This window comes from Pediculus humanus, genomic scaffold (genome assembly GCF_000006295.1).
Source record: "Pediculus humanus corporis 1103172107413 genomic scaffold, whole genome shotgun sequence".
Lineage (NCBI taxonomy): Eukaryota > Metazoa > Arthropoda > Insecta > Psocodea > Pediculidae > Pediculus > Pediculus humanus.
Window position 1 is genome coordinate 162,243 of NW_002987038.1, and position 142,106 is coordinate 304,348.

At 30.2% G+C, this 142,106-nt stretch overlaps 11 protein-coding genes across 11 annotated transcripts; 5 read left to right on the plus strand and 6 right to left on the minus strand.

The window, feature by feature from the left end:
- Positions 1-3,177: 3,177 nt before the first annotated feature.
- Positions 3,178-10,590, minus strand: Phum_PHUM065490 (cyclin t, putative; the record flags this gene model as incomplete). Its single annotated transcript, XM_002423477.1, has 7 exons — positions 3,178-8,029; positions 8,157-8,380; positions 8,477-8,683; positions 8,813-8,949; positions 9,132-9,255; positions 9,368-9,578; positions 10,445-10,590. 7 exons carry the CDS (start codon positions 10,588-10,590, stop codon positions 3,178-3,180), a joined length of 5,901 nt encoding a protein of 1,966 aa, XP_002423522.1.
- Positions 10,591-14,199: 3,609 nt separating this feature from the next.
- On the plus strand, positions 14,200-15,400 carry Phum_PHUM065500 (Ornithine decarboxylase antizyme, putative; the record flags this gene model as incomplete). Its single annotated transcript, XM_002423478.1, has 3 exons — positions 14,200-14,263; positions 14,851-15,078; positions 15,285-15,400. 3 exons carry the CDS (start codon positions 14,200-14,202, stop codon positions 15,398-15,400), a joined length of 408 nt encoding a protein of 135 aa, XP_002423523.1.
- Positions 15,401-19,830: 4,430 nt separating this feature from the next.
- Positions 19,831-29,552, plus strand: Phum_PHUM065510 (uncharacterized protein; the record flags this gene model as incomplete). Its single annotated transcript, XM_002423479.1, has 5 exons — positions 19,831-19,877; positions 20,259-20,412; positions 26,876-27,021; positions 27,222-27,346; positions 29,449-29,552. 5 exons carry the CDS (start codon positions 19,831-19,833, stop codon positions 29,550-29,552), a joined length of 576 nt encoding a protein of 191 aa, XP_002423524.1.
- Positions 29,553-32,716: 3,164 nt separating this feature from the next.
- Positions 32,717-38,796, minus strand: Phum_PHUM065520 (uncharacterized protein; the record flags this gene model as incomplete). Its single annotated transcript, XM_002423480.1, has 13 exons — positions 32,717-32,839; positions 33,099-33,247; positions 33,332-33,509; positions 33,611-33,800; positions 33,879-34,004; positions 34,081-34,297; positions 34,374-34,647; positions 34,730-34,857; positions 34,949-35,196; positions 35,282-35,489; positions 35,593-35,811; positions 36,472-38,679; positions 38,781-38,796. The coding sequence occupies 13 exons, from the start codon at positions 38,794-38,796 to the stop codon at positions 32,717-32,719; spliced, it is 4,284 nt and encodes a 1,427-aa protein (XP_002423525.1).
- A 26,567-nt stretch (positions 38,797-65,363) lies between these two features.
- Positions 65,364-73,341, plus strand: Phum_PHUM065530 (mitogen-activated protein kinase ERK-A, putative; the record flags this gene model as incomplete). The annotated part of the gene is made up of 7 exons (XM_002423481.1): positions 65,364-65,448; positions 66,744-66,912; positions 71,554-71,689; positions 71,903-72,073; positions 72,619-72,779; positions 72,899-73,034; positions 73,123-73,341. 7 exons carry the CDS (start codon positions 65,364-65,366, stop codon positions 73,339-73,341), a joined length of 1,077 nt encoding a protein of 358 aa, XP_002423526.1.
- Positions 73,342-77,180: 3,839 nt separating this feature from the next.
- On the minus strand, positions 77,181-79,940 carry Phum_PHUM065540 (uncharacterized protein; the record flags this gene model as incomplete). Its single annotated transcript, XM_002423482.1, has 4 exons — positions 77,181-77,395; positions 77,465-77,585; positions 77,667-79,188; positions 79,603-79,940. 4 exons carry the CDS (start codon positions 79,938-79,940, stop codon positions 77,181-77,183), a joined length of 2,196 nt encoding a protein of 731 aa, XP_002423527.1.
- A 6,951-nt stretch (positions 79,941-86,891) lies between these two features.
- Phum_PHUM065550 (uncharacterized protein) lies at positions 86,892-87,235 on the plus strand (the record flags this gene model as incomplete). Its single annotated transcript, XM_002423483.1, has 2 exons — positions 86,892-87,013; positions 87,148-87,235. 2 exons carry the CDS (start codon positions 86,892-86,894, stop codon positions 87,233-87,235), a joined length of 210 nt encoding a protein of 69 aa, XP_002423528.1.
- A 4,104-nt stretch (positions 87,236-91,339) lies between these two features.
- On the plus strand, positions 91,340-95,832 carry Phum_PHUM065560 (death associated protein kinase, putative; the record flags this gene model as incomplete). The annotated part of the gene is made up of 7 exons (XM_002423484.1): positions 91,340-91,374; positions 91,647-91,859; positions 91,940-92,078; positions 93,027-93,153; positions 93,248-93,296; positions 93,648-93,827; positions 93,903-95,832. 7 exons carry the CDS (start codon positions 91,340-91,342, stop codon positions 95,830-95,832), a joined length of 2,673 nt encoding a protein of 890 aa, XP_002423529.1.
- An 840-nt stretch (positions 95,833-96,672) lies between these two features.
- Positions 96,673-103,738, minus strand: Phum_PHUM065570 (Tryptophan 2,3-dioxygenase, putative; the record flags this gene model as incomplete). The annotated part of the gene is made up of 7 exons (XM_002423485.1): positions 96,673-96,884; positions 98,505-98,725; positions 98,810-99,060; positions 102,125-102,262; positions 103,093-103,229; positions 103,319-103,476; positions 103,698-103,738. The coding sequence occupies 7 exons, from the start codon at positions 103,736-103,738 to the stop codon at positions 96,673-96,675; spliced, it is 1,158 nt and encodes a 385-aa protein (XP_002423530.1).
- Positions 103,739-109,136: 5,398 nt separating this feature from the next.
- On the minus strand, positions 109,137-118,185 carry Phum_PHUM065580 (death associated protein kinase, putative; the record flags this gene model as incomplete). Its single annotated transcript, XM_002423486.1, has 8 exons — positions 109,137-109,180; positions 109,597-111,248; positions 112,789-113,017; positions 113,142-113,268; positions 113,359-113,497; positions 117,466-117,678; positions 117,899-117,950; positions 118,173-118,185. 8 exons carry the CDS (start codon positions 118,183-118,185, stop codon positions 109,137-109,139), a joined length of 2,469 nt encoding a protein of 822 aa, XP_002423531.1.
- Positions 118,186-140,098: 21,913 nt separating this feature from the next.
- Positions 140,099-140,765, minus strand: Phum_PHUM065590 (uncharacterized protein; the record flags this gene model as incomplete). The annotated part of the gene is made up of 2 exons (XM_002423487.1): positions 140,099-140,135; positions 140,572-140,765. The coding sequence occupies 2 exons, from the start codon at positions 140,763-140,765 to the stop codon at positions 140,099-140,101; spliced, it is 231 nt and encodes a 76-aa protein (XP_002423532.1).
- Positions 140,766-142,106: the final 1,341 nt, after the last annotated feature.

Genomic DNA, 142,106 nt, shown 5'->3' on the forward strand with positions numbered 1-142,106 from the left:
CCTCAGGAATACTCTCTTCGTGAAAATCGGTTGACATAAGAATGGATGCTTTCTTCCTAGATTTCTTGGTACTGGAATTCCATTTCCGCTTTTTAGTATGCTTCCCAAAATTATGCTTGTGAATTTTTTTAGTAGCTCCTATATTTTTAGTTATAAATGAAATTTTTGTTTTCTTTTGAATTTCAGCTTTAGGATGATTTTTAGGTTTTGAATTCTGTATGGATGATCTTTCTTCTTTTACTTTTAGACCTTTTTTCTTATTTTTATTTTTAGGAAGTAATGGTGCTTCTTTAGCCTTTTTCTTAAATAAATTTGTAGAGGGTGCTTCTTTAGCCTTTCTCTTAGATAAATTTGTAGAGGGTGCTTCTTTAGCCTTTCTCTTAGATAAATTTGTAGAGGGTGCTTCTTTAGCCTTTCTCTTAGATAAATTTGTAGAGGGTGCTTCTTTAGCCTTTCTCTTAGATAAATTTGTAGAGGGTGCTTTTTTAGCCTTTCTCTTAGATAAATTTGTAGAGGGTGCTTTTTCCTCTTGAGCAGGAATTGATCCTGGTAAAGAATCTGTTTTCTCTTCAACTTCAAGTTTGGATTCTGGTAAAGGATCTGTTTTCTCTTCGACTTCAAGTTTGGATTCTGGTAAAGGATCTGTTTTCTCTTTAACTTCATTCAATTTTCGATAATCAATTACTACTCTCCATTTCTTCTCTCCAGAAGCATCAGATTTTTTTGGAACAACCCATAATGGAGACGACCAAGGAGAATTGGAAGGTCTTATAATGTTTTGTTTCAGCGTATCGGTCACCTGTTTGTTAACCTCTCTTTTGTGTATTTCAGGATATCTGTAAGTTTTAGTATAAATAGGATTTTCATTAATAGTATTGATTTTATGCTCAATTGCCTCTGTCGAACTTAAATAATCTCCGGGTAAGTGGAAAATATCGGAATAAGATTCACAAATTTTAACTGTTGATGTTTTTTTCTTCTTCATTAAGATGCTCTAACCTCAAATGGTTACTTATTATTGATTTCCTTTTATGTCGTGGTTCTAGACTTTTTATTTGGAAACGCTGTTTTGAAGCTTTCTCAAGGCGAACTGTGATTGGTTCAATTGTTTCATCAGTCGTTCTTGTATTCAAAATGGTGGCGTAAGCCTCGTTGTTATTGTTTACTTTAACGATGGCACGTGACAAATAGACGCCTTCCATAATTTTTGTGTTATCTTCACAGTGGATACATGTTGATTTTTGTCTGCGATTAATCAATTCTTTTATCAGTTGACTATGGGGTTTCTTGTCTTGATATAATTCTATTAGTTTTTTTTTTACATCATCCCAATTATCCAAATCGTACAAAGAAATTCGATTCTTGGCATTACCAGTGATTCTGGAGTAGATGAATCTGAAGAGTGGATACTTATTCTCTTCAGAGGACAATTCGATAGCATTATCACAATCTTCAATAAATGCGTTAAGTTGGTTCCTTTCTCCGGAAAAGAAATTAGGAACTAGACTACACAAGAAATCAAGGGGTATTTGGGATGGGTTGAAAACAGGTTGATCAAGTTTAGGCATTGTTCACTAAATGAGTTACCTATTAACTACTACTTACAGTATAAAGAAATTCTGATAAAGAGTTAAAACCCACCAACATGAAACGAATTACTTAAGAATTCTCCGGTTTCTTGTCGTTCAGAATGATCCTACCGACTGCGCCAAAATTTTAATATGTTATATTCGGTTCGTTCTTTATTTTTGTAAGTAATGAACAAGCACTTAAAACTATCACTAACAAAACTAATATTAATAAACAAGAACTTATTACAGCTAGACTAAAAATCAAATGAACCCACGCCAAGCGGTGTAGCTTGCCTATATTACTTTGGTCTTTCGTCAGTCAACTGTTTCGAACGAGCAACAATGGGAACTAGCAAACACTTGCAAATAAAATAAAAGAAGGAGTCTTTAGAAGCTTCGCTTCTAAAGAAGAACAATTCGAGTTCGTCGCCAGTCTTTTGTTTATAAAAATTTGAAAATGTGAATATTGAATACGGGATCATAACAATATATATATATATATATATATATATATAAATTCAATACTAAAGCTAACTTTTTTTGGAAGGGGGGAGGGAGGGAGAAATCACACGTGCGAGTACATACGCTCGTTTAATGCGTTCACGTCAGTTTTCCCCTTCCCCTCCCTCTCCACTCGTTGTTTTGTGTCACCATTTATATATATATATATATATATATAAAATAAAATCTAAATGAAACAGCCAAAATGAGCAAATAAATTTATTATTATTATTATTTTTTTTTTCTTTTCTTTTCGTTAAATACAAATAATAATTTTAAACGCGTGAGAGGGGCAGGGGGTGTTTAAATAATAACAATAATAATAATAATTGTGCGAGCACGTGCGCGTTCGTAAGCGTATGCATACTTTAAAAGTAAGTCATAAACTCGTATTCATAAAAGCACGTAAGTTTTTTCTTTTTCTTCTTCTTTTCAAATTTTAAAAATTATTATTATTATTATTATTATTATGATCGTAAAAAAAAAAAAAAAAAAAAAAAAATTAAATTAACTATACTTCAGACTTTCGTTTACACACACACACATACACTATCTCTTCGACACGTGTGTGTGTATTTGTATGCTCCGTAAGCATATAAATGTGTTCTATGTAAAACATTTAATTAAATGCCATGACATATATAACCTTTTGAGACGTTTGGGGGGGTTTTTTTGTGTTTTCTCTGAAGGGTTGGTTCGGTCGCGATACGAACTTTTTCGGATCGGAAGAGTTGCATGTGAAAGAAGGGGTGTGAGAAAAAAAGAAAAATAACGAATGTATGAGTCTGTGTACGATGTATACGTTTCGAACGGCGGCACAAACGATTCATCGATTTATTCGATACGTGGAAAGAAATCGAAAAGCCGGAAATGCATCGGCTCGAAACGGATATAAAAAGTAGTTGTTAACCCCAAGGATTCGAACAGGATAATAATTTAAAGTGTGATTGAATGCGAGATCTTTACTACGAAGCTAAGAGGAAACGGCTGTTTAGAAAATATTTAACAAAAAAAAAAAAAAAAAAAAAAAAAAGTCCTTGGCTATATTATATTTTTTTATACCCTTAAATTTTTTTTAAACTTAAACTACACTAAAAAATTTAAACTATTTGGGAGGAGGCGGAGGAGTTTCCGGCGGAGGTGGTAAATCGGGTGGAGGTTCTAGCGGTAGTGGAGGAGCGTCGGAATTTCCAACCGAATCACCGGTTCCGGGTGGCATGGGCTGTTGCTGTATGAGCGACATGTTAATGAAAGGCACGTTTCCGTAGAATCTATATCCGCTGTTGGGATACACGTAATTATTGTAGTAACCGTATTGGTATTGAATCCCGTTTAAATCGGGATTTCCGGTCACGGAAGAAGGATCGCATATTTGCGATGAGAATTGCGGAGGAGTCGGTTTCGTTTGTGAGCAAGTTTGAAACACCGTCGAAGCGCCGACGCTGCCGCCGCCGCTGCCGTTTGCATTCACGTCATTGTAGTTCATTTTGCTCATGTTCGTTTCCGGTTGCTGTTTCGGATTCGTAAAGTATTGATTCGACGAATATCCGGAATACGAATCGTACCTCCTTTCATCTTTCCTTTCGAAATAGTACTGCGACGAGTCTTTGTTTTGGTAATCCCGATATTCTTTGAAAAACCTTCGGTCGTCTCTTCGTTCTCTACCACCCTCGTTAAAATCCGCTCTACTGTTGTACCTTCTCGTACTCTCGTAAAACCTTTGCCTTTCATCAAACCTAGCCTTATCATCTACTCGTCCCTTTACTGTTCTCTTATCGTCTTTTCCGCGTATTCTAGACCCCCCGTCTTTTTTAAAGTACTTATTGTAATAATTTGGATTTTCCAAAGTGTCCGAAGATATTTTGTTCGATTTCGTCAATGTTTTTTCTACTTGTTTGCTCGACGGTGGAGGAGGGGGGGTTACGTTGTGAGAGGAGGACGTGTACGCGGCGTTTTTATTATTGTTATCGTCATTGCTGCATTCACGGGTTTCACGGGTAATAATAACGTTTTCTTCTTCTTCGGGACTCACCGGAGAAACTTCTTCCGTTTCGCATCGCTTCGAATGATTATCGAGTATTATTTTATAATTTTTAAGTACATCACAATTTTCCAAAGAAATGACTTGATCTGTTTTGTTGGCGCGTTCATCACATTTCGCTTCCGATAATTTGTCGTCCTTTACACAAAGAGAAGAATGACTTTTCGACATCGGACTAGGATTTCTATTGATTAGGTCACTGAAATTGGATAAGTCCGTTTTTGAATGCGACCGTGCTTTGGGAGAATGAATTTCGTTAAGGGGTGAAACAGGTTTTAAAATAATGTCATTGGCAATGTCGCCACAAGAAACGTCATCGACATCATCGACATCGCAACTCTCGCGGAGTTCCGACGAGTTTTTTTTTTTTTTTTTTTTTTTCGAATTTCCCACGAGTTCGCTTATGGCGACACGTTCGCTTTCGTTATTTTTTTTTTTAAACTCATTCTGGCTGTTCTTATCACACTCTTCGGTTTCTTTAACCGTCGTCGTCGTCGTCGTCGGCGAGGTATTAAAATCTTGTTCGAATTCCGAAGCATTTAATGCTTCGAAATCATAATCCGGAGTTTTTATAATACCCTGGCCGTTTTCTTCAAAGTCAAAAGGTAAATCATAAAGGCTGGAAATATCAAAACAAGAGCCATTTTCACTTACCGAAAATCTGTGCGAACTTGAATTTCTGGACGGTCCTTCTGTCCCGTTGGATTTCAAAGAACTCGACGAACTCGATGATGAAGATTTCTTGTCGGTTGTTATTTTCATTAGCTTTGAATGCGGGAGGAGATCGCTCGTAGATTTTGGACTCCTGTCTCTCTTTTTCGTATCACTCTTTGTTATCGACTCTTCCTTATAACCACCTATACTGCTAATAACATCTTTGCTTATTTTTATTTTAAGTTCACCACTACTGTTCGATTTGAGAGAATCAGTTTCATCTTTTTTTTGAAGACAATCTTTAGATATTTTAAATTTTAAACTACCAGATATTTTATCTTTGGGTATCGTTATTTTAATAGGAATCTCCGAACTCACGACATCGATTTCCTTTTCCTTGTGCTTTTCCTTATCCTTATACTTTTCTTTTTCTCTGTATTTCTCCCTTTCCTTTGATTTTTCCCTATCTTTCACCTTGTGCTTTTTCTTTTCTTTTTTCTTTTCCGATTTGTCCTTGTCTTTTTCCTTGTGCTTGTGCTTTTCTTTTTTCTTCTTTTTCTCCGCTCGCTTTTTATTATCCGAGTACTTGAGAACGTCCACTTCTATCGTTTCTTGATTCGTAATCGAATTATTCGATTTGGAAGAATTTTGGTCCACTGATTTATCGGATTGATCTACGAGAGATGACGTAGACGACGATCCGAACATGCTGCTTCCGGAAGAATTTCCGACGACGTTTAAATGTCCGCCATTGGATTTGGGCGGACCCGGTAAAAACTGATTCGTTTGCTTGGCGGGAGAAATACTCGTGTCCACCATTTTTTCAATACCGAGCAAATTGACGGTCGAAACTGATTCGGACAAAGAGTGTTTCGTTTCGGTGAGGGGAAATCCTTGCGACGATTTAGACGTGGGAAGAGATTTTGGATTGGTAGGATAAATAACCGCACCTAAATCACTTCGTATTTCGTTTGAATATTTAACGTTAACCCCTGATTTAGTCACAATGGGTTGCACAATTGCTTCACTTTTCACTGAATTCGTTTTACTGTCGTTTATTAATTTACTATCTTTACTATTTGATTTGTGGTCGGAACTGTACATAAATGTATTCGTATTACCATTATCATTCTTATCATTTAAAACTGTCAATTTTTTTTCTTTTTCTGCACCATGCAAAATTTCGTTAGTTGGAGTCAACGCGACTTTTCTCTCCCGAATTATATTCTCATATCCGGGAGTTTCTTCTATTTTATTCAAAACGGGAATCAGTTCCGGTTCGGATCCACTGCTTGGAGTACGGTGTCTGGGCGGAATGGACGGAACGTTTTTCGGAAGAGGAGGACTAAACAATGAACCTGTGGTCGATGATGATGATGATGATGATGATGATAATGATGTTGTCGATGAAGAGGCAGTGGCCGTTCCTATAATTGTTGTAGGCACGTTTTTTTTCGAAAGAGATGAATTCGAGGGAGATTTATTCAAAGAGTGACTACGATGAGTCGAAGAAGAACTATTTTTCTTCGTATCTTTTTCAAGGCTACTTAAAATATTATGAGGAGGTATTTTACTGTCGGGGCTGAATATACTGGACGTCTTGTTACTTTTACTTTGACTCGTGTCTTGTAAATTGGGTAAACCGGAAGCAGTCCCGTAGTCGTGACTTTTTGACTTGGAGAAAACCCCACCAGCGTTTTTGTTTGTTGTTTCATCCGTTCCGATGATGGGTTTGAGCGATTTCAAGTTCGAACCTTCGTTTCTTTCATTGGGGTTAACTACGGCATTTGAATTTCCGTCTAAACTAAAATGTCCGGATTCCGTTTTTACGAAATTTAAATTAGGCGGCCGAGTCGTCGACGATTTCATTTTCTGGAATCTTTGATCTCCGTGCTGATGATTCGGTAGTAGAATTTTACTCTTGTCGTTTATTTCTTTAGTCATTTTGTGAAATTTTGAAACTTCGTTCGAGTTTCCGCTTCCGTCATGAGCATAAGGCATTCGTTCGAGTTCCTGAACTTTTCTATGCTTTTCATGACTCCTATCACTAAATTTTTTGTGTATATCACTAGAACTTTGGGCACTCGGTTTTTCCCCTTTCATTTGAGGAATATCACTATTTTTACTATTCGAATGATAATGATGAGTTTTATATTTAGAATCGTATATTTTACCGGGATGCATAGATTGCGACTTATTTACTTCAGCGTTCATCGTATTCAGGGATTCCGTTTTGTTTATATCGACACTTAATTCATTTTTACCTAAATTTAATTCAGTTTTTACATTAACAGGCACATTTATTTTTTCACTTTTAACATTTGATAAACTCCAAGAACCATCATCTCCTACGTCAGTCTCGTCAAATTTTTCCGTTTTTACATGGATAGGTTCCATTTTATTATTTATGGTATCTATCACAGATTCATCTTCTTTTTTAATTGGTTTATCTTTTATCTTTGACGCAAAATCGTCCATTTTTTTCTCACCAGACTCGTGGAAATTCAACATTGTTTGTTCCCGTCCGGACTTGATGCTTTCCGGTCTGTAATTGGAGGTCGATGACCCGCCGTGAACGTAGTTCATTCGCGATTTCTCTCGCATGTGTTCTTTCCTATCGTTTGTCATGGAATGTGAATCCTTTTGTGAAACAGACTGACTAATTATATCTCGTATACTCGAAGATGTCGAATCTTTCGTAAGCAATTGGGATTCAATATCTTTACTATTGATTACGTCTCTCTGATTACTAATTAAATAATCTTTTTGATTACTAGAAATGTTCACACCACTGTTTCCAATCATTTGATTTTGATTGTGATGAGGTTGAGGTATGTTTGAACTACTGCTTCCCTGAACGCCGTGACTTCCTCGACTTCCCTCGCGGTGAAGGTAATTTCCAGAATAATTGGATTCCGTCTTGTGAGCATAACCCTGATTTTGTATATTTGAACTTTGTGAATACTGTCCGTGAAAAGAAACATTGTCTTTACTACTTCCTTCCCGATCCGTATGAGGTGGGTGCTGTTTTAAATAATTGCTATCCTTTGCACCCGTCGAAGGAAAACCCTGAGGATTCGAGTCACGATTTTCCTTTAAACCCTGAAAATGAATATTCTGTTGCATTCCATGAGATGCTGGTTGTTGGTAACTTTTATGTGTTGGCGCACTCCCACTTGAAGTTCTCGATTGCACATTTCCGTGAGATTTATTTGGCATAATATTCGCTTTACTATGATGATGATGATGATTATTAGATGTGCTATGTCCATCCCTTTAAAATAATTTTTTTTTCATTTGTAATTTTTAAAGAAGGAAAAATTTCATACCGCGCCGTACTCACTCTTTGAGACTCTTGTTTAATAACAGACTATCGATTCAAAACTCACCTTTGATGCTGTTGTTGTTGTTTTTCTCGCTCCATTCTCTCACGCTCTTTCTTTTCTCTATATTCTCTGTAGTCAATTTTTTGATGGTGTGCATGAGCCGGAGGAGCAGACGGTGCTGACGTACTAGGTTTGTCACTCGAAGACTGAGAACTAGATTTTTGAACGGCAAATAATCCTTCTGGGGGTTTAATTCCTTCAGCACCAGTTAATTTCCTAGGTTCATCCTTTAAAATCGTGTTTTAAATTACCAACACGTTCACGAACGAAATTTCCACCCCCGAAAAAAAAAAACGTTGTTTTTTTTTTTTTTCTTTACTCACAAATTGTAATCGATCCCGAGGCACAGATTGTTGAGTGTTGAACCCAGGCGTATTGTTTTGATTCATAGACATCATTTTTCTTTTTAATTTTGTGGGACATTTGTCTAAAATTGCTAAAAATTCAGCAGTAAGTTGTTCTAATAAATCTATAGTAACTGTTTTATCGATATACCAAAACCAGTCTTTTCCTTCATTAGACCTAGGAATCTACAAAAAAAAAAAAAAAAAAATTAAAACAAAACTTTCAGAATTGCTAAAAATTGTTTAAAGTTTATTCGACACAATCGGAAAACTCGAACAAAAAAATTTTTATTGTTATCGACATATATAACTTACCTCCCAATTAGACCACTTGCAAGCCAGGTGGATGCAAAAGCAAGCCACAACTGTAGGCTTATATTGGAGGCACATTGTAGTTAAATGAAGACTATTTGAAGCCATAAAATATGAAGTTTGTGCTAAGTCTTTGCTTGCTATAAGCCCAACAACATAAATTATAAAACTAATTTTTAAAGAATGAAAGTGAAACATTTAAGTTAAACCTTTTTTTTTTTTTCTTTTTTTTTTTTTTTTAGTAAATATGGATTAAAATATAAAGTAGTCATACATTTCAATATATAATAAAAAAAGAAAAAAGAATTTTCAAGATACTGACCTCTAACAAGATGGCAACATCTCACTACATGAGTGTGTGGATGATCAATAGCAACATCGAAACCCAAGGTTTGTAACAAAACATTTTCATTAAATACAAGATCTTGGGCTTGTTCTAGGTATGACTGAAATTAATAAAAAAAAAAATTCTTTTTCTAGTTTCTCTATTGTGAATTTCTCGAATAAGTAAAATGAATGAGAAAAAATAATAAATTTATTTTTATAGTTAATACATACCTCAGATTTAGTATCTAAAGAGGGATTATCCCTATGTAAACATAAATGAGCTACTTTAATTACATGTTCTAATTTCCTAGGCTGCTCTTCTACTTTTGCAGCTAGAAAAAGAGCAGCAGCTGCAATTGCATTTCGATGAAATGCAGCTAGGGAATGAAAAACATAAAACCTATGCATATAAACTATTGCTGTGTTAATACACAATTGTGATCTGATAATAATTTATAAGGAAAATTCAAATACACTTTTTATATATAGATAAAAACATGTTTAGAAATTGTAGGTATAGAAAACTAAATTGGTAAATTACAATTATTCGACTGTAAAGGTTACAATAACAAGAGAGATATAAATCTTGATGAAAAAGTTATATGTAATAAAGAAAAGAAAAAATATTGCTATTTTGGTAAATCAACACATCCACATTTCATTAAACAATAGTTTTCAGGATCTATAAATAAAACATTCAACCTTTTTAATATTGACACAGTTTCATATGACTCACATGAACCTGATTTGAAAAATTCACATAAAACTAGGTAACGAATAACGAAAAGAATGTCCTATATTTGTAATATAAATCAAAATGAAATTTAATAAATTAAAATTTCAAGTCCTAATTACACTTTACAGTTTAAGACCTTAAAAACATGTTTTTTTTAGGCAAGCAGTATTTACGTGCTTCGATCGAAAACAATAAATTAAACTTAAAAATGACTTTAAATGATGATAATAATTCGATTTGAAGAATATACCGTGTATTTAATTTCAAATACTCATGCAATATTTTAAGTTATTAAGGAGTTTAATAGTGAAAAGAACAAATATTTAGGTTTAAGCGACATCAAGTGAAAACAATATGGCGCCTACATTACGGGCTAATGAATAATGATCAAATTTTAAGGTGTTTATTATGATATTATTAATTAATTATAACAAATTTTAATTTACAAATGATGTGAATGAAAAAAATTTAAGCGTAAATACTATGTACAACGAACGAGTGTCATTTCTGTAAATGCGATGTAGTGTTGATGCAATTCTATCACTTTTTACACAAAAAGAACAAAAGGATACACTTGCAGTCTTTGACCCATATCTTGAATAAAATTTGCAGCTTGTTGCCTACATGATAATTCTTTATCGACATCGTATCCAGATTTTCTGCTAGGAGATTGTAAAAGTTGTTCTTTTGTAAAATACCACTTTTCATCAACAGCCATTTTTACGTGTATTACGCGTTACGAAATGGCTGAACTCATGGCGACTGTTCAAAAAATGATGACGTTTTTTAATCACGTGATACATAAATTTTTCGTCAGTCACCAGTGCAATCATATTACTCTGCTGTTAAATACCTGTGTTTACGCAACAGGAATAAAAGACCGTCTGCATGAGTTGTGTAGTAAATTATTGGGTGCCACAGTTCTTTGTATTAAAGAATTATGAGTATTAGTGCCGCATTGGCATTAGATATATCCGATATATTTGAAGAAAGTAATTGTGAAAACATGCCTGGATTAATAAGTAGTAGGTGAGTCTGCCATTTCAGTTTTTATAAGGTCAATTGTCAGCCATGTTGAACTTTTATAAATGGTTCTATTATTTTTATTGACAAATTTTTATCAAAACCATTTCCTTTTTACATTTCACTTATAAATACCCGAATACGAAATTTCTATTTTTTTATTATGCAAAAATTAATTTACATTTGTTTTACTCATTTCCATTTATTATTATTATTATTTTCCTATTTATTAAATGACGAAAGTTACATTCAATGCTGATTCTCAGCATAGGTTTATATATTATAGATATGTTTAATTACCTAATACAAAAACCTAATATTATTATAATATTAAATAAAACTTATTGATTACTCAAACAAGTATTATTAAATGAAAGGAAATATTTTTTTAAAACATTTTGCGTTTTTTTTTCTAGTCAAAAATTCAATTTTATTATTTTATGTGTTTCAAACAATAGAAATTATAACACTTTGTTATTCAACAGAAAACAATTTATCATTTCCTTAAATTTTTTTTATTAAACTCATATTTATCGATAAAAATAAGGAACAATAAATTTTTATAAAGTTTAAACGATGAAAACAATTTTATTTCACCTAAAATATTTTTATCGATTATTATTATGTGAAATTTTACTTGTAAATAAACTGAAAATTTTTTTTATTCTTTCTAGAAAATTATTCTAAATCAAAATATATATATTTAATTTTAATGTGATATTGATTTTTAATCTGTGTGTGAGTGAGTGTAAGTGAAAGACATTTTTACAATGTAATTTTTCATTTTTTTTTTCATAAACATGCCATGACATGCTACAATCGTAAATAATGATTTAAAACTTAAAATCGAAATAATTTTTGTTTCCGATTTAAAAATGATTTTAATATTTAAGCCATTTATTATTAGTTTGGTTATATAAAAAATTAACATTTTTCAATTTTTATTACCAGTCGATAATAATAATAATAATAACTATAATAAATTTTTTATTATTAGAATCTTATTCAGAGAGTGGTGATGATGATGATGATGATATAATTTTTTCTTTAATTCATTTACTCGTTTGTTTTTCTCTCTCTCTCTCTCTCTCTCTCTCTCTCTCTTTCAATGTTACAAATATGCCTATAAAATGTGTTTTTCAATTTCTTATCATGATGTTATCACAATTAGAAAAATTTTCCTATCTTGAAATTCTTTTAATTTTTTTTCTTTTTTTTTTTTTTTTTTTAATCTTTACTATATAAATTTTAATATTATTAACGATTTAAAAAAAAAAAAAAAAAAAAAGGAAGAAAATTTTTATTATTAATTAATTTATATTTTTTAAACCATGACTTTTTATTTATTTATTTATTTATTCTTTTTTTTTTTTTGGCATTGTAGTACATACAAATTTTAATTTTCCACTTCTTGGCTAATAAAATAACAAAGAAACAAATTTTTTGTCGTTGTTGTTGATTTTATATATATATAAAGCTTTTTTTAGAGTTTCATTGCCAAGCGAAGAAAAAAAAATAAATAAATAAATAAATTACATAAAAAACGCATTAAAATTTTATTATTATTATTATTATTATCATCATTGACAAACTCTTAATTGTATATATAGGAAATTATAATTTAATTCAAATTAAAAAAAGGAGTTTAGAAAAAGATATAATGTCAAACCAGTTTTTTAGGTAAAGTTTTTTTTACTATATTAAACTTGATTAAAATTCCATTTTTTTCTTTTTCTTTTTCTGTTTCTTTTTGTTGTCGTGTTTTGTTTTGTTTTTGACAAATGTAGAAGACAAGGATGTGTAAAAACAAAAAAAAATGGCGTAGAATTTAAAAATAAATGATTAAAAAGGAAAATAAATATCAAAAGAAAATTATTATTATTATTATTATTTTTAATTTTGGTTATTTACGAATCACCCTAAGTACGGGGAGGAGAGGGGAGAGAAGGGGGGGGAGGGAAGGGTGGGGAAAGAAATAAATACATAAATACTTGTTTTAACTGATAATAGAGATAATGATAATATGAAGGAGAAAAAAAATTAAATTTTTATTTGTAATTAAATATCTTTTATCATACATACATATATTTGTCATGAGTTGTTCTCTCTCTCTCTCTCTCTCTTCAATTTTTGTTTTAAACCTTGGGAAAATTTTTCTTTTTTTTTTTTTTTTTTTCTGTCATGGCTTTTGTTCTACATAAATGTTTTTCTTTTTTTTAAAAAAAAAAAATATTAATTAATTCCAGAAGGTTTTATAATCATCATCATCATCATCGTCATCATTTTTCCTTTTAATTTGCGATTAATTTTAATTTTTTTTTATCTTCTCTCTTCTTTTTCCTTCTCCCCTACCCCCTCCCCACTCGAGATGAAGGAAAATTTTATAATTATGTAAAAAGTGAAAATATTTTCTGCGTGCACGTATATTTTTGGGTGGGTGGGTGGGTGGTGGTGGTGGTGGTGGTGGGGGTCCGTATGTTTTTTACATTAAAAATTCCTTGCGTATAATAATAACCTTCGTATGTGCACACATGTTAAAAATAAATTTTTTTTTTGTATATCAAAGAATGAAAATTATTATTATTATTATTTCGTGGTAGCAGAAAAAGGTTCGAACTATTATGTACATATACTTTATTGATCATTTGTTTCGTGAATTGCGTTTAGGTACGTCGTCACGACGAGGAAAAAAAAAAAAAAGAATTTAAGTGGTTTTCGTATTTGGAAAAAACATTATTATTATGTTAACTTAAATGATAAAATATTGTAATATCGGTTGTCATTGATGATAAGTCTTATCTTTTTATTATTATTATTATTATCTGTCTCTCTCTCTCTCTCTCTCTTTAAAAACAATCGATCGATTTTATTATCATCATTAAAATGATTTTAATCTCTATGATTTTTCTCTAGCATTGAGATGATGTTATCAGGATTCTTTTCAAAATCGAATGTTTTGTCGTTTTATTAATAATAATTAATTAATAATTTTATTAATTATTTATTAATTATTAATTAATAAATAATTAATAATAAAAATGTTTAATTGCGTTCAATTTGGATGACAAGGCAGGGTCCTGAGAAGTTTTTTTTTTTTTTTTGTTTTATTGATTCCGTTTGGTTTCGAAATGATGAGGAGGAGGAGGAGGAGGAAAATTTGTCGGGAAGTTGTTGTTTGTTTTCTTCCTTCCTTCTATGCGAATCAGAGAGAAAAAGAGACAGAGTCTCTTGCAAATTTTTTTTTTTTTTAATTATTAATCGATTGTTTTTATGTTTTTTGTTTCAGTGAGACGAGTAGTAAGGAATGTCACTATTCCGTGACGTTGGGAACTGGGCCTCTGTGGTGGTCCTGACGTGGCCCACGCCGCGTACGTAGTACCGCGTTCTCACACAGGGAGCAGCGGCGTGGGGAAACATTCAGAGCTCTCTGTGAGCCCAAACAAGCAAATCGTCAGTGTGAGTAATATTGTATATATCATTGTTTTAAAAAGATGCCAGGACGACGACAGCAACAGCAACAACAACAACAACAACAACAACAACAAAAACTTTTGGAAAGGCCAAAAACAAGCAGAAGAAGAAAATCGCCATTGCACGAATGTTTCCATTTGTAAACATGAACGCCGCGATTATTTATAGAATTTAAACATTAATTTTATTTTAAATACGTTCAAATTATTTTCAATTACCCGAAGTAAAAAGTTTTTTGTTGTTTGTTGTTTGTTGTTGTTGTTTATGTTTTGCACCCTCGAAGGCTCGTAAACAAACTTTTTCTTTTTTTTTTTTTAAATTAGTTTTTAAATGTTGAATTCCCGTTTTTTCTTTTGAAAAAGATGATGAATTCGGCGATGCGGGTTTTTTATTAAAAAAAAAAAAAGAAAAATTTTCCTAAATGCCCCCCCCCATTTTTTTTTTTTTTTTTTTGTTTTCCAGGAAAAAGATATTTTACAAGCAGCCCGTGATTTTGGATCTGTTCGTTTGTCGTTCATACTCCGTTTGACGGAACAAACTCAAATTTCTTGGGAAACTGTCTTGTGGAATTCCGTTCTATACGTTCAAGTACCATCTTGCATACTGCCTGGAGGTTCGAAAGAAGGTTTCGTCGGTTTGTTGGAATATGCTGAAGAAGTTTTGCATTGCGGACACGTCGTCGTTTGCATGAAAAAAGATCGCACCGATAGAAGTTAGTAGTTGATTATTATTATTATTATTTTTATTTTCTCTTTGTCGTTTATTTGATTAACTACTTGTTCGTTTATGATTTTTTTTTTTTGGGGGGGGGGGAGAGGGGGGGGTTAATTCAACCTATTGATGATTACTCATACAATGAAAGGGTAAAAATGTATAACGGGGCTGATTTTTAATTAGCATTTTATAATTGTTTTTCAGATCTTTTGGTGAGAACTTTCATGTTCCTCGGATTCATACCACTTGCTCCAGGTCACGTTTTGATTCCATCAAACACAGATCCAGCCAATTTATTCATGCTCTATTCGATCGAGTAAATTTTTTTTCTTTTTTTATTTTAAACGAAATTACGGGCCTCCTCTCTTTCTTTCTCTTTCTCTCTCTCTCTGTCTCTATTTGTCTATCTTTCTATTATTTAAATGAAAATACAACGCTCATATTTCTCTATCTCTCTCGCACATCGAATCGTTGCTACAAAAAAAAAAAAAAATTATAATAATTCTCTTGATTTAAAATTTTTTCTCATTTTTTTCTTTCACATTTTCGAAACCAAGGAGTGAGGGGGAGGGGAGGGGAGGGGAGAGGGGGATGCGAGTGAAAAAAACAAATAACCATCATTTTGAGTTATTTAAATGTTTCCTCATGCTGTTATTTCATTTAGAAATATAAAAACATACGAAAAAAAAAAAAAAAAATTTTTTTATTGAATATTTAATAAGGAATTAAAAATAATAATAATAATTTGTGGCAGTTAAACGTTTTTTCATTTTTAATTTTAATTTTAATATTATCAATTATCCATTATTATTATTATTAATATTTAATTTTTATCATTTCTTTTTTTCATCATACGTAAAAGAGTTTTATTATCAATTATCATCAATTCTATTTAAATATTCGATTAATTTTTTTTTTTTTTTTTGCTTCACTGTGGAGATAACGATACTACTTTTATTATTATTATTATTATTTTTTTTTTCGTCTAATTATATATAAAAAAAAATATATTAAAATTTAAACTAAAAAATAATAATAATTTTAAAAATACAAAAAAAATAATTTAAAAAATTTATGAAAAATAAAAAAAAAAAATAAAAAAAACTAATAAAAAAAAACAAAAAAAAAAAAATTGAAATTGAAATTATTATTTTTATATATATATATAAATATAAAATTTTTGTTTTGACGACACTACGATAGAAATATATTTTTTTTAATAATGATGATAATAATGATAGTTTAGTTTTTTGACCTTATTATTGATTATTTTTTTCTTTTTTTAAAAAATTTTCTCATCACGTTTTATTCGATATTTTCATAACGGTCGTAAATCAATCCCATTAATATTATTATTATTAACATTAATTCATTATCATTATTATTTTTTATTAATTAATTTTGATATTTTAAACGAAAAAAAAATAAAATAAAATTAGTTTGAGGAGATTGTATTTTTGAAAAGAATTGGGAAAATTATTTTGGAATTACTAATCAAATTGAGGTTTTTTTCTTTTATGATTATTATTATTATTATTTCGATGGAAAATTCTGGAAAAAATTAAAAAAAAAAAAATATTTCGTTTACACTTTGAAGAGTCTAAATAAATTTATTTTACATAATAATAAAACTGTTGTACAATTGAAAAAAAAAATTTATAAATACATATATATTTCTATTTTGTCGTCTTGTACAAATAAATAAAATTTTATTAATAACTAGAATTAATTATTATTATTATTAATATTACATTAAATGCAGAAAATTATTATTTTATTTGTAAATTTTTCTTTTTTTTGGATGTCAACTTGAAAATATATATATATATAATAAATTCGATATATTTTGTCATCATTAATAATTAAATATTTAAAATAACTGTTAATAAATTTAATTTGCTTCGGGGTTAATTAATAAATAAATAAATAAATAAAAAGTTGAATTTGTAATTTTTCTTAATTATTATTATTACTATTATTAATAAATGAAAAATAATTGTTTGTATAGATTGTATAAATGATTATTATTATTTTTGAATTTGAAATTTTGTGAATTTTTTTAAAAAGAAGAAAAAGAAAAATATATTATTATTATTAATAGCGATCTATTTAATCTATGTTTAAAAAAAAAGAAAATAATAATAATAATATTTTTAAAGACATGCGATTTTTATTGTAGAATTTACATAAAAACATAAATTTTTATTGTAAAATGTACATAGATGATTAAAAAAAAGAAAAAAAAATTGTTTATTATTACATATAATAGGTGATTATAGAATAGAGTTGATGTCCATCTTTATTATATTATACATATATATATATATATAAATAAATATAAATAGTAAAAGCAAAATAAAAATATTCAGTATTGATAAAAATTATTGTTTATATTTTACCAAGATCCGTTTGTGTGTTATTATCGTATATCCGTGACTTTATTTTCAACATTTAAAAGTTTTATTTTATATTTTTTTGATATTTATTAGTTGAAATATAAGGCGAATATTAAAGATTTTAATTAGGTATTGTATTTTAATGAAAAATGTACGTTTTATTGTTTTTGTTTTGAATTTCGCAAAGTAAACAAAGCGTCCATTTTTGTTTTTATAAAAAAAAAACGTGGCATTAACGATTGTTTACTTCTGCGCAGTTTCCCTGGTGGCGATTTTTCAAACTAAAAAGTCTCGTTAAATCCCGCCATGTTTTGTTGTGTTGGTGCAACGATAAGAGTCAGGTTAATTGTTTTCTTTTTATTTGAATTTTTTTTTTTTTTTTTAAGATTAAAATTTTTTAATAAGTTATAATATGACAATTATAAATAATTAAACGTTTTAAAATATAAATTAATTGTGATTTTATATAACGACATTTAAATACAATTTATTGTTTCATTCAAAAAAAAAAAAAAAAAATTTTATTTGAGAAAAATTTATTAATTGCAGTTTTTAATTTTTTTTTTTTTTATTATTTAATTTTTATTACATGACTTTAAATTTTTTATTTATTTATTTAAATAATAGTTAAAATGGAGAATGCAATAAAAACAGAAGCGGTTAAAGGAAACGATACATCTAAAACAACTCGTCCTCCTATTTTAAATTTATTTCAATCATCTTCTCAGTGTTCATATTTTCCATTTTATTGGTAAGTTTTATTTTTTTATTTTTTACTTTATTAATTTAAAAAAAAAAAAAAAAAAAAAAATGGTTTACTACATTATCTAATGCTTTAATGTGCAATTTACAATAATTATAAAACATTCAATTATTTTAATAATCAAATTTAATTATTTATTCCATGCATGTCATGGATGTATTATTAAACATAATTGTTCACAATCATTCGAATTTATTGCATTGCATGTTAAAGTAAAAAAAAAGATGTATTAAATTGCATTAATTTTTAAATTACGTTAATTCTTAATTTTAAAATTAAATTTTTATTATTTTTAATTTAAATTAATTTAATTAAATATAATTCACCCAAATTATCTTTTTAATCGTTAAGTTTTTTTATTGGCTTTAATATAAATGATGATAGTTTCGAATGTTTCTCATGAACGACCGAGTTTTATATATATTCACATAAAAATACAATTTGAAAACAAATTTTTGTTTAAAATGTAATTAAGCACACTCATTTATTAATTTATTAATAAAAAATTATTTAAAATTAATAATCTGACACAAATAACAATGTTTCTAGTTGTGATGTGAATTTTTTCGACAAACAAAAAAATAAAATGAAAGACAATCGAAATGAATTTTAATTAATTAATTCGAATGTTTAAAAAAAATTTATAAATGTTTTAAAATTTATTTTTTATTCTTTTTGGCACACCAAATTGTGAAAAAACATTTAATTAATTTTATCAAGGTGATAAACATTTTTTTTTAAATTAAATTTTTTTTTTTAAAACAATTTTTCACTATAAAATTAAATCATGTGTGTGTGTGTGTGAATATTTTTTATTTTTTTTAATTTTTTTTTAATGAAAAAATTTATCGAAAAATAAAAAAATAAATAAATAAAATAAATATAATAAAATAAGTATAAAATAAAATAAAATGAGAAAAGGAAAAGGAAAACAAAAAAAATCTGTCATATTAAAATAAAATTTTTTATAACTTTGACCTGAACGCATTCATTTTATTTTATTTTATTTTTTTTTTTTTTTGTTACAAAAAACACAAAATAAATTTATTATTATTATTATTATTATGAGAGAAGCGTTTTCACATTAAAAAAAAACCCCTTTGGCAATGCTTTGATATTAAAAAAAAAAAAAAACGTTAAAATATTCAATATGATCCACGTTATGAAAAAAATTTCATTTCTCATTTTTATCATAATTTAAATGTTGAATAAATTTATAATAAAAAAAAACAATAAAAGTTTTATTATAATAATTACGGATTCGATTTAATTAAAAGACTCGTGATGATAATAATAATTTCGTGTTAAGAAAAAGTTAGGGAAAGAAACAAACACACACACACATACACCCTATCTAAAACAAAATTAAATTACACACACACATGATGACGTAATAATTTCATCTTATTAAATGATTAAGTGATAATAAAAGAAAGTTTTTTCATCATTCCAGACGTAATAAATAAATTATTATTATTATTATTATTATTATTATTATTATTATTATTATTATTATTATTATTATTATTATTATTATTATTGGTAAAATAATCATTTATCGAAAGTAATAATTTTTTCTTTCTGTTCGATTATGGAACGTTTTGTAATAAAACGATTGTTTTATAATTTATCAAACGAGTTAGGAGACATTTTAATTTAATTTTTCTATTATTATTATTATTTTTTCCAATCGATTTCTTTAAATTATTAAATTTATATATATCATCGTCACCGATTACGATCGATTATTCTACCCCCCGGGGGGCGGAAGGGTGGGAGGGGGGTAGGTGTTCGATCACAAATCGATGAAAAACTATTTGATTAAAATAAGAAGAGAAAAAAAATTCTCCTTCTCTCTCTCTCTCTCTCTATCTCTCTGTCTTTCATTTTTTTTTCGTTTCGTTTGATTAAAAATGTTTCGATTATTGAAATTTTATTTAAAAAGAAGACAAAAATAAATAATAATAATAATAATAATAATAATAATAATAATAATTTCTTGTTTTTTTTTTATTACAGCGAAGAAAACGTTTGGAAATTATGTGAAGACGTTAGTCAAAAGCATCCAACGGAATTAAATAAATGCAGCGTCGTTTTTGTGAGCAACGAAAGGAGGACGGTGTTATTATGGCGTCAAAGAGCCGGAAGAGATGAAGATAAAATGGTCATTTGGGTAAGTTTATTTATTGCTTTACTACCATTACTACTAACAACACCACCACCACCACCACTACCCCCCGAAAGGATTTCTTATTTCATTATGTATTTGCACAAACACGCGGAGTCTGCCTGTTTTAAGTCGTTTAAAAAAAAAAAAAGAAACGAAATCAAACATTTTAACTTGAATAATAATAAGAAGAAGGTGATGAAGATGATGACAGTGACGGTGGCGATGACGATAACGTGGATGCGATGATATTCACAGCACTCCTGATCCTGGTCATTCCAGAGATGTTGATGTCACGCCGGAGATCAGATCAGGAATAAGACGAACTCAGACAGGATAAAGGCTTGCGACAAGAATTTTTGTGACGTCATAGGTTATGACAAGACGAAACCTATTCGAGCACCACTGATATTCCTTAGGGATGGGGGGGTAGAAACCTGGAATAATAATTATTTGGAAAAAAAACTCGGACAAAACACAAGACGAATCATGTCATAAATAAAAAGTTAAAATATTAATAATAATTACAAAGGTTGAATTCGAACCTTTTTAAAGGGGGAAGGTGAGACGTTTCATACGTAAGGTTTGATAACAATTTTCCGGTTATCTCATCCGAAAAAAAATTTTTTTTGTTGCATCGGTGTTTGGTTGGTCGGTTTGAGCATCTGGTTGTGCCGGGTAGCGCAGTTTTGTTGTTTTCGTAATAATTTATTGTTTTTGTTATTGTTTGTTTGTTGTTGTTGTTGTTGTTGTTATGCAGCAAATTTAAAAAAAAGTAAAAGTAATAAATAACTTCTTTTGCGGTCGAATTTCGGATTATTGTTTTACGTTCCGGTTCTTTATTATTTATTTTTTTACTTTTGGGAAAAGGAACGCATGGGAAACGCTTTCGTTTTTCCTTCCCTCGATTTCCCCTCCCCCTCTCTCTGTCTCTCTCGCTCCCTCCCTTCCCTCCCACTTCTCGCGTTATTTATTTAATAATAATAATAACAATAATAATAATAATAATAATAATAATAATAATAATTTGAAATTATAATCCGATTTGTAAACGGGTCGGAGAAAAATGATTGAACACCGAAGGGATTTCGAATTTTTATAACAATTTATTTTAAATCGTTTGAAAAAGGAAAGAGACGTAAAGAAATGAAAAAAGAGAGAGAGAGAGAGAGAGAAAATGTTCATATAAAAATTTCGGAAAAGCGTAATAAGGAGAAAATTTAATTTTTATACTCTCGCGACTGTTATTTTACGGTTGAGACAGCGTTTTCGCGGATTTTGTAAAAATTTCGTATTAAAAAAAAGAGAGAGAGAGAGAGAGAGAAGGGGGAAGGGAAAAGGACGAAGGGTTATGAGTTACATCCAAGTAAATTTTCTCTCTCTCTCTCTCTTTTTTTGTGTTGTAATACGTAGTTGAAAATATCAAAGGTTTATTCGTAGTCGATAGGTAAAAGGTGAACCTCCCTTTTTTTATTTCCTTGAACTTTTTCCAGTTGCCTTTTTTTTTTTTTTTTTTCTTTTAACGATAAAATTATTACGTTATAAGGTGTGTGTGTGTGTGTGTGTGTATGTAAAAAAAAAATTTTCCTTTTTCTATTTTGGAATCTTCAACGTTTATTTTCTCTATGGTTTTTTTCCGAGTTTAATTTATTTTTTCCGCGTTATACGAAATTGTTTTTCGATTGTTTGGCATAATTTTTTTTTTTTTTGTTTTTTATTTACTCGAACGGAAAACGTTTAAACCTTAACGTTGGACGATTTTCCTTTTTTTTTTTCTTGCCTTTTTCTAATAAATTTTCTTCGAATAACTTTAACTTGGGTTATTTATTTCGGAAAAGTTTTACGCATGCGTGAATGCGATGGAGAAAAGGTTTAAGGCGTTAAAATCAACAGATTTTATTTATGTTTTCGAAAAACTTTTTAGAAAGTATAATAATAATAAAATTTCATGTCGAAAGGTACACACACAAATTGTAAGGGTCACTCCAAAAAAAAAACAAGGGGGGGGTTAATAATAATAATGATTTTTTGAGTCACGCTAGTGAGTATATACAAGGTAATGCAATTTTGATATTAAAAAAGATTAAAAAAAAAAAAAAAGAAAATTTTCCATTCGAGTTTTCGTGTACGTGTAACTAACATGTTTTTTTTGTTGTTGTTGTTGTTGTTTGAGTTTTTAATGTGTCGCCTTAACTGTACGTGTTTCGTCGTTCTTTTTTCCTTTTTTTTCCTTTTTTCCTTTTTCTACTTCTTCATGTGAAAGAAATTTCGAAAAGATTAATGGAAGAGACGAAATTTTTCTTATTGGAAAATTTGATTTTTTTTTTTTTTGCTGGAATTTTCTCGTTTAAAATTTGTTTGTTTGTTTGTTTGTAGAAAAACAACAACAACGACAAAACTGGAATTCGTTAAATGTCCTACTTTAATAAAAAAAAATAAATTTTTTTATTTTTATTAATTAATTAAAATTGGGTCCCTTTAATGCCCGAATTTTTTTTTTTTTTTGGCTCGATTTAATAAATTTCGAATGAAATGAAATGAATCGTGAAAAAAAAAAAAAAGTTGATTTACTATAAAATCATTTTCCGATTTTTTTTTTCAGTTTCCCCTCTCCCCCCTCTCTATCTCTGTCTCTCTCTTGTGCCCGAGTTAAATAATAAAAAAAGAGGATAAATTTTTTTTTTTTTTTTTTTTTTTTTTCGGGAGTAACCTCGTTGGAACATACGAACAGGTGATGTCCTTCTGCTGTAATAATTTCTCTCTCTGTCTGTCTCTCTCTCTTTCTCTCTTTCTCTCTCTCTCTTTTTTTTTTTCATTTTTTATTGTTAGCATTCCCGTCACGAGAAATTATTTATTACGTAAAAAAAAAAAAAAATTCTGCAATAAATAAAAAGCAATAACTCTTGATACAGCAAAAAAAAAAAAAAATAAAAATAAAATAAAATAAAAAATTAAAATCTGAAGTTTTTTGTTTTTTTTTTTTTTTTTTTTTTAGGGGGGGTTGGGTTGGGTTGGGGGGTTTAAACTGACGTTTTGTTGGCATAATCGTAAGATAAGTTGCACGCGGGAAAAAAAAAAACTTTTTTTTTTTTTTTTGTAAATTTAAACACGCAGATTTTTATTTTTATTTTATTTTTTGTGTGCGTGTACGTGTACGTGTGCGTGTGTTTGCACGTGTTTGTACGCGTTTGAGTGTGTTTGTGGGATTAGGTTTTGTTATTTTAAATTGTTAATTTTTAGGGGGTCCCTTTGAACCTTTGAATCGAAGTTAATTTTTTTTTCCGGGATACGAAATTTAAAAAAAAAAATAGACGGAAAAGAGTGGAGTGGGGTGGAATCGGGGGGGGGGGGGGGAATTAGGAAAATTTTGTGGGTGACGGCATTTTAAATAATTTCGGGTCAAGGGAGAGAGACTCCAGTGCTAGGCACGGTTTTTTCGTGCGATTATTTATTTATTTATTTTAATTATTAATAATAATTGTTTGTTGGTTGTATTATTATTTTTATATTGTTTCTCTCCCCCCCTTTTTTTTAAATTTATTTCGTGGGGGGACTGGGAAAAAATCAATTATCGGATGGGTAAAAAATCGTTTTTTTGTATTTTTTAACAAAGATTCGGTAACGATTACTTGTTTTTTTTTTGGGGGGGGGGAGTCGTGTAATCGAAGGTCGTTTTACTTCGTCAAAAAGGGAGAAAAAATACTTATGTAAATAAAAATAATAATAATGATATAATTTATATAACTGGAAGAGCGTAACAATAAAAAAAAAAAAAGTTGGGGGGGAAAGGAAAATTATATAAATTTTCTTTCGAGTTTCCTTTCACTTTTTAGAATTTGATTTTTTCCCAAAGGAGGGGGAGGGGAGGTGTGGAGGGAAACAAAACAAAAAACTAATAAATTTAAACATTAAAATTAAATAAAATAAAACATAAAAAAAAAACCGGGAAAATTTCGAGGGGGGGGGGAAATCTCCGCATGCGATCCAATTCGATTCTTATTTAATTTTGATTTATAAACCCGAGCGTATGAGAAAAATGTTTCGTGATTCGAAAACATTACAAAGCAACAAGTTATAATTTTTTTTATAATAATTTACAAAGAAAAAAAATTTGACTCGAATAAAATGTGCACGCCTTTTAAAAACCTTTTGAAAGTGCGTTAGTGTACGTGTGAGAGAGAGAAAGAGAGAGAGAGAGAGAGAATTTTTCTTTTCGAAAACGAATGGTTTTTAATAAAGAAAATTATTGTTAAAGTTATTGCGTTTTGATTTGATGGAAGGAGAAAATGAAAAAATTGAAATGTGTTGGAAATGAAAGGGAGAAAAAGGAGAAAAAAAAAAAAGTAACGAACAATGAATGAGTGACTGAGTGACTGAATGAATGAATGAATTTTTAAAGAAATGAAAAACTAAAAAGAAAATCCTGTCAGATGAGTGAATGAATGGTTAAAAGATAACTTTTAAGAAACTTTATAAAAGTTTTGCATTCGGAGTTTTTCTGCTTCTTTTGTGCGTGTAACATGATAATTATATGAGAAGAAAAGAAGAGGAAGAATATGTTGGGGAGTTAATAGTCACCGTGGAAAATTGGGGAGGATTTGATGGGTTAATTGTGATTTTGGGAAAAAAAAAGAGAGAGAGAGAGAGAGAGAAAGAGAGGTTGGTGCTTGATTATGTTGTACAAAGGTTTAGGATTAGAAAGAAGAATTTTTTTGGAAAATCATTCGCTGGAGTTTTTCTCATTTATCGTTATTTCGTTTTAAAAATCATTCGAAACTGGAATTTAAAAATAATAATAATAATAATAAGGATAATAAGGATAATGAAAATTCAATTGTTTTTTTTTTTTTTTTTTTTTTTTTTTAAAGAAAAGAATTCGGATAAGGAAAAAGGATAAAATGCAATAAAAAAACAATTTTTTTCTTTTTTTTTTTTTTTGCATTTTCCAATTTTCCTTTTTCCTTTTCTTTTCTTTTTTTTCGGGGGGAGGAGGGGAAGGTTTTATTTTATTTTCATTGACTTGGCATTTTCCGGATGACGGCTTGCAACTTGAATTTTTTGTTTTGTCTTTAAACAAAAAAAAAAACCTAAACAAAACCAAACAAAAAAAAATGAGAATCCTGGAAAATTTGAGCAAAGGTGAGATACGCAGGGTGTGTGAGTTTCATCATTATTTTTAAGTTTGCATTGATTTTTTCATCTTGTTCGAATTTTTTCCTCTTTTTTTTGTTTACTGCTGCCACGTTTCGAAAAAAAAAAAAATTTCATTCGACCGAGATTTAGTTTGTTGGTTTTTATATTGTATGAAAAAAGAAAGGAAGGGATTCTTTTTGAGAATGGTTTTTTTTTTTTCTATCCACACGTTTTTGGTTTTGTAATTTTCTTTTTATGGTATAAGGAGGGAGGAAGGGAGGGAGGGAGGGTAGAATTTTAAAAATTTAATTTTTAGAGTCGAACAGAGATCGTACGGTAAAAAAAAAATAATAATAATAATAAAAATATATCAAATCCGAAAGGAGGTTCGAGAAATTCACGAAATATTAGATTTCAGAGGAGGAAACGTGGCAGGGCAATTGCGGAAAATATAAATTATTTTTAATAATAAATAAATGAAATGTGAAAGGGAAGGGCGGGGGGAGGAAGAAAAAAAATTATTATTTTTACACTGGACGGAAATGGCGGATTGGATGAAAGGTGGGGGGGGGGCTAGTGTTTAGTGTAGAACATATAAAAAAATTTTTTTTTACAAAAGAGCCATTTATTCGGGAGTAAAAGATTTATCGAAGTAGAAGTAGCAGGAAGTCTGGAAATTTTCCTTTTTTTTATTGAGATATATACGGCCGCAAAAATATGGTATGCGTGCGTGCGTGCGGGTGAACGCACCCCCCACCTCCCTCCCACAGATTAAAAGACGAGAGAAAATAAGAAGAAGAAAAAGGAAAGATTTTTTTTAAAAAAATTTTTGCTAACGTTCAACGACCGTTCTGAACGGTCAAAATTCTTTTCTTTCCTTTTTTACGGGGGGGGGGTGGGGGTTTCAACAAATTCTGTGGTGGGTAGCAAAAGCAGAAATGGCAGCAGCATCAGCAGCATGTTTATGATTTCCAACTGTTTTTTAACGTATTGTTAGCCAAAAAAAATTTGAGTGTTTGGTGACCCGCCAAAATTATCATTTCGTCCAATGAAAATTATTTATACGTTCGTCCGTAATTTTTTTTTTTTTTTAAATTTTAAAATGGTGGAAAAGGAAAATAAAGGAAAGGAGATAGGACCGGTTTAAGGATATGACCTTTTGTTCGTTTCGACGGTGCTTTATTTTCTCTCTATGCAGTCGAACGAAGTAAATCCTTCGTAATTTATTCTTTGATCCATGAGTAATTAACGAGAACGACAGGAACATGATTATTAACATTATCAATATTAATAATGATGATGATTATAATAATAATAGTTTGTTTTTGTTTTTTAGGATTACCACGTGTTGTTTCTCTACCATCCGGACGATCGATGTTTAGTTTACGATTTGGATTCCGAATTACCTTTTCCAACGTATTTTCACAAATACGTCACGGAAACGTTTAGAACGGATCAAATATTAAAACCAGAATTTTTTAGGTAAATAAATTGTTTGTTTTTGTAAAAAAGTGTGCAGGGATGTGAAGAGAGAGAGGGGAGGGAACAGGAGGAGCAGAAAGGAGGGGGGCGTATGAAAAAAAAAAACGAGAGTAAATTACGGTTTTGAAATTGCGGGGGGCGGGGATACACGCGCGCCTGAAATTTTTTTTTTTAATTTTTGTCTCTTTTTGATTTTTCAGGTATTTTCGAGTCGTGCCTGCTCCGGTGTATTTAAAAAATTTGGCGACGGATCGACGACACATGAAAAGATCTGATGGAAGTTGGATAAAACCACCGCCGGATTACAATTGCATAAAAACACCGAGTAAGTAATAAAAAAATTAATTAAATTAATAAAATCGATCGATGGGAAAACTCTCCGGAAGCAGAAGACTTTTCTTTTACTTCCTTGCACGTGTGTGTGGGGGAGAAGGGGAGGTGTACGTGCGCCCTGTGAAAAATCGTCAATCTTATCAGAGTGATTAAGAAAGAAAAAGTACTTTTTGTTATCTATGGCATTCGAATGATTTTTCTCTCCGGGAGAGATTATTATTATTATTTTTCGTTCCAGTTAAAAAAGAGGGTATTTTGAATATAAATATTTTTTTTTTTTTTTGCTAACTTCTGGAAAAATCTTCGAAAGGAGAGAGGGAGGGAGGGGGGTAAAACTTTCGTTTAAATTTAAGTTTAAGGTATTGATCCACGCCAAATTTCCTGTTAAAAATGAGGGAAAAATCAGTTTGTTCGATTTGACATATTGACGGATGAATGATTTTCTTACGTAAACTGGTTCGGTTTGTTTTTTTGGGAGGTGGGGAGAAGGGAAGGAAGGATGGGGGGAATTCGTCGCGAATGGAAATTTTCAGGGAAAAGGGAGAATTTAAAGTTAAGCCCAGGCAGGCATCGTGATACGTTTTTTCTTTTGAAATATGTTTTCCTTCTCGTTGATATGAGAGAGAGAGAGAGAGGTTGTCGATTAAGAAAATGTTATTCAACCGTTTGAAAATTCTTGTTTTAAAAAAAAAAAAAAAAAAAAAAAGAGGAAAAGCATAAGAAGCAGAAGAAAAAAATTGTTAAAGTTTTTCCGTTAAAGGCTCTTTTGAACTCTTTCGCATATGTATAAATAAATAAATAAATAAATATCTTTATTCGTCTTTTTATTGGCTTACCAAATCGATTTCGTGGAATCTTCATAAAAGTTTTATGTTTTTTTTCCTTCTCTCTCTCTCTCTCTCTCTCTCTCTTTCTCTCTTTCTCTTTCTCTTTTTCCCTCCCTCTTCCTCCTCCCCTTTATCTCTTTTTCGCAACGTGTTTTTCCAGTTCGTTTACAGTCGGGTTACAGTACATTTTTACTTTTTTTTTTTCTCTAAAGTCAGAAGGGAAAAACGTTTAAAGATTGAAAAAACAAATTGGAAAAAAAGAAAAAAGAAAAAGAATTTTCCAGAAGGAAAAGCGACTGTGATAAATTTGATTCTTGTTTTTTTTTTTTTTTTCCTGGAAAAAGTTTTTTTTTTAAATTTTGGAATGATTTTGCATAATAAGTTTCAATCTTTTTCAAAGAAAAACCACATGGAAGCGTCTGCTAGGCGCCGAATGAGTTTCGCAATCCTTTATTTTTCACATTTTCTTTAATTAAAAGAAAGAGAGAGAGAGAGAATTAATTAAAATGATAAATAATAACAATAATAATAATAACAATGTATATATTAAATGAAAAAATAATTTTAGCGACGTATAAACTCTTTATTCTATTTTTTGATTTTCATTACGTAATGATTTTCTTTTCCCCTTGCTTCTCCCTCCCCTCCCCTCCCCTCCCGAATCAAATTTACCGTTTCGAATGGGTTTGAACGTGGACGAAGAAAGGAAAAAGGATAGAAAGAAACAAAAAATGTTTTGAAATTTAATCTTTGAGAATTTGAGTTTTTTCACCTCCGTCGTTTTTTTTTTTTTGTTGTTTGAAGAGTAACCGGGGAGAGAGAGAAAGAGAGAGAGAGGAGGAGCCCTTTTGTTGTAAATTTTGTTACCCCCCTCCCCCGAGGGTTTGTTTCTTTCCTTTTTACGTCCATTTTGTTTGCTTTTCATTTCCCCCCCCCTCTTGTTATATATTTTATCACAAAAAAAGATTTAACTTTTTTTCTTTTCTTTCTTTCTTTCTTTCTCTCTTTTCGTATTTAAATTCATGTTTTTATTATTATTATTATTATTATTATTATTATTATTATTATTATTATTATTATTATTTGTTTCTGTTGTTGTTTTACCGGAAGGTTAAATTTTGTTTTCGGGATTTTTTTTTTGTTAAGGTTTCCGGGAAAAGGATCAACGCTAAATGAAATCACTTTTTTGGAAGAAAAAAAAGCCAAACGAATTTTGAGAGGGGAAGGAGGGGGAGTTATGGTAACCTTTTTTTTTCGTTTATTTCAGGTTCATCTCACAATTTAGACGATTTCATTAGCATGAAAGTTTCCGAAGGTTATGGGGAAGTTTTAAATTTAACGGAATTAGTAAAAAAATTTTACAAGCAGTAAAAGAAAATTTATAAATAAAAGATTTTGGATGGAGTCGACGATTTTGCTGACGGATGCTGCGAAAAAGGTTAGAATGAGAAAGAGAGAGAGAAAGAAATAGACGTCATCATCATCATTATCACGAACGTCAACGTGAAAAAATTTTAGAAAAATTCAAAGGAAATGCGGGGACGGTCGAACTGGACAAAAAAATAAAAAAATAAAAAAAGTGAAAATGGATTTTTACGAAAGTACAAAAAAAAAAAAAAAAATGTCGGAGACGTTTTGAATAAATAACAAATTCAATGGAAAGGAAAGTTTGTAACGTCATCGCCTAAATGAATTTCTCGTGTTTCTAGCAGACGACAACCGAAAAATAAATAAATAAATAAACAAATGAATTTAAATTTTTTTTTCTTTTTTTTTTGTATATAATAATCATTTTTAATGATTGTTGTTTTTGTTGTTATTATTATTATTATTAAAGGTTGCATATTTAAAAATAATAATAATAACAATAATAATAATAATAATGGTTTTATTAGTAAAGTTTTATTATTATTATTAAAAAAAAAAAATTGTCGTTTGATGAAGAAAACAAAAATAAGAAGAAAAAAAAAAAGGTGGCAATCGGTTCACATTTTTTTTTCGTAATTATTTCCGGTTTTTCTTTTTTTTCTTTTCAACAAACCGGAAATAGAAAAAAATTTTTTTACGATTTGATACGATTCGATGTTTTTCCTTAAGAAAATATTAATTTACAAAAAAAAAGAAAATTGTTTGGAAATTTTATTGTGATTTTTTATTTTTTAAATTTAAATTTAAATTTAATTCTAATTCTTTAAAGTTTTTGTTGGTTTTTTTTTATTCGTTTGTTCGTTTGCTTGTTTGTTGTTATTGTTGTTGTTATTGTTTTTGTTTTTTTTTTTGTTATTATTTACGAATGGAAGCGCGCGATTTTTTATTTTCTTTTTTTTGTATGTGATAAATTTTATCGTTTCGTTTTAGGTAATTATTAATATTATTATTATTATTATTATTATTATTATTATTATTATTATTATTATTATTATTATTATTATTATTAATTCCTTTTTTTGTTATTTGTCTTTCCGAGTGACAGTGAATTTATAATTTTTTTTTTTCGATTTCGATTCTTGAAAAAATAAAAATTTTTTTTTAAAAACGAATGTTTATAAAAAATAGAGAGGGAGGGAGGGAGGGGAAGAAAATTTGTTTTGTAAATTTTTGTAAACCGTTTATTTATTATTATTATTATTATTACTATTATTTAATAATCCGAAGGGAAATTTGTCGCCAAATCGACGTAACAATAAAACTTTTTTTTATTGACTTATTTTTTTTTTTTTTTTTGTTTTGTTAAAAAGGTAAAAAAAAATTGTTTTCATCATCATCATCATCATCATTATTATTATTATTATTATTATTATTATTATTATTATTATTGCTTTTCATTTTTTATTTACGACGCATTTCGTCTTGTATTTTGTTCGATTTTTTTTTTTTTTTTTTTTTTCAAAACATTTATTTTCCAGGTTTCTACTCCCAGGTCGACAATTCCTAAGGAATATCAGTGATGCTCCAATAGGTTTTCTTTTTGTTGTGACCTTCTGTGACGTCACAACAATTCTTATCGTAAGTCTTATTGAGGACATCTTATTCGATTGAACTTATTATTATTATTATTATTAAAAGAGTTTTTTTTTTCTTAAATGTCGAGAGTCGACAAATGTGTCGTAACCTGTTAATTTTTTTTTGTTAATTTTTCTAACTTGCGTTGACTTGTGTTGTTGAAATTTATTTTATTTCAAACATTTTTTTTTTCGATCGATAATCATCATTATTTTCACGTGACAACGTCATAATTTAATTGGTAAGAGTATTTTTTTTTTTTTAATAATTTTTTTCGAATAATAATAATAATAATAATAGTAATAATAATATTAATATTTTTAACAAAAAAATTATTTAAAAAAAAAAAAAAATTGTGATTGAAATTGTTTTTTTTATTTATAATAACTTATTAAATTTATTTATTTATTTATTATTAACTTTTTACAATCGTACAAATGAATTTTATTATTATTATTATCATTTTTTTGTTGAAACAAAATGAAAATAAATAATTTTAAAAAAAAGTTAATAATATTATGCACATTTAAAGAAAATTAATTTATAATTATCATCATTATTAATCGCTTTTATTTTCATACCCGATGATATTATTATCATTATTAATTAAACAAAAAAATAATAATAATAATAATTATTATATATACACACACTGTTACAGGTAAAAATAAATAATAATAATAATAATAATAATACGTTTTTTATTATGATTAATGTAAAGTGAAAACTTTTTCGGCGAATAAAAGTTGTTTAATAATGATGATTGAATATTATATTGATAATATGTTTATTTAATAGTTTTGATAACGTTATCACACACGCACACGCGCACACACACTCGAAAGCGTAACGATAAATTAAAATTTTTTTTTTTCATTAATTAATTTTCATGAAATTTCAATTTTCTCCAATGCGCAAAACCGTAAAATAAAGTTTCTTTCATCATTATTATCATCATCATTATTATTATTATTATTTATTAATTATTTATATAAAAAAATAAATAAAAGAAAACTTTTTATTATTATTAAATAATTTGTTTTTTACATATATTTATATATTCCGATTTCAATTTATAAAAAAAAATTGTTTATAATTTATTAATAATAATAATAGTAATAATGATAATTTTTTTGTAATAAATAACGACATTTATTTATTTATTTATTTAATAATAATATATTTATATAATACAAAATGATAATTTACAAAAAAAAAATGGATTAATAAACAATTTCGTTCGTTAACGATCGTGGGAAAAATCAATAAATCGATAAATAAATAATTGCAGTAGATGAAAAGTTTACAAAAAAAAAAATTATTATTATTATTATTTTTTTTTTTTTTTGTATAATTTAAGTTTAAAATCACATTTATAATCATTATTATTATTTTTGATTTGTTTTCCGTTTGAATTCGAAAACGGATCGTTATTATCATTATTGTTTTATATAATGATCGATCGATCGATGACGTTTCGAATACGACCGTTAAAATCATTCAAATCAACCGGAAGTGACGAAATGATTTTCTCATCGGAAATAAGGCAGTCTGGGTTGAGAATTGAGAGCGTAAGTGTTCATTGGTATCGTGTTTTGTTTGGTGTATGCATCCGACCTGTCGTAATCCACGTCGTAATAAATTCCACTTTGATTCTGGAAAAAAAGAAAAAAAGATTGATTTGAATTCGTACGCCATTCTGCGTCCACGTCATTTTATGACAAAAAAAAAAAAAGAAAAATTTTCAAAGGTTGAAAGTGTTTGAATGTAATGACGATAAGAATCTTGATGAATTCAAAGGTCACGAGGTCAGTCAAACCGCGGTGTAAAAATTTTTTTTTTTTTTTTTGAAAAAGGAATGCGCGCGCTTGGAATTTCGTCGATGATGATGATGATGATGATGATAATACGTACGGCTATCGACGTCCTACTTTTAGGTCTTGGAGCGTTAAAATTTCTTCCCAAAAGATCAGCACGATCTTCTTCTTCGCTGGAACTCGTTGTTTCCAAAGATGATCTCATGCCGTGATTGGTTTGATGAACGGTTCCTATCTGACTGTGAGCTGGTATAATTGAAGAAAAAAAGTTGTGTTAGCTGTTGTTGGAAAGGTTATCGATGATGGCGGAAAGAGGGGAAAACTTGTTACCTCCGTACGTTCCCATGACTGGTTTATTAGTTAATGTCAATCTTGGCAAAGGTACGGGTGGTGCTATTGCTGGCAAAGGCAAGGTTCCGGCATGTGATATGCTCATCGTGTGTGATGGTAACGTTGGATAACCGCCAAAGGTTGGCCTCGTCGTCGTCGTTTTATTTACAGGATCCGGCTGCTGCGTTGAAAAAAAAAAAAAAAAATCAAATTTGTGCATTTAAAAACGCGACATCTTTTAGGTGACATCTTCGGGAACTTTGATGAAAATTTACTTACCGCGTAATGATTGGATTTTGCCATCACGTCAGCTATTTGAGCCCACCTAATACGATCTTCGATGGTGACTTGATAGGGGGGTGCACCCACCGATGGAGTCTTCACTGCTGGACCCGTGGCCATATAACCGAATACCGGACTTCCCATTCCGGCACCGATAGCGGATTTTTGTTCTCTCGACCACCTTCGACTGCGTTATTGATAGAAAAATTAATAAAAATTTCTTTTTCATCACGTATTATATACGAATTTAAAATTTGAATCTTACCTCCACATGCACAAGCAAACGAGTGTTAGTATGATTATGATAGCAGCTGCGACGGAAGCACCGATGGCAACTCCTAATACTTCACCATCTATTTCACATTGAGAACCGTAAAAACTACCGGAACAACTAAAACAAGACAAAAATTCGTAAAAGGTGTACGAGATTAAGAGAACAACAACAACCACAACAACAGTACACTCACTAGCAAACTTGTTGTCCGTGTTCGAATTTACATTCTCCTCTGCTATTGCAATAATCGGAAGGACACATTTCGCAAAATCTACCTTCCCGATGAACGTTACCGATCCAAGGATCTCTCAAACCGTTCGGACATTGACACTTAAAGCTACCGAATACGTTTAAACACGTTGCACGTTCGTGGCAATCGTGCAATTCTGCCGAACTGCATTCGTCGACATCTTTAAAACAATAAAAAGAAAAAATTCTTATCCAAACTCATTGGCGAAGAATTTTGCAGTGCTTAAAATATGTTACCTTGTAAAGCCAATATGCTACCGGGTGGTGCATCGACCCAAACCGCACTATTACCAACATTATTGTTCCTCCTCTGTATGACTCTTAAAAGATGTCTTTGTATGTCTTGTTTTACGGCCGGTCTCACCGTATCTAAATTTTCTTCCAATTGTATCGTTAAATTAACGTAAACGGCGGGTTGATTCGTTTCAAAATTTTTTGCCGTGTAAATAGAATTGATCCGTGAATTTATGTAATCGTCGCTAAACGGTGTCATCGACATGGCGGATTCGATCTGGGAAAACGAAAAAAAATTTCGGTTTTTTACCGTTAAAAAAAGCGGATTTGGGGATTTCGGGAAAGTCCCGATGACTTACTGCTTGACTAGCTTCGTATGACAATTCCTGATAATCCTCCGAATCGGGATCTTTTAAATTGTCTTGCCATTTTATTTTCTTATCGTAAATCCTGTCGATACGTATGGATGTCAACATTGAAACGACACCTGAAAGTATTATTATTATTATTAATAAATATGTCGGTCGTTATTACGATTCGAAACGTTAAAAAAACGGTTGTTGTTAAAAAAAACTTACGCCTACAAGAATCTCTATGTTTTTTTCTGTTGTATCCAGGTCTGCAGTGACACGATGACACGCCATCCTCCGTCCTACACATTTCGTTTTGTGAAGAATCGCACGTGGAAGCATCGCCGACAATGCAAGTATCTATTCTTACAGGTGGATGACTCGGTCTCTTATACTGTCTACGCGGAGGAGATGTAGCCGGTCTGGTACCAGAGGGCGACTGATGTAACGAATGTTCGTTATGTGGAATAGCGTACCTGCAAGGTAAGTAAGAAATTTTTATTTATTTTCGTCGTTGTTTCCGGTGAAATTTCTAGAAAACAAAACGGGATAAACAATTACCCAGTTCCGATGATCGAGATTTGTGACGTCGACGTCGGCGTCGGCGTCGGATTTATTTTACTAGTCGGTGATGCTTCACCGAATAAATTTATATAAGTACGTTTTCCATCGATTGAAACAAAATTTTGTCCTTCTTCCGGTTTCGTTATGACGGAAACGTCACCTTGAAAAACTTGCGAATTTTGTAGTTGGATTCCATCGACGTTGACTGGAATTCCATGAAAAGTTTTTTTTTTTTTTATTAAAATCATTTCGTGACAAAAAAGAAAAAAAAAGAGGAAAATTTTGTTTGTCGCGCGTGTTTTTCTCACCTGGTACGATGTAAGGTTTTCCAGGTTTGGACGATTCATCTCCCGGTCCTTGTATTGCGTGAACGGTGACGTCAAAAATTTCACCGTAGTAGCTGTTAGGTGGTGGAGCCGTAACGATGGGTCTCGTATTAATCAAAGGTCTTTTCTTGTGCGCACCCGGTTTGTATTCCGGGTCATCCAAAACGATACCCGGACGAACTTTGAAAGAATTCGACGATTCTAACAAACAAACAAACAAAATTAAAAACGATTTCACGCGTGAATGTAATTGCCCCCCATTAATTAATTAATAATTTCGCTAATGAAAAAATAATAAAAAGAAATTTCTTTTTTTTTTTTTCGATGCGTTTGTTGCGTTTTTTTTGTTGTTAATCCTGGAAATTATTTTATTACTTTTTTAATTAATGAATATCGCACCGTATAAAAAAAAAAATTTTTTATTTTTGTAATTAAGCAATTGGAGCATTTACTCTATCGCTCACGCGTGTTTAATTAAGAAAAAAAAAAAAGATGGCGGACGATGGGTGGGTAGGTAGGTAGGTTCGAAAAAAATGATAATTTTTTTTTAAATTATGGAAATCGGATTAAGAGTGTCAATAGAATTATAACTGTTAGAATTTGATTGACTTTCACGTTTTTATTATTATTATTATTATCATCTGAAAGCGGGGCACGAGTGGTGAGATGGTGATGGTCGTGGTGGTGGTACCCGCACGTTTGTACAAGTCAAGGTTTTTACACCTGTGGGAAAACTTTTGTCTGCCACGACAGGAAATAATTAACCTATTTATAAACTTTCGTTTTGATTTGTTTGTTAGAGAGTGATTGAAAGAAAATATGATATCGGTGTGCGCGTGCGGGTGTGGGTGTGTACGTTACCTGTAATTATGGGTTGCGTGGGTTTTATCGAAGGCAACGCAGTCGTTGCCGTGGCTGAAGACTGGGGTTCCGTTTGTTGAGGCGACAGTTCCGGAAATGACGATTCCAAAACGGGCGTTGCTTCTCCTATGCCGAACAAAGGTTCGTCGTGAAGAATGGAAAGTTCTAGAAAATCTGTTTTGTTTGATTTGCTTTCGATTTCGGTCGGAGAAATCGATTCGATGGTTGTTGATGATGATGGTACGTCGTAGGTAGTGGCGTTATTTGCAGGCTCGGAAATAATTATTTCTTGGGTTTTATTATTTTTTTCAATTTCCGGTGTCGCCATTGTTGTTGTAGTTGTTGTTGTTGTCGTAATCGGTTGTTGTTGTTGTTGTTCCGTATTGAATATTGCCGATATGTTTAATGTCGGTTTGAAAAAATCATCGCTTTCGTTGATTCCTTCCGTCATCGTTTGATTATCCTCAGATTCTTTTTTTATTAACGTGGCGTCATCATCATCATTCGTTGTATTTATTGTCACGTTGTTTTCTTTCTGCGGTGTCACATCGGTGATGATGATAATTTTGTCAGGGAGGCCGGTGACACTTTCGGTCGTGGTTGTTTTCACTTTATCGCGATCGACTTTCAATGCCGGAAGGGTTTTATTTTGATTTTTATCAATTTGAGAATTCGGAGTAAGGTTCGGTTTTATTCTCTTGTTTGAATTTTTATTCGCCGACATTCCACCCAATTTTTGCGTGCCGGATTTGATTTTCGAAGTTTCCGGTTTACCACTACTACTCGGCGAACTCGGGGTCGTGATGGTGATGTTAAAAGTTTTCGTGGAATCATCGAATTCAAACCTCAGGGGTGGTTTCGTTTCCGTTTTCAAAGTGAACGTCGTCGCTTCCGTCGTTGCTAAAGGATTTTCCGGTTGTAATTCTATTATCGGAACATCCTTTTTATTAAAAGGTTCGCTCATGCTAATCGTGTCGTACTCTAAATGCACTTGGTCGGACGGTAGATTGATCAAAGGAGGTGGTATTTTAGTCGGAGCGTTCGGCACGACTCTTTCCGGTATCGGAACTCCTTCGATAAAGGGATGAGAAGGAAGTTTGAATATGCCGGGTTTGTGAGGTTGCGGAGGCAACGGTATATTAGGCATCGACGGAGGAACGTCAAAGGGATAGGGAGGGTGTAATGGAGGAGGAGGAGGAGGGATTCTTTTCGGAGGAGGAAGAGGTCTATAGGGTCCATCGAAATCGAGTGGAGGAACGTCGGATATTCTCGGGGGTCCTCGATTATTGATTCTCGTGCCTGCGGGTCGGACGGGTCTGACTTTGTGTCCATCAGACGGTTTGGGTGTTTTACCGTTCAGTATGTTAACTATTCCGGTTATTATGTCTTGAATGTCGGGACTCGCCTTGCGATTTTCTTCATCTCTGCTTTCTCTAAAATTACCCGGTGACACCACCACCGTTTCACTAGCTGGTTCTTTGTTAGCGTCATCCACGGTCACTTTGGCTATTTTTTCCAAAGTTTCAGCTATATGATTGTAATTTTTTCCGACTGCGTTTTTCCCTTCTAATTTTTTCTTTCTCTCGTTCCTGTGATTATTCGTCACGTTTTCTTTTTCCTCGTCGTTTAAATTTTCTTTCAGAGAATTACCGAACCCTCTTTTGATTCTTTTATAACTCGTCGATTCGACGTTTGATTTTCGGGGTCCCGATTCTCGTTGTTTCATCGAGACCCCTCGCCCTTCCCCCGCCATTTTTTTATCATTTTTTATATCCGTCGGAGATATTTTCACATTTTCAAACTTTACGGTTTTCGTGGGTTTGATGGCGTCGTAATAATCATCCGATTTTTTGAAAACTTTTGATCTCGTCGTAGTTTTCTCGTCGTTCGATACGTTTTCCGGTTCCGGTCGAACTTGGGAAAAATGAAATTCATTCGATTTCGTTTCCACGGGTATTTCATTTTGATTTTTTTCAACGTAGGAACTATTTTCTAATGATGATAATAATGATGATAATTTTGTCGAAATCATCGGTTCGGAATTTTTCATTTTTACTTTCTCTCTTTCGAAATTGTTCACATCCGGAATGGATAAAGTTTTGGTTTCTTTTATCGATTCGCTTATTTTAATTCTAACATCGTTGAATTTATTATTCTTTTCCAATTGATGACTAGATGTAATTAAAGTTTTTTCTAAATCCTCATCACCTGAAAAGAAAAATTGGAAAAAAACATATATTAAAATTTTGAAAAGGAAATCCGATGTTTGCTTTGATGCACGACAACCTCCCTGCCATCGACGAACCAACCACAAGGCAAATTCATACAAATAAGAAAAAAAGGAAAAAAGGAAAAAAAAACAAGTTGTCAAAAACGATACAATTGAAATTCGAAAAGTAAAAATTGACGGAAACGCCATTAGAAAAACATAACCTGTTTCGATCGGGTATATATTATTGCGTGTTATAAGGAATGCAGGCAGGAGATACCATCCGAAGAATGGTTGGTACCGTTAGCAAAACCTGAAAGTAATAACAAGGACGTAACCATGTTAATTTTAATAAGTTCGCCACTATTTCTTTTCTTTTTTACCTATAATTTTTGGTTTTAAAAAAAAAAAGTCGATAACGATTCTCTTGGTTCGTATTAAATTTTTTATAATTATTATTATTATTATTATTTCTGACACTTTTTCTTCTTCTTCTTCTTTTTCGAAATATTTGTTTGTTTTTTTCTTTTTCACTTCGAAAATGTTATTATTATTATTTAATTATTTTTTATATCGAATTTTTTTTGCCTTGCTTAATGACGAAAGTTTATGACCTAATTGTTCAGAAGGTTGCCATTTTTAATTTTTTAAATTTTTTTTTTAGTTACCGTTAAATCAAATGAAATTTGTTTTTGTTTTGGTTGTTGTTGTTGTGGTTGTTACCGAATGAAATTAACTAATGTACGAAATACATTTTCTTTTAAAAAAATGGGAGAAATAAAAATGTTTTAAAAATTAATTTCGATTCCATTTTTAAGTGTGCAAAGTAATTAATAATAGTCAAAAAAATAAAAAAAGAATGTGAGAGAGAGAGAGAGGGGGAGAGGGAGAGGGGGGGAGAGAGAGGTAATTTTATTAAAATTTAATTTACACCGAGATTGAATCGTTGCTCGATTTGGATGGAATGCAATTTTTTTTCTCTCTCTTCTCCGATTATTACTTACTTACGTGTTTTGTTTGACCCGAATTTTTTTTTTTCAAAAGGAAAATTTACCTGACACGGACACACGTAGGTACGCACCGCGAAAATACTCGACACCAAAAAAAAAAAAAAAAATTACTTAATTATAAGATGAAGAAAGAGAAGAAAGAAAAAAAAAGGAAAAATTAACGGAATTTTTTTTTTGGTAAAAGGAACAGTGGCAGCAGTAGAAGGAGGAGGAGGAAGAGGACATTTTTATTAAAATCGTTTGAAAAAAAGAGAGAGAGAGAGAGGAATCGCGGTCGTGGTGGTAAACGGGAAAAAGGTACCGTAAAAGGAAACCCATCATTATCGTCGTCGTCGAAAGCTGTGGATGGCTCTAAAATGTTGAGAATAAGTAAGAGAAAAAGGTACGTCACGCGGAATATCACCAACCCTTGTTTGCGAAGAGTAAATACTTGAGCAAAGGGTGGTGGTGATGGTGGTGATGATGCTCTAGAACTTTACAATCGGCGGACATAATCAGAAAATCAGGAAAAAAACGAAAGAAAGTCACGAACGCTCGAATTTTAAATTTCGAAAAAGGAGGAAAATTTTCCGAAAAATGCGCACCCCCCATCCCACCCTACCCTCCACCCCTATTAAATTGAAATCTTCGATGAGAAAGAAATTTTCGTTTGGGATGGTGAACGAACGTGAAACTTCATAAACGTGGATCACGAATATAAAAGTGAAAATTATCATTATCATCATCATCGTAATTAAACAATACAAGAAAATTTCACATCGACATTGCAAAATAATAATAATAATAATAATACGATCGTGGTTGGGTTCGAGTCGATACTTCGTTAAAAAAACGATGATGATTATTAAAATAACCGAACCGGTACTTTAAATTATCGGAAATATCCGGGAGAGAAAGAAACAAAAAAGCAAATTTCTCCAGGGCACGTTCAAGTTCATTTCACCTGTACTGGAAGACCTTGCGGACCTTGTGCGGACCTTGCTAATATTATAATAATAATGATAACTTTAAGAAAAAAGAAAAGAAAGAAAAGAAAAAAATTTGACGTATTTTTTTTTTTTTTTTTTTTGAAATTTCTAGATTTTTTTGTCAAACAAGACACGTAATAATAATGAAATAATAATAATAATAATAATATCATTATTATTATTACGTGAGAACCTGATATCGTATTATCGATAAGAATAAATTGGAATCGTTCGGGAATGAAATCATATCCCGGATGCACGCACACAAACATTCTCGGACAAGAGTTGTTTAAATATGGAGAAAGTTGAACGTGTCACGAGAGAGAGAAAGAGGAGTGACAAGGGGGGAAGGGAGGGGGAATGGGTTTTCCCCCCATCCGGATGGAAAAATTTTTCTTTTTTGTTTAAAAAGTCTTACGCAGTAAAGTTTTTATTTATTTACTAATCGCACGTGAATTATTTTTAATCGCTATTATTATTATTATTATTATTATTATTTCATTCATTTGTCCTTTTGCCGTTTATTTCTAAGTGAAAGTTTCGTTTCCCCCCCTTCCTCCTCCTCCTTTTGTAATGATGATGATAATAATCGTAATAGGTTTTTTTTTTTCTAATACGTGGAATATTTCGAAACGCGCGTACACACACACACACACACACATGTCGAACGAATGTTATTATTATTATTATCATCATTATCATTATTATTATTATTAAATGGATACGGTTGAATTAACGTGGCGGATAGTAAGTAAATTAAATAGACCTTGTAGTTGTTTTCATTTAACAAAAACTTTTACTTAGAAACTACTAGAAAAAAAAAAAAAATTTTTTTTAAATTTTCTTATCATCTTATCACCGACACCGATTTTACTCCTTACTTTTATTATTATCATTATTATTAAATAAATAAAAAAAAAGAAAAACGACAGCAACAGGAAAATTTGATGTTGGCGAAATCTCTCGTCATTTGCGGATTAAAAAAAGGATTAACGTATGAATTAAATATCGAAATTTATTATCGTGGCAATAGATCGATTCGAAGTGACGTGAATGAATCGTTTAATGTTTAGCTTACGGAAGAATTTAAATGTAAAAAAATTTAAATTTTTCTTTTTTTTTACTTAGGTCGCATAATTTTCGTCACGATTAGTTGTTTTTGCTATTATTATTATTATTATTGCACTTTCGTAAATGAATGAAATCGAGTTAAGGAGGAGGGGTAGGGGAGAAGGCTGGTAGGGAGATAGAGAGGAGGAGTAGGAGAATTAATTTCGACATGATTTTTTTTTTAAATTTGTCATCCATTGTTTTCGTTAGGATTTGACTGACATTTTTTTACAAAATTTCTCTGATGACTGTTTCCGGTTTTTTTTTTTTAAATTTTTGAGTATTAAATTTAACGGTTTGATTAATTACACGATATTTTTTTAAGGGATTTCCGTTATTTTCAAAAAAAAATTTTTTCGGTATTTTTATTACATTTTTTTGGATTTTTTTAATATTTTTTTGCGGTGAAATATATTAATTGAAGGTAGTTTAGAACGAGTTAGTGCGTGTGCATGTGCGTGTGCGTGTGTGCACAGATAATTTAAGAAACTATAAAAAAATTACTTAAAATGATGATGATAAAGATTGTTCGCATGAGTGCACACGCACCGAATTTTAAGGTTTTTGACATTGATTGTAATTTTTTGAATATAAGAATAAGAAAAATGTCGTTTTTAATTAAATCGTTATCATTATCATCTTTGTTTGGTGATGACGCATTCATTCGGAAAATGTTTGTTTACGTCTGTCGGGGGAAAAAAAAGAAAAAGAAGAAACGTCAGGTATCCACACGTAACAAATCGCGTAGAGATCTCGATGGAGGAAAATAGGGAAAGTTTAAGGGAAAAAAAAACGATTGACCTTCGTGAGAAATAAGATTGAGAAATGGCTGAGGGGCAAACGAAAGAAGAAGATGGAGGAGGAAGTTGAAAAAAGGAAAAATGACCGAAAAGTACGACGAGAAAAAAAAAAAAAAGGAAAGAACGAGAATGATTAGTTCGACTTGAAAATAACAGTAAGAAAAGATGAAGGAGGAGGGTGGAGGGTTGAGAGGAAAAAGAGGTTAGAGACGTGTAATTTAGTCAAAAATCGTTCAAACGTGGCAAAAGAATCGAGTAAAAGATTGAATATTAAATGAGCGGGGGAGGGGAGAGAAATAAAAAAAAAAAAAAAAAAAAAACGAAAAATTGATTATGCGCGCGTTTAATTACGTCGAAAACATTTTTTTTTTTTTTTTTTTGTCAGGGGTACCAAAATAACAAAACTTAAAAAGAAAAAAAATTTTTTTTTCATTCATTTTTAAGGTCGTTAATTTTAATTTACGTGTAAACATCAAATTATTGGATTAAATAATTTTGTCATTTTATTACTTTTATGTAATTTTAATGAGGGGAGCAAAGGATGAGGGAGGAAGGAATGGGAGGAGGAGGAGGAGGAGGAGGAGGGGGAGGAGGAGGGGGAAAGAATGGGGGGTCAGAAGAAGAAAGGAAAGTAATTAAAAGAAGAAGAAAAGGAAGTGATGAGATGAAATTTTCAATTCGACATTTTTAAACGGGAATTTTTTCTTTTTTTTGGCGGGAAAATTGTTCGAATCGCATTAAGGAAAAGAAAACCGTTAGATTGTTTTTTTTTTTTTTGGTGTTTGTGTTTGTTAGGTAAGGAAAAATGGGTTAAATGATTTTTTATTTTCTTTCGACTTATTACGCGCGTTCAGAACAAAAAAAAAAATTAACTGTAAAAATTCATGAAACTACAAAAAAAAATTGAAATTAAAATTAAAATTACCACGGTCGAATTTTTTTTTTTGTTGCCCTCCCCCCTCCCCGACGGTTCTCCGCACTCGCACCCGCACCCGCTATACAAAAGCAACACGTTTTTGTTCTAGAAATAAAATAATGAATAAACAAAACGAAAATTTTTTGTCGTATTCACCGTAGGAGGGGCGAAAAAAAAAAAAGACAAAAAAAATTTTCTGGAACCACGTTCGATAAAAAAAAACCGTTAACCGTTACGTTAAAAAAATTTTTTTAGGGATTTTTTTTTTTTTTTTTACTTAATGTCAACGGACAAAAAATTAAACGACGTAAATAAAATAATAATAATAATTAATAACGAATTAGTAACTAATTAAATGACGTCATTTAATTATACCGATGATGACGTTTAACAAATAAATAATGATGATGATGATGATGATGTTATCATCCGTTTGATTGATTAATATGTGTCAAAAAAAGAGAAAAAGTTTTCTTATTCTATGACGTTCGTTTCGATTTAAATTTCCTCTATGGCTACAAAAAAAATTTTTATTTTTTTTATTAAATTATTTAAGAGTTGTCGATCGTAAAAAATGACTTCCTGTTTTTGTTTTTTTGGGGGAAGGGGAGGGTAGGGAAAATTTCTTTTCGTAATTCGTGAATGATTCATTTCGGGGAGTTCCGTTTCTTCTTCTTTTTTTTCTTTGAATAATTTGAGAAAGGGGGGAGGAGAAAACCCATTTTGATGGAAAATCGTTACGTAATAATCGAACGAATTTTTTCGTTTTAATTTTTTTGTGACGTAATAAATATTTTTTGTAAACCGTCGACAAAACGAAAAAAGGAGGTCGTAGGAGTATCTACGCGAAAAGTTTTTTTTTTCTTTTTGCACTTTCTAATATATAATTTTCTTTTTACCTTTCACATTATAGAAGAAACATTAATTTAAAAAAAAATATGGCGACTACTTTTTTTTGTTGTTACGAATTTTGTCGCAATTTTACAAAAAGGAAAAAAAAAATTCGATGATTAATTTGGATTAATTTGTATTTTTACGACAGAATTTTTTTTTCTTTCTTACTTTTTTCATACTTTTTGTTTGTTTGTTTGTTTGTTACAACTACTGTTATATCGACGATTGTTTAATAAATTATTAAACGTGTAATTTCCGAGTCTATTTACACGTTTTTTTTTATCTTTCTTGTTTTGCAATATTAATAACTAATTTAATATCGTAAAAATATTTTCAAAAAAAAAAAAAAAATTATGTACAGTTATTGCAAGATGTTAATAAACGTGAAAACCAGGTTTTTTAGGTTGCCTTAAGGGCAATAACAACCAACAACAACAACAACAACAAACAACCGCAACAAAATTTTATGGTTTTTTTGCCGTCCGTGACGTTAGTTTTTTTTCTTTCCTTTTTTTTTTGCTTTTCTTCTGCCTTTTTTTTCGATAATTTTTTTTTTCGGGATTGTCGAAAATATCTCGACGTCATCATCATCACCATGTCGCAATTTTATTTTGTCGTCTGCTAATTTATTGTTAAAGTTTTCGAGTGTGACCGAATTAAACGCCCGGATAATTTCGACGTCAGCCTTTCGAATAGAATTTTTTTTTTTTTTTTAATTTTCCGAGAGGGTAAAAAAAGAAATTTCGAACGACTGTTCAATGAATGAATGAAATCATTCATTCATTCATTGAATCAATAATAAAAAAAAGCGATACAAACCTTTTGAAAATGATGAAAAAATTAAAAGACTAAAAATTATAAAAGTTTTCATAATGTGCGATGAAAAATTTTTAAAAAAGTTCCACCGGTTGTTGTTTGTTAAAAAAATTTTAAAGTTTATCATTTTCGCGGTAAAAATTTTTTCAAATTTATTCTTTTATGTATTTCCGGTTTGAAATTAATAAAATTAAATCACCGATTGATTCTATTAAAATTTTGACAAATTGATAAATTTTTTTTATTCGGCATCGTTTTTTTCGTTTTTCGCGATTGGCAAAAGCCAAAAAAAAAAAAAAAATTTCGAGATCGCAGCAGAAGAAATCAAATCACCGGATTTTTAATAATAATAATAATAATAATAATAATAAATTATAATTTAAATATTATTATTATTATCCTTGGGAGTCATATTGAATTGTTACGAACTTGAATCATCATCATCATCATCACTTTGTAACGGTAAAACTTTCACCGAACTTTAAAAAAAAAAAAAAAGTTTTCATTTTATCAAAAGGTACGCACACGCACACGCACACACGCGAAAAGAAAATTTTTTTCAAAATGTCGTCACTTGTAAAATAACAACAACAATCGTTTGTCTTTAATTTAAATATTTTAAATTAAAGGTAACAAAAAAATAATAAAAAAGAAAAATCACTTTTTGTACATTTCACTTGGTACCAGTGCGCACATCGACTGACACAACGCGAAGACTTGACACGGAATTTACTCTTTTACTTATGTGGAAGTAGAGGAAGAACGGTAACTTTGGTTGTTTGGTTGGTTGGTTTCTTAGGTTTCTTAGGTTGGGCGTTTTTCATTGTGAAAAAAAAAAAAAAATTAAAACGAGTTCTTCTTAAAAAAAAAAAAAAAGTCAACGATAGCAGTGACCTCTCTTGTAATGGCGGCTTTGTATGCTTGCTCTACTTTTTCTTTTCTTTTCTTTCGAACTCGAAAATTTTCCCATATCCGTTCCCGAACTGTTTTTTTTTTCTTTTCACGTAATCGAAATAAATTTTTTTTTTTTTTTTTTTTTGGGGGGGGAGGCAATTTATCATCATTATTATTAATTAAATTTTTTTTTTAACAAACGCCATTAAAAAAATTAAATTCGAAATAAATTAACGTCGGTAATGATGGGTATTTTTTTTTTTGATCAACTGTTTTATCGACATTTCTTTCATTTTCTTCATCGCTCTCCCCTCTCGCGGGAAAAAAAATAAATAAGTGAACAAATGACAGTGACATCTATCAAATAATATTGTAAGTAATTTAAATTCAAATAAACTTCTTTACCCTGGCTGCAACGACAACAACATCGTATACGTAAATATGGCAATTCCACGCGTTTGAAAGTAATAATAACAGTAATTATGAAAATAAATAAATTTGACCCTACCAATTTTTTGTTTAAAATAAATCAAATTGCCAAATTTAAATCTCTAATTACTTTTTGATTAATTAACGTAATTAATTAATAAATTAATACCCTACGTAATAAATGAACATAAATAAAATAAAATTTTTTTGTTTTTTTCCCCCTACGTAGTATCCATTTCGATTCGACAAACAGATAGAGAGAGAGAGAGAGAGAGAGAAAATAAGATATTTGTACGAATTTGTTAGTTATTTTAATAAAATGATTGTTTGTTGGTTGTTGTTGTCGTATTCATAATTTTTTAAAAGCAAACAAAGGCGTACACGTTTCGGAAAAGGAGAGAAAAGGTGAATGAATGAATTAAAATTCTTATCGAGGAAGTATGTGACAATCAGGTTGGTACTACTAATACTACTACTACCAACAAGACGACGACGATAAAAAATATATCGATTTCGAGAAAATAATAATAATAATTTTTCGTATAGAAAATCTTTTTAAAGTACAAAAAAATTTAAAAGACGAAGAAGGAAAGAAAATCCCAAAAAAAAAATTTTTTTTATTAGTCCTACAAATAAAAGTGAGGAGGTCTCCCCACAAAAATAAAAGTAAGAAAAATAGTTTATCACGTCTTTGAAGTTATGTCGAGAGTGAAAAAAAAAAAAAAAAAAAAAGAAAAAAAAAATTTGTTTTAGATGTGAAGCCAACGTTTTCGGAATCTCATTCATTCAAAACTTAGGGTCTGGGTTATCTTGAATAAGACCCATTTATTTAGTATTAAATGGAGACATGTAGCAGACGACAAACGGGAAACCGTTTTAATTATATTTACTTATCGTGACAAATTTTAAATGGGGAGGAAACCCCCCCGGAAAATTTGAAATTTTATAAACTTTCATCGGTAACAACGAACGACGACGACAACAGTAAAAGACTTTTAATTATTATTATTATTATTGTTTGTGTGTTAAAGACTAAATGAACATTATTATTATTATTATTATTATTATTATTTCGGTAAGGTCACGTCCTCGGATAAGAAAATGTAATAAAAACTTTTAATTCAATTTGTTTTGTTTTATTAAATATTTGACAATGGAAAAATGTAATGATACGGGATACAACAGGAACAGGAACAGGGAATCATGCGATTGTCGCATTGAAATTTTTTTTTTTTTTGCTATGATTCATTGCCCCTTAAAATGTTGGGGTTGTTGTTGTTTTCATATGTACCTGGGGGTGGGATGTAAAATGGTCATCAACCCTTAAATTTTTTAATGATAACGTCACAATAAAATTAAAATAAATTTTTAATTTTTTTTTTTTTCGAATCAAACAAAAGAGAATTTACCTGGGAGTATGATGACGTCACGTCAGTCAACCACCTTATTCTTCTGTCTGAACCGGATAAATCCCGTTAATTTTTTTTATTATCGTTTTGTGAGCTTTTCGTAAATCTTGTAGAAATTTCGGGAAAATGGAAAAGTATTATCGTGTTAGACAAATTTAAACAAAAAGAGAAAAATTTTTTTTTTGAAAGGAAAAACGTTTGGCGATGATTTTTTTTGGGCAATGTGTAAACCTCCTGTGACGCATGATGGAGGATGGAGATTTTCACTCTCGCGAGACTTTTTTGTCACGAATGGAAATTTAAATAAAAAACTTTAAAATTTTTCGTTTTAAATTTAATTGATAACGTGACGTTTAGTACTTGTACAAGTAAATAATGATGATAATAACATCGGGAAAAAAAGTTTTTATTTTCGTGGGGAGGAAAAACCTTCGACTTCGCGTCATTTTAATTCGTTAGATACTCAATCGGAGGTGAGAAAATTCTAGATGATTCCACGTATTTTGGTGAAGATGTGAAATTCAACGTTTGCGATTCGTGGCAGAAGACATTTTTCTTATTTACATAGATGAAAAATTTCTTACAGAAAAGAAAAGTGTTGAGATTTGTGGTGCAAACGTCATTTTCTCTTCCGAATTTTGTTCGTATCGAAAAGAAAAACTTTCTTCTTTTTTTTTTTTTTAACTCGAAATACCTACTAATACCTATTCTGACAACTTTCGAGAAGAAAAAGAAAATAAAAGGGTCGGAAAAATAAATTTACGACAGTAAAAAAAAAATCGGTAAAAAAAACCGTTATGTTTTGTTTCTGCTGTCACCAAAAGGTAAAACCTTAAAGTTATCCCTTTGTGTTTGATGTATAAAGTCACGTGGGGCGGAGGGGGAGTAGAAATGTTTGTTTGTTGTCGTTGAAACCCCCACAGATATTATAAGTTAGGTTTATCGTCAAAGGAACGTGGAGGAAAAACATTTGCAAAAATTTTATCTTGCAGTTTTCCTTTCGTTCTTTTTGATTTGTATTGGAAAAACGCATGTCACAAGGACTCATACTTAACCCTTTTTTCTGTGCGTAAGTGCGTGCGTAAAACGCATAATTTATTTTACATTTCGGAAAATATTTTTCTTTTTGGAAAAAACAAATTCAAAAGTATATTTAGTATTTGCATAGAGAGCGAGTGAGAGGATTTAATCAGATACGCCGTTTTTCCACTAACACACAACACATACCATTATGGCTTGTGTTGTGTGTGAGTTTGTGAACGCGCATGCGCATTCGTAGTAAATATGGTGGTTAACGCAGTGAGTCGGTTTCCACTGTTCGAAGCGATATAGTGAGAAACCCATTTTGTTAACAAATCAGCTGATTCGAGAATAAGAGACTGTTGTTATTGTTGTTTGTTGTTAGCGTGAGTGCGTGTGTGTGAAAAAAATTTAAAATTAATATTTAAAATAATCGCGTTTCGATTCTATATTTTTTTTTACATACATATAAATATATACCCGTAATTATTATTATTATTATTATTTAAGTCGTCATTAAATAATTTTCGTTTATCGTTTTTTTTTTTTTTTTTTTTTTTTTTTTTTTTTTTTTTAAACAAAATCGAATCGTATGGATTTTAACTAACGTTAACTGTGACGTAATAAGCGGTAGATTAAAAAAAAAAATAAAATTTTGACAAAGGAAAAATGTAGACGACATTTTTTGAAAATCCAACAACCAGAGGAAGAAGGAAAAAAAGTGAAATTGTATTAATTTTTTTTTTTTCTAAAACGATCGTTTTCCTTTTATTATTATCATTATTATTAATTTTTTTCCAATGAATTCATACGCGTGACCGACTGATTGACTGACCGCAAAGGCAAAACGTTGGAAAATTCTAGAAAAAACGTTGGAATTGTTGCATACAAACGCGTATCCCCCTTTTTTGGAAAGGAAATCTTCTTAAATAATAATAATAATAATAAAGGTTAATTATCAGAAGAGAAATAGGAGGAGGATAAAATTAAATTAAGGAACGTAATTAACAAACGAAAAGGGTGAGTTTTTCTTTCTTTTTTTAACTCATTTGAATGTCTGAATGCACTTAAGGGATGATGACTATGATGATGATGATGATGACGTTTTTGTCACATCCGGCACGCGTTCATGCATCTTCTAATTAACGTCAATTTTCAATTTTTTTTTTTTTTTTAATTATCGAGCATTTATTTTGTTTGTTTTCCATTGTCCGAAAATTTAAGGTTTAATAATAATAATAATAATAGTAATTATTAGAATAATAATAATAATTGTAACAAAAGAAATAAATAGTTTTTTAAAACGTCGTCGTCACGTCAGGGGTTACGAAATTCCAATGTGGTGTCGATTACGCCATTTTATGTCATTGTGTACAAAACGTTCAAGTTTGTGTTTCGTTTATTTTTTTTTTTTTTTATTTATTTGGCGATCGATATAATTATTATTTAATTTTATACTTTAATAATTATTATTATTTGAATGCTTTTAATAATCGATGAGTGAATTCGTGCAGGCGGATAATAATGATGATAATAAAAAGTGTAAGTTTGGCATGTGTGTATGTGTGATGTCATTTGTTTTAATGGTGTGGAATTCATTTTGGTAAGTTTTGTTATATTTAAAAATTTTTTTAAAAATAAATACCGGGCATAAATCAACCCTTAAATCTTTATAACGAATAAGGTTCGACCTTTGTGTAAATATTTCTATTGGTGTGTTTGATACCTGATTGTTGAAATCCAAAGGAAAAGGGGGAAAAAAATTGTTTTCATTTTTAAGGGTTTTCTCTTTACTTGTAAAGAATTTATTATTATTATTATTATTATTATCATTTTTTATTACTTTGGCATGAAATAATGATGAAGATTTGTGAGTGTTGTTGGTGTTGTTCTTGTTTGGTTTTCTCTCTTTCTTTTTTTACTTCTTTCCACAAAGCTACATTACAATTTTTGTTATTCTTTCTCCAAACAATCCTTTTTGTTGTTTTTGAACTTTGTTTAAACAATTCTTATAATGTTTGTTAGACATGATGAAACAAAAACAAGACATTTTGATGATGGTAGGATGGTATGAGTGTGTGTGTGTGTGTGTTTGTTGGGAAGTATAATTTTTGACAGTTGACACAGGAAGTGTTTATGGTTTTTAATATTGTTACCAGTTCAATTCCTGTCTTTCCTTTCCCTGTTTTTTAATTAACATTGTTGATATGTTTAAAAAAAGGACACAAAATTTTACTTTTTAATCATTTATTTACTTTAGTAATTGTTTAGTGTTTCTAATTTGCTTCCAAATCATTTGTTTTGTGAGTTGTGATGTGGTCAAGATGAACATATAGCAATTTGTGGCAGTAAATCAATCAATCAATTAATTTATTGATTATTGAATTGTTGATTGATTGATAACATACATGGAGTATATATTGTGATAGTAGAGAAAATAGTTTTTTTTTTCAAAATGTTGACTTTACAAAAGAAAAGAAAAGAAAGTGGTCAATAATGTAATCAAATTAAATCATGTTTTTGTTGTTGTTGTTCACCTGGCAGCGTTCAAATTTTAAATTTTTGGTTTTTGTAGGGGTTTCAAGAATAATTGATTGCCAGTTAAGAAAGGTTAGTTTTAATTTTTACATTAAAATAACATTAAAAAGTTAATTAACCTATTCATAGTTTAATGCGTTGTTAAATGACATCAGTTCCGGTGTCAGTAAAAAAACTACTAACATAATTTGGTTAAATTATATATTATTTCCTCAATTTTTTAGTTTAGTCAGGCAGGCAGACGGACAGACATGATTATTTTCAATATTAATTACCTGATTATAATAATACCTTATAGCTTGTTGTCCTAAGTCGTTACTACCCAACAAACAAACAAACAAACCCTCATCGAATTCGAAAATGTTTCCTGTTGCATTTTTTATGTTTTTTCTTTGCATGCCAGAAAAGTTTTCGTTACGTGTCTCTAAATGTTACATATTTTGTTGCCATTTCACCAACAAACACAAAAATTATTTATTATTATTATTATTATTATTATTATTATTATTATTATTATTGTTAATACGATTGTCGATATCGTTTTGGAATCGAATCGAATAAATCGATTAATCGAAATGAATTTATTTATTGATATGATTATCGCGTGCTTGTTCCTCGTTCGTTTTAAACATCCTTATTATTATTATTTTTTTTAACTTATGTAAAGAATACGCACGAAAACGTATTATTATTATCATTATTAATTGTTTCCAACCCTTCCCCTCCCTCACTCCCTTCCTCCCCTCGTGTTTAGGAAACAAAAGAAATTTTATTTTTTTCCTAATTAATTAAATCGTTAAAGATGAGAACGTATTTATTGTACAAAAAAATAATAATAATAATGATGATTTTTATGTAATGTAATTTGAAATGTGAAGTTTGAGTATTTATCATTATTATTATTATTATTATTATTTCTTGACGTTAACCCTCGAAACGAGTGTGGGAACAAGGGATGAAATGAAATCACATGGACGCGCACGAACGTTTTTTCTTTTTTTTATGGGGTCTTGAAATGTTAAAAAAAATTTTTTTTTATGTTTGTCGCAACGTAAATTATTTATTTATTTATTAATGACGTAATTCATTCATAATAATAATAATGATAATAAGTGGAAAATTTAAAATTTTGTCATATTTCACGTGTACGCGGGTTTTGTATGTACTTGGGAAGCAAGTAAAAAAAAAAAGAATTTTGACATTTGCAGCAGGAGAAGGAAAGTATGGAAGTTTCGAGAAAGAGAGAGAGAGAGAGACCTAAAAGAAAACAATACCTGAAATAAGGAAAAGGATGGGTGAAAAAATAAGAAATTTTTTTTGTTTGTTTTGTTTGTTTATTAAAAAAAAAAAAAAAAAAAAGTTTAGGATGAGATTTTCCTAAAAAGATAAGGAAGAATTTTTTTACGTAAAGAAATGTCTGGGTTTAAAAAAAAAAATTCGAATGTCACCTTCAGGAAACCTAAAAACCCGTTTGAGATTTTTTTTTCAAACGAAAATATATATATATAAAATTAATTAAATTTTGTGCGTGTGCGTGTGTGCGTGCGTGTTTTACCAAAATTGTCGCACGAGTATCGGTTCGAAATTTAAAAAAGAAAAAATTTTTTCATTGTTTTATTTAATTATTTAAAATTTTAAACGTTTTTCACGAAACAAACTCAGGAACCAAAAAAAAAAAATAATAATAATAAATGCCATCTTGTTGTACCTTAAAAAAAAATTTATTGTTCAGGTTTTTTTTTTTTTTTTTTGTGGTTATCACGTTCGGGAAAAAAAATCGTACGGACTACATTTTTTAAAGATGTCGTCGTATGATGACGACACGCGCGCACTCACACAACATTTCCCGGAACGACAAAATTTTTCTTTAAAAAAATTTTTATTTTTCGGTTGATTGAACGATTTATTTATTTTTTTTTTTTTGGGAGGTTTTCAGGTAGAAGAAAAAAAAGGTCCGTTAGCCATTATTTAAATGTCTTTTTTTTTAAAGAAATTTTTTGATTGTCGGCTTGACAAAATGGATGAAGGAAAAAAAATGAAAAAAAAAAGGAAAAATTCTTAAACAAATAAATTTATGTTACGATTATTGTCATCATCGTGATTTTTTTTGTCGTGGTATTAGTGTAGCCATAAATAAAATCGTTTTTACTTCTCTCTCTCTCTCTTTTCATTCTCCTCTCATAAAATTCCGCGAACGAGGATTCTGATTCTTTTCCATAGAAAATTTTGCTGATGTTTTGTTTTTTTTTTTTTTTACAATATCATCATCATAAATATTGTAGAGGTTCGATTCAAATTAAAAAAACAGAAAAAAAAGGAGGTTTCGAATTACAAAAAAGCAAATTAATAATAAATAAAATAAATCGATTATTAATAATTTTATTATTATTATTATAATTAATGCTGAGCCGCACGATTTCTTTAGTTACCGTCCACGTTTTTCGTAATGGCGATGAACAGTCGGGAAGGAAATTTTCGTCTGAAAGAAAAAAGTAGACACGTGGAAATGATGGGTGACCATTTCTCGTCTCGTGTTGAGCAAAACGACTAAAACTAGTGTTAAATTGCAAAAATCAAATATTCAAATGTCTGGAAAGAGAGAGAGAAAGAAAATTCATCGATGGGATTTGTGATAATCCGACCGGAATTGATTGAATGAATGAATGACTGAACGATCGTTTATTAATTTTATTATTATTATTTAAATAAAGCGGATTTGGGGAAAAATTAAAAAAAAAAAAAAAAGAAAAAAATTCAACCTCAACGGGAAAGTCGTAAATTGTAATAAAAGTGACTGAGGGGGGAGGAAGGGAGAAGGAGAGAGAGAATAATAATAATAATAATAATAATCCTGTAAGTGTGCGTTAAGGTTAATGAGAATGGCTAATTTTATTTTATTAAATTTAATTTTTTTCCACCAAGTACGTAAAGAAAATGTGTAATCAGGTATTGATATATCGATTTTTTTACTTTTTTCCTGGATATGTACCTATGTACATATATGTACGTATATATTTTATTATTAATTTAAGTTGGCATTAAATGTAGTTAATACGTGTGCACTTCGGAGGTGGTTTAATTAACAATTGCAATATAAAAGTTAATTTTTCATAAGAATGTCACGTTCGTTCATGTGAATGTTAGGTGTTAGTGACCTCTGAACTTTTTCTTTTTCGCAGTGTGAGATTTTATTTATGTTTAACTGTTTTTTTTTTTTTTTTTTTTTTTGTTATTTATGGATTGTTTTAATGTTGTTGAGGGTAGCGAAATTGTTATTATTCCTCTTCGTCAAACTTGAATTATTATCGGGGCAAAAAAAAAAAAGAAAATGGCCACTGAAAATATTTTTAAAATTTTTATTTTCGTTGGGGGGTATCCGGAAAGGTATGTTGTTGTTGTTTCTAAGAACTTTTAAAATAATTCTTTTTAGGGGTGACCATCAGGCGCCTTCATTTCTTATTCAAATTATTATTATTATTTGTCGGTTCCTAGCACGTATTTTTGGGCGTCACGATGGGTTAGAGAGCGGAAAATGTAATTGGAAAAAATAGAAGAAGAAAAAAATTATTTCTGTGGAAAATTTTCCACTTATTTAATTTAATTTATTTATTATTATTATTATTATTATTATTATTATAATTATTTTGGTTTTTCAAGGGCACATGTCTTCAAACCTACCGCAAACTCACTCGACTCACTAAACATCCCGAGAGCGTGTAGACACACCTTTTCCTGTTTTCTCATTCATTCGTTTATTCGAAAAATTTAAAATAACAGACGAAATAATAATAATAATGATGATGATGATATACCTTTGTCGTTTAAAACGAAGAGAATCCCGAGGAATCATTATTATTGTTATTATTTCATTCATTTGTATTATGATGCGTTTAAACTTTAAGGGTTGTGAAATTTTTTTTTTTTTTTTTTGTAATTTCATAAGGATTTTTTTGGGGAGGGAGGGGGACGGGGATCGAGAATTTAAGTATTTATCTTTTCAAATTCGATTAAAAATCAACGGGGGGGATAAGGAAAAAATTGATTTGATATTTTTTTTTTTTTTTAAATTGAAAATTCCATTTAAAAAAGTAACATTTCTACATTCCTTATAAAAAACAATATCATTAATTTACTTTTAAAAAAAAAATATTCATTCATGTGTTTATCCTGAGGGCATTTATTAAAATTCCAAAATACCATCGTGTTCGGCGTATTCAAAATAAACTTTCGCAAAAGGAATGAAGGAGAGAAAAAAAGGTAGTCGTAATAATAATAATAATAGTATTGTAAACGGGTTGTATACGTCACCAATCGAATAACATTCACATTTTACTGTGTTGTGCGACAATTGTGCGAGATGATTACAAAAAAATCCTCTGTCGTTTTTTTTGCGCGCCCCCCTTTTGTAAATAAGATGAGTAATAATAGTAAGCGGTGAGGCGGATGGCGGGGTAGCGGAGCGGGGTGAGAGAACCAAACGGAGAATCTGGTGGCAAAAATTAATTAAATATATAAAAGTTGTTTGTAATTTTGCGTGGGCGATATTAATTTACGAATAATTTATGTTTGAAATATACGTTGCTGGCGAACATTAAATTATTATTATTATTATATTTAAATTGTGTTATTTTTGATTGCTCCCCCCCACCAATTGTAAATTGAAGGAATGAATGAAAAATGGGTCTTAATCGTGATGATGAGGATTAAACGAAGGGGGGGGGGGCAAAAAAAAATTATTTCAGTTGAGAAATTTCTGGAAATTTTTCGAGTACGATTATCATTATTATCATTAGTATCATTATCATCAAGAAAAAAATGTGGTTTGATCATCCTAGGCGATAAAAGATAAACGTTTAAAAAAAAATTTTTTTTTTTTTTTTAAATTTTAAATAGTTTTCGTTGGGTCAACGTGTGTGCGTGCGTGCGCGTTTGTGTAAAATTAAAAAAAAACTGCAGGAGGTTTTTCTTGGTCATAAATACAATTTCCGGATTTCATTATCATCATCATTATTATTATTCGGTTTCGTTGAATTTCGAAAATTAAAAAAAAAAAAAAAGAAAAGAGAAAAAGAGAAGGGAAGGGAAGGGATTTCATATAAATAAATTTTCTCACGCCTTGGCTTCGTCCTCGTCATTATTATTATTATTATTTATATATATATATATATATATATATATATATATATATATATATATATATATTTATTCTCATTTTAAAATCAGGTCTGCATTTGTTAAATTGGTAGCGAAATTTTCTCTCTCTCTCTGTCTTCTCTCTCTTGGAAACTTGGATCGAAAGATGGTAGTAGCAAGAGTAGAAAAATGTTGGTTGTCGTCGTCGTTAAATGTATAAATTATTATTATTATTATTATTATTATCGTTGTTGTTGTTTTACGTGCGAACTTCGCGGCGACATATTTCATATTCCTTTGATATTTTTTATTTATTTATTTATTTCCCCCCCATGTTATTAAGCCGGCCGAGTCGACGATGCATGTCGACTGGGTATGCTAGAGATGGGTAAATAAAATCCGAATCGTGTGTATGTACGACTGCGAATAATGCTCGTCGTACAAAGAAGAATTCGGTACAAAACCTTTTTCTTTCTTCCTTTTTTTCTGACAATGAAATAATTATAATAATAATAATAATAATGACGAATACGTTTTCGTGTCGTTATTTATCCACGTGGGGGAACGATAACCGATCATCAGACGACGGAAAAATCGAATTTAACTTCAGGGCAAAAGGGGGGTGCGGACATTTTCCTTTTTCTTTTTTTCTCGCGACAGTTTGGGCGGTTGGGAAAACAACATAGCAGAGAGAGAGAGAGAGAGAGAGAAAGAAAATGTATACTCGTTATAAATTTATATTTAAAAAAAACGTTGTTGCCAAATTTATTATTATTATTTTATAATTATAGGTTTCGAAGGTTATTTAACCAAAAATTTTTTCTTTTAAAATCTTTGCAAATTGTTTAAAACATGTTAATAATTAATTTCAATCTCTCTCTCTCTCTCTCTCTCTCTCTTTCCCTCTTTCTCTCTCTCATTAATGTGAAAAAATTTTAATAGTCTATTTTTTTTTTGTTTCGAATGTCTTGTTGTTGTCGTTGTTGTGTGAATTGCTGTCGTTTAGAGATTGGTTCTGTCTCCCTTTCCGTTCGTGCCATTTTTTTTTTAGTCTTCCTCCTTCTCTAGAGTCAAAATGAGTGGTAATAAGTGTCTTCGTTTAAAGTCACTCAGACCGTAATCTCTTTTCTTATCGGTCAAAGTTCATCCTCAAAGTTAGTTAAGAAAAAAAAAAAAAAATTAATTGGACTCGTGGTGGACACCACCATAGGTGGCTGACTTGTCACCTAAAGTTTACTTTTTACCTACCTGCCAGCCAGCCTGTTAGCGTGCCAGCCTGCCTGCCTGCCTGTCAGCTTACCTACCTGCCAGCCAAGCTTTTATCTTTATTTCTTCCACGGTTAAATTGTTTTAAAATTTATTTATTTATTCAATTGTCCGAAGAGTTGTTGTTGTAATTCTTTTTAACAACGAGTGCGAGTTTTTTTTTTTTTTTTCAATTTCTTTTTTTCTTTCCTATTTATTTCTTTTTTATTATTTTCTTTCCCTCCCCCCTCCCCCCTTCTTTTTTTTTTACTTTAACTTTAGTACTGTTAGAAGTGAGAGAGACAGAAAAAAAATGAGATATGGAAAAAATATCGCAATTTAATCTCTCGAGTTGTTGAGTAATTCAAGGTGGTGGTAAAAAAAAAAAACGTTAAAGAGAATATTATATTTAAAAAAAAAAAAAAAAAAAAGCAGAAGTGATATAGCGTGATCAAAAATAATTTGAGAATCGTGGACGCCGCTTACTGGAAGATGGATTTAAATTTTTTTAAATCACGGAAAAGTACTTAAATATGACTAAACGGTAATTAAATCTACTTAGGCAAAGACGATGATGATGATGATGATGCCTTAAAATGGTGTTTGTCGGATAATGCGTGAAAATGTTTTTCACGTTCGTGGCGGTGGTAGTAACGGCGGTGGTGGTGGTGGTCGTTGAGTTAGTAGTAATGATTATGGCGTAAGGTAGGTCCGTACGTTAAGATCCTTGTTTTTTTTGTTTTTTTTGTTTCTTAATAATGTAATAACAGTTCGTGCTTTGTTTCGTGCCACCCACATGTTTGTGGCTGAATTCAACAATTATTTGGTATCGAATGACTGAAGGAGTTAATCATCATCATCATCATCGTCGTCGTCGTCGTCGTGGTCGTCGTGAAAAGGGACAAATTTTTTTTTTTTTTACACGTTTTTTTTTTTTTTTTTTTTTTAAACAATTATTTTTCTTGGGTTTGTAATTTATGGACTTGACAAGTTTCAATCACTATCATTAAAAAGTATTATTATTATTATTATCATCATCATCATCATCATCATCATCATCGGCGTGTACAACACATGAGTTGAGATCGTGTTGCATTTACATTGCAAGTTGTTCTTTTATTAACTGGATTTTTTTTGCATTTAAATACATTTAATAAATTAATTTATTATTATTATCATTAACATACCTTAAAGACGTTTGTTTTGTGAAGTCGGGGAAAGACGGTTTTCGTTTGGCGGGAGAGAGAGAGAGGGAGGGGGAGGAGGTGGAGGAATTTAATTTGTTATGGTTGACCATTAAATTGTTTAATGAGAAAGAATAAGTCTAGTCGTGTCTCGGGTTGTCATTTGTCACCCTCGTCGGGATTTTTTTCTTTTTTTAATAATGAAAATTTATTTTATTTATTAATTATTATATTTATTCGTTCCGGCATGTTTTTAGCAGAAGACAAAAAAGTCGGCCATTTTTTTTTTTTGTTTTCAAAATGAAGAAGAAAGAATGATGCGTCGTCGATAACAATTTGTTTCTTTTTTTTCTTTTGAATTGTCGGGTTAGCAGCAAAAACGTCGTTCTCGTCGCAAATAGTTTAAATTATTTAAAATCTGTTTCTCCCCTCAACTGCATAATAATAATAATAATAATAATAATAATAATAATAATAATAATAATGACGGCACGTAGCAAAAAAGAAGGAATGAAAAACGAAGAGAGAAAGAAATAAATAAAAAAAAAAAAATTTTGTCCGTTTATTTTATTTTATTCTTTTTTCTAAAGAAATCCATTCGAAATAAAACTGTTATGTCTGATGGTGGCGGCAGTAGTGCCAACAAATAAGTTTAAAAAAAAAAGGATGGCATTCTTGGAAAAATAAAAATTCTTTAACATCAACAAAAAAAAGAAAAAAAAATTATTTTTATACGTAGATTTTTTTCTTTTTGTAAAGGAAGGTTTCGTACGAAAACAGGTACTGACATTTTACCCCTAAAAAAAGAAGAAAAGGGAGAAATCGTTTTTTTTGTTGCCCTGGTATTTTTAAAAAATGGAGGAGGTATCAATCGATGTGAAAAAAAAAATTTAAAATAATAATAATAATTTGAATAGGTATAAGTTTATTTACCCGTTGCGAGATTCGCGATATGAAAATCGTGCGATCGTAGAAATAGTAGTAGTAGTAGTTGTAGTAGGAAATGGTAGTTGGTAGTAGTGGAAGTGGTAGTAGTGATAGTAGTGAAGTTTAGAGAAGAAAAACTACATAAAAGGAATTTTTCTATAATGTTGTTTTTTTTTTTTTTAATTTTTATCGAATTATAACAGAAGTTGTTTTTTATATACAGGGTGTTGTTGTTGTTGTGGTTGTGGTTGTTGTTGGTGTATAGGTACGTACTCCAAGCTCGTTTATATATTGGATGTTGTTAGGCTATCACGACCGCATAAATTTTTTTTTTTTTTTACATGGTCGAAAAGTATTCTCAGGCCTCTTTTTTTTTTCGAGAGAGAGAGAAAATTCTCGAAAACAAGATTTTTTTTTTATAAAGTCGATTTATTTATTAATTTTTTTTTGGTTGTTTCCTTGCACGTGAATTATTTATTATCGATTCGTTATTAATTTTTTTTTCTTGGGGGGCGAGGAGGAGAGGCAGAGGGAGGAAAGAAATAGTTTTGAAGGTTTTTTTCTTTTATTTCCTCTCCCAAAGTCGGTTGTGCGAATTTTTTTTTTTTTTTTCAATGAATGAGTTTTTGTGACTCATGATAAGTTTCTCTCTCTCTTTCTCTTTCCCCCCTTTATTTACTTCTGACACGTTTTTTTTTTTTTAACTTGATGTGATTTTTGAGTTTGGGAATGTTTTCCTGTCGACAGAATAGATTCGTCGTCGAATTAGATTTAGATTAGATTTAATTCGTGAAGAATTGCGTTGAAGTTTTTCGATTAGACAGGGTTACGCCCTCTTTTTTTTGTCCTGGCGTTAGAAATGAAACCCTCCACCATACCTGATGATGATGATGATGAAATCATTTAAATAACGCTCGAAACACAACAACACACTGAAACAATTGTTTCGTATAATGGAATCTTTAAAAAAAAAAAAAATCTCGCTTGTTTATTTCCTGGTGTGTGTGTGTTTAAAGTTTAATATGATGACGTGGGGGGGCTCCAGTCTGGTGGAGAGCATTGGGTCACAAAAACATAGACTAATAAATTTATTTTTTATTTTTGGCACGATCGGTTTATAATCTCATTAACATGAATAGATTTAAAAAGAAAGAAAGAAAGAAAGAAAGAATGAAGGAAGGAAGGAATGTTTGCGTGCGTGTGCACTCCCGCACACACACACACGCACGTTTGGTGAACTCCATGCATATTATATCATTCGAGAATCATGTCGAAGTCGGATGAAAAAAATTTTTCTTTTTTTTTTTTTTTTTAGGTGCCAGACTCGTAAAAAGTTAATTAAAGGTTAGAAGTTATTAACTATGCTGGTTAGTCGGAAAGAATGCAACGCTCTCGATGTTTTTTTTTTTTTTTTCAAATATGATTTCGTAAAGTTTACATTCGTTTGAGTGTGTGTGCGTGTGTGTGTGTGTGTCTGATGGAAGTAGAAGTAAGAGAGAGTGAGAGAGAGGGTGGTCATGGAGAAGTAAACGCGACGACTGGAAACGCGTTAAAAATCGCGCCTAAAGTCCAAAAGTAAAATCAATATAATTTTCATTTTTATTTTATTTTTTTTCTCTTTCTCTTCGTGTCCTCCTCTTCCTCCTCCTTCACCTTCTTCTCCATTTCCATGTTTAACCATCGTGGTCTACTAATATTTCCAGGCAATAAAAACGAGGGCTGGATTTCACAGGTAAATTTTTTTTTTCATTCATTTACAAAAAAAAAGACGTACAGTGTTTAACTTATGTGGGGGTCCGTTAAAAGATTCTGGTTCACGTTGAAGTCTTGGAATGCTTTGAATCTGCCGATTTCCTTTCAAATTTACATTTTTTTTATTTTAAGTACGATGATAGAGGGTCTCTCTCTCTCTCTCTCGTTTGTGGTGGAATGATTTTTCTGTTTGATACCGACTTTTTCATTTTATTTTCATAAGTTGTTAATCACTCGAGGCCTTTTTTTTATGTAAAGAGATAGAAAAAGAAGAAATTCTCTTTCTAAGGTTGTCGTGTTGTGTTGAAAGGATGAAGAAAGGAAGATATGGGAAACGGATGGATTTTCCTTTTTTCCTTTTCCTTCTCTCTCTCTCTCTCTCTTTCTCTCTCTTAAACTCTCTCTTTCCAGTGTTGCGAGTGACGAAAAAAAAAACAAGGTTTTGTACACATGTAGCAACAGCACAATGAAACAAAAACATCTTAATAATAATAATAAACTCCTGTTAAATCTCCGGGACTTGTTTTATTTTAAACAATATTATTTAAATGTTTTTTAATGGTTTACTTCTTTTCGTCGCATTACCTGTTGATTCATGTTTTTTTTTTTTTTATGTGTTAAAAAAACATAAGTTGGCCAGTCACCTTTAAATTAAAATTATTAAATGTTTTTTTTTTTTTTCATGCGGTTGCTTTCATTCGAATGAGATAATCTTGTAAAAAAAAATGGTGAGAAGTTTTTTAAACAAATAGTTAAAGATCGTTAAAAAAAACTATTTATTACCTGGTCAACTAGAAAAAATGTTTAAAATTTCGTCAGTTTTTTTTTTTTACTGCTGGAATTTTTTTTTGTTTCCCCCTTCCTTCCCCCTTCCCTCTTCTCGTGTTTTCGAACCGAAAACGAGTTTCAGGTTTGAAAAAAAAAACGAACAAGAAAAAATTATTTTTAATGGCGGCGGAAATTAAATTTTTCTATAAAGTCTTATTTATTTTTTGATGATGATTTTTCGATGATGATGTTAAATAGAAATTTAACTTCCGGTTGATGATTTGGAAGGTGGAGATCTGGAGGTCGAGGAAATGGTAGAAAAAAGGTATGTGTAGGAACAAAGGAGCATCATCACGTCGTAAAAACATTTTGTTGATAAATGAAAAAAAAAATTGTGCATGCGTGCGTGCGAAACGTACCTGATTTACCGAAAAATGACTGGGTAGTAGTACCACTTCTGGTACCGTTTGTATTGAATTACCACCAGTACCACGTACCAAGTCAAGATTCTACTTCTTAGTTCGTGATTTTACAAAAGTCTATCATTTAATATTATCAGTATATAAGTATACCTGAAGAAATTCAATTTCATCGTGTGCTTTGTGGTCTCTTTACCTTTCCATCTCTCTCTCTCTCTCTCTCCTGTTATTATCATTATTTTTTTTTTATCGGATTGTTTGATAAATACACAACACGCAATCAAAGAAAGGGAGGGGAGAGGAACTTTTAAAGGAAGCTTGCGAGATGAATGGCGCTCATACGTATTGATTATTTAACCATCACCTTTGAGTTAAGAGAAACGATTTATGGGAAATAAAATCTCCCTCTCTCTCTTTCTCTCTCTCTCTCTCTTTTTCTTTTTCTCTCGTCTGAATTGATGTGTGGCGGAATGAGTGTATATACATAAACTCCGGTCGTTTTTCTCATTTAAGTTAATATTATTATTATTACCACCTCTTGTTTCTCTCCTCTCCCGATTCTCTCGGGCCCCCCTTTTTTCCCCTCTCTCTCTTTCTCGGTCTTTTTTTTTTTTGTTTAATATTTCTTTTACCCTTCCCTTTTACCCGCTTCTTTTATTCTTTTTTTTATTTATTTCCCCCTTTCCGATAACCGCCGCCCTCGTTAAGAATTTTCTTGTTAAAATTCTTGTCCGGCAACAAAATTCATCTTCTTAATTATTCTTCGCCTCCTCGTTATAAACTCAAAACATTAAAAACAAAAAAAATTTTTTTTTTAAAACTCAGGTCGGTCGGTCGGTCGGTCCACCGACCACCGGTTAGTTTTGAGTCACGTTTATTATTATTATTATTATTATTATTTTCAAATGCGTCGTATATTTACATATCATTCATATGGTGGTTTGTCTTTAAAAAAGAAGTAAGATAAAGTCAGACGACAGCATCCCTCTCTCTCTGGATCTTCTTTTTTTCCATTCTTTTAAACGTTTGCTTGTCACAAAATGTGTTTGTGCGCGTAAGAGAAAGAAAAATTTTTTGGCTTAGCGGTCGGTCGGCAAGTTTAGGTTTTCAGGTATTGAAATAATTTTAGTTACCAAAAAATTGTATTCGAAACTTCTTATTCTCTCACATCCATCGTCAAGGTTTTCCTTCTTTTTTTTTTCGTATTTTTGAATACAGGTATTATCCATCTAAGGTACGGAACGACGCCACGAAAATCATTTCATTGAGAAATCTTCTGCCACGTTGTTTATTTTGCATTCATTAAAGGCACGAGGAAATAATAGGGGGAAGGATCGTTTTTCTGTCGACGCCATTTTGCAATTAATTTTTTGTTTTTTGGCTTTCGTATTCCGGTCGTTTTTTCGAACCTGGCAAGGTTTGAAATCGAATTTGGCATTGATTGCTGATCGGTTGCCGAATTTTTAGAAGAGTTTTCCTTCGCCAATGCAAATAATTTTATTATTATTATTATTAATTTTTTTGGCATTTTTTTTTATTAATATTTTTGCGAGTTTGCCGGGTTATTAATTTATTATCGAGTTTTCCCCCCATTCCCTCCCCGAAATAAATGTTTCTAATTGCAATTTGACGACGACCTGTTTTTCAGGTATATTATTATTATTATTATTAATTCCGGTTGGCATTTCAAATTGGAATGTCAATCGATTTATAGTGTTGTCTAAATTTCACATGCCACAGATATTTATGATTAATTATAAAGAATTTAAACGGTGGTTTGTTGTTTTTATTATTATTATTATCATTGTCGTTTGTTTATTTATTTATTTTTTTATGTTTGCAAACTTCCATCCCACGAGTTTAATAATAATAATAATAATAATAATCGATTTGTGGAATAATTTGGAAAAATGATTAAATCATCCAATATTATTTTACAAAGTTTAAATTAATCGTGCGTGAATGAATTGAACGACCGCAAAATTTTTAAAATTAATTTTTTTTTTTTGCTTTTGTTTCCAGTTTTTAAATTTCAATTCGATCAGTTTTTGCTACTACTCACCGATGAAAAAAATGATATAAAAGTTTTTACGGTCGACGTCAAGATCATAGCCATCGCCATCGCCTTCGCCATCGCAAATTGTAATCGATAGGTGGGAGCAAGCAATCGATCGATCGATCCATCAATCAATCAATCAGACAAATAAATAAATCAATGAAATCAATCGAGTTCATCATGAATGAGCTTAGAAATAGAAAAATTACGATTAGCAAGCGGTGAGAATTACTATAAAGTAGGATAAATAATAGAAAATAAATCATATTTTTCGAATCGTCGCGTAGTGTGTGTGTGAAAGAGAGAGAGGGAGGAAGACAGCGTGAAAAAAAGAGAGAAAGAGAAGAAAGAAAAGAAAAGGCGGATAAGAAGAAGATACAATAAAGAAGAAGACCATGACGGGATCTGCAAATTTCGAATCATGCGTGGAGTTAACGAAACAAGCCCACAATTACGAAGATTTGGCCCTAATTGGAAACGGTAAGGAAAATAAATATTATTATTATTATTATCATCATCATTATTATCGTTATCAGTTTTTTACAAAAAAAAAAAAAATTATTTATTTATTACGAAGGTGATTGTTAAAAAAGGAAAGGAGTCAATGGAAAGTTGAAAATTGTTGTGAAATTGATTTTTTTTTTTGAGGGGGGTGGGAATGTAATTCGCGAATTTTTTTTCTACTTTTCTCTCTTCCTCTCTTTCTCTCTCCCTCCCTTTCTTTCTTTTCAAAGAATAAATCAATCATTGAATTTATTTTTCCAGAATAAATAAATATAAAAAAAAAAAAACAGAGATTCGTAATTTTTAGTTTTTTTTTTTTGTTCTGTGCTTGCTGCCTTCACGTTTAAATGTAATGCTTCCATTTTGACAGGTTAATTCCTTATTATCATTATTATTAATAATACTAAAATGTCCAATTTTTTTTTTTTGCTGGAATAATTCCAGTAACTGTATATACAACAATGTCTTGTCGGGTTCCCAGGTATATATTAGAGATAAACGATTTTCTCTCTCTCGTTTAGAAATAGCTTTCCCCCTCTCTCTATCTTCTCTACTTTTCCAGTCTCCAGTTTTTCCAAATTTCTTTTTGGAATTGTTTAACGTTGTTGTCCCTTCCCTCCCCCTCCCATTTTTTATAACACGTTTACGTAATTTGTGAAAAAAAAAACCGAAAGACGGAGTTTTAAGAAAAGTTTTCCTAAACGTATTCCGATGACGATCATTCGATAATCGATTATCGAATAAGAATCGATTCCACGGATTCGATTCTCGATTCGATCGATTCCGAATTTTACGATTACGAATTTTCTTAATTAAAATTTTTTTAAAAATTTTTTCACTTTCCTTTTTCGTTTTTTTTCTTCTTCCACGAAGGAATAAAAAAAGTGGTTTATTTATTCGAGTTTGCCACCAATTATTATTATTATTGTTAATTTTTTTTTATTTTCTTCTGGTACGCCACGAGAGAGAGAGAGAAAGAAAAATCTCATGGCGAATGCTACTGGGAGGTATAGGGAGGAAGAAGCTAAAAAAAAATTTTAATTAAAAAAAACAAACCCACGCATTTAAAGAACGAATGGAATTCAAAATTGATGCGTTTATATATCTAAATAATTTTTTTTTTTTTAACGGTTGGACTCCTTGACTTTTACTTTAAATTTTTTTTTTTTATCAAAGTTTGATTAATCACCTCCGTTGGGAGAAAGAAAATTTTTTTTCTAACTCGTTGTTTCTTTTCTTATTAATTTATTATTATTATTTTTTTTTTATAGGAGCGTACGGAACCGTTTACAAAGCGAAAAACAAAACAAACGGTCACATAGTTGCGATGAAAAAAATTCGAGTTCACTTATGCGAAGATGGTGGACTTCCGCCTTCTACACTACGAGAAATAGCCATGTTGAAGCAAGTTGACCAATACGAACATCCAAATATAGTCAGGTAAGGTTTTTTTTTTTTTTTGTTTTGTTTTCCCCCTTTCTCCCCTTCCTCCCTCTCATCAAAATTCACCTGTTTGTTTGTGTTTGTTGTCTGTTTGTTGCGTAACGGTGTCCTAATGTCGGACCTTTATTCCTTCCTTCCTTTTTGTGGTGAAGGGTTCTTTGTTCTTTTTTTAAAAACGTTCGTTCCAGGTCTTCTGTGGATAAAATGTGTGTTGTCAATAAGTTCGATACCTACTCGATTACGTAATAAGTCGCTATATGAATTTGCAAAGAAACAAACAATCACCGGAAACGGTCGATTTCGGTTCCTTTACGCCCGCCGTCATTTTTTTTTTTTTTTTTAACACACAGGAGACGGTGGTTAATGATAAATTGTTGTTGTTGTTTGTTTGTGCGGTTGTTCGAAACCGTTTTTGTGGGTGTGTGTGTGTGCGTTTCGTGTGGATAATAATAATGATGATTTACCATCGTGGTTTTAACATTAAATCTTTTTGCCCATTGTTGCACACGACGACGACGACAATAGTCATGGCCAAAAAAACTAGTATTATTACCAAACGTTTCACGACGTGAGTAATAAATTATTTAAAATGAGGTAATTTTTAATAATAATAATAATAATAATAATAATAATAATAATATCATCCGTTTGGTTTTAAGGAAAAATGGCAGGGTTAACTTGGAATGATACTTAACTATTATTATTATTATTATCGGTATCGATAGCGATGGTGGCAGCGAAATATGGAGCAAAATCGTAATCGATAAGTGTATAAAATTCTCGGCCGTTTTTTTCTATTCCGTACCCGTCAAGGTTTTTCAAATCTCTCTCCCCGTGCAATCAAAGGTGTAGTCCACGTGTGCGATCGTGCGGGCACCCGCACGGCCCCCCACACAAAGCACACGCGCCAACCGATTAAACTTTATCGCGATTTTTTTTTTTTTTCGCTAGCAAAAGCAAATGAAATGAATGCGAATGAGGCTATAGTTATCGTTGGAAAGTCAATCAATAATCAATCGATAATGCCGATCGATCGATCGATATTTTTTTTTTGCTTTAATTAATTTTGGAAAATAATTTGCTAACGGTTTGAATTTTGCTCGTAAAAAAAAAAAAAATATGTTTTGATGTATGTAATAAAACGAAAAGGAAAAATCAGGTTTGACTCATGCCACACACACGAAATTCAATTTAAAAAAAAGTAGATGATGGAGTGAGAGAGAGAGGGGGTGAGAGGGAGAGGGAGAGGAATGTGTCGTGGAAGGAAGAAAGAATTAAAATTCTACGACGCACAAAAAAAAAAAATTTTTTGAACGATAAAAAAAAAAATTGCGAGATACGTGAAAAAATTTGAATTTTTTTTTGTGGGGGGAGGGAGGGGATAAATGAATGATTTATAAAATGTGGAATATCAGAAATGAATTTTATCAATATTTTACTTTTTGGAATGATAATAATAATGATGGAGGCGAGGGATCTCGGAAGCAAGTAGATTGAAATCGATCAAAAATTGTTCAATCGATCAAATTTTCAGTCACGTTTCGTAACAAAAAATAGAGAAAAAAAAATTTCGGACGTGAATCGATTTAAAAAAAAAAAAAAAAACTTCAACGACATATTTTTTTTTTTGATAATTGTAATAAATTTAAAATTTTTTATTCTAAGAAAACTAAAAAGAGAGAGAGAGAGAGAGAGAGAGAGTAAGAGAGAGAAAATAGAATAAATTTCGATGAGTTTCCATTCGTTTCCATGGTCGCTTAAATACATAATGAACGAAATCCATTAACGGCCATTTTTAAAAAGAAAAATGGTATATTCGTTATCGTGCGGAACCGGCGCTTCGATTTATCGATCGATCGATCGACCGGAAACGGAGTTTTTTTTTGTTACGTTTTTAATCTTAACGCTTGTTGCGATAAATTACGTAATCGTCTTCGTAATCTATCCCTTCCTATTTGTGTATTTTCAAAATAACGGATCGTCTTTGTTTATTTTTTATTGTTTGGCGAAGTTGCAAGATTGATTGATTGACTGACTGACTGACTGACTGACTGACTGACTGTCCGTCCGAGAATTGATTTTTCACAATTTACAAAAATTCTGAATATATATTCCAAGAAGTGTATTCTACTTTAACTTTCGAGGAAGAAAAATAATATTTATCCGAATTATTTTCGACTAGTTTTCGAACTTAGTGTTTGTTTGTTGTTTGTAGTTGATTGGTAATAAATAAATCACCATTTTGTGCGGCGTTTTACCCTGAAAAACAAGAAAATCACGAATTCGGTATCGGTAATTGTAAACTACGTTCGAAATTTTTTTTTTTTTGCGAGCGGGTGAAAGAGGTTGAGCCACATTCGATAATTTAAATTGTTTTTCCGGTTTTTTTTTGCGAATAATGATAATAATAATGATAATGTTAATAATAATAATAATAATAATAGTTTTTTATTCCCCACCTTGTTTGCTATATTATAATTTGTGTTATATTATATGGTTGTTGGTTGTTATTATTTATAATTTTCTTTACTTTCATATTTATTGAAAAAAAAAAAATTTTTTTCTCCTTCCTCCCCTCTCTCATTCCTCCTTTTTCTTTTTTTTCTGCCACGTTGATTTGTTTTTTTCTTTTTTCTTTTTCCCTGACTCGAAGGTTTCTTCTTGGAAGGTGACGAAAGGGATGGCGTTTCGTCGAGAAGTTTCTTTTCTTTTCTGATAAACTTATTGTTCAGAATTTGTTTTTGTTGTTATTATCGCCGAAAAAAATAAAGAAAGGAAACGGAGGTTGTTCTTCTTTCACGTTATTGAAGAAGGTTCGGAAAAGAACAGCTTAAAAAGTTATTAAACGATCACGTGTTTAGCTTATATTTAACTGTTTAAAAGTTAAAACAATACCATTATCGGTCGGTATCATTAAGAAATATTAGTTAGTGTTATTATTATTATTATTATTATTATTTTCCATTGTTTTTTTTTTAGAGGGGCATTCCAATAATTGTTGTTGTTGTTGGGTTGATGAAAAACGCCGCAAATCGTTCGCTTATTGAATTTGAAAAATGCGCCGTTTTTTTTTATTATTTTCATTATTAATTTTTTTTTCCTTTTTTTTTTTCTTCTCTCAAAATATTAACTACCTGTGATACTTTTTGTTGTTGTGTTGGTATGCCGCCTTTAAATTATAGAATCCAGATTATATTTTAAACCACGTTCCAAACATTGGGAGCAAATCGAATCGAATCGAATCGATCGACGGTTAACGGAGACATGACACGGATAAGAAATTAAAACAAAAAAATTATTCAACTCTTTTTTCAAACTTTCAAAAATGAAAAATTAAAAAAAAAAATAAATTGAATGCGGAAAGGGAAAACGAGAGAGGGGGGAGAGAAAGAGAGACACTTTGTCGAAAAATAAGGGAAATGGGTTAAGTAGTAAGGGATGGACTTGATGGCGGGTGTTGTTGTCGTGACACGCACGCACACGTGAAAAAAAAAAAGAGGCAGATGTTTGTTCGGAACTCAACGTCTTTTTCGAAAAAGAAAAGAAAAAAAAACGGAAATGGAGGGAAATCGAAAGGCACCAGGTGAGAGACAAAGGTGCCACCACCACCACCACCAGCTGCGATGGTTTCGTTTCTTTTTTTTTTTTTCTTAAAGCAAATCCTCGTTTGTTTCTTCGTCGAAAAGGTAATAGGGAAGAGGTGGTCGTGGTGGTGGTAGGAGAAAAGAGAAACCGTATTAAGGGATGAACGTGTCATTAGCAGATTTTCAAATCATCCATATGCCAATATCCCCCGTAAAAGTTGATTTTCATCATGTCCTTCCTTTTCCTTCCCTCCATCTTAGTTTTTCTTATTCGTCTTTTGTTGATTAAGGTCCAGTGAAAATAATGATCGTGAAACAAAAAAAAAATCTACCACAAAATGGCGGCGGACGTTGAAAACCGTTGAAATCGTATACCGAACGAGTTCCCGTCTTCTCTTCTATTATTTAACAACCCTCTTACTCGTTTGTTTGATTGTTTAATAAATTCTTTTAGATTTTATTATACAATCTTGTGTAATAATAATAATAATAAGTTCTTGTTAGCGTGTTGATGAATGTTTAAACGTGACCGACCGTAAGCAGAAATTTTTTCTTTTTTTTCTCTTTTTTTGTAGGGTTGTTTCAACCGGGTCTTTAGCGTTCTTTATCATTATTATTATTATTTTAAAAATATTCGTTTGTTGGTTGTTTGAGAAAGGTGGTAGTTTGTATACAACCACGAGGAGGATTCAAAAAGTTTTCCCATCGCCATTTTTTTTTAGTTTGATCGATCGATTGTTTTTCGGTTTTCATTTTTATATTTTCCTTCTCTCTCTCTCACTCTCTGGATAATGAATGACAGAGACTAATTTAAAAGAAATAGAAAGACAAAGAACGGATTATAAGGTCTTGTTTTATAGTTGTAAACAGGAAGTGACATATGTAGATTATTACAAAGAGGGGTTACAAATAAATTTTTATTACGTCTCTTTTTTGTGTGTGTGTTAAAATCGAAAAAGGAAACAAACAAACGACAAACGAACAATTTTGTTTTTTGGTTGTTACATAAAAGAATTTATTAATTATTTTTATTATTTTTCTTCTTGTTTTTCAGATTATTAGATGTTTGTTACGGGCCAAGACTGGAAGAGTATTTAGTTTTGTTCATTGTTTTCGAACACATGGAACAAGATTTATCACAATTTATAAGTAATTGTCCGGCGCCAGGGATCGGTGTTAATAGAATTAAGGTGCGGAACGAAAGGATTATTTAGACATTAAAAAAAAAAAAAAAAAAAAAGTAAAAGAAAAAGAAAGAAAGAAAAGAAAAAAAGAAATAAAAGTAAAAGAAAGAAAGAAAAAAAATCTCCGTGAAATCCGTCCTCCTCCTTAGTTAGTTAGTTAGTCAGGTATCAAATTTTTTTTTTTTTTTTTTTTAATTTTCTCTCTCTCTCTCTTTTCAGGATTTAACGTTTCAACTTTTATCGGGAGTCGATTTTCTTCACACGCATAGGATAATACATAGAGATTTAAAACCACAAAATATATTGGTGAGCTGCGACGGACAGTACCTTAAATTGGCCGATTTCGGTTTGGCTAAAGTTTACGAATTCGAATCGAGTTTGACAAGCGTTGTGAGTAGTAATAGTTAATATTATTATTATTATCATTATTATTATTATGTTTTTGTCGTCATCGTGGCTAGTCATCATCATAGCCATCATCTTCATCATCGTTATTCTCTCTCTTTTTTTTTTTTGATTAAATTTTTCTGCAATTACGACCTTGGTTAAAATGTTAATTGAACCATTCAAAGGTTGGCCAATTTTTTTTTTTTTTAACAAGTTGAAAAAAGAGAGAGAGAGAAAAAGTAATAAAAATATTTTGGCAATGAAATGAAGAAAAAAAAAAAAAAACGAACCGGATGTTGTTGTTGTTCATACCTTAAACTCGGGTTCGACCGAAACTCTCAAAGGATCAACATTCTATTAACAACAACTTTTTTTTTTTTTTACGCGAAAAAGAAAAGTTTTTAAACTTTGAGAGTGAGACAGAGAAAGAGAGAGAAAACAAGAAAATTTTTAACCTGAGTTGTGGTTGTTGTTGTCGGACTTGGTCATTTAATTAATCTCGTCATGTTTGTAGATGATTGAATGAAATTTTTATTTTTTATGTTAAGGTTGCCACTTTGTGGTATAGACCGCCGGAAGTACTTCTAAGAGACACATATGCCACGCCTTTGGATGTTTGGTCGTGCGGTTGCATAATGGCCGAACTATACAGGAGAACGCCATTGTTTCCCGGAGTTACTGAGGGTGATCAATTAGGAAAAATATTCGAGTGAGTTTATTTATTTTTTTTTCGATTTATTTCCGGTTGTTCGATTCGAGTTTAATTCGATTCTCGATTAAGTGTTTCCGCGACGACGAATGAGTATCCTTTTTAAATTTATTTTTTAGCATTATCGGAACGCCGAGCGAAAGCGAATGGCCACAAAATACGTCTCTGTTAAGATCGTCTTTTCCGCACAGTCCCGGAATCGATTTGGAAGCCGTGGTACCAGAAATATGCGGGCACGGCAAGGATTTGCTTCAAGTAAGTGAGAAAGGGATGTTGTTGTTGAACTTGATCATCATCATCATCATTATGATTACTTAAAATTTGTTGTTTGTTTTATCTTTAGCGGATGCTGAGGTTCGAACAGCACAAACGTATAACGGCTTGCGAAGCGTTAAATCATCCGTACTTTAAAGATTTCGGTTACGTACCATTAGAAATAGGAACTAGTCTCAACCAAAGCACATCGTCGGCGAGCAACGCATCGACACCCGTTTCAGTTAACAGTTGTAAATGTTGCAGCTGCGACGATTCGAGAACATCAACGGAAAGTCCAGACAAATAAACAACAAAAACAAAAACAAGGAGAAGAAGAAGATGGAAAACGTGTCACGGAACGTAACGTGCACAAAGTAAGGACGGAACGTTCGGTGTGACAACAAACAGAAAAAACGACAGAATCGATCGTCAGATGATATGATGGGTGGTGTGTGGGTCATTCGTCGTCGCCGAAAATTTCATTGGTGCCAAAAAAAGAAAAAAAGAAAAAAAACTCCATTCGAATTTCTTTTTACTACTACTATTACTATTATTATTATTATTATTTATTTATTTATTCGTTCGTTTGTTCGTTCATTCATTCATTCATTTATCCGTTTGTCGTTCGTTCGTTCGTTCGTTCGTTCGTCCGTCCGTTCGATAACTTATACAAAAATACGTTTGAAATGATGATAATAATAATAACTTTTTTTCAGTTCTTTTGGAAAATCTGGTGGGGAGAGAAAGAAAGAAAAAGGAAAAATGAAAAAATTTGGAGGGGAAAAAAAGTGGTGCCCGTTATTTTTAATTTACCTCCCCCTCCCCGAAAAAAAATTTTCAGGTTTTTCCTTTCGACGCTACCTAGCCTTCCCCAAGCCCTCCCGCCCCTTCCCTCGAATGCCACGTGAAATCCACGACGCGATCCCGGTTTTTTTTCTCACGTGAAAAATGCGGATTTCTTCTCCTTCCACGATTAATAAATAAGTTTTTTTTTTTTTTTTTTATTATTAATTATCTTTTTTTGTTTGCGGTTCCCCCCAACTTCCTTTTTCTCTCTCTCTCTCTCTCTCTTTTCTGTTTTCGGGAAACGAATTGTTACGCAATAATAAGAAAATTAAAAAAAAAAAAATTTTCTCTCTGTGATTGTCGTTGCTGTTGTTATTATTATTAACGCGACATTATCGATAACAGATTAATTTAAAAGAAAGAGAGAGAGAGAAACAATATTGCCAACCGTCATCATTTATCATTATTATTACTAATTTAAAAAAAAAAATAAATCAAGAGTTAAATGATAAGAAAAAAATTGATTTGATATTATATTATGTAAAATGAATTTGCAGGTAGTAAGAAAGAAAAAAAAATGGCACAAGGGGGGGCGGCGAAAGGAGAAAGAGAGAGAGGGAGGAAGGGAGAGGAGAGAGGGGGAGAGGAGACGGCAATATTTCCGGGCACCACCACCGCCAACGCTACAAATATTAATTTTTTTTTCATTTTTTCTTATTTATTTATTTATTTAATTATTTTATTTTAATTTATTATGTTAATAAGTAAAGAGTTTATACGCACGTACGCACGTGTATACCTGATAAAAATTTAATTTCATACTAATTTGAATCTCATTCGATTATTAAAAAAAAAAAAAAAAAAATTTTTTTTCTCGCTCCCCCGCCATTTTTGTTTTTTCTCCTCTTTCCCACCCCTCTTCCCATCTCTTTCCCTCCTTTTTTTTCTTAATACGGAAGTTGATGATTTTATTACGGATGCTTACGTCACAATTTTTTCTCCTGTACAGTTTTTTTGTGTGATTTGTTTAAAAAAAAAAAAAAATGAAATGCTAACGGTGGGAAGAGAAAAGTTATTATTATTATTTTTACTGTTTTTTTTAATATTATTATTGTTATTATTATTAATATTTACTGAACGCGGAAAGAAGAACGTAGTAAAAAAAAAAAAATATTTTTGCCATATTTATTATACCTCGATTACCTCTCTGAACATTGCCAAAAAAAAAAAAAAATGTTTTATATTAATAATTATAAGTAATTTAACCGGGATTAAAATGTTAATCATTGATAAATTAGTATAAGTAATAATAATAATGATGATGATAATGATAATTATTAATAACATTGATGATGATGATGATGATTCGTAACTTTGTGCGGTTGAAATTGATTAAACGAAAAACAAAAAATCAATCGTGTGCAAAATAAAAAAAAATTACCGTACCTGTTGACGTCATATTTATTATTATTATTATTATTATTATTATCATTATCATCATTATTAATAATTTTTGTACAAGCGTCAATAAAAATAAAACTTATTGTTTTTTTTTAATAATTTATTTTGTTTAAAAAAAAAGAGAAAAACTTACATACGTGCTCACGTGAATTTTATTATTATTATTATTACTATTAATTATTAATTATCATTATTATTATTATTATTATTATTATTATTAGCAATATTATTTATTTATTATTAACGTATTCAAATATTTTTGTTGTTTTTTTTTTCATATAAAGATAAATTATTATCATTATTGTAAATAATTGCCGTTTAAGTGTTCATTTATTTTTTTATTACCATAGTAAAAATTATTTAATTAAAATTATTATTATTATTATTATTAAACAACGTCACGGTGTTCGCATTAAAATTAATGTTGAAGATAATAATAATATGTTAATAATTTTTTTTTATTGGATTCTTTAATGAGCTGCCATATACATATACATATACATATATTTTATTTAAAATAGATAAATGGATTAATTGAATTAAAATTAATAATTCACGTTTACCTGACCGTCAAAATGCCATTTAATTATTATTATTATTATTATTATTATTATTAATTATTTTTGTGTTTATTTATTATTATTATTATTATTATTATTATTACTGTCATAAATGTTACGTTTTTCCGTTGTTGTTGTTGTTATTGTAGTGTGTTGAAATTGATTTTTTTTTTTTTTTTTTTTGTAAAAAAGTGGAAAATATAATTAATGTTAATTAATTTTTTTTTGACGTGGCACGAGAATAACAAGCAAAAGTGGTAAAATAGTGGTAGGGAGGCGCTGCTGGAGCATGAAATGTCGTCTCGGCTTTTTTTTTTTTTCTTATTCTTAGGAAGTTGAGTCAGGTCACAACTTTATCGAACAACATCTCTTATTATTATTATTATATCAATGTTCGATGTATTGAATGGAAATACATCATCACCATCATCATCATCATCATCATCATCATCATTATTATTATCATCACACATTTTACTTCCATAAAATATTTCTGGAAAATTTGCGATGCTTTTTCGTGTAATTTTTTTTTCCTTTTTATTCCAAAAAAAAAAAAAAAATTAATAATAATAATAACAACAATAGAATGTCTGTCAATTAATAATATTATTATCATCATTATCATCGTGTCCTTTCCCCTCCCTCCACTCAATTTCGATGTCAATTTATTCAATTATTGATTATTTATCATTAGTGTTATATCTGGAAAAAATAATAATTTTTTTTTAAAATTAATTTACGAACTGAATTCGTTGCCATTGTTTAATCATCATTATTCTCATCATCATCTACATCATCATCATCATCATCATTATCATCAACATTATCATCATCATAGTTGCGGATGTTGTTGCATGGATGAACATTATTAAGAAAAATTTTAAACTTTTTTTTTCACGCCCCCTCCCCTCCCCTCCCCTTCACGCCCCAGTAAAGAAGAAAAAGAAAACAAGCGCCATTTTTTTTTTTGTTCAATTTTAATAGTATTCGAATTATTATTAATAATAATAAATAATTTTTTTTTTTTATATTACGTATGATTAAATAAATAAATAAATAGATGGATGGATAAGTAAATAAATAAATAAATGACGTATGTACAAAATTTATGTACGTGTACATAATTTTTTTTTTATTTTTTATTCTTTATGTATTGTTTTCTAATTAGCTCATTTAAATATAAACGTTTTTTTTTTTTTATTATTTAATTAATTTAAATTGTTTGTTTGTTTGTTTGTTTGTTATCCTTATCGATTATTATTATTATTAATAAATAAGTTTAAATTTTGTTGTTGTTTAGTTAGCGCGATTGTTGGTTGTATTAAAAGGAAAGAAATGTTTACAAATCGTTGACTCGATTGTCCGGCGGTGGGGATTTACAACAACCGGACATGGTTAAACCCGTTAGCGCCAAAATTATCGTAAAAACGGAAACGGCACATATGGCACCGCCTAATATGTCCAATATAGGATCTCCGGCCATGGGTTTCATCAATATGAGATATGAAAGTCCGACGCATGTTAAAGTGCTGAATGCCGCGAGTGTAACAAAACCTGGAACGAAATAATAATGATGATAATAATAATAAAAATGGCGGATTTTTTTAAATTGCAATTAATTACCTGTTACGTAATTTCTATTTGGAAGCCATCTCCAACAGTAAGAACGAAATCCTAATAATCCTAAAATAAAATTAATAAAACCGGATAACAAACCAAAATCTAAATAATATCTTCTACCGATCTGGAAAAAAAAACAAATAATAATAATAATAATTATGGAGTTCCAGTGGAGTTTAAAAAAATGGAAAGTTTATTTTAATACCTTAGATAATAGATAAAAACTAATAGCGCAAGTTCCAGTTGCTGTTATCAGATGAATTATTGTTGCAATCATGAAACAAGTACTCGTGAATTTTGGATGATAATAATAATAATCATCATCGGTATTCGACCAAGAACTAAAATCTTCCATAAAACTAAATCTCGATTTATTATTACTATTATTATTATTATTATTAATATTTTTAACTGGAGAAATTTGAACGGGATTATTATCGATTGATGAATATTTTTGTGGAGTTTTTAAATTTTTATCATTGTAATAAATATCGTTTGATTTTCTCACTACGACGCCATTTTCTAACATGAAAGTGTGAGCGAAATTAGGTACGCTTTGATTTCTTTTTATTCTCGTTGTCGGTTGTTGTTGCTGTTGTTGTTGCAGTTGTTGTCTTGAAACATTAAACGATTGATTTTGTTCTCTGTTGATTGTTTTAAATATATTTCCGGTACTTTGAAAAGTTTTCGATATCGTTTGAATGTTTCTCATTGGTGATACATTTTCGGTTTGATTTTTCCTTTGAAAAATCGGCGTTATTATAGCCGTTTTCGATGGATTGATTTCCGTTGTCGTCGTCGTCGTAGGTTTGTACGGACTACCCCTCGTCATTATTCTAGAAATTTCCGGTTGGGATTTTTTCCTCGGTGTTAATGGTTGCGTCGGTGGTGGATCCGTGAAATAATTCGATATATTTCTTCTCGCCGTTTTATTTTGTCTATCGTTAAGAGTTTTATTCTTTCCTTTACCGGAAGTTGATTTTACGTGAAATATTTGCATGACTTTTTTATCGAAGGGTGTGGTGGATTTGTTAGGGGATGATGGACGATGTTGTGATAAATCCCGATATTTTTTCGGAGAATTCGGTGCGGAATGTGATCTTTTATTGTTTTTAGTTTTTTGTAAATGACTCGGTAAAATACATTTGGAAACGATAAAAGGTTCGTGATTGTCGTTAACTGATGATGCACCTATGGGCGGTTGCCTTTTTGGACTCCTCATAAAAAACGTTTGTTGATTTAATAACAAACGTTTTGGAGAATCGAACGAACGCGTCGGTGATAATTCCGACATTTCAAACGAATTTGTTTTTATAGGTATGAAAGTATTATTATTATTATTATTATTATTAAACATTTGTCCCGGTGATGTCGATATAGAATTCGAAGGACTCATAACCGGATGATAATCGTTTTGTTGTCTTCTGCTCGGTGTGACAACCGTCGATGAATAATCGTTTGGACTAACGGCTCGAGGTTTGTAATTTTTTTTATTATAATTTTTAGAAAACGAATAATTATCATCATCATCATCATCATCATTATCATCATCATCGTGAGATTTATTAACTTCTATGGTTTTTTTCAACGTCGGATATCCGTTTTCATCGGGTAATATTTCAGCATATCGATGTATCGATTTTTTTTTATTCGATTGTTTAACTATATTATAATTATCATCATCCGATGGTATTTCTTCGTACCTGTGATACCTTTGTTGATTTTTTCTATACAAACTGAAAATAATAACAAAAAAAAATTAAATTTTTTTTTGTTTGAAACGAACAAAATGGCTGCCGACGAATTCGTCTTCGTTTTATGACTCGTATTTCGAAACGAAAAAAAAAAAAAAAATTGTTTTTGTTATTATTATTACTTACTCAATTTTCTGGTTTCCGTTATCATTATTATTATTATTATTATTTACATTAATAGAATATTGTTGAGGTTCGTTTTTATTCTTTGTTGTTGGCGGTGGTGGTGGTGGCGGTGTTGGTGGTGGATCTAGTGGCATCTGATATCTAAGACTTTTTTTATTTTCTGTTGTTTCATTCCCATGACGGCTATGATGATGCGAATGATTATCATTATCATCATCATCATCATCATCATCGTATTCTAAGGATATATCTTGATAATACGCAGCATTTCCGTCATTATAATAACCTTTTCCATTTTTGTCCACTTGCGATCTTTTCTCGCATATTAAAGTCACTCTTCTATTGTTACACTCTTCAATAATAATGGAACCGTTGCTTTCGTCACTTCCTCCGAATTCATCCGAACCGGAAAATTCTTTTTGATAATTTGGATGTACCAAAGTCGTTTGTTGTGTTTGTTGTATTTGTCGTCTTCGATTTTTATCTTCATTTAAATCCGGCGAATCCGGATCTATTTCAGGTACGTATTGATAATCGTATAATGATGAATCGTATTGATGACAATATGCTGGATTGTTGTAACCGTTTGGAGTACCCATAACGAACACGTCCTGTATAAAATAATAATAATAATGATAATAATAATAATAAGAATTAATAATAGCAATAAATTAAAAAAATTAAAAGGGTTTCCAAGCAAGTTTAAATTGTAATTCTTTTTTTTCCCGCCATTATTGTTATTATTTTTTTGTTCCCCCCTAAGAAAATCATTCATGTATCGGATCAAGGCCCCCCCAAAAAAAAGAAATAGGGTGACCGTGACAAGTTCTTAAAACAAAAGAAAGAGGAAAAAGAAAAAAAAATTAAGTGACGAATATCCGGTTAATTTATAAAAAAAAATTAGTTACACAATGGTGATCACGATTATTTACTTTTTTTTTCTTCTTCTGTTTGTTTTACACACTCGATTGTTTTATTTTTAAAAATTTTTATGTTTTATACAAACGTTTTCAACATAACGCACAAACAAACAAACAAACGATAAATCGAACAAATAATTAATTAATTAATTTTTTTTTTGTAAAACGAAAAACAAAACAAAACAAATTTATTATTATTAATAATATTATATAAACAAACAATTAAAAATTTATTTATTCACAACAAACAACAACAACGAATCGCGACAAACGGAAATAAAAATATAATGATGATGATTAAATTTTTAATTATCGAGAGGGAGAGAAAAAAAAAATTAATAAAAATTTCGTTTGTGTTATTTTTTTAATTCTCCATTTTTTTCAGTCGACCGTTGGTTGTTGGTTGTTTTTTAACTTCTGGAATGAAATTTTAAAATATAAAAAAAGGGGTTCGTCGTCGTTGTTGTCGTCGTTGACGTCATTTTTTTTTTATTTACGATACTAAAACCGTTAAAAATAAACCGGATGAGAGTTAAAAAGTTAACAACAATAAAAAATTTTTCGATTCGAAAATGTTCTTAATATTCTCTTTATTTACATTTTAAATTATTAATAAATAAATAAAATTATTTATTAAAATTTTACTTACATAAATAAACAAATAAATAAATTTTTATAAAATTATTAATAATAATTAAACAAACACTCGCGAACACACTAAAAACATTATTTATTTATTTTAAAAACAAATTTATGGATTTGTAAATTGATTAAAAGTTTATTTAATTAATATTAAAATCAATAACTATACATAATTATACTTTAATAAATAAATAAATAAAATAAAATAATTATTACTCCGTTTGTTATAAGTTATAACGTTAAACTAAATGTTTTATTTTATGCTTTCATATGCTCAATATAAAAATTTTTTACGAGCGAGGAAAGAAAATCAAACGAAGGGAAATTTTTTATTTGTTTGTTGTTTGTTTTATGTTGTTTATGTTATTTTTTTTTTTTTTGTAATGTTTTACATATGTGTGTGAAGAAGTAAACACGTGGTTAAAAACTGGAGAAAACTTTTTAATGTTTTATGTTTTTTAAATAATAATAATAATAATAATTAATAACGATATTAAAACGACGAAAAAAAATATGGCGTGAGTTTTGGAGAAAATTTCCAAAAAAAATTATTTTTAACGTGATTTACGTAAATGTTTTTAGGCTGCGAATGTTTCTGGAGAATATATTATATATTTTTGTTTTGGAAAACTTTATATTTTTTGGAATTATTTGATTCCAGACACAATTAATAGAGAGAGAGAAAGAGAGAGACTACTACAAACGCATAAAATTTTACGTGTGGAAAAATATATCGACTGGAATTATAATATTTAACGGTTTTTTTTTTTTCGGTTTTTATACATTGATAAAATTTTTAAATATCCTGGAGAAAAAATAAAAAATTTCTCCAGGAAAATTAAATAATAAAAAAATGATGATGTATAGTTCATTTTGATTACGTTTTAGTTTTTCAACTCAGGTAAATTTAAATTTCATTCCGCATTGAATTAAACGATTATACGGTAAAAATTAGGGCCGATTCACAATTGAAAAGAGAAAGAGAGAGAGAGAGAGAGAGAGATGAAGCAACAGCAGCTGGCGGTAAAAAAAAAGGGAAAAATAATGTAATTTCACTTGCATTCTGGCTCGTGCCAATAACGGTCGAAAGGCAGATGTCAAAAAAAAAAACCTTTCCTAAGCTAAAAATTCTAACTTTGTTTCCCCCCTCCCCTCTTTTTCCTCCCCTTTTTTTTATATTTTAGTCCTCCGTTTCTATATATACAAATACATCTGCCTTTTCCTTTTCCTATTGTTGTTAGTACTATTAAAGTAAAAAAAAAAAGCGGGAAATTTTAAAAAAAATTATTTAATACGTATCGTGCATTCCGATGCACGTGATAAATGCGTGTTTTGGCCATTTTTTTTTAAATGTAGTGACCAATTTAAATACAAAAAAGACTGGAAAATTATTGTGGAGAAAAACGGGATTCCTTCGGGATCTTTCGATCGAAAACTAAAAAAAAAAAATTTTTTTTAATTTTTTCGCGCCTTGAATAAAACACTCAAAGTTATATACTTGAATGCATTGAAAATTATCTAAACATAAATTTTTAGGCGTTTTTTAAACAAAAAAATTTTTTATTGAAGTAACAATACGTAAGTTAATTAAAGGTTGAAAGGGTCATTTTATAAATTAATAATAGGGTTCCAAATTTCATAGGAAAATGATAGAATAAAAAAAAACATTATATTGCTGTCGCTATGGAAAAATTAAATTTAAAAAAAAGAAATTGGTGTAGGAAAATTGTATCGCATCCATACAAACGAAAACAAATTTGATGGTTGTTGTTGTCGTAACGATAAATGGCGCAAAAACGAAGAAGTTAAGAAAAAGAAATTTTATACGAAAAGGGGAATACGATAACCAAAAAAAAAGAAAAATGCTTATTAATAAAAGTTTCGATTTACGAAATGAAATTTTAAAAAAAATTTTTTTTCTTTTGTTTTCGTCATGTCACATAACCCAACCGTATTTTTTTTTTTTTTTCCCTTCCAAACCCTTTTTCAGAATACAAAAAAAAAAAAAAAAAAAAACAACAGAAATTCAAAGAGTTAACAAAAATAAGGCTCAGTCTTATACACTCTCAGGAAATTCCACACACACACACACACACACACGCACACACGCACACATTTAAAAGAGCAAAAAAAAAAAAAATTTTTTTCCCATCCATAAATGGAAACTCGTTTTTTTTTTTTTTTTTGCAAATCGTGGAAGTTTGGCAAATAATTTAATTTAACACTTTTAGTCGTTGGTTTATTTTTAATTGAGTTACAAGTGAATTTCTTTTTTTTTTTTTTTCATTGTTATCGAATATCGATTTATTTATTTATAATCGATTCGATTATATCATTATTAATCGATAAATAAATAAATAATTAATTTAAAGTAATTAATAATATAAATATAATTTTAATTAATAATAATTTAAAGTGAATCATTAAAATTTTACTGTGCGAAAAAAATAAAAAAAATCGAAAAAATTTTTTTTATGTGCGAAATAATTTTTTTACGCAATTATTAATTTACTAATCGGTGAGTTAATTAATTAATAAGTTTTGTGTATTATTATTATTATCTATTATTAATTATTAAATTTAATTTCGTTTTATTACGCGTAATAAAAAAAAAAAACGTCGATGAAGTGAAATAAAAAAGGAAAGAAAAAAAATTATTCGCGTTATTTTAAAATTATTATTATTATTATTATTATCGTTAATAAAATGAAGAATACGTGCGTGAGTTTATTAATAAGTTATTAAAATTTATTTTTTAGTAAATGCGTAATGAAACGCCATTAATAATAATAATAATTTTTAATTAATAAAATTTTATTTAAAAAGTTTTTTAAAAAAAATTAAAATAAAAAAATTTTTTTGTGAAAATTTAAAATCGCACGACGACGACGACGATCGTCGACGACATTTATGTAGCAATAATAATAATAATAATAATAATAAAATTATCGTGGGAGTCAATGGAAAAAAAAAAACAAAACTTGACGAGAAAATGGAAAGAAAAAAAAGAAAAAATTTAAAAACCAGCTGAGAGTCATTTTCCGTTATTTTCAAGGTCACTCGTCTCTTTTTTAAATATCCTTTATTATTATTATTATTATTATTATTATTATTATCATCATCATCATTATGATTAAGGTTTGGTTTTAATAAAAGAAAAAAAGTTTTCGCTTGAGGTTAAATAACGTTTCGGAAAACGAGTAATTATACCGGAAAATTAATTATTACGTTTACCAAGTACAAAATAAGAAGGATACGCGTACGGTTAAAATCATATATCAATCAAGTTCAAATTATGCGTCTCGATAAATCATTAAAAATTATCCAGTAAATTTTGTGGGATAAAAAAACGGGATAAAAATAAATAATATCGATGAGATGGATTTAAAGGGGGGGAGGGGTGGGTAGAGGGTAATATGCCGCATTTAAATTCACACGCGAATGAATGAATGAATGAATGAATGAATGAATGAATGGAGGAAAATTCCGAGAATTTATTTTTTTTTTTTTTTACGTCGAAAAGATTTTTCACAGTCTGGAACCACTTTGAAAATTTTTTGTTCAGAATATTGATTAATATTCAGAATAAAAAGGATTTCGTTTTAATAATTTTTACGCTTTGATAACAGATAACGAAAAATTATTGACGTAAATGAACAAAAAAAAAATTCGATTCGAATAATAATTAATAACGATACTAATAATAATAAATTTTTTTTTCGTCGCGTTTCCGTTTCCGGTATCGATGCGTTCGTCACTTTCGTTTTCTTTTATATTTGTATAATTACCGATCGAGTTATAAATTCGTTTTCTTATTTTTAATAGCTCTTAAAAAATTTTTTGCCACGATTTTCGGGTCATTAGAAATGATGGATGCGATCGATGGTAATAAAAAAAAAAAAAAATTTATTTAATTAAATAAAAAATTTGGAATCGTTTCCGGTTATGACGTTGTCATTAAGTTTTTAAAAAAAAAACATTTTATTGACCTTTTGACCTTTTAATTAAATTTTTTTTGACATTAACGTCATTAATTTAATCCATTTGAAAAAAAATTATCTTTGTCGTTGCAACGAATCGAATAAACAATAAAAAATTCGACTTGTTGCTTTTTTAACTGTCGTTTTGTTGCAACAACAAAACGAAATTTGCCGTTTTCCTTTAATTACGTGTAAAAAATTTTTAATTTATGTTCTTTCAATTCTGCCAACTTTAGAAAAATAAATAAATCAATTCGAACTGAATTTTAATTAATACCTACTAACAACGATCGTAATAATAATAATAATAATAATAATAATAATAATAATAATAATAATAATAATAATAATAATAATAATAATAATAATAATAATAATAATTAATTTATATATAAAAAAAATTCGTTGGGTAATAAATTTTAGACAGAAAAAATACGAATGATGATAATGATAATAATAATAATGATGATGATTATTTACGTAATGTTAATAAATTAAATGTAACGTTAATAAATAAATAAATAAATTATTATTAAAGAGATTTTTTTTTGTAATGACACGAATCGTTTGTTATGTTTGTTACGTGTTGGTTTACATTCAACACGAACAACAAACAAACACCCAAAACAACCATTCGTTTAAAATCAAACAACAAACATCAAACATTGTCTTAAAATAAAAAAAACGATTTTAAAATATTTTTCGTTACGTAATAATACTAATAATAATAATATTAATAAATTTATCACATAAACTTCATTAATTAAGAGAGAGAGAGAGAGAGAGGGGGAGGAGGAGGAGGGAAGCATATTTAATAAATAAATAATGATTGAAAACAAAATGGCGGCGGAGATACTTTTTTAAATAACGTGGCATTTTTAATCGAATCTTATTATTTTATTTATTATAAATTATAATTTTTGTACTTTATCATTATTATCACCACAATAACGTCGAATATTTTTGTCGATAATAATAATAATGATGATGATGATGATGATGATGATGATGATGATGATGATGATGATGATGATTATGCCAAATGAAAAATTTATTTTATCATTTTACCCATATAAACGCGATTTATCGAATCGAATAAATAACAAACAAAAAAATTTTATTAATTAAACGAATTATTATTATTATTGTTATTATTATTATTATTATTATTATTATTATTATTATTATTATTATTATTATTATTATTATTATTATTATTATTATTATTATTAATAGATTTGATAATGCGTAAAAGCGAGTTTAATAAAAAAAAATCGACGAAAAAATTAAAAGGAAAAATCGTCCTTGCGACTCCATTTTTAAAAAAATATTTTTTTAAATAAGTTTTTTCCTTTTTTTCTTCTTTTCACCTTGTTTGTTACGTTTGTTTGTTTGTTTGTTTATTTATTTATTTTATTTAACATTTGTAAAATTTAAATAAATATTTTTTATAATTTACATTACAAACAATATGAAAAAAAAATTAATTTTTGGATTTTAGATTTGAGAAAAAAACGGAGGAAACGGAGGAAAATTTTTTTTTTCTTCTCCAGTGATAAAATTCCAAAAAAAAGGAAAAATAGAAAAAAAATTTCCTGGAAAATTTTTTGTTTTAATTACTTTAAAAAAAAAATAATCATTTCCGTCTTCCTACGAAAAAAATTAATTTTCGGATATTTTTTTTTTTCGGTAATAAAAATATTTCGCGTAGGTTTTATCCCTTCCAGTTTTTTTTATTTTTCTCCAGTAAAAAATTTTTTTTTTTTTTTTTTTTTTTTTTTAGGAAAGAACAAAAAATTCATCGAAGGAATTGAAATCATCAGTTCGTGTTTGATTTCATAACGGAAATGATTAATAATAAACGTAAATCTTATTTTCCGGTATAAATAATATTAATATAAAATTTTGATGATAACAACGTTAGTTATCAGTAATAATAATAATAATAATAATGGTTTTGTGTAATAACGTAATAATTAAAAATGACGTGCAAGAAGAAAATATTGTTATGTGGAAAGAAAACAACATAAAAGATGGTTTTGTTATTGTTGACGAAACGGAATTGACCAAATTAATTAAACGTGAACCAATCGATAAATATTATAAATTGGAACAAGAACCGTTTGCCAAGTAAGTATTATCATTATTATTATCTAATTAATTATAATTTCCGTTTGTTGCGAATTTTTAAAAAAGAATTTTTGACCGTTTGTTGTCTAGTTTGTGAGAATGCGATTCATTTTCATTTTTTTTTTTTTTTCAAGACGATTAGAAATATCACATCGTTGTCATCCCAGTAGTTGTTGTCGTTTGTTGTTTGTTGTAGGTTGTTTTTGTCGTTTCGAATTGTGACGGGTATTATAATCAAAAAAAAAAATTGAAAAAAATTTGATGATGAAAAAAAAACCGACGTAGGCGTCGACACGTTTACGACACTTTGAGTGACAAAATTTAACCGTGAGGGGGGGTGGGGAGAAAGGGAGGGGAGGTGAACAAACAAACAAACAAACAAACAAAAAATTTTTTTCTTATTGATTATTTTAATTAAAATTTCCAGCGAACGAAATTCGTACCGCATTTATCAAAACGGCAAAAAATTTTTTTTCTCCATCAAATTGATAAGACAAACATCATCATCGCAACGTGTCGTTTTTTATCAATATGAGTTCGTTGAACTTTTATCGAATACCCTCGCGCACATCATTTAATAAACAATTTTTTTTTGTTTACGTGAGTTTGAATAACAAACAAACAACAACAATTTCGAACAATGGTGTGCTCATCGTCGAGACTTTCAAAAAAAATTTTTTTTCCAGTAAAAAAAAAAAAATGACTCGAGGGCAAAAAATTAAGGCCTACACACAAACAATTTTTTTTTTTTTTAAATTTCAATACAACCGAGTAACTATCGTGATTCACCCACTTGAAAAAAAACTTAATAATAATAATAATAATAATGATGATGATGATGATGATAATAAATTTAATTTTTTTTATTTATTTTTGGTAGCGAGAAAACATCAAAAAAAATTTTAAATGTTTGTTTTCTTGCTTGTTTGTTTATTTGTTTATAAATATTTTATTAATTATTATTATTATTATTTAAAAATTTTTCAATGTTGGTAATCCAGGTCACGGACTCACGGATTATTCAAATGATTTCCTTGTTTTATTAATAATAATAATAATGAAAATATTTTGACGTTTATAAAAAAAAATAAAAATCGTTTATGAAAAAACAAAATGGCGGCAACCTGCTGTCAGTATAAGAAAAAAAAAAAATTAAAAAATGGTAGCATTTCTTATTCGAACGTGGTTGTTGTTGTTCGTTGTTTGTTGTTGCACAATCGTCATTATTACGAAAAAAAAAATATATTATTAATGTTAATTTATTTTAATATTTGAATAATTTATATCAGATTAAAACGTTTGTTTTTTAATTTATTACCGATAATAATGATAATGAAAAAAAAATGGGGAGACGGGGAGGAAGGGGGGAAGGGAGGAGAAGGAGGGAGATTTCGAAATGTTTGTTTTTTTTGAATTAACGGGAGAGATTATTCGATTTTAAAATAATCTAGAAAATATTTTTTTTTTTTTAATTATCGTGATATTTCCTTTACTCTCTCCCTCTCCCTCTCTCTCTCTCTCTCATTATTGATCGATTAAAAATGGCGACTGAGAAAAAAGAAAAAGAAAACGTAAATCTTGTGGCGCCTGTACGAGAGCCTGTTTTCAAGGCGTTTTTCCCTTTTATAGTTTCATCAAAGATTTTCTTTTCTTTTTCCGTAAATAAATCAGTTTGAAATTTCCTGCCACGTAGATTTTTTTAATTTTTTTTTTGAAATTTTCTTTCTTCTGACACGAAAAAAAAAAACCTAAAACGATAAAAATTATTATTTTATTATTAGTCGTAACAAAATTTAAAAAAAAAATTATCAAGGTGATTTTTGTCTTAAGCAAATTCTATATTTAAAAAAATATTATTTAAAATGCGACCTAACAAACGATTAAACAACCAATCAACAAACATAACAACCGTCCGACCGATCGGTCGACCACTTTCCAAAAACGGTTAAACTACAACAACATCGAGTAAAAAAAAAAAAACGTTTAAACCATCAAAAAAAAAAAAACAAAAAATTTATTTGACCGTGATTGGTCATTTATTTGGTATTAAAGAGATTGTGGTTGTTGTTGTTGTTTTTGTTTTTGTACAAAAAAGTATATATCGTTTGAATTTACCGAGAAAAAAAAAATTATTATTATCATTTTAAAAAAGTACAAAATTAAAAATTTAATTTTTTTCGATTGTTAATCGAGTACGGGTATTATAACAAACAGCAAAACAAACAACAAACAAATTTTTATTTTTATTTTCTTTTTAATTAAAAAATTCAAATTACGGAATCATTCACGCTTATTATCGATTGCGAAATTTATTGTTTCATCATTACGACATCACGTGTAATCAGAATATTTTTTTGTTTGTTATAACCACGTCGTTTTTAAACAACAAACAAACAAACAAATTAATAAATATTGATCCCCTTGTGTTTTGATTTTAAAAAAAAGAAAAAAAAATTCTCACTCTCTCAAATTTTTGTTCGAATACAAAGAAAAATTCTCCAGCGAGAGAGAGAGAGAGAGAAGGAAAAAGAGAGAGGAGGGGGAGGGGAGGGGAGGAGATGTCCATTTAACGCTTAAACGTCATTTTTCAAAATTGATAATGATATATGACCTTGTCAAATTAGCTGTCAAGGTATTTCGATCATTTTATCACTTGTCATTGTTAACAGGAAGCGCCTTTTAATACGCCTGGAAAATTTTTTTACGACTACTCGTTTTCCCAAAAAAAGGTTGAAAAAATTACAATAAAATCCCGGTGAAAAATTTTAACTTTTGTTTGTTGTTGTTGCGGTTGTTACGATTTCAGGTTGTTGATTAATCAAATCGATTACGGAATGAAAAATATTTTTGAAAATTAATTAATTAATCAAATAATTATAATTTTTAATTTATTTCTTTAACTAATAATTCGTAACACGCAACCACAACAACAACAACAACCAACAAACGACGACAAACAAATCCAAATAAATAATTTATTATTTGATTTTATTTAATTTAGCAATAATTTAAAATAATAAATTAAAATTTTTGTCGTCATTTGCGCAAAAAAAAATTATGTTTGTCGAGTTTGTGTTTGTTTTTCCAGTCGAGAAAATTTTTACTGGAAAATTTTTTTTTTTTTTGAAATTTAAATAAAACGCGAATTTGGTTATAATTTCCCCGAGCTACGTTTTTGCTTAAATTTTTAATTTTTCTGAACAAATAAATAGTTTTCATCAACCCACACGAGAATTATTTATTCTCAAATCGATTTAAAACCGAATTAAAAGAGAGAGAGAGAGACAAAGAGAGAGAAAGAGGGAGAGAGAGAGGATAAAAAAAATTCATTTAATATGCGAATTATTATTATTATTATCTTTTAATATAAAAAAAAATGAAATTTAAATAACAAAAAAAAAAAATTCTTTGTCCAAATATTAATAATAATAATAATAATAAATTTCGGCCGTGAAAACACACTCCAGGCTTATAATAATTATTATTATTATTAAATAAATTTATAATAAATCTTACCGAAATGCGGTGGGAAGATAATTTTACGATTATAATAAAAATAATAATAATAATAATAAATTCGCGAGTTGGAAGTAAAAAAAAAAAAAAATGAACAAAAAAATTCGCCATTTTCTTTTTTTTATCTCTCTTCAAAATTTTTTGAAAAATCGATCGAGAAAGAAAAATGGATCGATCGATCGATCAATTGTTATCATCCAGCCAGCACGCGTTATATTATCAATTGTGCTGGAACTTTACTGGAATTTAGAAAAATACGATCATTCATTTCATTCCTTCCCCCTCCACCCTCCTTCCTCCTCCCCACCCCCGCTCGATTTTTATGTTCAAACAAACAATTTAAAAACGACCACCTCGTTGTTTTATTATTATTATTATTATTATTTCACCTGCAACAATTGTTCGTTACGTATAAATGCTGGAGAATGAATGACTCACGTGTACCTGAACCTTATTTGAATTATTTTTTTTTGGGCCGATTTGACAGTTTGTAAATCACCATTCTATCAACTTCCTAGATTATACATTTTCTTTCTTTTTTAAAATAATGATAAAATACATCGGCTGAATTTTATTTTGTTTGTTTGTTTGTTTGTTGTTTGTTGCTTAGCCCTTTTAAAAAACGCGTATTAATTAAGAGATTTCACGCGTTCGATAAAATAATTAATGGCGAATAATTATTTAATAATTTTTTTTTTGTTTGACTCTCGAACGAGATTCGTTTCATTCCATGAATTATTTATCATTCCCGACTGACTTATAATAATGATGATGATGATGATAATAATAATTTTTTACGTTTGTTAATCGATGAGATTAAGAAAAAGATGGATTAATTCTAATCGGTTAATATCCGTCTGGTTATTTTGTGACGTTTAATAATGACGTAATTGATAGCTATTACGTAAGTTGTTTGTGAGTCTGGAATAAAGAGAGGAGAGCAGGGGGAGGGAAGGGGGGTAAGAAGAAAAAAAAAAATTTTTTTTTCTCCAAAAAGTTTGAAAGAATTTTTTTTTTGTTTTGTTTTGTTCCACGTGAATGTGATTTTCTCCAGTTTTGAATCAGACGTGGAATTAATGTAATTTTTCTTTTTTCTTTTCGAACAACAATCAATCAGAGGATTGTTTACATCGGTTAGAAGATGTAAATCATTGAAAACTGGAGAAAGTTATGCTGCGAAATTTACAAGCAGACAACGGTATGGAGAAGATTGCAGTACGGAAATTTATCACGAAATTGCTTTGTTATCACTTTGCGGATCCGCACCCAGAGTAATACAAATCCACGACGTTTTTGAAAATCCAAATGAAATTATTATTGTTATGGAATAGTAAGTTTTATGCTACAACCACGTTCGAAACCTTCTTTCATTCCTTTTCGATTTATTAATTTTTTTTTGTTTTTTTCCAGCGCTCCCGGAGGGGATCTACAAACGATAATAGATGAAGAATTAATACCGTTTGAATCCGATGTTGTTTCTTACATAAGACAAACAGCAGAAGGTTTAGATTATTTACACAGGAGAAAAATAGCACATTTGGATATTAAAGTAAACAAAAACATTTTTTTTTCTTTCTTATTCCACGTCTAGTCGTGACGTATTAATCACATTTAAAAAATTTTTTTTCTACATTTTTTTACACGTTTGTCAAAATCTATTTGTTTGTTTTTTTAAATCATCTGCTGCCACGACGGTTTACTTAAAGCAATAATCAAACCATTTGGATTCGATCATAATAATTCGATGTTTCGGATCGGTTCGAACAAACACACAACAACAAAAAAAATTTTTTTTGTTTGTGTTTGTTTGTTTTACGTAAAAATGTTTGTCCAATCGTTACAATTTAAATTATTTAACGTTTGTTTTTTTTTTTTTTTTTAAATTGCGATACGATTGATGTGACAAAAAAAAACAAGGTAAAATATGTTTGTTTGTTTGTATATCATAAAAAGCCGCACCTTTTAGACTTAAACTCTCGTTATAAACTTAGCCGTTGTAGGTGTTTGTTAGCTAAAGTCAAACCTACGGCATTTAGGCAGGGCTATGTCAAGGTGAGATAATACCTGATACCGAATTTGACATTTTAATTTTTTTTTTTTTTTTTTTTTGGACCTTTGTTTAACGGCAATGAATGGGTCACGAAAATAAAAAAAGAAGAAAAAGATTAACTAATTACTATTAAATTTGGGTGCGTGCGTGCGTGTGTGCGTACGTGCGTGCGTGCGTTGACAAAAAATTAAAAACCTCCACCTTGATTTTATACATTGAATTTTTTTTTTATGAATAAACGTTTCAAGGTTGATGATGAGACGACATTTAATTCTTTATAATACGTTCCACCGGAACGCATTCCAGAGCCATGTTTTTTCCTATTTTTCCAGAGCCATCAATGACCGAACGATTAAATTTTTTCCGTTCAAAAATATCGTCGTGGCATTAGTTATATTATCGATTGCTAACCCTTCCGTAAAAAAAAATTTTTTTTTGTCGTTTCAGCCTCAAAACATCGTCATGATGTCCGATTATCCAAATTGCGAAATAAAACTTTGCGATTTTGAAATTTCCAGAGTTATACTGGAAGGAAAAATAATAAGAGAACTTTTAGGAACTCCAGATTATGTGGGTGAGAAAAAACATTAAATATTTAATTAATTAATTAATTAGTGTTCCGTAATCCTCTTTTCCTAATTATAAACAATTTTTTTTTTTTGTTCCAGCTCCAGAAATTTTACATTACGATCCGATAACACTCGCTGCCGACATGTGGTAAGAATCAATAATAATAATAATAAAATTTTACCAAAAAAAAAAAATTTTTATTCTTAGCAGACGACAAAAAAAAATTTATAGTTATCCAGCGGCGGCGGCGGCGGCCGCGGTCGTCGTCGTCGGCTAAGAGGTCAACTTGTTGGACACATTTTGTTCCTTTGGGTCAATTTAAGTGGGTTCAATTTCCGCCAAGGCGATTAAGTCTAGACTTAGACACATTCCAGAACTTTTTTTTCTCTTCTTAAAGAAAACTATTTTAGCATAATTTGACCTCGTCATAACTACGACGTTTTTCATTTTTTTTTTTTTTTTGCGTTCTATTCGGATTAATTTAAAAAATTTTTCCAGGTCTTTGGGTGTTACAACATACGTTTTATTAACAGGTTATTCACCTTTCGGTGGTGAAACCGATCAGGAAACTTTTTGTAACATATCAAGAGGTGAATTAGATTTTCCAGATGATTTATTTAAAGATGTGTCAAACGATGCTGTTGATTTTATTAAAAAACTCATCGTTAAAAATCCAAAGTGAGTCATTCAAACCGATTATTATCATTATCATCATGAAACACAATTGTAATAATAAAAATAATAAAATTTTAGAGCGAGATTAACGGCGTCTGCATGCCTCAAACATCCCTGGTTAAATAATTCAACCGACAGAAACAAAATGAAGGAGTCAAAAAATACTTTGGTAAAGCCCGAAAGAGTCGTAACTCAAAACGATGACGTAGGATCGAACTTGGAGGAAGAAAAGAGAAAAGAAAATGAATACGTCGATGATGGAAACCGAGAAAATGATGATAATAAAAATAATAATAAAAAATTAAGAAAATATCTTTCGAAATCTCGTGAAGCTTTATTTGATAAAGTCGTACAAAAACATAACAACAACAGCACCAGCAGCAATTTTAAAAAATACACGTTTAAAAATCACAGATTTAGAAAGACGAGAATGTGCGAAAGTCAAATTTCACTCATATCAAAATCGCAAGAAAAATTATTGTTAACCGGTGGGGAAACATTAAATGCACCAAGTAGATCAATAGAAAAACTTTACGGTTTAAGAAGTTTATCGAAATCGCAAGAAGTGTTAAACTTATATAAAACCGGAGGATTGTTAACAAGTCAAGAAAATTTAAATTTGGTATCGGAAATAATCAAATCAAGAGAAAATTTGAACGTGGAAAGTCAAGAAGAAGATACGAAAGAGGCGGGAAAATATAGAAAATTAATGAGAGCGACGACTGCTGATTTGGGTGTCTTGCATTCAAAAACTCAACCCTCCAGAATGGATAGTTACTCGTCGACGACGTCACTCGCTTCTTTTTCAACCAATTTACCCGATGAAGATGACGATGACGACGAAGAAGATGATGATGATGATGACGTTATTGATTATAAAGAAAAATTTGAATCCTCTCCCGTTCCTACGTCATCACCAAAACGTGATCGACGTGATGACGTGACTTTTACTCACCCTAACAATCCTGTTATGAAAAAAATAGAAAAATTAGAAAAACAAAAAAAAATAAATGAAATGAAAGAAGAAGAAGAAGAAGATGAAGAACCGAGATTTACCGTTGCTCAATTAGTAACAGCATTTAACAAACACCAAGAAATTGTTACGAAAACATCTTTGGAAGTTACCATGTCAGCACAAGAAAAAAAAATGAAAATCCCAAATATATGTTTACCTTATGAAAGTCAATCTTCATTTCCGACCGGACCGAAAGCATTAAGACTTTTCATACCGGATATTGATTTAGTTTCCGTTCCGGAAAAATGTTTTCCAAACAAGTACAAAATGAAATTCACTAGCGGAAATGATAAAAAAAAATTACAGAGTCCAAAAAGTCCAGACGATTACGATATTTTAAGGTTATTTCCGGAATCACCACAATCGAATAAAAATTATTCGAATGCAGAAGATTTTTTCACATCGACAAATCATCAAAAAGAAAATAATAAAAAATATGGTCAAAAATTTATTGGCAGTTCCAACAATCAAGAGAAAATTTCAGCGTCGATTCCTCAAAGGAAAAACAACAGCAAACCGTCGAGTCCGATAATCGATAATAAAAACGAACCGTTATTTAAAATTTCTGATTCTCATTATAAATCTGATGACGTCATTAAAAAAAGAAGTCCGACGCCGAATCGTAAAATTGGAATTAATAGATCTTTCGAAAGGAGTCCTACGGTCACGAGAAAATCACTTACCGTTGAAAAAAGTCCATTGACGCAAAGGAAAACTACGATGCAAACGTCTACGAGACCTTTTTCTAATACAAAACAAGATGATTATTATCATTATCATAAAAAGGAAAATTCGTGTTCGTCGAATTATAAAATCGTAGGTATAGGTGAAAAAAATTCTACCAACAGAACAAATTCGAGCGTGAGTTATAAAATTGAATTTGACAGCCCTGTCGTAAAAAGGAAATTTCCAATTAAACCTAATCTTCTTGTCAAAGGAACGATAAGTTCTAATTTAAAAGTTAGAGAAACCGTTACAAGAGCAAGAAAATAATTTTACCTTTTGGTAAATTTTGTCTCCTAACGTCATCATTCTCATAAAGAAAAAAAAATTCAACGTTTATTATTATTATTATTGTTAAGATCCAGCGAAAATGAATTTTCCGCCATTAAACAACTGGAGAAAAAGGAAAAGAAATTTTTGCTTTGTTTTTTTTAACAAATTTTAAAATGTACATACGACTTTTTTTTTTTTTAATTCTTTGTATTCGTTTAATGTATAAATAAAAAAAATTCGAATAAATATTATTATTATTATTATAGTAAAATGTGACGTCATACATTTGAATCTTCCTTAAATCCCGCACCCAGCATCCCAACGCTCATGTCGATCATTTCCGTACGCATTTTTTTTTCTCTTCATTTTCCTTATACCTTGACGCGCACGTTATCGCAACATTTTCTTTTGATTTTATCCTGTTGGCAGACCTGTTTTCAACAAGGTGAAAACCACAAAAAAAAAATTCTATAACCGGAAGTAACCCTCCCCCCTAAAAAAAAAAACAAACGAAAGCAACCAAATTTTTTTTTTCCTTTTATTTAATTTATTTTTTAAAGTAATATTACATCATCATCATTAGCATCATCATCATCATCATCATTATCGTTTTTACACTAAAATAAAAATTATAAACCGATAATAATAATAATTATTGTTATAAATGCAGCGAACAACGTATTAAATGTTAAATTGTAATTAATTAATTTTTTTTTTAAATATAATAAATTATCATAATTATTATGGATTTTATTAATTTTTTTCCCTCTCTCTCTCTCTTTCTCTCTCTCTCTCTCTTGCACGCGCTCGCGTAAGAAAAAAAAGAAAGAAGGAAAATCAACTTTGAGGATTTCCAAGTTTAAATTTCATATCTTTATTTAATGGCGGAATGTAATTTCTGGGTATTAAAAATGTCGACAAATTAAACAAATCCAAAAACACTTTATAACGATCGCTTAGCGTTGATTTTAAGTATTGATAACCGGAAGAGCCTCCGGTTCCTAATTGAAGTGAACCAATCATTCTTTGAACCATTATCACGTGATTATCTGGAAAATTCAAAACAAAAAAATTTATTACTCTCGGAAGAAAAAGAAGGAAAAAGAGGACGAGGAGAAAGAGGTATCGTGTCGTCGATGGATTGATTGTGTCACGTTTGTACCTCACGATGACGATGACGACAAGATGGCAGCAGAAGAAGAAGAAAGAAGGAGGGGAGGGGGCGCGGTTGTAGGGAAAAATGGTGACTAAGAGTTAATCAAATAAAACCTTTGTACTGTAGCAAACTATAAACTCCTTAATATCAAATCTTCTTAACTTATAATATGGTAATAAATTATTATTTGATTATGTTTACCTTGAAATTATTTATCGACTTATGTGTTTTTTTTTTTATTGCAACAACAACAACAACAACAAACGACGACGACGACGGACGGCAAAAAAAAAATTGTTTTTATTATAAAAGAAAAAAACCTTTTATGGTAATAAAAAATCGAAGGAAAACGTCTATTTTTAAATTAAAATTAATTTTCCAGAATAAATAAAATATTTAATTCTCTGGATTTTATTAATAATAATAATAGTAAAAAAACAGGAAGTGGAAATAAAAACGTCGTGTCGTTCCGTTTTTTGTTTTGCAATTTTGCGACGAAATTTTTTTAATAATAAAAATTTAAATTTTTTCCACATTAAAAATGAGGAAATGAAGGAAAAAAAAAGAAAAATTTCATTGAAAAATTTTAAAATGCGCAATTTGTCCTCTCTCTCTCTCTCTTTATCTTTCTCATCTTTGTCTACCTATTTCTCTCTGTCTCTCTCTCTCTCTCTCATTCTCTCAATCTTATTCTCTTAACCTTCTGTCATTCTCATTCTCATACCACTCTCTACCTCTCTTTCTACATCTCTTTTACGCCTCTCTCTCTCTCTCTCTCAATCACTCATTTTTACTCTCTTATTCTTCCTGACATTCTCATTCTCACTCTCTCTCTTTTTCTCTCTCTACATCTCTTTTATGCCTCTCTCTCTCTTGTTCTCTCTTTATTTCATTGTCTCATTCTTATTCTCTCCCTCTTTCTCTTCTTTGTCTCCCTATCTATCTCTCTCTTTATCTCATTCTTATTTTGTCTCCTTTTCTCATTCTCTTATTCTCTCTCTCTCTCTTTCTAACATTCTTACTCTCTCTGCACTGCCTCCCTCTCTCCCTCTCTCTTTCTCTTTCTCTCTCTATCGTCATTTTTTCCATCTTTCTCATTATTTTTTGCGTTTAAACTCACAAATGATTTTTTCACATGCATAAACCCGATGAGAATTTGAATAAATTTAATTTTAAAGTCATCAACAACAAACAACAAACAACAACCAATCAAAAAAAAAAAAAACTCGTTCGAAAGATTCCAACCGAGTCGTGTTTTTATACAAAAAACAGGAATTTTCACAACATTAATAAGTTAATAATAATAATGATCAATAAATAAATTATTAAAATCTTTTTCCTCTTTATAAGTTAAAATTTTGCCATTTGCCACCACTATCTAATGCCACGTTAAAATTGAAAATTAATTTAATCGATAAATCGTTCGTCACTCGTTTGCCAATTAAAAAAAAAAAAGGAAAAGGGAAGGGAAAAAAGGTGACGTCGTCGACAACAACAACAACAACAAACTTACACCTCCATTTAGTTATTAGCGAATCGATATCCATAAGAAGTGTCAATAGAAGATGCGGTTGACTAAAACGTGGTTCATCTCTATAAAAAGTTATCATAATGGCTCCCTGTAATGCTTTATGTGAAAATCTTCTTTCTCCTTTTAAAACGAAAGCATCGTGGATTTGTTTATCGAAAACGGATGCAAACATTTCTTTTTTTCTTTCAACATCCGATTGACTCCTGTAATCATTTCAATACATCATCAACAACAACAAACAACAAACAACAACAAACTAAAATAAAAGCAAAAAAACAAAAACAAACCTTTTTTTTTCATCTTCGTTTGTTATTTTATCAGCTGCTTCTGATTGATTCATCAACATTCTATCGACGGCATCTTTATATTTTTTCCAAAAATTAAAACCTTCCGTTTCCAGTCCTGGAGTCCTTTCCAGCCAACTTTCTACTAATTTTCCAAGTGAAGGTTCAGTTTCTGATTTTTTTATCGCCGCCACAGCTTCCGGATCTCTATCGAATACTTTTGAATATCTTTGACTGTATCTCATCCTGTGATCCTATTAACGCATCGTATTATTATTATTATTATTATTACTTATAAAAAGGACGAAATTTTTTAATTCGTTATAAAATGATGACGTAAATTTTTACGTGTCACGTGACGAGTGGAAAAATTCAACGCACAAACTAATCGTCGCGTAAAAAAAATTAATGGAAATAAATTTTTTTTATTACTACGGTATCATCATCAACATCATTATAAATAATAATAATAATAATAATAATAATAATAATAATAATAATAATAATAATAATAATAATAATAATAATAATAATTGTTCAACTTTTTTGTTGTTGTGGTTGTTGTTAAATGTCAAAGAACCGTTTGTTTTTTCCTTCCTTTTTTTAATCCTTTTATTCGTTTCCATTGACGGTTTTTTTATTTTTTTATTTTAATTTTAAATAAACCGCGTAACGTGTATTTAATTTAACGACGTCATTAAATAAATTCTCTTTCTTTTTTTTTTTTAATTTTTCACGTAAGGTATAAAAAAAAATTTTTCTTCTGCCACTGACTGATTGACTGACGAATAAAAAATCGGGTTGGGAAAAAAAAAAAATTTTAATTTTATTTTTCATCACGTTTTTTTTCCCGCCATTTATTCGACTCATCGGGGGAAAAAAAAACGACTGTCAACACGACAGCAGCAACCACGACTGTTTCTTCTTTTATAAAATTTCATTTAAAAAATTTTCTAAATACACGATGTTTTAAAAAAACGCGTTAAATATTCTTTATCGTTCCTCCATCAAATTTTTTATTTTTTATTTTTATTAAAGTTCTACTTATTTATTTATTAATTTTAATATAACAAAAACCCGTAAATGCCCTCGTGTGATGTTGATGATGATGATAATGAAGATGATAATAATAATAATTAATTCAAAGATCGTGTTTGGCGAGAATAACTAAAAAAAAAAAAACTTCATTCGATTCCTCCTTAACTCTCGCTCTTTCATTCCGTTAAATATAAATAAACGACCTGAAAAATTATTATTATCATTATCATTATCATTATCATTATTATTATTATTACACAATGAAGCCGTGCCGAATGAAAGGCGCATGATTAAAGAATGAAAGAATAAATGATAAGTGGCAGAAGAAGACTAAGACGGCCAAAGTTTGATATCTAAAAAAAAAAAAAAGGACCGAAAATTGATAAGAAAAGTTTTATTGTTTATTATTATTATTATCCACCATTAAACACGACAAGGCTACTTGTCGGAGTTTTTAAGTATTTATCCGAGGTTTCTACCCGATTCCTTAGGGACAAATACTCGAATTTCGGTGGTGTCACTTATTATAAGATAGCACCACATCAATTCTTGAAGGTCTTCCTGAGTCCGTCTTTTTTCGATGGGAACGATTTGTCTCCTGAACTGGGCTCCGGTGACTAACATCTTTGGAGTGGCCAGGGTCAGAAGCAGTGAAATTCACGTTCTCGTCGAGCTGCCTCAGGTCGACAGTAGAACAAGATTTGTTTTTTGGTTCTTACTTTGTCTTGTTCTCATTTTTTTTTGCTCTTTTAAGCCAACAGCACGTGGCGTTCTCAAACGGTCACCCATCCAAGTTTGCACCACGCCCGATGCTGCTTAACTTCGGTGATCGTACGGGAACCGGTGTGACCAGCACGCTATGGCCGTTGGCTTATTATTATTATTATTATTATTATTATTATTATTATTATTATTATTATTATTATTAAAATCGAGTTTAATTAATAAAATTATAAATAAATGTATTTTCAGAAAAAAAAATTCAAAATGGCGTAAAACAAAAAAGTAGTTCAGATCAATTAAAATTTTATCATCATAATTTTAAGTAGGAAAAAAAAAATTTTTTTATTATGATAAAGTGAATGTCGTCTATCGAATGTTGGGCGTGGGTGATTTTGTAAAAAAAAATTTTTTTTACCTCGAAGGAATTTTTGGGGGGCCCCTCCCCTTATAAATGGCGATGACGGCGGCGGCGGCGACCTCACAATGTCGAAATATAAAAAATTGTAACGAAATTTTTTTTTTTTATTGTCATTCTCCTTTCACGTGAAAGTCTTTCGAAAAAAAAAATGATTACGATCGTTGTTACCGTTGGAAAAATAAAAAATAAAAAATTTAAATTTGTCGTGGCAGAAGAAAATTTACCGCGGCATAAATTCCCGCCTTTTTTAAAATCGAAAACGAAAAAAAATGCGTTTGAAACGTTTGATTCGACTTTAAGAAACGTTACGTTTTACCTTTTTTGTTTGTTTCTGTTGTTGTTTTATTATAAATAAAAATAAAAATAATAATAATAATAATAATAATAATAATAATAATAATAATAATAATAAGCCAACGGCCATAGCGTGCTGGTCACACCGGTTCCCGTACGATCACCGAAGTTAAGCAGCATCGGGCGTGGTGCAAACTTGGATGGGTGACCGTTTGAGAACGCCACGTGCTGTTGGCTGAAAAAGAGCAAAAAAATGAGAACAAGACAAAGTAAGAACCAAAAACAAAATCTTGTTCTACTGTCGACCTGAGGCAGCTCGACGAGAACGTGAATTTCACTGCTTCTGACCCTGGCCACTCCAAAGATGTTAGTCACCGGAGCCCAGTTCAGGAGACAAATCGTTCCCATCGAAAAAGACGGACTCAGGAAGACCTTCAAGAATTGATGTGGTGCTATCTTATAATAAGTGGCACCACCGAAATTCGAGTATTTGTCCCTAAGGAATCGGGTAGAAACCTCGGATAAATACTTAAAAACTCCGACAAGTAGCCTTGTCGTGTTTAATGGTGGATAATAATAATAATAGGGTGTTTGTCGATGTGTCGTCTGCTGTCGTAAAAAAACTTAAAAGGAAATTAAACACAGTAACGACGAACGAATTTTTTTTTTAGGTAGGAAAATAATAAAATTATTACGCTGTTGCCAGGGGGTCGTTTGTTTCGTTTGTTTCGTTAGTTTCTGTTTGTTTCTGTTTGTTAAGTCATTTTTTTTTTATCAAATGGAATTTTCTAGAATGAATTAAAACCCGTTAATTATGGGAAAAATATTATTAAATCTTTACTCACTAATTTAACTCCTAATTTATTCTCCAAAAGTCTAAATTGTAAACTTTGAAATCCGGATGCTGGAGATAAATAATCGCGAAATTCCATAAAATCCAGTGGCGTCATCGTTTCCAAAATCATAACCTGATCGACTAAAAGCTATAAAAAAAAAACAAAAAGGTTTGTTCGTTTGTTTGTTTGCCTCTTTTACAAAAGGTTTTAGAAATTGTTATTACGAAATTCGTGGACCTTGTTAAAAGTCATTTATTAAATATACGTCACTGATTGGAAAGGTCAAAACGGGGCCCACATACAAACAATTTATTAATAATAATAAGAGAAAAAAAAAAATTTTTCGCCATATTAATAAAGTCAAGGGGGCAATTTATTGTAAGAAATGATAACGAGAGAAAGAGAGAGAGAGAAGAAATAGATCATGGCTCGTTATTTGAAAAAGTAAAAGTTTTATTTATTATTCTGTTTTAAAGGACAAAGGACGAAAATTTCGTGATAAATGAATGAAAAATTTTTTGTGAGTTACTAGTAAAGAGAAAGAGAGAGAGAAAATGAGAGTAAAAGAGAAATAGATAAACGGCATACAAAATGAAAGAAAAGAAAGAAAAATAGACAGAAAGACAGGAAGTAAAAGCTAGGGGAAAGATGTAAAGAGAGAGAGACACAGTAAGAGTGAGAGAGACATGGTAAGAGAGAACAAGAGAGAAAGAATGAATGAGAGAGAGAGAGAATGAAGAGAAAATGAATGAGAGAGAGAGCAAAATTCGAGGAAAAAAGGAAAAAAGTTATAGAGAAGAACAGGATCAAATAAAAAGAGGCAAAGAGACAGAGAGAAAGAATGATTGACAGTGAAATAGAGGCAAACAGATAGGCACAGATAGCGAGAAAGAGGGACAGAAAAGCACACACACACAGAGAGAAGATAATTAGCCTTATAAAAAATTAAAAAAAAAGAACCAAATCCAAACGTGTACCTTCAATATGAGTACGATCCTGTTCAACCTTTTCAATATTTCCAAAGTTTTACCTTCGTCGACTGTTTCGGAAAATCCAAAAAGATTTCTAACGGAATCAACTTCCCAAATTATTTGTTTAAACCATAATTCGTATGCTGGAGAAGTAAAAAAAAAAAACATATCAAAATTAATATATATATCCTCCTTCTCCTCCTCCTTCTACTCCTCCTCTTATCAATCATACCTTGATGTGTTATTATAAACAAATGTTCATCGTGAACCGTTCGATTATGTTGTTCGCTTAATAGAGTTTGAGCGTTAAGAATTTTTTCCAATTGTAAATATTCTCCATAAAGCATTCCCGATTGTTCTCCTAAACATTCTCCATCCTGACCAGAATCTCTGGAAAGTAAAACAAATAACAACAATTAATATATACGTAATAACAATACTATATATTATAGCGCTATAAATAATTATCGTGACGTAAAAACGGCGTATTTAACGCATGTATGCAAACCTTTAAACAACAACTTATCGATAATATTTTTTACGTAATAAAATTTCAAAACTTATATTTATATTATTATTACTATTATTATTATTATTATTATATAATGTACATATATTTTTCTTTGAATATACAAATAAATAAATAAACCATAAAAATTATTATTATTATTATTATTGACTTTTCACCCTCCCCGATTTTTTTATTTATTTATTTTTCGTACATAAAAAATTTTTTTTTTTACGTAACGACTTTATTGCAAATACATTTATTTAATGAGTTTCCGCTATTACCATTCGAACGTTACGCCTCCCCCTCCCTCCCCTTTCGTCTCCGTCCCTTCCGCTCACCCACAGCCTCCGAAATTCTCCTCCCTCCCCCTCACATCCCCGAATAAAAAAAAAGAATGAAAAAATTTTCTCACGGATTCTTAGAATTTTCCGAACTCGTTTTTTTATTTTTTATTTAATAAATAAAAGTTAATAAAAATAATTTTTCGTTACATAATTTTGTAAATAAATAAATACATAAGTTAATAAATAAAAGGATATTAAATAAATAAATAAATAAAACGCGGAAGAAATAAAAACAAATAAAAATAAAACCGGTAAATGGGGTCGTTCTCATCATCATCATCATCATCATCGTCGCCGTCGTTATCATTATTATCATTATAATGGTTTTTTATTTATTTTTTTCTTCCTAAAAACTTATTGATTATTTATTGATTTGCGGAAATTTAAATATACATAACATAGTGGCAAACAAACAAACAAACAAACAAACTAATAACATTTCGTTTAATTTATTATAATAATAATAATGACGACAACGAGATAATTAATATTATGTGGATATATATGTATATATGGTAACAGAATAACGTTTATATTAAATCGTTAATAATAATAATAATAAATTTCGATATCGTCTAACTGGAAATAAACTGGAGATTGATTGACTGGAAAATCGGGACGACGAGGACTCACAGTTAGTTTTGATTAACTAACTTAACCGTTACCATGCAAAAAAAATTTTTTATTTATTCGTTATAATTATTAACGTGGTTTTAGACACAAATTGACAAGTTGTTTTTTTTTTGTAATAAAATTAAATTTGTTATCACAACAAATTAATTTTGTGCCCTTAATTTTCTCTCTCTCTCTCTCTTTCTATCATTCATTTTCTCTCTTTCTCATTCACTCACTCATTCACTCTTTTACTTTTCTCTCTCTCTCTCTCTCTCTCTCTTCCTCTATTTCTCTCTCTTCCTCTATCTCTCTCTCTTTCTCTAACCCTCTTTCTCTGTCATCCTCCCTCTCTCTCTCTCTCTTTCTCTCACCCTCTTTCTCCGTCTTTCTCTCTCTCTCTCTCTCTCTCTCTCTCTCATTTTCTCACACCCTCTTTCTTTCATTTTTTTTCTCTTTCTCTCACTCACTCATTCACTCTTTTACTTTTCTCACTCTCTGTCTCTCTCATTTTCTTCCTTTCCTTATTCTCTCTCTCTCATTTTTTTCCTTATTCTCTCTCTCTCTCTTTCCTCTTCACTCACTCAGTCACTCATTCTCTCTCTCTCTCTCTCTTTACGCTTGCAGGTATGAATAAAACAAATTTTTGATTTTGTGACGCCTTTATCATTCATTAAAAAAATTAATTTTACTATCATTATTATTATAATAGCCGATTGTTTTTCTTTTTTTTCTTTTACCCCTGACGACTTCCGGTCGACGGTTGTCCTTTTTTTTTTTAACATTTGATATCAAAACGCTCACGCGCACACGCACTCAGGCACACATTCAAAAAGGTCAAAGTGATATTCAAGAACCCCCCACCCCGAGAGATAAAAAAAATTGCCAGCTTAAACGTTTATTAATAATGATAATAATAATAATAATAAATTTAATAATTTAGCCATTTTTACAATTGAAAATTAAATTGAAAATCGATCGAGAGATCGATCGATATATCGATTCGATTTATTTTTCTATAAATTGTATATTTAAAAAAAAAAAAATTATTTATTAAATATTATTTACCCGTTTTTATCATCCGTCGGATGTTTTTCCGACATTTTTTTTTCGGGTGAAAGCAATAACGACAACAACAACAAACGCGTACAAACAAACAAACAAACAAACAAACAGAAAAAAAATAAATAAATTTATGTAAATCAATATAAAAAAATGTTCACAAATAATAAAACGAAAATGATTTGAATTTTTGTTCACGAGTCGTAGATTTTACAACCGACCGTGTCAATTATATTCACTGACCTTTCTTCTTATCAGGGTTTTGATAACTTTTTTTTTAAATAAATTATTATTATTATTATTATTATTATAGCGCTATAAAATATATAGCAAACGAATTAAAAATTCACTCGTCGATTAACCGAAAGAAAAAAAAAATTAACGGAAAACCGTCGATGTTAATTTTACTTAATTATAGCAAAAGAAAAAAAATTTGAGTTTGTTAAAATATACCGTGATTTATAGCGCTATATAGCGAGTTATAGCGTGATTTATAGCGCTCTATAGCGCATTTTAAACCGAGTCAAAAAAACAAGAAATTTTAATCAGTTTGTAAATTTTCTTTTTTTTTATTATACAAAATTTTAAATTATTTTCCAAGTTGAATTTTTCTTCATTTATAGCGCTTTTTTATAGACTATAAAAACTAAAAATAAAGACGAAGTTTGGTTAACCCTGTTGACTATAATAAAAAATCCTTAGACCAAAAAAAATTTTTTTTTTTAAATGAAATTTGAACTTTATTGATTTATTATCTTAAAAAAGTTTATTTAACTAAAAATAAAAAACTTTCTAATTATTGATTTTTTTTTTTAAAGAAAATTTATAGCAGACGACAACAAACGACAATGACAAAAAAAAACAAACGGAATCAAAAAAAAATTATTATTATTATTTCTATAACTAATAATAATAATAATAATAACGAGGTAAAAATTTTCGACCTAAAAAAACTCGATAAAATTTATTATTATTACCTCGAAGGATTTCAAATAAATAAATAAAAAATTATTTTTCCTCGAGGCAACAACAACAACAACAACTACAACCACTACAACTACAAACGCAAACAAACATACACACGCATAAAAAAAAACGTTAAGAAAAAAAAAAAATTTTGAGATAATCAATGAGAATTTGTTCATTTAAAAAAAAAAGTAAAAAATCAGGTCTTATGATTAAAATTTGCATTAAAAAAATAAACTTCTTCATCTTTTTCAACTACCACGACTTTCTCCAAAGGCGGTTAATAATAATAATAATAATAATAATAATAAAACAGGTTTTTTTTTTAAAAAAAAAAAATTCTCAGGTCGTGTAACAGAAACCGATACACGGATTAAAAAAAAAAAACGAATCCAAGGTAAGTAGAAAAGGGGGAGGAGGAGGAGGAGGCCGAGAGAAAATAACCGAAATAAATTTCGACCGAATAAAAAAAAATCGATGTATCGATTAGTCGAACGATCGATCGATCGATCGATTAATCGAAGATTCAAAACGGGGAAAAAATTAAAATAAATAAATAAAAAAACTTTCTAATCGTTTAAAATTAGCGACGACGACGATGACGACGATGACGTCGTCGTCGATGACGTCATCGCAGTGGCAAAAATAAAGAAACGTTCAGGGGGGGGGGGCGACAGAAAAAAACAAAAAACAATTTTTAATATTTTTATTTATTTATATATATATATTTTATATTTATATTTTTCCAAATAATAATAATAATAATCATAAAAAAAAATTAATAATAATAATAAACGAAAAGCAAAATATTACAGAATCGAATAAACACACACAAAATAATAATAATAATAATAAAACTAAATTACAAAAAAATTAATTAATTAATAAATTATGGAATTTTTATTTTTTGTCTTTTTTTTTAATTCTTTCTTTGTCACAGTTCAGGTGTGGCGATCAAAGTCCAGATTTTCATTTTAAAAATAATAATAATAATAATAATGATGATGATGATAATAATAGTAAACTTAATGATTTAATTACAAAAATTTGCACTGAAAAAAAATTTTTTTTTTCTTTTTCCTCAATTACATTACATTAATAAAAATAATAATAATAATAATTACAACAACAATAACAAAAACAACAATATTTATGTATTTATGTACTTATGTATATATATATAAATATGTATAAAAAATTAAAGGAAAGAAAAAAAAAGAAAAAACAAAATGGCGGCTAATATCATCGTTATCATCAGCAGAACTGACTAAATAATTATTATTAAAAAAAAAAAGAAAATCAAAATGAAAAAAAAATTGACTAAAAAAATCAACTGGATAGTAATAATAATGATAATAATAATAATAATAATAATTAACGTTTTTTTTTTTTCGAATGACTAGAAAAGTCACAAAAATCTTCTGCTGAGAATTTTTTTTTTTTTCGGCCAAGCCTCTTTCTCTCACTCTTTCTATCCGTCAACGTATTTCCATCTCTCGCTCTTTCTCTTTCAATCTCATCTTTTAATAGATAAGAGCGAGACTGGGAAGTGGGAGGGGGAGGGGAGGAGGAAAAAAAGAGAAAAAAGAAGGAATGAAAAAAAATAAAAAAAAATTAAAAGTCCAAGGGAAGACATTTAAGGGTGAAAGAAAAAGAAGAAGAAGGGTCAAAGGTCGATTGCGAAAAAATTTTATTCATTTGTTTTTCTTTACACGACCATTTCCCCCCACCACCACCGCCGCCGCCGCCGCCACCATCTCGCTCCTCGCTCTCGTTATTAACGAATGACGTCACAGAAAAAACCGATCGATATACTTTTTTTTTCATATTCTTTTTCCCCAAGTAGGAAAAAGATCGAACGATGGAAAATTTTCTCCCCCCTTCCCTTCCTTTCTCCTTCGATTTTTCGCTTTTCCATACTTAGTTGTGAAGGAAAAATTAATAAATAAACCGATCGATCCATCGATCGATCGATCGATAATAATTTTCCTTCCGCGAAAAAAAAAAAAAAAAGTTTTCACTCATTCGCACGTCCGAAAAAAAAAATAAAAAAAAATAATCGTAGAGTAATAATTTTTTAATGATCGTTCGATATATCGAATAATCGATGATCGATCATTAACGACGTAATTTTCATTAAAAACTTGAACGCAGGCCACACACGCGGATTTTAAAAAAACGTCGTTCGACAATATTTAACATATTACAGCCACCTTTTTTTTATAAAAAAAAAATTTTTTTTTCTTTTTTCTTTTCTTTTCATCTTTTTTTTTTTTCCTTTTAAATAATAATAATAATAATATTTCACGTAATAAAACTTCCCGATCATCATCATCATCATTATTATCATCATCATGCGGGAATGAGTCTTTTTTTATCTTGCGTAACTTTCAGTTGAATCCGCGTGACGTAGAAAAGGAAGAAAATGAGGATTAAAAAGCAAACTTTTATGAGCCCCCCCCCCTCGGGTCGGCACTTTATTATGGGGCATTTAAATGACGTTCGCACCTCCTCCTCCTCCTCCCTTCCATTTCGTAATGATGATAATGATAATTCTAGTGATAATAATATTCACATATGTATATATTCATAATCGACACTAAAAATTAATGTGAAAGGAAAAAAAAAAAAAAAAAAAAAATTCGGGACCGATCGAATCGACCCGGAAACTGGCATATCACGATTTCTGGCATCGATTTTTTTTTTTAAGAAAAAAATTTTTTAGTACGAATCACGTAATTAATAAATTAAAATTACTTTTAAAATAATAATGATAATAACAACAACAACAACAACAACAACAATAATAATAATAATAATCAGTCGAAGCTAATCGTGTTTTAAGAAGAAAAAAAAACCGTGTAAAATCATCGTCATCGTCGTTGTCGTCGTCGTTGACGTCATCATCATTATTATTATTATCATCATCGATATCATCGCGTAATCGTAATCATCATTATTATTATTATCATTATCATCATCATCCTTTTTGATCTTGTAATTTTTTTATCCTACTTTGAACGGATTCGCATTTAACTTCGCTAAATTTTGTATATCTTCCGGCTTTGACTTCTCTAATGACGACCAAATTTCCGTTTCCTTCTTTCATCAATTGGACGCCATATTTTCTCGTGTCCGTGCATCCGACCGTTCCGAGATTTCCAATTTTATTTAATATCGGCGACGACATGTATATGGATTTACGGTTTAAACCCCCGCTGCAGTTTTTCTGATACCTGTGAGGAGACGTAGGACTCGTATTGTTTCCTCCCTCTCCGGCGACTCCTCCTCCCCCTCCACCGTTTCCTCCCGACGGTTTATCCAAATTAAACCGACTGAGAGCTCTTTCGAATGATCCCCGGCATTCTTTTATCCAAACTTTTCCGGCTTTCAATCCCGAGTCCCAAACGCTTTTGTACACGTAGTCGAGAGAATCGTCCGACGATATAAAACTCGAACAATCTCCGCTCGAATCGACGGACATTTCGCTCACCGTGTCCGACGTTATGGAACTCGTTTCCGAACTCGTACCGGAAATTGACGACATGGATGACTGACCCGAATTTACCGGTATTAATATGGTCGCGTTGTTGCCGATTTCGTCGTCTATGAATATTCTCTTGCATTTGTATATCGTTTTATCTATGCTCCTGTGGAAAATCGGGTGTATGGGCAGTGTTTGAGCCGACAGCGCTTTTTTCATCGTATTTTCAAAATATATCTTATGAGAGTCTTCGTTTTTTAAAAAAAAAGTTAAATTTTTATGTAGAGTTTGACTTTTTTGCGTTTCGTTTGGGTGGTAACGTTGTTGCTGTTGCTGTTGTTGCTGTTGTTGTTGTTGTTGCTTTTGTTCCCGATGTTTTTGCTCGCTTGGGGACGGGGGTTTAACCGCGCTCGTTACGTTTTCCTTAACGGCTTCTTCGACTTTCGAACTTTCAAATTTTTTTTTAATTACCTTTTCGTTTTGGCAACAATTCTTATTCTTTGGCACTGTTGTCGACGACTCGTCGTTATTCAAAAAATTTTTACTCCCCCCGTCATTGACGTTTTTTTTTCCCGTTTCCCGAAACGACGTTTGCCTTTTCTTCGTTAAACCGTTGACGAGGAGTTCGATCGACGACCTCCTGCTCAAATCTCTCATCGACGTTTGCCTACGATTTTCAAAAGGTTTTCCCTCCGATAACTTTCTCGTTTTTTCCCGTATTGAATTCAAATCGTCCAACGATTCGTTAAATGAATGCTTACGAGTTTTCTCTCCGGATTTCCCGACGTTTTTCTCTATGTTCGCTTTATTCGACGGATTTATCTCCGTTAATTTTCTCACGGGCTCGGGACTCGGAAATGATTTTCTCGTCACTTCCGGCGTTCTCTTGAGAAATCCGTGAACCATTAATTTATGAGCCGTTTCCGGAGTCCTTCGTACGCATTCGATAGTTTTCCTCGTCATTTCGGGTGTTCTACGAAAGCTCGATTGTCTTTTAACCGATCCGTCTATTATTTTCCTAGGTGATTCCGGAGTTCTTATAAGTACCTCTGTTCTAATATTCGTTGGAATAACAGTATTATTATTATCTATCGGACTTTCACATTGAGTCGGCATCATCACCGGCAATTCTTCACTTTGAAACCACGAATGCTCCAAACATTCCGTAGCGGTCAACCTCAAACTGTAAATATAAAAAAAAATGCGATTAATAAATAAATAAAATCGAACTCGTCAAATTTTTTTATTTTTTATTTTATGCAAACACGTTGGTTGTTGACGACAACAACAACAACACCTTAACGTTTCCGTGAGGAACAACAAACAACAAACAAACAAACAAACAAATTTCATTAATGATCACGTTTTAATGTGAATCAAAATTTCGAAATAAAAAAAAATCATGTCAAAATTGTATAAAAAAAAAAAAAATTTTCCTCGTTTCAAAATATTCTCTCTCTCTCTCTCTCTCTCTCTCTCTTACCAGTTCTACTGGATAGATACCGACTATCGATTAAAAATAATCATTACATAACTCTACTATTTCGTATTTACAAGTGAAACGTTTGCTCGGAAGATAATAATAATAATAATAAAATTTAATAAACCTAATTGAAAACGTGAGCAGAACTTAACCGAAAAAAAAAAAAAAAAAACTTTTTATTCCTATCTATACTTTTTAAATACCGACATTATCTAATTAAAATCAATGCAAACAAGCAAACAAACAAACAAACAAACAAACTACAAACAAACAACCGAAAACAAAAAAAAAAAAAAAAACTTTAAATTCAACGATAATTATTATTACGTTGATGATGATGATGATGATGATGACATTATAGGCGTACCTGAACTCGTTATGATAAAAATAAATAAAATAATATAAATAAGTTTTCGAGAGAGAGAGAGACAAAGAGAGAGGGGGAGAGAGAGAGAACAAATTTAAAAAATATATATATAAAAAAAGTAGGATGTTCACGCGCAAATAGGAAAACGGTATTAAAAGTCATTAATAAACAATATTGTGGTGCAATCGATTTTTTTTTTTTTTTTTTCAACCGGTTCCGTTCTACTTATGTAATGAAAAAAAAAAAAAATTTATTATTATTATTATTTATAAATGGAGAAAAAAAAAAAAAATGGAAAGAAAAACAGGAAAAAAAAAAAAAAAAGTAGGTTAGTCGGTACTTGTAATAATTCATATACTTAAGACTCGAGAGTTTTGCCTCGGAAAAAATTAAAAAAAAAAATTCAATCATAATTTTATCGATAATATTATTATTATTATTTCGAAACGGGTACGTAATTCGGTGATTGTTCTCCCTTTCCCCTCCCTTCTCCTCCCTCCCCCACCAATTCCTTACTTCCCACCGTTCCCCGTTCTCCTGCTTCTTCTCCTCCCCAGCTCTGATTTTTTTTTTGTGACTAATTAGATAGGAAATTACAATTTTTTTTTTTCCTCCTTAAAAACTCAAAAAAGTTCTCACGGGTAATTTTCTTCCTTAATTAGTTTTTTGCACTCTCCCCTCCCCTCCCTCTCCTTTCCTTCATTCCTCACCAGGAGTAAAATCCTCTTCCCTCTGACCGGAAGTAGTTAAAAAAAAAAAAAAAGGAAAGAGACAACTCTAACACAAAGGAGAAAAACAAAAAGACTCGAGCGTCGTGAGAAAGAGAGAGAGTGTGAGAGAGATAGAAAATTAATTAATTAGTTAATTAATTACCTCGAATCTTTGACCATCAGCCTTCTCATTAAGTCTTTAGCATCTTCCGATATGTCTTCGAAAAGATCATCGGGAAAATCTAATTTGCATTGGGATATGTTGCAAAATGTTTCTTGCTTCGTGTCGCCTCCGAACGGTGAACACCCGGTCAGGAGAACGTAAAGCAAAACACCCACCGACCACATATCCGTTGCTAGACTTATTGCTTCGTAATTGAGAATTTCTGGAGCTGGAGAAGAAAAAAAAAAAAAACAAAAAAAAAAATTAGTATAAACATACGACGACAATAATAATAATAATAAACAAACAAATGGTCCATTTTGTTAACTACCACCACTACTACTACTACTCACCCACGTAATCGGGCGTCCCTAATATTTCTCTTATGTCTGCGCTTTGTCCAATGTACCTGGATATACCAAAATCGCATAATTTGACATCGCATCCGGGGAATTCGCTCGTGAGCACCAAATTTTGAGGCTGTTAATAAACAAATAAACAAATTTCAGCCATTTTTTTTTTTTAATGATGATAATAATAATAATAATAATTAAAAGTTTTTCTATTTACCTTTATGTCGAGATGTGCAACATTAACAGAATGTAAAAATTCCAATCCGTCTAATATTTGCCTCATGAATCTTTTGACAACTTTTTCTTCTGGGATTTCGTCATTGTCTAAAAGAGTTTGAAGTTCACCACCGGATGCCCTGAGAGCAAAGAAAAGAGAAAATTTATAAATACAAACAATACGAAAAAAAAAACATTCATTCGACTAATCAATCATTCCAATCTTTTATTCTATCGCGACTTTTTTCAATTTCGAAACAATGCGAAAAGAGCGAGAAACTTTTCGTATGTATGTGCAAGGGCGAGTGCAAGACACAATAGTTTTCCACCAATGGAATAAACACGAGAGAGAAAGAGAGAGAGAGAGAGATCAGGGCCGACGACTCAGCACACGCACGCACACATCATCCGTTCGTACTACGTCACGCTGTATCTCCAGCCTCCCTTTTTGTTTGTTTGTTCTCTTACTCATGAGTTTTCCTTTCCACGCGGCGGAAAAAGAAAACTGCCTGATTGTTTTACGGTATCATTATTATTATTATTTTTTTTTTTTTCGAACTGTGAATTGTTCGAGAAAGCAATTATATTTTGAAAAAAACTATCTTTTCGAATTGCTTTAAAAAATTATTTTTCAATTCATTTTGTTTGTAGATCATTAACCGATGAAATATTTACAAAGGAAACAACTCGAAACAATACAGAAAGAGAGAGAGAGAGAGAGAGAGAGAATAAAATTATGATGATTATGATTATGATGATGATGATGATGATGATGACTTAAAAAAAAAATGGTAACACGGTAAATAAACTGTCGCATATTAAATTCGTAAAACGTTCCTTTAAAAAAAAAAAAAAAAATGAATTAAACGAGAGAGTTCATATCAATTATCATTATTATCATTATCATTATTATTATTATTATTATTCGATTCCACAAACTTTAATGTATTCAATATCATGGAGATATATAACGACAAGAGACTTCATGAATAAAACAAAACAAAAATTATTAATTTTTTTTTTTCCCTCTTGTCTTACTCGCACACTTTGGAAAAAAATCGTGTGAATCATTCGAACGACAATCGTACCAACATAATAAACAATTTTTTTTTTTTTTTTTTTTTTTTTGTGAAAAACGATTACGATTGACAAAAAAAAAAAAAAAAAGAAAAACATTTGCACGGTACGTATATATCGCGCGTGACCTTTTACAACAATAATAACAATAATAATAAATTTTTCGGTAACCTCACACGCACACGCACACGCAAATCGCACGAGTAAAACTTATTATTAATAATAATAATAGATAAATAGTAAAAATAAATAGAAAGATATGCGATAGATAGATAGTTAGAAAAACGTCACAAAAAAAAAAATAAATAAATAAAATATTGGCGATAATCTTACATAACTTTCCATTTATTTTTTTAATAAAGTAAATTTTCTGCGCGTTTTTTTGGCTTTATTACGGCATAATACGTGAATCATCATCATTATTATTATTCCGGGCGAATATTTGCGAATATCATTATCGGTCGTAAGGCGCGCGCAAAAAAAAAAAAAAAAAAAAAAAAAAAAACGTTCGCACAATCCGAATCGAACTTATTACGTTGATAAATTCCCGATTGGTGGATTTACATATAACAAACGCACGAACTCACGCACGCACGCACGTAAAAACACTCCATCGCTCTCTCTCTCTCTCTCACACGCACACACGCACGCACTCACGTCCGTGTCATTTTTTTTTAAAACTTGGACAATTTGAAAACATGGACCGTTTAATAAATAATTATTATTATTACTATAAGTACTATTAAAAATTTCTTTTTTTCTTCTCTTTTTCTCTCTCTCCCCCCTCTTTCTCTTTTTTCACCGTTTAAAAAAAAAAAAAAAAAATAGTCGTGTGATTAACGGAAAAACCGGTAAAAAGCGAACGTGAGAGAATACCTTCAAACGTTTTTCGTACACATATTAACAAACCGGGGGGGGGGAACGCAATATATGCAAAGACATTGTACAAAAAAAAAAAAAAAAAAAAAAATACGAGATTTACTTGCCTACGGTTACAGTATTCATTGCATGACGATAATATTATTATTATTATTTTAACGGTATAATAATAATAATAAAACCAACTACCATCGAGTAGTGTAATAGAGAGGAGGAAGAGGGGGAGGAATCTTTTCCGACTATTGTTTGTTTTCTTTTAAAATATATCATGTAAGAAAACATTCAAATGACAAAAAGAAAACATTTTCTTTTTTCTCTTTGTCATTATTATTATTATTATTATTATTATTATTATTATTATTATTATTATTATTATTATTATTATTATTATTATCATCATTATCATTATTATTTTTTTTTATTGACGAAACCGTTTTCCCTCACATTATGCAAAGTCAAATTTCCCTTGATCGCGTGCGCGTGTGTGTGCGTGGGTACCTCAAAAATCATTTCGCGGTCGCGTACCCATCTCCCCTTCCCTCCCCCCCTCCTACCTACTTCCCTGACACGGTTTTCATATTCGACTCAGGGTGAGTTTTAATGGAAACAACAACACAATTAAATATACATACACGCTCGCACACACACACACACACACACATACACAAAGAGGCCATGACAAATCATCAACGATCTTATTTATTGAAAACCGTGTCAATAACACAGCAATGCAAATGAATGAAATAATAATAATAATAATAATAGTAATAATAATAATAATAATAATAATGAGACGATTAATCGTCGATTTATTCAATTTCGAATCCCTTTGAAAAATTGAAAAGAAAAATTATAAAATAATAATAATAATAATCAAACGTGTCATTAGCGGTGCCAAATCGTTACGAACAAAAAAAAAAAAAAAAATCCTCGACAATAAATTCGGGGATATCGAAACAATACAACAATAATATTATGTATAAAAAAAAAAAAAATTTAAAAATGGCGAAATGACTATTTAAATTGATTAAACGGTTTAAATAATTTTCTCTCTCTCTCTCTCTCTTATTAAAATTTATTCATCGATCGATATATCGGTGGTGATTTCATTTTCTTTCTTTCTTTCTTTCTTTTCGAACAAACGGTGAGGGTGGGGGGTATGTAAGGGGGGAGATATGTGAGATATACGACCGAAAAGATTAAATTTTTTGTTTTCTGAACACTTGCGCTGTTGTTGTGTGACTAATTGCATTACTAATTGTAAATCGTTCGACTCGAGGGCACCTCCTCCACCTGCGGTTTACTACTTTTTATTATTATTATTATTATTATTATTATTATTATTATTCACGAAATGATGTATTCAAATATGCATGCAGACGTTGGAGGAAAAAGCACGATCGCGTTTTTTTTTTAATTTCAAAGAGAGAGAGAGAGAAAAAACGGTAAATTTTTTACATTTTAAATTTTCCATTTTTTTTTTTGTGATTCTTTTTTGTGTTCTTCCGACATCTTCGTTCGTTCATCGAGCAAATCATTCGAGTGTTTTAAAACTCCTGTTAGTACCTGACCCGAATCCCCTCATCGTCGAACCGCGAATAAAAATGAGAGGAGGAGTAGGAGGAGGAGGAGGAGGCGCGTAATATTTAATTAAATAAAAATCTTATTCATTCGGATAAATCTCGAATTAAATTAATAAAAATAATAATAATAATAATAATAATTGTAAGCGAAGAAATCAAGTAAACGCAGTCGACAAACGAGTCGACGACACACAACCGAATCGAGGGCAGTAACAACAAAACGGTTAAGGAAAAAATCATCATCATTATTATTATTCCTTTCTTTCTTTCGAAAAAGACCTCGAAAAAATTCTCATTATTTTCTCTATCTATCTATCTTTAGTAACAAAAGCTTTTAAACAATAATAATAATAATAATAATACCAAAGTGTAAACAAACAAACAAACAAACGAAACAAAAGTATGCTAATAATAATAATAATAACAACAACAACAAAAACAAAAACGATACAAAACGAAGCTTTTCCCTGACTAGAAGAAGGAAAAGACGATGAAGACGAAGAAAAAGAAAAGAGAGAATAAATAAATAAAGAAAAGAAAAAAAAAAAAAATTTTGTTTTTAAACTCACAATTCTAAAACGAGAATCATCTCGTTTGTTGTTTCGAAAACCTGTATCAGGTTCACAATTCGGGGACACTGAGCGCACGCGTGAAGAACGGCGACCTCGTGAAGTATCTCGTATCGCAAATCGGTCGATCTTCTTCTTTTCTTTAAATATTTTGCTGCATATTGAACTCCGGTTTTTCTATGCCTGCACCTTCTCACCGTAGCATATTTTCCTCTGAAACAAACAAACAAACAAACAATAAATAAATAAATAAACAAACGACGACAAACAAAAACTTCGTAAAAAGGAGAAACAGAGAAAAACAGCCGACGAATTCAAATCATTCTACAACAACAGAAAAAGGAAAGGTAGTAGGAGAGGAAACAGAAAAGTAACAAAAGAATAAAAGAAGAAGAAGAAGGAGGAAAAAACCGTGATAAAACTTTCAAGGTACGCTGTGTGCTCTGCTCCGAACGACTGAGGTACGGAGAATATCGTGAGCAAACCTAAAACAATTAAAATTCACCGTAAAATGAGTCTGAAAAAAAAAAAATGAAACGAAATAAAAATTCTTTTGTATTTTTTTTTCTTTTTCTTTCTTATGCTTTGAAAATTTGTTACGCCAATGTGAATTTTTCTCTCTCTCTCTCTCTTACTCTCTTTCTCTTTCTCTCTCTTTCCATAGAACACAACAACCGAGGTTGCCCCCGATGTATTTATAGACATACCGTTTATGATCATTATTATTACGATTATGATAATGATGCTGATGCTGATGATAACGTTATGAAAAAAAGAGTAATTCAAGAAGAAGAAGGAAGGTGGAGGAGTAGTAGGAGGAGGAGGAGGAAGAATGCCAGAATGTACAAAAAAATTTTCGTGTAAACAGAATAAAAAAAAAAAAAAAAAATTATTTGACATGCTAATTTAGGTCTCGGAAAATGCGCGTACAGGTAAACAAATGAACAACAAAACAAAGAAATTCTTGAATGCTTGATAACGAACAAAATAATAATAATAACAACTACAAACTCGGCATGGTTTGTTATTATTATTATTATTATTGCGTTTTTGTTTTTATCATCGCAATATAACGTTCACTCTGATAATTGATAAGGAAAATAATAATAATAATAATAATCCTTTTTAGCGAAAGGCACGCTTTTACGTTTATTTTTTTTTTTTTACCAACGAACAAACAAACAACAAACAATCGAAACAAACGAAACAACGCACGCGTAATAATTTTAATATAAAAAAAAAAAAAAAAATCATGTGGAAATGTTTCGAGTCCGTGCGTGCGTGCGTGCGTGCGTGCGTGAGTGCGTACATATTCATTATTATTATTATTATTATTAATAACCAGATAAAAAATAAAAAAAATACATATAAATATATGTAAAAATTCAAAATGGCTGACGGGGGAAAAAAACAAAAACAAAACTCGACTAATTATTGATTTATCGATGACGAAATCCCAACGACTATGAAATTGTTTGTCTTCTGCTTAAATTTTTTTTCTCCCTTTTAATTCCGTTCCGTAAAAATGACAAATAATCGAATTTTTCGGCTAAGGAAACAACACGAGAGTGAAGGGAAACGACAAAAAAACAAAAAAAAACGTGGCAGCAGCAGTTTGAAAATTAAAATTTTTTTTTTTCCCGCCCTTTTAAAACAAAATTATTTATTTATTTATTTATTTTAAACGCCCTCTTTAATTACAAACCAAAAAAAAAAAAAAAAAAAAATTAAAACTCAAATTAATGAAAATGAAAAATAAAGAGAGACAGAAGGAGAAAAAGGGAGAGAAGGGGAGAGAGTGAGAGTGAGAGTGAGAGAGAGAGAGAAGGAAATAAACAATTTCGAATTCACAGCTTCTTCTCATAACTGTACTCATAATCATCTTAATGATTTTACAACTTAATTTTTATTTATTTATTTATTTATTTATCTTATTTTATTTTTTTAATTTTTTCTTGCTTTCCTTTTCGATTGCTCAATAAGAAATCAAGAAAGCGCCTCTTGCACTTTTAATTTTTTTTTTTTACTTTTACTTTCTTTTTTTTTTTTTCACAAACAAACACGCAGCAAATGTTTTTTATTAATAATAAAAATAATTCTCGGTTTTATTTTCTCTCTCTTAAAATTTCTACAATTTTTTTTATATTTTTTTCTACATATAATTCATTCGAATATTTTTAAATTTTGCCGACAGAGATCGCGTCAGTAAATTTTTTTCTAACGCGCGAAAAGGTTTTTTAAAAATTTTCCCTCTATTGCCACGACCGAAAACGTATATCCTACGTAATATTCAAACGACGCAAAAAATTATTTCGCAAAAAAAAAACGCGTAACAGAGAGAGAGAGAGAGAGAGAGAGAGAGAGAGAAATTATTCAACGCGTACTTGACCTTCAACCGCCGTTACAAACCGTTCGAATCGTTCCCACCTCCCCCCCCCCCAAAAAAAATTAACAAATAAAAGAAAAAACGCAAATCGACACAATTGTGTCGCCCACTTGGGATGTATATTTCTCTCGTAAGGAAAGTTTAACCTTAGTAAAAAAAAAATACACGGGCGCACGCAGTCACGCAGTCACGCACGCACGCACGAAATCACATTCATATAAGAAAAACGCGTGCGTTGACTAATTCGTTCGTACTTTGGATGCTTTTTTCTTTCTTTCTTTCTTTCTTTCTTTTGTTTGAACGATGATACGCATTTTTCTTTTTTTCTTTCTTTTTGGCGTAATTTGCATGAACGGGTAAAGATGGATGGATGGATGAATAGAGGATAGATGGAAACCTTGAGTCACTTTTTCAAGTTTTCTACCATTCATTAATTGATTGGTTAGCAAAGTAAAAATGAAAATGAATTATTTACCACCCACGCAAACGTTCTCAACGTTCATTATATACATGCGTATCTCTCGACCGCGACGACGGCGGTGGTGACCTTCGTAAAAAACCTATTGGACGCGATTTTCTTTTTTTTTGTTACATCTCGTCTTTTTTAAAAAAAAAAAAATGGAATGATGAGAAGTTTCGGTCGAATTCATTAACGAAAGTTTTGCGTAAAAAGAGCAGAAAAAAATGGCGGGAAATGAAAATTACGCGGCGGTTTAAAAATGCGAGGGAGGAGGGGAAGAGGGAGAGACGGAAGGGGAGGTGGAAAACAAACGATTTCAAATTTTTAAACCCACAGACAACCGCCATCCATTCATTGAATATTTCAAGGCTGGAATTGTTGCAAAACCGAGAGAGAGAGAGAGAGAGAGAGAGAGAGAGAGAGAGAAACAAAAACTTTTAGCAATAATGATAATAGACAGGTATATATACAAATTTAATTGTAGGTTTTTATTTTGCAAATGCGCAAAATTGAATGAATTGCGTTCGTACGACGAAATCAACAAACAAACAAACGAAACGAACGAACAACAACCACACGAATAACAATCGAAATTATAATTTTCTGACGGGGGGAGGGGGGGGGCTTTAATTTTTTTTTTCCCATGTTAAACATTTAAATTTTTTTCTTTTTTTTCCTCATCTCTCTCTTTCTCTTCCTCTCTCTCAGGTAAAGAGAAAATGATGAAATATTTTCTCTCTCTCTCTCTCTCTCTCTACAAACTTTCTGGAGACAATATTTGTGAAATGTGAGCGGCGGCGATCTCAAGAAGAAAGTTGTCCCTTGGGCGAATTTTTTTTTTTTTTCTCTTTCTCAATCTACGTAGAGAGACGTGTATGCGCGCAAATGAAAAAGAAATTCATGCTCGTGTGTTGTATGCGTGCGAGTGTGCGTTTGTGCGTGCGTGTGTCGGAGGCAATCGAAAACTTTTTCTTTCTACGTATTTATTTATTTCTCTCTCTCTCACGCACAATAAACTTTATTACTTTTTTTTTCTTTCTTTCTTTAGGTTTTGTGGGTGTGAAATTACGACTCTCCCGAAGAATTCAACGACGAAGACGACGACGACGACATTTTTAAACCGGATGTAAACGTTTGATTCCTTTTGACTACGACCACGGCGGAAAACGAATTCCCCCTCCCCCTTTTTTGACCAATATTTTGTATAAAAATTTTTCTTTTATTAATCACCCTAGCAGACGCCCTTAAACTTTTTTTTTAAAAACTTGTGGTCAAGGATTGCGTCGCGATATACCCACTCTCGCAAAATGTGTTAAAAAAATGTGAATTTGAAGCAATCAATTCCACGGCTATGGTTTTTTCTTTTTTTTTTTTGCACGTACCATTAATTATTTCAACTTCACCGTACACGTGGCAATAGACAGATACACATACTCTTAGCCAAGTTGTATGTGTTTCATGCTCAATTTTTAATTGTACATTTTCGTTAAGCGATTATTAAACATTTTCTCTCTCTCTCGCACTCTCGACCGATCTCGAAAAATTGTCTTTTTCTTCTTCTTACACGTTCAAAGTGTCATGAGTACACGTTACGACGCATTACATTTAAATTATCCAATAAATGAAAATAATAATTCTTCATTCATCTCGCCATTTTCTTTCTTTCTTTCTCTTACGGTATTTGTGCGAAACCGCAGACGTAAACGAGAGAATGATGCAAAAAAAGAAGAAATTTCACCGTGTCAAAAGAAACAAAACGAAACGAAAAATACCGACGCGACTATTAAAATCCTTTTAAATCAAAATTAAAAAAATTTTATAAAATAGATTTTGATTAAAAATTTATACAAAAAAAAAAAAAAACGAGTTATGTTGTTCATTATTCTCTACGAGCACATAATGGATTCTCATTCGAATCATTTTCGTATCTATTTAATTAATCACAATTTAAAACCGCGAGTCTTTTTTTTAATTGACTTCGTAATCATAATAATAATAATAATAATAAAATAAACTCGCACGAACAAGAAGAACAAAAAGAAAGAGAAAAAAAAAAAACGTTTTTTTTTTTTTAAGGCAACAAACAATGCGAAATAAAAATCAAAGGAAATAATCTCAATCGTATAGACAATAATAATAATAAAAAAAAATTGTCACTTTATAAATTTTTAACGCCTTTCTGGCGCCCAGGTATTAAATAAAAAAAAAACAACAACAACACGTACCTCCTCTCTTTCACATACCTGGGCAAAAAAAAAAAAAATGACACAATCGACAAAGTCAACACGACAAAAAATTCCTTTTTTTTCTCCCCTTCCCTTCCCCCTCCCCCACCACAACTCGTTCGCGTAAAGTCAAACGAAATTTTTTTTTCCTTTTTTTTTCTTGATACGATCGGTAAATAAGACAAATTATATTAACTAATACATTCGCGCAAATGAAAGTGAGAGAGAGAGAGAGAGCGAGGGTAAACGAGAGAGAATGAGAAAGAGAGAGAGAGAAAAGAAACAAACAAAAACAAACAACATTCTTTTCATATTTTAATACCTTATCGTTAGATAAATTCAGGTACTCTGTTACGAAATCTCAAATAAATAAAAAAAAACTGCGGAAATAGTACCTGATACACGCATAATACACGCACTTAAACACGCATTGCACGCGCAATCAATACACGCACGACAACATTCCATTTGTTTATCAATAACATTTAAAATTAATAGAAAAAGATTAGAAAGTGTATTGTAAAAAAAAAAAAGAAAAGTTAAATTAATATATATATAAATATTATCTTTCGATATGGTTTTACATTAACGCTCGCACGCACACGCACACGCACACACGCACACACATCAACGAATTGTATAAACTTTTTCAATGGTGATGTGACAATTTTTGCTTTACACGCGCGCACACACACACACACAGTTCAATAACCAAACTTAAAGTTATTTAATTTAATTTAATGTGTGAGTGCACGCATGTATGCATTCTAGTATATAAATTAATAATAATGATAATTAATAATAATAGTAATAATAATAATAATAATAATAATAATAATAATAATAATAATAATTTACAACACGTTTCCCCATTCTTGCCTTCTTTCCTTCCTTGTTTGCTTGCTTGCGTAGTCCCCCACAAACCGACCTTTCGCCCTCGAATAAAATTGTAGCAGAATTCATATCTTTCTTATCTCAGCTTTTGCAAGCACTCGGACGCACACGCGTGCACGCACACACGCACACAAACGCAATTCAATTCAACCAAATGTCGCAACCGTCTTTTTTCATCATCATCATCATGGAGAGTAGATGAGAGTGGAGAACGAAGAGGAGAATTTTAAAAAAAAAATTGAAAGGAAAGGAATTGAAGAAGAAGGAAAAAGGAAAAAAAAGAGGAAAAGAATTCAAATAATAATAATGATAATAATAATAATGATAATAATAATAATGATAATAATAATAATAATAATAATAATAATAATAATAATAATAATAATGGTAAAATTTAACACTAATTACCTTCTTGCAAAATAATTTTTTTTTTTTTTTCGTCGGCCGAGCCGAACAACAACATTTTGCATTAAACCTAACAGTTACGTACGTATTTTCGACTTTATTATCATTATCATTATCATTATTATTATTTAACACAAATGTGGTTGTTGCTCAACCGATTTTTTTTTTTTTATTATATTCCAGGTTGCGCATTTAAGGTCGGTCGGTCGGTCGATCGATCGATCGATCGTTCGTTCGTTTCGGTTAACTTTCATTAAGCCTTGGATTTATTTATTATCATTATTACTATTTTTTTTTTTTCGTATTGGTTGTAAAAAAAAAAAAAAAATCGATAATGGCGACGATGGCGACGACGACATCGACGGTAAAATAGTAATAATAATAATAATAGTAATAATAATAATAATGATGATGATAACGATAATAAAAAGTTAGAAAATAATCGATTGATTTCCCAATCAAAATTTTATTATTTGTATACTCATCAAAAAACGACTGTCATGGCTGCTACCTTATTGATTTTTTTTTTCTATCTCTCTCTCTCTTCCTTCTCCCCTCCTTCTCCCCCACATATCTCTATCTCTCTCTCTCTCTCCTAATCAAATCACAGTTTATTAACCATTTTAAAATTTATATGTGAAAAATTTATAAGTTGCCATTTTGAAATATTTCCATGTTTCTCTCTCTCTCTCTCTCGCTCTCTCTCTCACTCACTCGTGTTTTTTTTTTCGAGTTATTTCGTTATTTTCAAACGAGTGTGATTCCTTATTGATTGCATATAAAAAAAAAATCAAGTGAAAGTTGCTGAAGTTGTTCTTTTTTTTTTTCTTTTTTTTTTTGTTAATTTTTTGTTTAATTAAGGCCGACTCGACGTTATTATTATTATTATTATTATTATTATTATTATTATTATTATTATTATTATTATTATTTAACAAGAGACGAAACGAACAAAAAAAAGAAAATATCATGGCGGCGTAGGATTGGTCGCCACTTGTAAATTATTATTATTATTATTATTATTATTATAAAAAGCTTTCGTGGAGGAACCGAATCGGAAAAAAAAAAAAAAACGTACACGTAATAACATTATTTACATATTATTTAAATTCAAGATGGTATATTTGCGTCGTCCACTCATCGACATTACATTTTTTTTTTTCTTTTTCCTCTTTTTTTCCTTCATTTTTTTATTGACTTTTACATAATCCGTGTCTTTTCACTTTTCCCCCCTCCCTCCCCTCCCTTCTACTTCCCTCCCCTCCTTTTTTGTTGTCACCTTGCCACCGAATTTTTAAAAAAAAATTTATATCGATATTGGATTCTTAGATCACCAAAAACTTTCAATATGTTTTTTTTTTCGACACAAAAAACAAATTTTAATCTACTTTTCATACGAAACAAAAGAGTGTGAGAGAATGAGAGACAGAGTGAGGAGGAGAGAAAAAGAGAGAGAGAGAGAGACTTAGGAAAAAAACAGAAGAAATTAAAAAATGATGAAACAAATAAAAAACAAACAAAACAAACACACATGCGGAAAAATAACAACAACAACAACAACAACAATTGTCGTAATAACAAATTGGAAAAAGAAAATAATAATAATAGTAATAATAATAATAATAATAATAAAGACACGGTAAAAAAAAAAAAAAAACGTCAAAACTCATTTTTAAAACATTCTTATGTCGATAATGTTATTCTTAAACACACACAAAAAACAGTATATTATATAGAATGGGATAAAATAAAAACAAATTAAACGACGAGGGGGAAGGAAGGAGGTAGAAGGAAATTGGGGGGGGAGAGGTGTGCGAAGGGGGGAACCGGTTAATAACAAAAAGAAAATTACTTTGCTAAATGCATGAACATAAATATATAAAAATGTATATAGAAACTTTTTTTAAAAAAAAAAAAAACTTATGTATATATAAGGAAAAAAAAAAAAAAAACAGAAACATAAATTAAGGTCGTTGAGGTTAAAAATACCCGGAAGAGAATTTGGAAGGACGTCCAGTTACACACGGAGCAAGAGAGAGAGAGAGAGAGAGAAAGAAAACTGGAATCGAAAATTTCTGTTCGATTAAATTAGTTTAAATATATTAATCACTGTTCTATTTAAACGCTCGTTTCATTTTAAAAAAAAAAAAAAAAAACACAAAAAAAAAAAAAAAATTAACCGTCAAAATTTATTTTATTTTTTTTCTACGATTTAAAATGTCGTGGCACGAGAAAAATGATAAAAAACCGTCGAGAGTCGTACAAAAATTGCATAAAAAAAATTGCAAAACTTAAAGAAAATTACAAAACCGTGGCGGCAGACATTTAATATTTCGACAAAACAAAAACAAAAAAAAACTAGAAAAATTAAAACTTTACCTGCTAAGCGTGAAATTAAAAACAAAAAAAAAAAAAAATTAAAATGGCGATTGTTTTTAATTTTTTTCTTTCAAATCCTGCCATTATTTTTTTAAAAAAAAAACTTGTTTCGAAAATCTTTTGCTTTCCAGTTTTTTTATCATCTTTTCGTTTATATTCATTTTATCCAGGAAACTACCGTCGAGAAGATGAAGTGTTAGTCTAGGTAGGGAGGGGAGGAGGAGGAGGTTTTAAAATAAAACGTTCGAAATAAATAAAAGGAGGATGCCATATGGTCCTTTTTGCCCAGGAATTATTCATACAAACGAACCCCACGCAAACACAAAAACATTTTTTTTTCTCTCTCTCTCTCCCTCCTTACTTCCCTCCTTCCCTCCCTCTCACTCTCTCTCTCTCTCTCTCTCTCTCTCTCTCTCTCTCTCTTTCTTTCCAAAAATACGTTTCAATTTTATCATTCGTGAGATTTTTACCCCAAAACCAAAAAAAAAAAAAAATCTGCCTTCTGCTCTTTTTCTCTCTCTTTTCTTTTCAGGTAGGCAGACGACGACGACGACGACGATGTATCGATTGTTCGATCGATCGATCGATCCATCGATCGCACCTGGTCATTTTATTCATCAAATGCACGTTTTTACAAAAAATTCTTAGAAAATCAGAGCAAAATTTTAAACGTCATCATTCTCTCAACAAAAGATGAACATTCTTTTAAAAATCCATTTCGAGATTTTATTGGGGCAAAACAAAAAAAAAATTCATTATTATTATTATTATTATTATTATTATTATTATTATTATTATTATTATTATTAGTTGGCTTAGATTTATTGCTTTTGTATTTGTTTTTTATTTTTTCTTTTCCTTTTAATCTGAAAGCTGATTTTTTTTAGACAATAGAAACCCGAAATGCATTAATTAAAATTAATGAACGACAGATACGACATAATGCGAAATTATACGTATATACGAATACGGGGAGGGGAGGGAAAATCATCATCATTATCATTTTAAAAGTGTTACATCTGTGATTTTTTTTTTTTTTTTTAAACAAACTGCATTCCACACACACATATATATAATTAAAAAATTTAACAGGTACCAGAACGTTATATATATATCAACAAAAGTAAATAAGCATTAATAATAATAATAATAATAATAGTAACAGTCATAATATTATTATTGTTATTAATAATGATAATAATAATAATAAAAAAGACATTGACAAGTTGTATTTTTTCAATTGGATACGTAGAGGAAACCGTTGACGACGACGATGATGACGACGACTACTACCACCCGTCAAATAAGTGGAGAATATCATTAAATATTATTATTATTCCATTGTCGAAAAGGGGATAATGTAAATATATGGAGTCTATCGCCTAGAGAGAGAGAGAGAGAGAGAGAAAGAGAGAGAGAGAGAGAGAGCATTATTCATTCCCTTTTCAAATCGAATTAAATGGCGATAAAAAAAGATAAAAATCCGCAAGAGTTTTTAAAAATGGCGAAACGGATCCATCCTATTTTAAAAGATTAATGAAAATTGATATGAAAAGATGTCCGATTCCAACCGTACAAAGAAAAAGTAATAATAATAATAATACTGAGCAAGTGTCGAATTTTCTCGAACGCAATCGTAAACCAAACAACCTTTTCATTTCCTTGTACCCGTTCGAAATGTCGCGAAAACTGTCGCCAACTGTAAACAGGAAGAATCGGGTAAAAAAAATGATACGCAAATCAAACGACCGGTTATTGCGATCGACGCAAATACGCTACGTCAGACCCGCGTAAGTCAAAAAACAAAACAAAAAATGCACCGACATCAAAAACAATTACCCTTTACCCTATCCCCTTCTCCTCTTCCTCCCCCTCTCCCTCCCCGGGAAAAAGTGTGAATTCGTTGAAATATCAAAAAAAAAAAAAAAATAGCAGAAATAAGCAGAATAGGACAAAAATTATTATACGGGACTATTTAAACTAAAAGAAAGAAAAAGAGAGACAGAAAGATAGAGAGAAATAGAGAGAGAGAGAGAGAGAGGGAAAGAGAAAGAGAGAGAGAGATACTCAGAACATTCTAGAGGAAACAAATAGAAATTTTAAAAGCGGGCTGACCGATGAAGACACCGTCAAAAAACGACCACGACCTGTCGTTTATTAAATAAGGAATAATAATAATAATAATAATACTTCTCGGAGAGTTAAAAGCTTTCAAGTACCGTAACCAACCAAGACGTTGACGACGACGACGAACAAGAAACCGTAAGACTGAAAATTACTAATAATAATAATAATAATGGTATAATAAAGGAAAAAAACGTAGAGATAGATAGTAACAATGTGAAAGACAACAACGTCTTTTTTTTAAGTCCTTTTTCGTAATAATCGCCTTACGTTGATTAGATTATCGCGTCCGACTTACGCGTTTTGACCATATACAAATCCGAATTGTTGACACGGTTCCGAGATATAAAAAAAAGAATCTTGTCAGGTTTTCGGGCCATCTAAGCAAATCTTATGAGTTCCTTAAACAGACCCAACCGATTCTCGCATATTATAACAATTTTTATCGTTGTGCCGATTTTATTAAATTTCTAATGTTGTTTGATTACCGCAAAAAAAAAAAAAAAAAAATTAAAAACAATTGAATTTGTTTTTCATTATTTCATGATAGATACGACGACAAACACACACACACACACATGCATCGCCTTCCGCATTTGTTCGTAACAAACAAACAAATAAACAAACAACCAAGGCGTATATATACATATACACATTTAACATATTTCCGTTTATTTATTTGCTTAAACGTGGAAAAATAAATAAAAATAAAAAAATTTTTTCCAAATCAAAAAGAAAACATTATGATTTTCCAAATGGAAAAACGTATCGAGAGGAGTGGAGTGGGAGTGGGGAGAAAATGTACAAGCCAAGAAAGGGCTGGGACTCCCTTTAAATTTAACAGAGAGAGAGAGAGAGAAAGAGAGAGAAAATACAATTTTATCACGATTGAAATGACCCCAGAGTTGTTTTTGTTTTCCCTCTCACTCTCTCACTCTCTCTCTCTCTCTCTCCTTTTTAAACTTTTATTAAAATCACGTGAAGTTTTTGGTTATTCGAGAGTGTTCTCTCGACACAAAGCATAATTCATGCATGTCGTCGTTGGCTGTATATAAACATAGTAAATGCGGAAGTTTGGTCGTGTCATACACTTCGAATTATACGAGTCTCACATTTGAATTTTTTTGTTTTGTTTTAAATAAAATCCAAAAAAAAAAAAAAATTCATAGGAACGTGACTCGTTCCTTTCCCTACCTCCCCACTCCCTCAACACGCACACGCACACACAAACGCAAACAAATCGCTAAAAACTTTTTTGCAATATTTTCAATTCAAAAAAAAAAAAAAACAAACAAAAAAACAAACAAAAAAACAAAAAAATAACGAATTTGCTTACGCGAATATTTTTTCTTTTTTTAAACAATAATAATAATAATAATAATAATACTAACAGCAACGAGGCACACAACCCGTTTTCGTTGCTTTCCCTACACTCGAATTGTCCCCCACCCCCACCACCTCCCCCCCAAACGAATTCAAAGTATGCTTAGTAAGTAACTTTCCTTTGTTTAATCATAAACACGGATTTACATGCACACTTCGATGCATTCATCGAAAAAAAAAAAAAAAAGAAAAAAAAAATACACGAATTCAAAGTTCATTCATGGGTTCACACACACACGCACACACACACACATATGAACGTGTGAATCGATATATATCGAACACATACTTGCTTGCCACACATTCGATAAGCTTTCTCCGACGAAAGGTCGAAGTAGTAAATAATAATAATATTAAACGTGTAAGGTTGAAAAATCAAAGATTGCCTGCCTGCATGCCTGCTTGCCAACCAACCAACCAACCAACCAACCATTAGGACGATTTCGTCGCGCAAATTCTCATCCTATTTAAAACTATCATCATCATCGTCATCATCATTTTTCCTTATGATAATCGATACGGAATTACATAGCTTTTTTTCATCTTCATCTTTTTCTTCTCTTTAAGAGAAACACTCATCATCATCATCATCATCATCATCATCATCATCATCATCATGGTGCCTCAACCCATTTGATTTGAATAATTTTAGTCACTCGTGATTTTTCTTTTTCTTTCTTACATTAATTTATTGACATTTCAACAAAACTTGGGTCATTTGAATGTTTGTGTTACTCAACGAACAAAAATTATACGATTAATTACAAAGTTAGATAAATATCCTTTTAATGCCCGCAATAATAATAATAATAATAATAATAATAATAATAATAATAATAATAATAATAATATGTGACGTCGAGATTTATTCGGCAGATATACATATAATGTAATAAAAAAAAATCATTAATATTTATATATACTCCCGAGTTCGATCTAAGATAAGGATACCATTTTTTTTTTCTTCTTCTTTATCGTCATCATCATTATTATTATTACTACGATGAGATCTCACACGTCCCGAGGGAAATATGTGCATACGATGGGTGAGAAAACAAAGTTCAAACGCATACACGCACGCAGGCACACACGCAAAAACGGCAAATCTAGAAATTTGGGAGGGTTGCTATTAATAATAATAATAATATTAGACCGTTGAAAAATAACGGGGAACCGAATGGAGGTCAAGAGAGGTTGTACCGCCGAACAAAGAACGTTGAGAACAACCGAGACCTTGTGAACCCGAAATGAAAGCACTTTCAAACGAGGTCCCGTATATAAGAGCGTAGCAAACAAACGCTATCATCATCATCATCATCATCATCATTGGACAACTGCTGTGAGCACCATTTGTGCCATTTCATTCATTTCTTAAAAAAGAATCGGTTAACTTTTTCAAAGTTGTCTCTCTCTCTCTCTCTCTCTCTCTTTCGCATACACACGAAAACGATTTCTATTCTTTTTTTTTTTTTGTCGAAAACAAACGGTTGATTCTCTCGTACGAAAATGGAAAATCCAAAAAAAAAAAAAAATATATATCACTCAACGCCGCCGTCACAACCGACGTAACAAGATAAATTACGGAACAAACAAATAGTAATAATAATAATAATTTCGCCTATCACTCAGGAAGAAAAGAAGGAAAAATTAAAAATCATTTCTCTTTCCCTCTCTCTCTCCTTCCCTCCCCCCCCTCTCTCTCTCTCTCTCTTTATCACCGATATCTATCCGTAGTAATTAATATTTTGCACAGGATGTTTTTAATCTTTCTTTCTTTTGATACGTTCAATGTAAAAATTGCACTTATCAATTCTTATCGAAAAAAGCTAAAACTTTCGCAAATGTTTTCACCTTCCCTTCCTTTGCAAATGTCGCCCTGTACTCCTTCACTTCCTCCCTTCCCCCCTCCCTCGCAGTTCGACGCTTCGAAAATCATCATCATCATCATTATTAAAAAAATTATTAAATTTTTTTAAATACGTCAGCCTACTAGTCAAGGTTCGAATGATTTGGAGCGTGAAAAGATTTAAGTAGGCAACGGCTCTGATAATTCTTCTTCTTCTTCTGCTCTCTTCTGCTATACCACCACCACCACGTATACACTAACTGGTCCACTCGCGGAGAGAGAGAGAAACTCTTACTTCTAGCACAAGAGTTCAATATAATTTGGAACGAACGGCGACTAAGTCGTTGTTGTTGTTGTTGTTGTTGATTCTCTTCATCGTGTGCATAAGAAGTTTAAAAAAAAAAAATTCCCGCCAAAAAAAAAAATCTATTTACGTTCGTATAAGTTGTTGTTGTTGTTGTCGTGAGAATAAACAAAAACTTATTGTTTTTATTTATATATAAATTTTTTTTTTCTCAAAATGGAATGTGTGTCAGTACGACCCAATTATATTACATGAATCCGTGTGAAAAAAAAAAAAAAAACTAAAAACTTGTGCTTCGTTTTCGATATTCCCCCCCCCCTCTTTCTCTCTCTCTCTCACACGCACACACACTCGTGAAGAATATTTATTAATTTTAATTAATCGATTCTTCTTTCTCTCTCTCTCTTTCCCTACCTCCCTCCCCATCTCTTCGCCAAAGGGAAGATCCAGTCTAGAAATCTGATCGTTAGATTTGGTATATTTAGAAAAAAAAAAAAAACCCGCGGAAGCATTCCAGTTTTGAGAAATAAGTAGTGGCCCCAGGAGAACCGAGTAGATCAATATATACAAAGTTCAACCCGAAAAAATAAAAAATTTATGTACATACATATACATAAACTTTTGTCTTGCGGTCGCCATTTTACAAAATGTTGAAGAGAAAAAAGAAAAAAAAACTCCGACACTTTTAAATTTAAATCGAACCTCGCTCGAGGGATTATTATTTTTTTCATCGGTTAACATACACGCACACGCACACGCATACGCACACACGCACACCCGTGTACGCATGTATTTTTGCATTTATCGTCACGATTATTATTAATATTATTATTATTATTATTACGCGTTAACCCCGAAAATAATTTATTTTAACTTACATAAGTTTTTTTTAACGGTAATTTTTCTCTCTCTCTCTCTTTAGGATTTTCGTTAGGATTTTCTATTTCGTCGCGTAATAACATTTTCACGAACACAAAAAAAGAAAATTCTTTTCTTTTCTTTTCTTTTCTAGGCTCCCGGGGGGGGGGGGTATATGTCGGTCGGTCGGTGAGCGAGTCGTGAAAAAAAAAAAAAAAATCACCGACACCTTGTGATTAAATATGCAAAATATATTTTATAATTAATCTCAAATGTTTTTTCTTCTAGAAACGACTTGGAAAAAAAAAAAAAAGGCGATTGAGAAACGAGTACCTGAAGGTATGCAAGCAAACATTCAAACTTTTTTTCAGCAAGATTTAAAATGTTAATGTTGTTATTATTATTATTATTATTATTATTATTATTATTATTATTATTATTATTCGCCTCGAACGTTTTAAAACTCATTCGAATTTAATTAAAAAAAAAAAACCTTTAATTCAGTTTAAGAATTTTTTCTTTTTTTAAAGAGAGGGGAGAAGGGGAGAAGGGAAAAGAGAAAAATCTTTTTCCCCCCGCTCTTCTCCTCCTCCCTCCCTCCCCCGAAATAAAAAAATATCAATCAAAATATCAAGTTTCACGATGGGCTTCTTAAAAAATAATAATAATAATAATCATTTTCTTTCTTAACCAAGTAGCCTTCTGTCTTCCTCAAGTTTTGTATAACCTTTAAACTGTCGCACACACACACACACACACAACAAACAAACAAACAAACAACAAACACACACACACACACACACGATTCGTTTCCGCATTTTTTTTCACATTTACGAACCGGTCTGACAAAGTTTAAAGTTAAAATTAAGAAAAAACTAAAAAAAAAACCGCAAGTTACATCAAACCTCATTAAAAAAATCCGACATTTAATAATAATATAATACCAACCGTAGGAAAATTTTTCCCCGAAAAACATAATGAATGTAAATGACATTTAAACAAACAAACAAACAAACGTAACAAACGCAACAAACACATAACGTTTGTTTGTATATTTTAAAAAAAATGAGGGAAAATAACTTTTTTGTTAAATTAACCAAAATTTTGTTTTTTTATCTCATATCCGCCATTTAAAATCTCAAGTTTTTTTTTGGAACTTTCTTTATACGGAAATCACTATTCAGAATAACATCATTTGTTCCTTGCTTTCTCCCCTCTCTCTCCTCCATTCCCTTCTATCCCCTTTCAATCTCTCTCTCTCTCTCTCTCTCTCTCTCTCTCTCTCTTACTTATTAACATTTAAATTTGACAAAAAAAACAACAAACACGAAAAACGGATCAACAAATTTTTCTTCTTCTTCTTCTTCATCATCAACTCCATCATCAACTTTCTACTCTGAGAGGAAAGCAAGAGAGAGAGAGAGAGAAAGAGAGAGAGAGAGAAAGAGAAAACAAATCGTTTAATCAATAAAAAACAAAAAAAAAAAAAACGACGATGACTCAAATTTATCGATTTAAAAAAATTCGTGATGTGAGGCCCGAAAAACGCGGGACGTGGATTGCCACGTTTTATTTTATTAATAATAATAATAATAATAATATTTCGTAACGTTCGTCGCCGTTATTATTATTATTATTATACGAAGTCGCAAGCGTCGAATGATTTATTATTATTATTATTTTGTGACATGTGAAACGACCATTTTGGTTTTTGTTTTTCCGTTAATAATGATTTGCGTAAGAATGAATCAGAATTGAAAAAACAAAAACAATGGGGAAAAATCAACTGACTAATTTTATTAAAACATGTTGGTAATGTTTTTTTTTTTAAAAAAAAAAACAAAACAAAACGCCTACCGCGTATAGTCGTCGACGTCGTCGTCGTCGTCGTCGTCGTCATCGTCATCATCGAAAAAACAAAACCAAGACTTTTTTAGACAATCAAATGATCCCCATTCAACGAGGAAGAACCCTTCCTTGTTTTTTAAAGCCCTCCCCATACTGCCACCAAAAAAAAAAAAAAAAACAAATGCGCAATCTTTAAATGAATTTATCTCTCTCTCTCTCTTCTCGTTAACGAACGTTATTCAATTCATTTCAATACATTATAACTTTACTTCTTCTTCTTTTTAAATAAAATAAAATATAAAAAAAAACAAGCGAAGATGGTTAAAAATGTTTTTTTTTTCTTTTCTCTCTCTTTAATCTCAAATATCATCTCTCTCTCTCTCTGCAAATTAGTTTGAGAACATCTTCCAGTATTATTGTACAAAAAAAAAAAAAACGCTTCTAAACAACTTTAGAGAGAGAGAAAAAAAAAGTGCGTGTATATGTGTATATACATATGAATTTTAAAACAAGTTTTTCTTCATTTGGGTTTAAAATAATAAAAGACGCGTTTGCAAACGACGACGATGACGACTCGCGTGTGTGCGTGTGTGCGTGTGCGTATTTTTTTGACGAAATCCCGACTCTTTTAATAAAATTTAAAAAACTTTTTCTTTTTTTTTTTTTCTAATAACTTACATACGAAAAACAACAAAACGACATGTTTGTTCGCGTGAATTTTCAACAAGCTGAAATTCAACGGGTGGGTGGGGTGGGGTGGTAAGAGTGAGGTTAGGAGTGAGAGGTAGGGAATAGGTCGAAACAAAAGAAAAATAATAAATTGAAAAAAACCGCAGAGTTGCAAAACAATGTCCTTGTCTACAACGTCGAAGTAAGAAAAATGAAGAGAGAAAGAAAGAGCGAGAGAGGGAGGTGGGGGAGAGAGGAGGGAGGGAAAGAGAGAGAGAAAAAAAAAGAAATTAAAATTGGAAAATTGATTAATGGAAACAAACAAATGGAAAAAAAAACTTACACACTCTCAACTACGTGACCGAAAAAATAAATAAAATAATCGACGATTTCAAAATGGCAGAAACGAAAAAAAAAAAAAATTTCATGTACCCGTCAACAAACCACCACCACCACCACCATCAGGATTCAAAAGCACACAAAACACTTCTCGCGTTCCTCCCTCCCCTCACCCTCCTCCTCATTCTCTCGAATAAATTTCCAACAACACATTTTCCACCTGAGCATTTTCAATTTCCATAAATTGTCATACGTAATAATAATAATAATAATAATAAGGAACGCATTCAAACGTTATACATAAAAGTACCTTCAAGATGATGACTGTTTCGACATGTGAAACCCCATCAATGGTCAACATTTGTTCTTATTTTGTGTTAAACGAGCGCGCACGCACACACGCATACACACACACACACACAAAAGAACACCTACTACCTACATTTACCTTTCGGATTTTATATATACATTCGATCGTTGTAGGTCACAGTACCGCCCACGAACCAGTCTCTCGGCCATTTTTTTTTTTTTTTTCTTATTCTAAACTCTTCCACTTTTTTCTCTCTCTCTCCAGATCCGATAATTTATTAAACTAATACTAAATAATAATTTGTTTTTTTTTTTTTTTTATTCAACAATATTAAAATTTGACTCCGTTTCGAGATTCAAACGCTCGAATCGATTTTTTTTTTTTTTTTTGGCCACGTCAAAAAAACAAACCGCAATAATAATAATAATAACTAATTATTATTATCAAGTGTTATGCATACGTGAAAACATTTTGTTTTTTTTTTTTTTATTGCACATGCAAGTATGACAACAAAGATATTGAAGGTCAAAGGTTTATTATTATTAATATTATTATTGTTTTTTTTTTTTTTATTTCGACATTATCAGAAACGAATTAATTAATTTCGCATGGCAAAACGAATTTCTAATCAATATCGGCACGCCATTATCAATCATCATATCACCGATAAAAAATTTTAAACAAAAAAAAAAAAGGAAAAGCGAAAAAGAGAGCAAAGGCGAATAAAAAAAAAAAAAAAAAATTTTTTCTCAAATGATTGACGACCTAAACGAATCAATAATAATCAACGTCGACCTGATAATCATATCAATAAAATTTTAAAATTTCATCGTGTACGTAACGTAACAGACACACACGCACACGCACACGCACACACGAAAAGAAAAGAAAAAATGGGCGTTAACGACAACACAGAAGCTGCCTGCCACCACCTTCATTAATACACTTTCTCCTTTTATACAAAAAAAAAAAAAAAACTCAGAACAACATGAGTTAATTCAATACAATCATCTTCCCTCATATTTATCATTATTATCATCATCATCATCATCATCATTATTTTTTATTTTATTAAATTATATAAAATATATAAAAAAAACGACGAGAGATCGCCATCATTCTTTCTTTCATACTTTTTTTTTTCAACTTTCCATTTTTTTTTTTTTTTAAAACCTCCCCGCATGTAAGATTCGACGACGACGTCAACAAACAAACAACAAACGGGAATAAAAAAAATTTTTTTTTCGAAACAACCATAACTCGAAATTATTATTATTATTATTATTACGAGATGATAATCTTTTCGTAAAATTAACCAACAAACCATTCGTGATATTTTATTAATAACAAAATTATTTACATGTATTATAAAAAAAAAATATTAAAACGACAAACATTTTATTTTAAATAAACAAACAAACAAACAACAGTACCAACAACAACAACAACAACAACGACTAAAATCCTTGAAATTAACGAAAAAAAAATTAACGTTCATGCACACACATACACAGAAGAGAGAGAGAGAGAGAGAGAGAAAGAGAAAACCTAAACGATTGACATTGAATTTATTTATTGAAATATTTTAATAAAACAATTTTCGACAAAAAAACAAAAATTTCGTCATCATCATCATCATCATCATCATCATCATCATCATCATTATCATCGTCTTATTAAAAAGTACGATTTTAACAAAAAAAAATCCACAAAACTTAATAATAATAATAAAAACGTATATAAATAAATAAAAATGCGAAAAAGAAAAATTTTTTTTTCATTAATATTATTATTATTATTATTATTATTATTAAATTTTTCATAACGATCAGGGAGCGGATGTTTGATGACCTCAAAAAAAAAAAAAATATTTTGTTGCTAATGAATTAAAAAAAAAAAAAAAATCATCGTTTCTTCAAAGGATGCGAGAGAGAGAGAGAGAGAGAACCAAAGAACCAAAGAGTGAGAGAGAGAGAGAGAGAGAGAACCAAAGAACCAAAGAGTGAGAGAGAGAGAGAGAGAGAACCAAAGAACCAAAGAGTGAGAGAGAGAGAGAGAGAGAAAGAGTAAAAAGTTATTGACATCTAAACTCATGCACAAGGAGGCATTTATATCATCGGCCGTGTGTTTTATTATTATTATTATTATACAACAAAAACATAAATGAATTGAAATTTTTTTTTTTTTTTTAAATAAAGAAGAGAAAAGAAAAAATAAAATATAAAAAAAAAAAAAAAATTCTAAGAAAACTCTTTTCTTCAGGTTCAGGTTTCTCGAATAAAAGAGAAAAATATTTTTTTTTTTTTTTTTTTTTTTGCACGATGGCCATGCCCAAATCACGATCATCGCAAATGAACCCAATTCTCTCAACTTATTATGTAAAAACAACAACAAAAGGTCAAAATAAATTCTATTTCAATTAAAGATCACATAATCTATGACGACAATGATTATGATAATAATAATAACAACAAGGATTGAGACCCCAATAATAATAATAATAATAATTTTTATTAATTATTTTACCCAAATCCCTCACATTTCCTTTCCTTTCTACGCATATTTATTTAAAACCATACGAATCGTTCTATTTAACGTGTATCGATCCATCGATCCATCGATTCATCGATATATCGATCGATCGTAACGAAAAGAGAGAGAGAGAGAGAGAGAGAGAGAAACCATTTACAAAATAAAATAGAATTTTTTTTTTTTTCAAAACGCCCTTTCTTGTCGTTCTTTATTACTAATATTATTATTATTATTATTTAAATGCGAATATTTGAAGAAAAAAAAAAAAAAAACGCCTACAAAGTAAAAGACGAACGACGACGACAACAATAACCCACCGTGCCAACCAACATCTATGACAATAATAATAATAATAATAATAATAATAATAATAATAATAATAATAATAATAAATTTATTAACTAAGCAGAAGAAATAATTGATTAGTTTGCTTTTCTTTTTTTTCTCCTTAACGAAAAAAAAAAAACCATAATCGATTTTGTAAGAAAAGAAAAATTAGGATTAATTAATAATAATAATAATAATAATAATAATAAATATAAAAGACGCGTTTTCAGGCACGCGGCGCACGCGCACACACTCCCCCACCCACATTATCATAACGAGACCCTTAAGTTAATATCATTAAAATAAATTCTTTATTTTATTTCATTCTGTTTTTTTTTTTTTTAATGCGAATTTTTTTGGGGGGACGACGAAAACGAAAAGGAAAATCGATTGTGATAATAATAATAATAATAATAATAATTTGCCAAGGTCACACGAAACTCATTCTTACTTCAGGTAACAAAAAAAAAAAAAAAAAAAAAATTCGAAAAATTTTTCACGTGGCGGCAGCGTCAAGGATAACCAAACGAAAATTACAATAATAATAATAATAATATTCTTTCTTTTTTTTCTTTCATTCTTTTTGGAAAATTCACACTCTCTCGAGGTTTTCTTTTTCTTTTCTTTTCATCATTACAAATGTTTAATTAATTTAATTATAAATTAAAACGTGATTACATGACATTAAGTCAATTTTCTTATCTGAACAAAAAATGAGAAAATGAGCTGGAGTTTTTTTTTTTTTTTTTTTTTTGTTTTCACTTTTGCCATTTTAAATCACGCGTAAATATTTAACTTGTTACACATAATTTTTTTCCTTTTATTTTCTTTTCTTTCTTCCATTATTATTATTATGTTTTTCTATGACATCGAATAACGTCAACTATTTAAAAAAAAAAATGAACACGTCAAATAATAATAATAATAATGCTTTTCCCCCCTACTCGTCATATCACCTATAATCGATAACGTACACAAACACACACACACACACGTCAGCAACGGTTTATATGACTAATGAATTAATTTTCCAATTTTTTTTTTTTTCAGGTTTTTCTTTCATCACTTTTCCTCCCACACGCACGCACGCACGCACTTACACGCACACACTTCATTTCATTACGTTTTTCAAGAAAAAAAACCTCGGATTTTTTAACGACTAAGACGACATATTGTTTTGTGCAAAAGAAAAAATCCGCACAAAAAACCCTCCCCCCCCCCCCCAAAAAAAAAAAACATTTTTAAGGTTTCCATAATTGTGGTTAAAAGCTTAAAAAAAAATTTTAACTTGCGACCTCGGAAAATCGAAATAAAAAAAAAAAAAAACCCGTACAAAATTATTAATCACGATTTCACGCATTTGATTTTTTTTTTATATGGCCTTTGAATTACAAAAAAAAAACACACGAATACGCACACATACACGTACACGCACGCACGAATTCAGATACCATTTCAACGCACGCACATACACACACACACACACACATTTAAAAATACTAAATAGTAGGGAAAAAAAGGAAAGCTCGTTTATACAATATGTTAACGATGATGATGATGATGTTCTTTCAAACACTCAACCATATTTAATAACGAAAGGAAGAAACCCCCCCCCCCCCAATAGAGTCTCGACAGAAAGAAAGGGAAAGAAAAAGAAATTTTCTATCATTATTATTATTATTAGTCAACTTATTCGAAATGTATGTACATAAAATGAAATAATTGTAATGTAAATGTTGGTGCCACGAGCGAGTTAAGTTTCAATTGACAGGTAAAATTCGTTTGAGGCAAAAATAAGAGAAACAACAAAAACTCACCTTGCAAAAGGTAAACTTTCCACTTCATAATGTTTTTCAATATTATCAGTAGAAAGCAGTCTTTCCATAACTTCAGGAGCTAATTCCAAATATCCAGATTTAAAAGGTTCACTACTCGTACCTCCAGCCAATTGTGGAGGCTGTGTGGTACATCTTCTTGGGCCTTCCAGCCTCCGTGAGGTTACACTTATCATTTCCCTCATTAGATGTTAAACGATAATAATAATAATAAAACACAAAATTATACTTCTTTTTCTTTTTCACATGTACATATATATATTTATATATTTACGGAAACATTTTTTTTTACGGATTATGCCGCGCACATGATCCACACGTTTTTTAATTGATGTGTGTATAAAACAACTTGTTAAAAACACAAAAAAAAAAACTGTAATGTAATTATTATTATTATTATTATTTTCCAATATGTTTTTCTCTTTTTAACTATTATTATTATTTGTAGTGGTAAATAATTGTAAACGATTTAACAACATTTTTCTCTGTCTTTATTTATCACTTCCCGTAAGTACCAAGTTATTGTAAATAAATTTTGATTTTTCATAATTATTATTATTATTATTATTATTAGTATTAATCACTCATTTATTTTCAAATAAATTGTAAATAAAAATTAATTTTTAAAATAATAATAATATTAATTAAAGCACACCGTCGTGTTGTCGACAACAAACACGCATATTTTGTATTAAAAAAAAAAAAAATTATGAGTACACAAACTGTAAAAACTGATGATGATCACTAAATTTGTGAAAAAGCAACCATTAATTTTTCTTTTTCTTCTTCTGTTAATTTTAATTTTAAAAATTATAACAAAACGATTCAATAAATAAAATATATATACACGAACACGGATACAAACACAGAAACAAACACAAATCCGGAGCTAGTTTAACAACACCTGCATTGAAAATTGAAAACTGAAAAAACACAAAATGGCGGCGCCGACAACTATACTCCGTCGACCAAACAACCAAACTCCTAACGGACTTGCAGCCGAATGATTCACGTTTTCGTTTTGAATGATCGCCAAGTGGAAGTAGAGAAATCATGGCTGACCGTTGTTGTCGTTGAATACACGTCTTTTTTTTTCACGTCGCGGGAGAAATGTCAGAGCGTTTACATTATTTTTTTAAAATTTTGCCGCAATATGTGTGTGTGTGTGTACACAAACAAACTCGCACATCTAAAAAAAATTTTTTTTTCTTTTTTTTTTTTTTTTTTTGTTATATACAATAACATTTTAAACATCATCATCATCATCATTATTATTATTATTATTATTATTATTATTATTATTATTATTATTATTATTAAATTAATACATATTATTATTATTATTAAATCGATACATTTTAATAAAAAACATTTAAAAATTTAATAATTCCAATCATTTCAATTGAACGTTTTCACGTACTCTCTTACGTAATAAAACATGTAATAACTTTTAGCAAATAATAATAATAATGATAATAATAATATTATTATTATTAATTTTCATATTATAACAAAAC